The sequence below is a fragment of the Drosophila tropicalis genome, unplaced genomic scaffold (genome assembly GCF_018151085.1).
Source record: "Drosophila tropicalis isolate 14030-0801.00 unplaced genomic scaffold, ASM1815108v1 contig_158, whole genome shotgun sequence".
Classification (NCBI taxonomy): Eukaryota; Metazoa; Arthropoda; class Insecta; order Diptera; family Drosophilidae; genus Drosophila; species Drosophila tropicalis.
The window spans coordinates 9,912,218-10,053,210 of NW_027172602.1; the positions used below are offsets into that span (position 1 = coordinate 9,912,218).

The 140,993-nt window shown below is 40.2% G+C and overlaps 21 protein-coding genes across 23 annotated transcripts in view; 11 read left to right on the plus strand and 10 right to left on the minus strand.

Annotated features, from left to right (window-relative positions):
- The window catches only part of CHES-1-like (Checkpoint suppressor 1-like), a 19,768-nt gene extending 12,901 nt beyond the window's left edge, over positions 1 to 6,867 (plus strand). For both annotated transcript variants that reach the window (XM_068302810.1, XM_068302812.1), the window contains exons 2-6: positions 987 to 2,543; positions 2,612 to 3,214; positions 3,275 to 4,177; positions 4,254 to 4,502; positions 4,562 to 6,867. In XM_068302810.1, the coding sequence (XP_068158911.1) occupies positions 988 to 2,543; positions 2,612 to 3,214; positions 3,275 to 4,177; positions 4,254 to 4,502; positions 4,562 to 5,303 (4,053 nt within the window). In that variant the 5' untranslated portion in view covers position 987 and the 3' untranslated portion in view covers positions 5,304 to 6,867. The remainder of the gene's footprint in view (positions 1 to 986; positions 2,544 to 2,611; positions 3,215 to 3,274; positions 4,178 to 4,253; positions 4,503 to 4,561) is intronic.
- A 4,014-nt stretch (positions 6,868 to 10,881) lies between these two features.
- HUWE1 (HECT, UBA and WWE domain containing E3 ubiquitin protein ligase 1) lies at positions 10,882 to 30,501 on the plus strand. The gene is made up of 19 exons (XM_068302840.1): positions 10,882 to 11,037; positions 12,206 to 12,727; positions 12,800 to 13,039; positions 13,155 to 13,376; positions 13,442 to 13,713; positions 13,807 to 14,309; positions 14,384 to 19,797; positions 19,850 to 21,248; positions 21,283 to 22,845; positions 22,919 to 23,434; positions 23,509 to 23,921; positions 23,982 to 25,169; positions 25,234 to 25,369; positions 25,442 to 28,351; positions 28,417 to 28,605; positions 28,676 to 28,997; positions 29,069 to 29,234; positions 29,299 to 29,489; positions 29,561 to 30,501. The coding sequence occupies exons 2-19, from the start codon at positions 12,467 to 12,469 to the stop codon at positions 29,661 to 29,663; spliced, it is 16,008 nt and encodes a 5,335-aa protein (XP_068158941.1). The 5' UTR covers positions 10,882 to 11,037; positions 12,206 to 12,466; the 3' UTR covers positions 29,664 to 30,501.
- Positions 30,502 to 31,336: 835 nt separating this feature from the next.
- LOC137586700 (uncharacterized) lies at positions 31,337 to 32,468 on the plus strand. The gene has a single exon (XM_068302830.1). It carries the CDS (start codon positions 31,412 to 31,414, stop codon positions 32,459 to 32,461), a length of 1,050 nt encoding a protein of 349 aa, XP_068158931.1. The 5' UTR covers positions 31,337 to 31,411; the 3' UTR covers positions 32,462 to 32,468.
- On the minus strand, positions 32,447 to 33,171 carry LOC137586705 (DNL-type zinc finger protein). The gene is made up of 2 exons (XM_068302836.1): positions 32,882 to 33,171; positions 32,447 to 32,817 (listed from the first exon to the last, which is right to left on the minus strand). Exons 1-2 carry the CDS (start codon positions 33,098 to 33,100, stop codon positions 32,458 to 32,460), a joined length of 579 nt encoding a protein of 192 aa, XP_068158937.1. The 5' UTR covers positions 33,101 to 33,171; the 3' UTR covers positions 32,447 to 32,457.
- A 703-nt stretch (positions 33,172 to 33,874) lies between these two features.
- Chchd2 (Coiled-coil-helix-coiled-coil-helix domain containing 2) lies at positions 33,875 to 34,947 on the plus strand. The gene is given in 3 exon segments (XM_068302837.1): positions 33,875 to 33,916; positions 33,918 to 33,937; positions 34,225 to 34,947. Coding segments are annotated over 3 exon segments (489 nt in total). The 5' UTR covers positions 33,875 to 33,889; the 3' UTR covers positions 34,667 to 34,947.
- Positions 34,948 to 35,610: 663 nt separating this feature from the next.
- On the minus strand, positions 35,611 to 40,593 carry xmas (RRM_XMAS2 and SAC3_GANP domain-containing protein xmas). The gene is given in 4 exon segments (XM_068302809.1): positions 35,611 to 38,689; positions 38,751 to 38,891; positions 38,893 to 40,306; positions 40,385 to 40,593. Coding segments are annotated over 4 exon segments (4,290 nt in total). The 5' UTR covers positions 40,435 to 40,593; the 3' UTR covers positions 35,611 to 36,004.
- Positions 40,594 to 40,810: 217 nt separating this feature from the next.
- Positions 40,811 to 60,582, plus strand: Ptp4E (Protein tyrosine phosphatase 4E). The gene is given in 13 exon segments (XM_068302808.1): positions 40,811 to 41,006; positions 42,495 to 42,918; positions 51,404 to 51,647; positions 51,719 to 51,997; positions 53,289 to 53,964; positions 54,030 to 54,472; positions 54,548 to 54,976; positions 55,039 to 56,732; positions 56,734 to 57,249; positions 57,316 to 57,574; positions 57,645 to 57,773; positions 58,370 to 58,847; positions 59,558 to 60,582. Coding segments are annotated over 12 exon segments (5,325 nt in total). The 5' UTR covers positions 40,811 to 41,006; positions 42,495 to 42,744; the 3' UTR covers positions 59,562 to 60,582.
- Positions 60,583 to 62,000: 1,418 nt separating this feature from the next.
- On the minus strand, positions 62,001 to 73,781 carry fz3 (frizzled 3). Its single transcript, XM_068302819.1, has 2 exons — positions 73,218 to 73,781; positions 62,001 to 63,891 (listed from the first exon to the last, which is right to left on the minus strand). Exons 1-2 carry the CDS (start codon positions 73,464 to 73,466, stop codon positions 62,299 to 62,301), a joined length of 1,842 nt encoding a protein of 613 aa, XP_068158920.1. The 5' UTR covers positions 73,467 to 73,781; the 3' UTR covers positions 62,001 to 62,298.
- Positions 73,782 to 80,612: 6,831 nt separating this feature from the next.
- On the plus strand, positions 80,613 to 86,363 carry Usp16-45 (ubiquitin specific protease 16/45). The gene is given in 7 exon segments (XM_068302814.1): positions 80,613 to 80,770; positions 81,126 to 81,175; positions 81,810 to 82,195; positions 82,250 to 82,857; positions 82,957 to 83,041; positions 83,043 to 84,153; positions 84,524 to 86,363. Coding segments are annotated over 5 exon segments (3,453 nt in total). The 5' UTR covers positions 80,613 to 80,770; positions 81,126 to 81,175; positions 81,810 to 81,850; the 3' UTR covers positions 85,828 to 86,363.
- Positions 86,364 to 87,272: 909 nt separating this feature from the next.
- Positions 87,273 to 91,020, plus strand: Tmf (TATA element modulatory factor). The gene is made up of 4 exons (XM_068302815.1): positions 87,273 to 87,973; positions 88,044 to 89,676; positions 89,739 to 90,264; positions 90,337 to 91,020. The coding sequence occupies exons 1-4, from the start codon at positions 87,352 to 87,354 to the stop codon at positions 90,553 to 90,555; spliced, it is 3,000 nt and encodes a 999-aa protein (XP_068158916.1). The 5' UTR covers positions 87,273 to 87,351; the 3' UTR covers positions 90,556 to 91,020.
- On the minus strand, positions 90,689 to 92,951 carry Cht11 (Chitinase 11). The gene is made up of 2 exons (XM_068302821.1): positions 91,736 to 92,951; positions 90,689 to 91,666 (listed from the first exon to the last, which is right to left on the minus strand). Exons 1-2 carry the CDS (start codon positions 92,695 to 92,697, stop codon positions 91,252 to 91,254), a joined length of 1,377 nt encoding a protein of 458 aa, XP_068158922.1. The 5' UTR covers positions 92,698 to 92,951; the 3' UTR covers positions 90,689 to 91,251.
- Positions 92,952 to 93,187: 236 nt separating this feature from the next.
- Positions 93,188 to 94,612, plus strand: sun (stunted). Of its 2 annotated transcripts, XR_011033817.1 has the most exons (4): positions 93,188 to 93,346; positions 93,486 to 93,616; positions 93,949 to 94,027; positions 94,435 to 94,612. XR_011033817.1 is itself a non-coding variant. In XM_068302838.1 (3 exons), exons 1-3 carry the CDS (start codon positions 93,315 to 93,317, stop codon positions 94,458 to 94,460), a joined length of 189 nt encoding a protein of 62 aa, XP_068158939.1. In that variant the 5' UTR covers positions 93,189 to 93,314; the 3' UTR covers positions 94,461 to 94,612. The 2 variants fall into 2 exon arrangements, 1 of the variants encoding a protein (XP_068158939.1); XM_068302838.1 differs by lacking the exon at positions 93,949 to 94,027 and having other exon boundaries at positions 93,189 to 93,346.
- PGRP-LE (Peptidoglycan recognition protein LE) lies at positions 94,613 to 96,382 on the minus strand. Its single transcript, XM_068302829.1, has 4 exons — positions 95,515 to 96,382; positions 95,347 to 95,460; positions 95,230 to 95,294; positions 94,613 to 95,171 (listed from the first exon to the last, which is right to left on the minus strand). Exons 1-4 carry the CDS (start codon positions 96,053 to 96,055, stop codon positions 94,806 to 94,808), a joined length of 1,086 nt encoding a protein of 361 aa, XP_068158930.1. The 5' UTR covers positions 96,056 to 96,382; the 3' UTR covers positions 94,613 to 94,805.
- A 313-nt stretch (positions 96,383 to 96,695) lies between these two features.
- mRpS30 (mitochondrial ribosomal protein S30) lies at positions 96,696 to 98,620 on the plus strand. The gene is made up of 2 exons (XM_068302820.1): positions 96,696 to 97,263; positions 97,323 to 98,620. The coding sequence occupies exons 1-2, from the start codon at positions 96,800 to 96,802 to the stop codon at positions 98,548 to 98,550; spliced, it is 1,692 nt and encodes a 563-aa protein (XP_068158921.1). The 5' UTR covers positions 96,696 to 96,799; the 3' UTR covers positions 98,551 to 98,620.
- Positions 98,621 to 98,930: 310 nt separating this feature from the next.
- On the plus strand, positions 98,931 to 110,902 carry htk (hat-trick). Its single transcript, XM_068302842.1, is given in 7 exon segments — positions 98,931 to 99,329; positions 99,446 to 101,303; positions 104,291 to 105,619; positions 105,621 to 106,624; positions 106,626 to 110,037; positions 110,110 to 110,352; positions 110,424 to 110,902. Coding segments are annotated over 7 exon segments (8,043 nt in total). The 5' UTR covers positions 98,931 to 99,323; the 3' UTR covers positions 110,615 to 110,902.
- shop (shopper) lies at positions 101,353 to 103,294 on the minus strand. Its single transcript, XM_068297280.1, has 3 exons — positions 103,273 to 103,294; positions 102,411 to 103,232; positions 101,353 to 102,348 (listed from the first exon to the last, which is right to left on the minus strand). Exons 1-3 carry the CDS (start codon positions 103,292 to 103,294, stop codon positions 101,537 to 101,539), a joined length of 1,656 nt encoding a protein of 551 aa, XP_068153381.1. The 3' UTR covers positions 101,353 to 101,536.
- LOC137586703 (L-xylulose reductase) lies at positions 110,837 to 111,860 on the minus strand. The gene is made up of 2 exons (XM_068302834.1): positions 111,434 to 111,860; positions 110,837 to 111,377 (listed from the first exon to the last, which is right to left on the minus strand). The coding sequence occupies exons 1-2, from the start codon at positions 111,739 to 111,741 to the stop codon at positions 110,957 to 110,959; spliced, it is 729 nt and encodes a 242-aa protein (XP_068158935.1). The 5' UTR covers positions 111,742 to 111,860; the 3' UTR covers positions 110,837 to 110,956.
- A 1,668-nt stretch (positions 111,861 to 113,528) lies between these two features.
- On the minus strand, positions 113,529 to 114,579 carry LOC137586702 (uncharacterized). The gene is made up of 2 exons (XM_068302832.1): positions 114,533 to 114,579; positions 113,529 to 114,469 (listed from the first exon to the last, which is right to left on the minus strand). Exons 1-2 carry the CDS (start codon positions 114,537 to 114,539, stop codon positions 113,619 to 113,621), a joined length of 858 nt encoding a protein of 285 aa, XP_068158933.1. The 5' UTR covers positions 114,540 to 114,579; the 3' UTR covers positions 113,529 to 113,618.
- Positions 114,580 to 118,532: 3,953 nt separating this feature from the next.
- Positions 118,533 to 119,616, minus strand: LOC137584733 (uncharacterized). Its single transcript, XM_068300279.1, has 2 exons — positions 119,455 to 119,616; positions 118,533 to 119,375 (listed from the first exon to the last, which is right to left on the minus strand). The coding sequence occupies exons 1-2, from the start codon at positions 119,614 to 119,616 to the stop codon at positions 118,533 to 118,535; spliced, it is 1,005 nt and encodes a 334-aa protein (XP_068156380.1).
- A 3,100-nt stretch (positions 119,617 to 122,716) lies between these two features.
- Positions 122,717 to 123,834, plus strand: LOC137584739 (uncharacterized). Its single transcript, XM_068300291.1, has 3 exons — positions 122,717 to 123,468; positions 123,526 to 123,701; positions 123,773 to 123,834. Exons 1-3 carry the CDS (start codon positions 122,717 to 122,719, stop codon positions 123,832 to 123,834), a joined length of 990 nt encoding a protein of 329 aa, XP_068156392.1.
- Positions 123,835 to 132,737: 8,903 nt separating this feature from the next.
- Cpr12A (Cuticular protein 12A) lies at positions 132,738 to 133,479 on the minus strand. Its single transcript, XM_068300303.1, is given in 3 exon segments — positions 132,738 to 132,866; positions 132,868 to 132,923; positions 133,111 to 133,479. Coding segments are annotated over 3 exon segments (516 nt in total). The 5' UTR covers positions 133,442 to 133,479.
- Between the last annotated feature and the right edge of the window lie 7,514 nt (positions 133,480 to 140,993).

Here is a 140,993-nt window from a genome sequence, read left to right on the forward strand (position 1 = left end):
GTACAATTTTAGATAAATTCTAAATTTAAAAGAAGATATGTATTTCAATTGTTTTCCAAGAGCTTCGAGACTGTTTCAGAATAATTTTGGCCGTGTGAAACTGATTTCACCCATTATAATCCCTTAAAGTCTCATAGTCACTTCTGCATAAAGTTTACCCAATTGCATTATAATCGATATGTACTTCGTTCAGGTATTTGTATTAGTTTTTAGAACAATTTCGTATCAACCAAAACCATATGTTCTTCAATTCCAATGAAAAACAACAACTATCGATTGATTTTCGCTTTTATTAAGAATTTTGAATATGCACCACTTTTGCACCACTTAGGTAACCACAGAACAGAGAGCTGTTTGTAAAAAATACTGATAAGATAATATATGTACATATATTCATACATACATACATATGTACATATAAATATATGTCTTGTACATACATACATACATACGTATGTACATAAAAAGAGACTCGGAGAAAGAAAGAGAATGAAAGAGTGTGAGAACCATAAAGTCAGCATGAAGGAAAGAGAACACTAACACTGGCTTCTTGATAATGAATGATGATCATGACGATAATAATGATGATTGCGTAAAAAGTAGGTAAAAACTTTGGTCAGACCTAAAGTGTGAAAAACCTTTGACTTTTTGGCTAAATGACTCGACTGTTTACAAAACTTGACTAATTTTAAGCAGAGACAAAAAATTAGCCATCACGATCTATCTAGTTTTTGTGTAGGAACTGACAGGTAAAAAAAGGGGGGTGGTGGGTGGCAGGGGAGGGGACACACCAGTTTTGCGTGGAATATTTCTAATTATGCAGGTTTCTGTCGAAAAATCTCTTTCCTTTGCTCCATTAGGGCGTACTAATGGAGCAGCGGGACAAGTCCTGGCGTCCCAACCGGAAGCAATATTTTTCGATCTTGATGAATGAAATTTGTGAGTGTGTTAATTGAATTTCTTATTTTGTTCTTGTCTTTTTGCAGCATGTCAACGGATAATCCCACACAATTGTTAACAACCAGTCGTTACGATATTGTTCAATTTCGTGGACAGCTTCATCATCCTCAGTCGCCGGCAGGGATAACAGCAGTAGCAACAACAACACCAATAACAACAACATCAACAACGGCCACAGCAGTGGTAACAGCAGCGGCAGTCTCCGCCCATGGATATCGTAGTGTGGCCCAACCATCAATTGGAACCACAGTGATAGCTGCACCACCACCGCCTTCCGTATCGAGTACTACTAGCACAATTATGTCGGCCGCCGGTTCAAAATATGTATTTCTGCAACATAATGCTGCTGGCGTTGGCGTTGGCACCACTACCGCAGGATTTCAAGCATACGAACATAATGGAACAGTTGGTGGTGCAACAGGCGGCGGAGCAGCTGCTGCAGGAACTGGCAACATAGTACTCCTTGCTGCAGAACCTATTGAACTAAGCTCAGCTGATGCCTTGGCAGTGGTAGCCGCCGCTGCGGGTGGTGAGAGAACCCATGAAACAGATGACGGTGAATTGCGCCCTCTGTCCTGGTTGAGTGATAGCAATCTGATCAAGGGCATAGTCACAAGTACAACAACAACAGCAACAACAGCAGCTAACCCGACAAACAAACGAGTGGGTGCAACAGTCGTTGCGGCGCCCACAAATCTCTGTATAGTCAGTGATCAACAGCAGCAATCGCCTTCATCATCAGCATCATCATCGGCTTTATATAGCAGCACCACAACCGTACATAAGGGTCCAAGTGGCACCACCACTGTGGTAGAATATAAAGCCGCCACTGCCGCCGCCGCTAGTACCAAATCTGCCATCTCTGCCTCCGTTTCCACCACTACTTCATTAGCCACCACATATCCAACAACAACTACGCGAAATGCCCACAGTTTTGTGCCCATTGTGGTGACTAGCAGTAATATTGGTGCTTTAAAACCACAACAAATCTATGTGACCAGTAATGGTGGAGCAGCAATTGGCAAGACAGCTGATTCCCTGTCTTTGTCCTCCACCTCCTCCTCCTCGAGCACCTCAAATTCAAATTCAAACTCTTCCTCCTCAATTGCCACACATCATCCGCATAAGAAATATTTGCGTGAAAAAATGAATGTGCTATGGGACCATCAACACCAGCAGCAACAGCAACAACAACACCAATCGTCGTCCAATAACCATCATCATCACCATCAGTTGGTGGCCTCCACTGTAACTGTGGTCAGTTCACCCGCCTCCTCAAATAATTCATCACTTAGCTCGTGTTCAGCTTCTGGCTCATCGACTGCTGCAGTAAATGGTGGCAATAGTCCTGTACCAAAGGCGAGCAGTTTTAATGCCGTCTTTGATGCCGTCAACTATGCCCCGTCCTCCTCCTCCTCATCATCCTCCGAGGTGACGACGACACCCAGCAGTAGCGGCAACAACAATAACAACAACAACAGTAAAGACCAAATGAATGTAATCACAACCACAACAAGCACGACAGCCACGTTGCTGAATGGCACACGGCCGCCAGGATTTACCTATATCAACTCGCAAATCATGTAAGTAAACTTTAAAAGAAAAATTCTTTGCACGATTCGTTTCTATTCATTCTATTCCGATATAATAGCCCGCCCGCCAATATTGTAACCGAAACGGCTAGAAGTACCCTTTTGCCACCGGGCTCCAGTTACACCACTTTGACGACGACGACAACTCCAAGCAACAGCAGCAGCAGTAATAATAATAATATTTGTAGTAATAATGCCATTCAGCCACACAGTCCGCAATTATCAGTGTCTCCGCCGCCGCCGCCCATGACGCCGACAAGTATTCATAATGGTGGTGGTTCCGGTGGTGCTTCCGGTGGTGTTGGCAATGGTTTGCACAATTTGCAGAGTCCCAATAGTTATACCAGTTATGAGAATGAGGATTCACTTAAAGAATTCGATTTGGTAGCTGTCACACGTATGCATACCAGTACGCCCCAACAACAACAACAATATATAACAATTAAGAACAACAACAACATTGGAGGAACTGGAACTGCTATTGCAACTAATGCCAATGGCTATGGCAGTGCCAGTAGTACTAATGGTGGTGCACCTTCTACTAATGGTGGAGCTGGTGGTGGTGGAGGTGGTTCGAATACACCACAAAAGCAAAAGCATCCGCATAATGTGCCATATGATCCACTTGTGCATACCAATAATAAGCCGCCTTATAGCTTTAGGTGAGTAATATATACTACTATAAGTTAGATGTGGATTGCAATCTCTTATTCTTCTTGTAGTTCCTTGATCTTCATGGCCATTGAGGGTTCAGTTGAGAAGGCACTGCCCGTTAAGGAGATCTATGCCTGGATTGTACAGCATTTTCCATATTTTAAGACAGCGCCAAATGGCTGGAAGAACAGTGTACGTCACAATTTGTCATTGAACAAGAGTTTCGTTAAAGTGGAAAAGGCCCCCAATATGGGCAAAGGATCATTGTGGCGTGTAGAGCCACAGCAACGACAAAATCTCATTCAGGCTCTGAATCGATCGCCATTCTTTCCAAATTCAGCGGTAGATAAAATAAGCCCATCGCTTAAAAGTCCTGTTAGCTTTATCTCTGGCCATGAAGTCGTCATGGGTCTGGATAACAATGTTGGTGCTTCAGCTGGTGGAGTATCATCGTCGGCAGCAATTGGCGCTGAACCGGGAGCTTCAATAGCACTCTCCACGCCAGGTGCAACAACAGCCGTGGCCTTGGCTACGCCAACTAGAACCAACGGCTTGGTATTGGCCCCCAATGTTGGAGCTAGCCAGACAGCAGCTGTTACACCCACTAGTTCAACATCGGCTGCAGGAGATGGTTCTGGTTCTCGTTTTGATCCCAAATTGTTTCCTAATTTATCGAGAGCGTTTAGCACTAAACGCGATGACCAACAGCAGCAGCAGATAATGGATAGAGACCGTTTAGATGATGAAATGCTTGGAGAATATGCGACCAATAACAACAACAACAATAACAAGTACAATAACTATTCATCTGTAAATGGAATAGGAAACGCTCCAACTAATGGAGATGAATACAATTTTGAGCGTTTGGCACGCGATTGTGGTGCAGATAGCATGGATGATGTACATGCAGCAGCAGCTATGCTGTTTCTTAAGCACGGTTCCAAGGTTTTTACGGAATCCTTTCAAAATGGGTAAATACACCAAATATTTTTATCTCTTTCGATTACACTTAACCTTTCTCTTTTATCCTTTTCACTTTGTGTGCAGCGCTCCAGTGATAACTAGCTCGCCTAGCGAAGATCATACATATTCGGCGGGTGGTAATAGCAATGCTGACAGTGGAGCCTCAACTCCATTAACGAGTGGTCAGACACTGGCTTTGGGTGCTGCTGGCAATCATCAGAACCATCATCATCACCACCATCATGGTCATCATAATCATCATCTGACTGTGGGCGGAGGTGCAGATAGCAATTGTGCTAGTTCAGATGCAGCCTATGATAGCAGCGAGGAGAAGTAAGAGTGATCAATATGTTCAATGTGATCAAAATTTAATTGTCTCTCATTCTTTGCAGTCATAATATCACACCCGAAGAGCTGGCCGATCAGCAGCGACAACGTGATGGCGTTGATGCCTTGCTTTCCCTATCGCGATCCTCCATTGTGGAATGTGGCTCAGTGGCAACCACGCATTATCATAGCAATGGTAGTGGTAGTGGCAGTGCCAGTAGTCTTGGCTCACCTCATAAACGTGCTGCCAGGCATAGTTTAGAAGAGGACCATCATCACACTTACCAGCAACACCATCACCACCACCAACAACAACAACAACAACAACAACAGCAACGTCATCCGACGCAGCTTCAATTTCAGCATCACGCACAAGCTATTGGTATATATACTAATGGCAGTGGCAGTAAAATGGCTTTGCTTAGTAGTGCGGCAGCCAATGTGGCTCAACAGCAACAACAACAACAGCAATTACAGCAGCAACAACAACATCAACAACCGCAACGTGCAGTGTTTGAAGAACAACAGTTCTATGGTAATTCACCAGCGACGCCTATCAATATCAATGGGAATGTTACATCCTCATCCGCCTCCAATGCTAACACCACCAACGGCGGCATGTACAGCTTGAGTTGTCTGCCCGGCTCAGTTGGCGGTAATGGTAATCTTAGTGCAATCATGGGTGGCGGTATTGGCAATGTCAATGTTGCCGCCGCCACAGTCGTTAACAAAGTCACAAGTAACAAGGTGAAGCCATTGCGTGGCCTGCGCAACAAGATCAAGCGAAAGTCATCTTGGATGCGGTGAATATGGCGTAAGGCAGGCGGCGGTGCCGTCAGACCCTAGAAACGACGACGACAACAACAACAATAAAAACAATAACGAAAGGATGGAAGGAAAGTGGACAAAAACAACAACAAGCAATCACAGGCCGAACCGCTCTCCAGAGTGAGACGTCCAAAACAACAAATGTTGTTGTCTCTTTCCAAATAACTTAATCTAACCTAATTATTATTAATATTATTTTTTTTTTTGTGTTTGTTATTAAATTCAATTATTATTATTATTTTTATTACTATATTATAATTATTATTTCTATTTTACTTGCTCTTAAGACTAAGAAGAAGAGTTGAGCATCATATATACATACATACATATATATGATATCATTCTTTTATTTTTACAAATTCTCCCGACTTTATTGTTTGTTGTTGGCCATTATTAGTTTTTTTTTTCTTCCTCCTATTTATAATTTTTAACTTGTTAAACAAAGAAACAAAAACCAATTTAAACAGCTTTTGTATGGGTGCAATGTTTTACTCTAAAGTTAATAGTATATACACAATACATACACACACTCACACACACAGAAAGTGTAATTAGCAAAAATAAAGTGTGTACATGTGTGTGTGTGTGTGTGTGGAAATAAAAACAAATTGATTTAAGCAAACAAAAACCTACATATGCATATAGAAACTACTTACAAAACTAATTAGCGCCTTATTCATTGAGTCCTTAGCAAAAAAAAAAAAAAAAAGAAATAAAAAGCTGTTAAATTGTTTGAAACTGCTCCAGATATATGTATGTATACATATTTATATGTATTCTATATGTGTTATATCTATATATATATAAATTTAACCAAAACACAGCCAAGCCTCGAGGATAGCGAGAAGAACGCAAAAACAAAAACAAAAATCGCAACACACGACACTCAAGTAAAACTGTTAAATCAAAGATATATACATATGTGTGTACATATATATATATATATATATATATATTATAAATATATATTTTAGTTATTAAGCGAGAGAAAATGATTCAAGTTAAGCATATTTAATACGTAGTTCAAAACAAAGCAAAAGTAAAAATTGTGTAAGCTCCTTTTTATATACGTATATGTATATGTATATATATATAACATGTAATAATTATTCTCTAACTACATATATATATGCATATATATGTATGTATGTATATACACGGATCTATCAAACATTTTCTTAAAGGCACAACAACCACAAATAAGTTAGACAAATTAAGTAAAAAGGATAAACCTGTTGATTCATTATACTATAATGCCCCTTTAAACTGGTGTATACACTTCAAGTACCTTTTTAGCAAAAACAAAACAAAAAAACAACAACAAAAACAATATCGAGAATAATCGAAAATGCTCGATCTTTCTTACACACATACACACACACACACACACACACACACACACAAAACAAAACGAAAAAGAAAAACAATTGTTTAATTTAAGTGTTAAAACCATTTTTCCCGCTATCATTTATTTTTATATATATATATAAATAAATTAATGTTTTGTTTGTTCGTTTAAGTGTTGGCAAATGTGTAGAACGAACATTTTCCTTTTTTTTTTTTTTTTGTTTATTTAGCGGAAACAAATGAGAATTAAATAATTAAATGATACATTTAGGCTTTTTAACAAATCAAAGAATATATGGCAATATGAAAATATATACATATAAATCTACAATCCAACCTCCTCCCCCTTACCCATCCTAACTATTATAGCCCACTTTCTAAAAAGAAAACAAAAATGGCAGACAATTAGTAAGACAATCGCTCCGCCAGAAGAGAAGTTGTCGCATTGCTTTTAAGTGAAATCGAAAGTCTATATACAAATATAGATATATATATATATATAAATAAAAGAAAAGAAAAGAAAATATTTAATGAAAATGATATATTGTTATAGGAACATAAGCTTTATTGTGTTTATCCATATGGAAAGCCAACCCTTCCCCCTTAAACCCAACAACCCCCATCCTGATTTCCGCAAGCAAATCAACTACTACCATATATTACGTACGTTTAAAAATACCAGTTTGTTAATGTTATTATCTTTTTTTTCTTTAATTACACTTATATTATTTTTATTATAATTATTAAACTATTTCGCCTACCAAAAAAAAAAAAAAAAGAACAAAAATTCATACGCAAACAAACAAATGTGATTTTTTATGTTTTATTGTTTAGTCGACAATTTCAAAAAGTGCCTCTTAAAATCATATTTTCTTCAACAAACAAATAAATAAAATTATTTATAGTCGTTACTCATAGAGTATGATGATTGTAGAGAAATTTAATTACAACAAAAAAAGAAAAGAAAAATAACAACAACAATGCAGGATAACAAAAATAACATACCTAATAGGCAGTGAGCTTCTGGGTCAAAGCGATTTTAAGACCCATCACCATTATTAGTAGTTCTTTAGGAGGGTCAATTCGAATATGTGAATATTATCATATGTATACAGTGAAACTTCGATATTTCGAACTTTGTTATAACAAAAACGAACTTTTTGTTATAGTAAGTACCCAAAGGGAATCCAAGGATATGTCGTAGATTTCACTGTATTTATGAACCCATATAGGTGAATAAATTTCTCGATCCTTGGAATTCTGTGCTTTTAATTCCAGTTTACAATTTTCCGTTCGTATGTTGCAACATGTGAAGCAAAACCTTTTCAGTTATTAAACTAAACTAATAAATAAATCAATTTAAAATATAATTTTTATTAATGAAAAGAGATTTTGCAAGAACAGAAAACATTTTTGTAATATTTGTAGAGGAATTTGGATCAAATGAATGATAAGCTTAACCGATTAGAACCCAATTTGGATGACGATTGCTCCTTCCCCCGCCATGCCTTTAAATCAACAAAAAGTTTCAAATTTTAGGTTCTTTAGAAAATATTCTTAAAAAAACAAAGTAGAAAGCGCCTCCTATGTACAGTTTACAGGGTATACAAAACATCTCAAGAAAAGGAAAAGAAAAATTAAACCAAAAAACTCCCCTCCCAAACACACACACATGCTACACACACGTCTGAAGTCTGAATAATCAAGAAATATATAAAAAGAAAATATATATAATAATTATTAATAATGCTGTATATCCTATTAAAAATCTATAATGACAAGAACTCGACAAATTGTTTATGTAAAATGCATTCATCTGTATGTAAAATGTATCTGTTTGCCCTCCAAAGGTTTCAACTAGCGCCTGTTTTTTATGTCTCTGAACCTCTGTACCAACAAAGAAAAAAAAAAAAAAGAAAAAAAAAACCAAAAACCAAACAAATGGGAATAAAAACCAAAAAAAACAAAAACATAAAATTATATTTATATACACATGTAATGCGAAAAACAAAACAAAGTAATATTAAAACAACAACAAAAAGTTACCCTGTATTTTTTTAGAAATCATATTTTTCTACATTTTGAATGTTTAACAAAGAACAAGAAACAAATTTCAAACTACTCAAAACAAAGTAAAGGGAATCTTCATATGTACATACATACATACGAAATGGAACACAACAAAATTGTGTATGTGTGGGTGTGTGTGTTTATATGGGTTTCAAAAGAAATGAAAAGTTGGTTATATATGAATATAGATTGGACTGATTTGGGTTTGAGATAGAAATCCCATATATTGTCGATGATCATCTTTATATATGGTATATGTACGTATGTATGTGTGTGTATGGCATACAATAAAATAAATCTAATCTTCATCGAGTTGAAAATAATATTTCTTTTTCTTTTTTAATTTAGTCGGTTCAATTATAGTAGTTGAAGAATATGGTATTTTACGGTGCAAATTGTAGGAAACTTTTCCAACCCATAAATATACAAACTATGGATATTCCTGATCAGCATTGATGCTGAGTCGATCTAGCCACTGTGTGAGAACAGTCAATAAAATTTCAGGACCACTTCAAAATATCTTGTTGGAGACAAAATTTAACAAACTTTAGTCCGATTTTCATTAATCGGTAACTTTGTATAAAAATTAAAGAAAACATATAAAATTAAATTTTGATTAGCATTATCATTATACCCTTGCAAAAAGGGTATATTAATTTTGGTTAGAAGTGTGCAACGCATAGAACGAAGCATCTCCGACCATACAAAGTATATATATTCTTGATCAGCACGACGAGACGAGTTCAACTAGCCATGTCCGTCCGTCCGTCCGTCCGTCTGGATCAACGCAAACTCCTCCTAGACCGTAAGAGCTACAGAGCTGAAATGAACACGTAGGCTTGTATATACTGCAGGCGTTGTATATCTCGGATTCAGCCGGATCGGACCACTATATCATATAGCTCCCATACAAACGGCCAAGTCACGAACAGTGACTTTCTCAATAACTTTGTTATTTTCTGAGCTATTGTCGTGAAACTTAATATTAGAGAGTTTACTACGCCTATAAGCGACTATGCCAAATTTGATCAAGATCGGGTGACTATATCATATAGCTCCCATACAAACGGCCAAGTCACGAACAGTGACTTTCTCAATAACTTCGTTATTTTCTGAGCTATTGTCGTGAAACTTAATATTAGAGAGTTTACTACGCCTATAAGCGAATTTGCCAAATTTGATCAAGATCGGGTGACTATATAATATAGCTCCCATTCAAACGGCCAAGTCACGAACAGTGACTTTCTCAATACCTTCGTTATTTTCTGAGCTATTGTCGTGAAACTTAATATTAGAGAGTTTACTACGCCTATAAGCGACTATGCCAAATTTGATCAAGATCGGGTGACTATATCATATAGCTCCCATACAAACGGCCAAGTCACGAACAGTGACTTTCTCAATAACTTCGTTATTTTCTGAGCTATTGTCGTGAAACTTAATATTAGAGAGTTTACTACGCCTATAAGCGACTATGCCAAATTTGATCAAGATCGGGTGACTATATAATATAGCTCCCATTCAAACGGCCAAGTCACGAACAGTGACTTTCTCAATACCTTCGTTATTTTCTGAGCTATTGTCGTGAAACTTAATATTAGAGAGTTTACTACGCCTATAAGCGACTATGCCAAATTTGATCAAGATCAGGTGACTATATCATATAGCTCCCATAGGAACGATTGGTCGAAAACAGTGACTTTTGTAAATAACTTCGTTACTTTTAACGCGATTGCTTTTAAATTAAACATTTCTTAATTTAATATATATGTTAATGACTGTGCCGAATTTGATAAAGATCGGGTGACTATATCATATAGCTCCCATAGGAACGATCGGTGGAAAAAAGTGACTTTGATCAATATCTTCGTTATTTCCTATGATTGTAGGCCATTCTTTCGCAAACATAAGCCTTTTTAGATAAAACGTTCTTCCACATTGATGGCTAATAGGTAAGGATAGAGTTACCAAAAAAGTTGCAAGGGTATACAAACTTTGACGCGGTCGAAGTTAGCCCCGGCCCTCTGGTTTTTGGTTTCAGTGTGAATTTTAAAAAAACGTTTTTTATACGCAGTGTAAACCTGTTATCGTTAGGATTTTATCGACCATCTCTAGCATAACGCAAATAACCTATCGATAGGCGATGGTCTTTGTTTGCTGCTCTGGTGGATATAAATTTTACACAAAAACTGAGATTAAGATTGTTAAATTGTAAATTGTAGACCGAATTAGCACAGTTTAGAAGAAAATTCAAAATAATAATGATAGCAGCAATATGCTGCAGTTTATCATTAATGTGAGTATTATGTGTGTTTGCACGTCTTTGATTGATTAGAGCAAAATTTCTTTAATTTTTTAATGGGTAGCTACGGTAGATTTTTTTCGTTTTTACATATCATAGTTGAGAAACAAGCAAAAAATGAAACATAAAAAGGTTATTAGTTGTTAAAAGTTAGATTCGATGTTTAGTAAATATCACACTGTGAAATTAAAACAAAAAACCGTAAAAAATATTACAAAGAAAAGAAAAAATGCAGTGAAAAGATGTGAGAGTGAAAGAGAGATAGACGGCAGAGGGAGAGAAAGAGCAAGAGAGTGAGAGCGAATCTTATAGTGTATTGTTGTTGCTGTTGCTTGCAGGCTATAATGAAAATTCGGTGAAGCAAAATTGTTATATATGTAGATATGTACATACATAAAAGCATATATATATATATTGGTATATACTGCGACTGATTTGTGAAAAAAAAACGGCGGAAACTCCCCTGCCTCTTATGTTGTTTGTTTTCTTATGCTTTAATTGGTAAAAACTGCGAAACGGAAATTTACAAGTGCTCCCGACTCACCGGTGTAAGAAAAAAAAAAAAAAAAATATATATATGTTTGTATGTATGTATGTATATATTTTGAAGGAACAGCAGCAGCAACAAACAACCTATCCTGCCTTCTGGCATTCAAATCATCAACTTTCTGTTGTATTGACAAATAAAAATTATTTTGTAAGAAACAAGCATTACGGTCCTATTAATTGTTATATTTGATTTTTTTTTTTTTTTTTTTTTTTATATATTATTTTTCTGTCTGTTGGTGCTAGTTGAAAATAATATGCCTGGCTCTCTCTTTCACTCTCCATCTGTCTTGTCTTTTTATTTTTTTTTTTTTTTTTTGTATTGCTCTCATTTTTGCTGCCAATTGGCCAAAGGTTTGCTCACAATTGCGTTCACAGCTGACAAGTGCAGTTATCTCTTACAATTAGTGTTCAAAGTGTTGCTCCTGCAGTTACCGTTACTCTCTTTTTTACTATTAAACGCAACAAAAGTAATAAATATGAAAAGCAGCCTAGATGAAGTAAAAGTCCATACCATTTCAGTAAAATTTTGTTTTCTGGGTGTATGATATTTTATTTATTTATTTACCATTTAATTATAAGGACTAATCCAATTATTGATTTTAATATTCCACAGTTTATTAACATAAATCGATGCTTAAACAATAGAAGGAATATACGATAGATACAGAAGGTAAATATTAAAAGAGGACCCACACGCATACAGTAGTGGAGACAGAAGATCTAGACGAAGGATCATTATCATCAGCAGCAGTAGCAGCGACACTAGAACAAAAAGGAAGCGGCGGCGGAGGAGGTGGTGGTGGTGGTGGAGGAGGAGGAGGAAGAGTGAAGTAGAAGGAGTCATTGTCATCGTCGTCCCCGTCCCCCATTCGCCATGAAAGTGGATACTGTTAAATTGAAGAAGGGCTCCTCGGAGCTAACTTCCGAATGCCGCGAATTAATCGATGAGCTTACCAAAAGGCGTACACGAGCTGAGCTCATGGAATTTTTAGATACAGTTCATGTATGGATCTATGGCAAATGTGAACTGTATCATTGGATTGAAATCTTGGATCGCTTTGATAAAATTCTCGAGGAGGCAGCCCGTCATGTCAATGGCAATGAATTTGTCTTGCAATGCGACACGAATTTCCCGGTAAGTCAAAACAAGCCATGACTAAATTTTAATATGCTTTATGCTTTAATGTTTTCACCTTTTTCTTTGTAGGATGTCACTCTATTGCTTCATGTACTGAACTTTACCACATTGCTCATTGAGCATTCATTTTCGCGACATTTGTACAATTCAATTGAGCATTTGACGCAGTTGCTCTCCTCTCAGAATATGGACATTGTGTTGGCTGTATTAAATTTGCTCTATATGTTCTCCAAGCGAAGTAACTTTATACCACGTCTCCCATTCGAGAAGAAGGAATTGCTAATTGTAAAATTGTTCAATATAGCTGAGGTAAATATGTGATTTTAAGAATAGTATTTACAGTCTACTTTAATTGGAGAGTTAGATTAGCATTGTTTTTACACAGTTTGCGTTAATATTATGTATATTTATATAATTTCTTTAGCGCTGGGGTGATCCCAACTATGGCCTTTCATTAAAGGATTGTTGCATCGGTGAGCCGAAGTTAGAATTTCTCTATCAGCTTTGCATTGACTATGTGGATGAGCACGGGCATGCAGCCCAATTGGAGATACCCGATATGATGGATCTATGCCACACGGCTGCTGCACCCGAAGTAATTAAAACTATTGCCGGACAGATCTCAAAGCCCAGCGAGGCAATTAAAGTATGATGAACGAACCATCAAAGTCAATAAGGTTTGAGATTTTCATGAATTATGTTCTTTTACAGATGCGAATTGCCCATCGAGTGCGTCTCATTTCGGGCTTCAATAATTACAAGCTACGTCTACAATTTGTTCAAGCCCGGCTACAGGCTGTCTCGATATTGATTTATTCAAATGCACTGCAGGATAATACAGATAAGGTGTTATATGCTGGCTTTGGCGAAGAGCTATGCGAACTGATTGATAAGGAGGATGTACATTTAGTGGAAATTCGTGCCGCTGTCTTACGCACTCTTACTTCTATGCTTCATTTTGATCGCAATCCCAATGTGCCCAGGTAATGCACAGAAAGGACTGAATGAATATATGTTCTCTTTTAAACCAATCTTTTTTTCCATTCTATGTTACAATAATGTATGATTTGCTGCAGCAGGGCCGGATCCAGGCTAATGAAAATTGTGCACTATACAGGAGCGGAGCGGCAAGGTGGTACATTGCCGCTACTTGTACGCGACTGCATTGATAATCTGACCACACATGGCTTGACTGAAAGGTATCCTCTTATTTTGGCCACTTCGCTATTCTCGCTGCTCTATCATTTAGCAAGTTATGAGATGGGTGGTTCTGCTCTCGTTAAAAGCGGCATGATGCAGTCATTATTATGCGTAATTAGCTGGCCTGGAGTTGATCTTGAGCATATAACATTTGTGACACGTGCTGTACGAGTTATCGATCTAATCACCAATATCGATATAGCCCGATTCCATCAGAATAATGGATTGAATGTCTTCATCGATCGCTTAGAAAAGGAGATTAAAAGCTGTTGCAAAGCCTTGGCTGATATTGGCATCACGCTTAAAGAGTCGACACTGCGTGATAGAGATGATGATAACAAAATGGATAATTCTCTTGAACAAGTTGACGATGATGATGGTGAGTTTAGACGCTTATTTTGTAGATTGGTTTTATTTTTTAACAACCTTTCTTTTTGTTTTTGTCGCATTTAGATGCTGCCACAGAAAATGCTTCAAATGCAAGCGGAAGTGGCTCGCCACGCGGTGAGAATTCTAACGAGGATGCTGCTGGCAGCGGAGCCAGCGGTGTTAGTGGTGGTGCCGGCGGCAATTTGGTTAATAACCAAGCAAGTCGATCCTATCGCGTCTTTTTGGAGCAGGGCAACCAAAGCGGCACAACTACCACAAGTGGAATTGGAGGAGCATCTATGCAGAGTTCGAGCGGAAATCGTGAATCTGCAACTGCTTCTGGTAGTGCCAATGCTGGAGTTGCTGGTGGTGGTAATGGCGGCGGTGGTGGCCGGCCTATTCAATATCCCGCCAATAGTTATTATGCCCGTCCTTTAGCCGAACGGAAAGCAGAGCTTTCGACGCAGCTGCCAAGCAGCCTGCAGCCTAAAAAGCCCTCGTGTGTCACCCAGAGAGCCGCCTTGCTCAAATCTATGTTGAACTTCTTAAAGAAGAGCATCCAGGATCATGCCCACTTCAGCAATATGCGCAATATAATGGAAACCAGTCTTACCCAGTCATTGCGACACATTATAGCTAATGCGGAATATTATGGTCCATCGCTATTCCTCTTGGCCACCGATGTGGTCACTGTCTATGTGTTCAACGAACCATCGTTGCTGTCATCGCTACAGGATCTGGGCATAACTAGTGTGATGCTGAAAGCTCTTCTTCAAAAGGATGTGCCCGCCACACGAGAAGTTCTGGGCTCATTGCCGAATGTCTTCTCGGCGCTATGCCTAAACGAGCGTGGCCTTTTTGAGTTCCTATCGTATGATCCTTTCGATAAGGTGCTTAAGGTTCTACTCTCACCCGATTATCTGGTGGCAATGCGTCGTCGCCGCTCCTCTGATCCGCTAGGCGATACGGCCACCAATTTGGGCAATGCCATGGATGATCTGATTAAACATCATCCGTATCTAAGAGCCGATGCCACTGAGGCCATTGTCAGATTGCTTAATGAGCTGGTGCGACTGGGATCCGATCCCAGTTTCATTTGCTGGCGAGCCAACAAGGAGAGTGGTGTTGGTAGTGGAGCTGGTGGTTCGGCCATGTCTAGTAGCCATGGCAGCGGTGGTGTTGGTGTCGGTGGGCATGTCCATCATGTGGCATCTGCCCCATCGCCAATGGTAATGGTGGCCGGGTCAGGACAGGGAACCGGTGATAATAACGATAGCAGTGGCGATGACGATGATGATGATGATGAAATGAGTTCGGCCTCCCAGCAACAACCAGCCCAAGCGCAAACAAATCCATCAACACCAGCCAATAATGGACGAACACCGACGACATCAGCCGATGCTGCAATTGGCAATGTTGTGTCATCAATTCCCGTTTCTGGCACTGGATCTACTGGATCCCAGCAGCAGCAACAGCAGCAACAACAACAGCAGCCCCAGCAGCAGCAGCAACAACAGATAGTGCGCAGTAACATGGCACCTCCGCAGGAACGGGAGGCCATTCCATTGATCGATTACATTCTCAATGTAATGAAATTCATTGAGGCCATTTTCAGCAATAGTCCCAATGGGGATCACTGCCGCGAATTTGTTTTGCATGGAGGGCTTAAGCCAATATTACAGTTGTTATCTCTGCCAAATCTGCCGGTGGATTCACCAGTTTCGACCACTTCACAAGCTGTGGCCAATGTCTGCAAGGCCATTTTAAGTCAGGCGCAGGAGACCAAAGTCCTTGATGTGGCCCTTAAGCAATTGGCCGATATTGTGGCTCAATTGAAGCCGCTTATCAAACATTTCACATTTCCCGGTGGCAGTGTCCTATTGGCGGAACTCGTCTGCTGCCAGCGTCTTGAGGATGGATTTTCCAATGCCGAGTATACGCCCATTTTGCACAACATGAGTTTTGTCCATGGCTATGTCGTTATGCTGGTACATCTCTGTCGCAATGCCTCCAACGAAATGCGAGCCATTCTTCTGAAACGTTGGGGACTAAACCGCGAGACAGGAGTTCAATTGCTGCAACAGTTGGTCCAATTGTATATATCGCTCGTGTGGGAAAGCACAATTTTGCTTAATCTATGCTCCGATGAGCCCACTCAGCATCCAGATCTTATTTGGGATGAGATTGCTGCCCAAATGTCCGCGGCAGCCGGCACAGCGGATCCCCTTACAGAGGCGGAATTGTCAAGGAAATTGGAACGTGCCGCCGAATTTCGCACCAAATACACACCAGAGGAGCAATTCCGTTATATTAAATCGTTGCTAGCGGCCAGTTCTCGACTGGGTCGAGCATTGGCAGAGCTGCTGGGAACTTTGGTGAAATTGTCGGTGGGTTCACCACAGACACGACAGCGACGTATTAACGATCTGATTAGTAACATTAACAAAGTACCCACTCCCGAGGCTAGGGAGATTGCCCGCATCTTGAGCTCCATTCTGGTGAATGGTTTCAGTCATGAGAGTATATTGCCCAAACCAGTGCCCAAACTAAAGCTGACCTTCCTTATCTGCTCGGTGGGATTCACTGGTCCCATGTTATTTGATGATAAGCGCAGCGCCTTTCACCTGATGATCTCACAGTTCTGTGCCGAGAACGGCCTAAAGGCATTCTTCGAGATGTTCTACTGGGCCTTGTCGCTGGATAATAATGGTTCATCCAAATTTCAATTTGATCAATGGGCTTCCATGGATGATTTAATGCAATCACATGAGGATGATAAACGTGATTGTCCCGAGGGCACTGGAGAATTCCTCGATGCATGGCTTCTGCTGCTCGAGAAAATGGTCAATCCACGAGCCATGCTGGATTCGCCATATACCATGAGTCCGCGTCTCAATTATCTGCCAGATACAGTACCCTTTGAGCCAGTTTTCTATCTAATACATATCCATCAATTGGCAATGCAAGCGCTACGCAGGATTTGGGGTCGTCGACCCATACCCAATTACGGACAAAGCATGTTTGAGACAATGATACTAATATTAAAGCATCTAATTAAGTCACATCAAATGCTATTGGAACGTTATCATACACGCCTTAAGGAGATCAAATTCGAAAATCTCTATATACGCAGCACAGACGATGGCCTCAATGCGGATCACATCAAAACGTTAACAGATATGGGCTTTATGCATTATCACATTATCGAAGCCTTGAGGAGTAATGCCTCCTTGGAGGAGGCAACCGATTATCTTCTTAACAATCCTGAAGCAAGTGCCCTGACACAGCAAGCACCGTCTACAGCCAACCAGCAACAACAACAACAACAGCAGCAGCCAAATGCAATTGTAAATCCTGCACCGGGTGGTGATATGGATATTGATATGGAACAACAAAACCAGCAACAACAACAACATCAGCAACAACAACAGCAAGGATTACCAACAACTAGTTCTGGCAAAAACTCTGGACCAAATACATCATCCTACGACTACAAGCTATTGAAGCTAATACCTCCATTGGTCTTTGATCGTTTCTGTGATGAGGCCATTTCGAGAGCATTTGAGTTTATGGAGGCTATACCGGATACAGTAAACAGTGCGGCGGATCTAATAGCTGTCCTTTACAGACGCCACAATCATCTGAACAAGCAAGTGTTTATAACCAATTTTGTAAGGAATATCATACAATGGGTGGACTTCACACTTCAACTTTTTGAGCCCAACCCTGCATCGACCTCCTCGGCGGCGGCGTTGTCATCGTCGTCATCAAAGGCCACACGCCTGGAGGAATGTCTTACCGGTATGACAGCGACACGGCTCTTTGTGCGCCTCAAGACATCGACTTTGTTGTTAGAGGAAAATTACAGCGATATGCATTTGCCTCTAGTGGAGGCCATCACTGCCCAGGATGCGATGGTGTCACTGGTTAAATTGCTTGACTGTATGAGTCAATGGATGTTGGAACAAGCCGAACAGGCCACAAGAGGTGGAAGTGGGACAGCTTCCACAGTGCCACGCTGGGTACAGAATCTAGTGGATCTGATTGATGCCATTGATAGCATTAGCCACATTCTGCAGCGTAAATCCAATATGCGGGCTGTAAGCAGCGATGTGTGGCGCTGGTATGATGCCTCCACTGGCAAATGGAATGCCTATTCGGATTCGAATAATGAGCTCATACGTAACGCCTATGCGGCGGGCGAAAGATGGCTGCACATTAACATTGGACGGCAACGTTGCACGGTTAATTTCAATTGCATGACCCAAGTAAGTGAAGCCTCTGGCAGTCATCGTCCAGTCTTTCCGGCCCTCAAGTTAAGCGAGGCCATCTCGAATCTGCATAATCCTGTGGCCTTGCACAAGGTGGAAAATGTTTTGAATCGTGTAATAAAGACGGCACCCGATGGCCAAGGGACCACACAAACAGATGATATAATTCATCTAAGGCAACTTATAAACTTTAATGATCAGCAAAAGGAGAAGGAGAATCTTCAGCCAAGTCGTGAGGATCAAGGAGAAAACCATGATGAGACAGCTGCTCCTCCCATGACAACGCGCAGTAAATCACGTCAGAAAAGCGCTGCCGCTGCAGCTGCTGCCAAAGCGGCAAAGGCGGCATCAGCATCTGGCGCCAATCCCTCTTCCATTCCGACTCCCTTGCCCAAACGCACTCAGATAATCCTATTGAACGAACAGGAAGTGGGTCTCAGTAAATTTGATTGCGGCCGCATAATCTCTAGCATTGTATCGCTACTTCAGCCATCCCAGTTGCTGCATCATGACACCAAGCTGTCGCTTTTGCGCCTTTGTGCTCGACTCACCCGCAACTACGACAACGCGCAGATCTTTATACGTTGCGGCGGTGTTCGCATGCTATTGGAATTGCAGCAATCTTGCAGCTTTACAGGCTTCCCAACCTATGCCATTATAATCTTGCGACACATTTTGGAAGCACCGCCAGTTCTACAAGAGGCCATGGAACGTGTGTTGGGCATGCGAGCCGCTGGCATTGTCCCAGTGGGGCATCGTGATCTAATCTATGTGCTGACCCAAGTGTCGACAGCCGTCTCAAGGAATCCGCAAATATTTGTTGCCGCTGCCAAGGAGATGCTAAAGGGAGAATATTTGTTAAACTCGAGCCAAAGTAGCCTGGCAGACGATAGCCGAGTGATGGTTAAATCCCGTTTCGGTCAACAGCCGACAGCGGCAGCTGGTGGAGCAACAAACACAACGACGACGACAACGAACACCAATGTCGGCAATAATGGAACTCAACCCAAAGATGATCTCAAGGATAACCCTTTGGTTCAGTCATCAGTGGGTGTACTGAAGGAGCTATTGGTGGCCTTAGTGCAGCCATGTTGTCATTATGGAGGCGCAGCAACGACTGCTACTACTACTACCACTACTGATCAGGCTGATCATCATCAAACGGCAACAACAACTGCAACTGCCGAGCTTCAAATGGATCAAGCAAGTGCATCAAATGAAGAGGAGGTAAGCAAGCGTGTAGAAGAAGAGGCAAATCATTATATCTGTTTTTTTTTAGGAATCATCAACGCCTTCAACTGGTGGCAAGAAGACGTCCCTTAATGCTGGCCAACAACAGCAACAACAACAACAACAAACAGACAAGTTTGAACCATGCTGCTGCACTTGGCATATACCCACCAGTGCCCATAATCATGTGAAACCTACATTATCTCGCGCTACACTTCTCAAACTGTTGGCGGATGCCACACGCGCATATCAATCCCTTGTACCCCGCGTCCTGCTTTCCCATGTCTACAAGGCATCGGATAGTTGCCTCATTAGTGGGCCACAACAAACTTTCCTGGCTGTGGTTCTTGATCGATTTCTGCCACTCACACAGCGTCATCATGTCCCCGAAGTAAGCACCATGGCCAGAGTACTGGTCTGCTCGTTATCCGATTGCTATCAGCAGGCAGGTGTCCAGGTTCAGGTGGCCGAAGAGCTTCATGCGGCTGTCGCTCGCGCTTTAGCCCAACCGGATTCCGCCGAGAAGCATACGCGTCTGCAAGTGCTAATGAGCCTGTATCCCAATTTGATTGAGTCACCAATGCTGTATGACAAGGTCCATATGCACCGGAATAATATGTATCGTGTCCTGCTTCGCCAGGGTGTCATGACATACCTGACCAAAGTGGCCCAATACAAGGATCTGTCCAATCACAATACGCTGAGCACTCTTGCTGCTATACTGAGACCAATGGAGATTCTTCTACGCTTCAGTGTATCGACCACAACATTAGGCTCGAAGCGGATCCTCTTCGGTGGCGGCGGTGCAGGAGCCGGCGGCGGTGTTGGTGGCTCTAATGGCAGTGGTAGTGGTGTCAATGGTGGCAGTTCCGGCGGAAATTCGAATGGCAATGGTTCTGGATTGGCCAGTACGTACAGTGCCATCATTAATCGCCGTTTATATCCTCGTCTAGCTGCTCGCACTGCTGTCAATGCGGCGGTTGATCGCACCAACGCTATTGGGGGTGAGCATGTCCTGCGGGACATAATTCGCAATGTCCTCTCGGATCGGCGACATGCCTTTGAGTTCATTTTTAATTCGGATGACATGGCTGTTGATTCGGAAGATTCGGCGCCAGTACCAGGTATTTCAAATGCTGTTGGCCTAGGCGGTGGTGTGGGCATTATCGGAGGCAGCGCCGTGGGCAGCACAGCGGCTGTCATTGATGTTGTTGAGGAGCGTAGCAATGGAGCTGAGCCGCATGATTCTACCATGGCAAGTAGTTCATTGGGCGATGGAGGAGGATCGGTCGGCGGATCAGGTGGCGGCTCTGGTGGATTGGGTGGCCCTGTAAGGCCGGTGCTGAATTTTGATCAATTGTGGGATGACTTTCTTCAAAGCGAGGGATTACGTTTGGCCTCCAGAAGCAGCAGTAACGCCAGCGGAGGAGCAGCAGGAGGAGGTGGTGGTGCTGGCGGTGTTGGAACCGGCCCTGCAGGGAGGACTTGGCGGAGCCAATAATCAATCCAATGGTAGTGTTCCTAATGCTTCCTCTGGTGCAAGCAGCTCGAATCCCGCCGACTCTCGCATGCGTGGTAGTTCGGAACTGGATGTTAGTGGTTCGGGAGGAGAAGTTGGAGGCGGAGGCGTCGGTGTTGGTGGCATGAATTCCACTATTAATGCCGGCAATGACAATGGCTTGGGCGGCAGTGATGGTGCTTCAACGTCGTCCGATACAGCACCGCCACCTCCCCCATCCAGCGGTGCAAGAGATATGAACGCATTATTGTTGGGCGAGGTTAGCACTTCGGACTCCGATTCAGATGCCTCAACCGAGAACGATGAGCGTCATCATGGCGAGGATGACGACGATGATGATGAGCCCGATGAGGATGTGGATGAGCATAGTGAAACAGATGTTGATGAGGAGAGGCCACGTCAATTTATCGAAGTCTTCGATCATATATATGAGCCGGTATCCTCGGAGACAGCCTCTAACGATGCCGATGTAGATGCCGACGATGATGACGATGAGGATGACGACGATGATGACGATGATGAGGACGACGATGATGTGGATGATGATGAGGATGACGACGACGAGGAGGAGCATAGAAACCAAGGGGTAGATGTTAGCGAAGAAGAGCGTCAAATAGATTTGGCCTTGGCTCTAACTAGCTTAACCTCATCTGGATCAGCCAATAATCGTCCACGACGAAGTGCAGCCATCAATGCGACGGTATCCGCTGGTGAATCATCCGGCGGTAATGTCAATGTCCCCGATGGAGATGTCGACGACGATGTCGATGATGAAGATGGAGATGCTGATGAGGATGCAGCCGGTGTGGGCGATGGTGATGAAGATGCTACTGGCACCTCTGCCGATGGCTATTTGTATGGACGTCTTGGAGAGGAGAGTGCACATGTGATGCCCACTCCACCCAGCAGTTTTCGTGTGCGGGTAACCAGCTCTATTGCTCAGCCATTGGATATTGATGTTAATGGCGGAGGTGGTAGTGGATCACATGCAGGAGGAGTCGGTGGCGTCGGAGGCGGCGGAGGAGGAGTCGGTGTTGGCAATGGAGCGAGTGGTGCAGGAAGTTCGATCTCATCTGCGACTCTGCGTCCCTCATCGGATTCATGGATGGCACCAGACTTTAATTTCATTGGCCCCGCTGTAGGAGCTGGAGGCAGTGCATCTGTCAATGGTAGCGGTGCCGATGTAAATGCGTTCCTAGGCACCCCAGCCATTGAACGAAATGTAGCTGGAGGTGGCGGCGGCGGCGGTGGTAATCAAAATATGAGCAATCTCCTCGAAGAGCAGCCAACCAGTGGTGGAACAGCTAGTGGTGGAGCAGGTGGTGGTGGCAATGTCAATGCCAATGCCACCAATGGCAATGCTAGTGGAACTGGCGCCAATGGCAGTGGTCATCCCAATGCCTCGACATTGTGCAACAATGGCGTACGCAGAAGATTACTTTATCTGGATCAACAGTATTGTGTCTGTATGCCCACCCATCAAAATCCCACAGAGGAGACACAAATGGAGATCTTCACGCAGGATGGTAAGTCCTAATGACACATAACACTCTGAGAATTGACTCTAGAATACTAATTTCTCTCTGTTTATTTGTATAGCTCTCCACTGGTGGCTCGAGGAGGCCAAAGCTCTTGATATGGAAAGTCAAACAGATGCCTGCCTCTATGCGGCTCATTTTCTGTTGCCTCATCTGATCAAGGAACTGAAGGTTGTCCATCAACAACGCAAGCAGGAAGAGGCCACACGACAAGCGGTGGCAAGTGCAGCTGTTGCAAGCGCTGCCACGCTTACATCGACGCCAACGGCCACACCTACACCCACACTTATACCCATTACAACGCCAGCAGCGGGAGGAGCACCAACGACCAACACCACCAGCACCACAGGTGGTGCTAATCGACGTAGTTCTATACCCGTGTTATTGCCTCCAAGTTTTGGTGGCAATAGCTATAACAACAGTAGTACCATAGGAGGAGCAGGAGTAGGAGCAGTAGAGGGTGCGGGTGGAGGAGCGCTAGGAGTTGAGGGAACAACAACAGCAGCAGCAGGTATTGGTTCGACTGCAACAACAACAAATGCCAGTTCCACGGACTATACAGCAACACCGACAACCAGTAAGTACACAAACATTCAAATATATATAGGTATATATAAAAAGTGAATTTAACTCAATTTTTTGCCATTGCAGCTAGCAGTGGCTCTATTAGTAGCGGCAGCGCCGGTGGTGTTGGAGGAGGAGCAACAGCAACTGGAACACGCCAAAGATCTGCCTTATTCCAACAACTTTTGCCGTATAATATATATGCGGAAATCGATTTGACCCAAGAGCAGGAAGCAGCCGCTGCGACAGCATCCGCATCAAGCGCCAACACGACGATTACCGCAAGCAGCAGCAGCTCCTCCAGTTCTGGCAGTGGCTTCTATTTGAGCGATGTTTTAGTCGACCAGCGTCGACAACAATTGGCGATTCTGCCACCTGCACCTCCAAGTAGTGGTAGTGGTGGTGGTCATCATAGGTACCCACCAGTTCCACATTTGCCAGGCACTGCACGTTCTTCGCGTCCGCGTCAACGATTAAATACGACAGACGAATTGCCGCCGGTAAGTAAATTAAGAATATTACAAAATGTAGGGATCAACGAACTTCGTTTTCTGTTACAGAGCTTACAACGTCGCAATGCACCAATAATGGGAAGCGGAGGCGGGCATAGCAACTCATCGCGGACCTCAGGGGCATCGTTTATCAATCCTCGATCCAGTCGTGATTTGCCTGCCCGTTTGCAAAGATTCGTGCAAGCTCATGCAGCGGCTGTCAGTTCCACAATGACGCCGGTGTCGTCGTCGTCGATGAGAAACAATCGCAGTTCATCGACGGGGGCAACAACATCATCATCACCAATGCCGCCAGCACCGCCAACACCATCATCAGCAGTACCACCACCTGCACCACCCGCTTTTGCATCGCTTGAGGTGGAAGTTGAAATGTTACCTGGTACTATGCAAGAGGAATCGTCGCCACCTTTAGTTGGACAAGCAGCGGCTACAGGAGCGACAGCAGCACCGTTACCTCCCCCGCCGCCGCCACCACCTCCGCCACCACCACCGCCACTTCCCAGTGAGACAACGGCGATAACTCCAACTCCAATACAAGAAGCTGGCTGGAATGAAACTGGTAACGTTTCAACCATAAGCAGCGAAATTGCAGCAGCAGCTCTACCACCACCACCACCACCACCCACAAACGAATCTATACCCGACACGGAAAGTTTACACGAAACAAGTTCAAATACAGACACAACAGCGACGACATCAGACCCTAGTGAAAGAGCCTCTGCTGATCCATCTTCCTCTGCTGCCGAATCCGACACGGAAACTTCGTATCGAACATCATCTGCAACAGATACATCGGCAGGAGCAGCAGCAAGTGCAGCCGAAGGATCAGCAGCAAATGGCGGCGAGAGTGCCGCAGCAAGTACCAATTCTCCACTGGTTACCGATATGAGTCCCGAGGTGCGTGCCGCTCTCGGTGATTTGGAAGTGCCAGAGGGTGTGGATCCATCTTTCCTGGCCGCTCTGCCTAGTGAAATGCGCGAGGAGGTTATTCAAGAGCATTTGCGCATGCAACGCATTCGTCAACGTGCCCAACAGAATGCCATCCAGATAGCGCACGATTCTCTCGTTGAAGTAAATCCCGAGTTCCTGGCGGCCCTGCCGCCCAATATACAATCCGAGGTGCTAATGCAGCAGCGAATCGAGCAACAACGTCAGGCGGCACAAAGTGCCAATCCTGAAGATCCCGTCGACACCGCAGCGTTCTTTCAAAATCTGCCCGAGAATTTGCGACAGGCGGTGAGTAATGGCGCATACATTTCATTTGGCTTTCTAATCTGAGTATTGATATATATCCGTTTAGATACTTACCGATATGGAGGAATCGCAAATAGCTAGTTTGCCGCCAGAATTGGCAGCCGAAGCTCAGTATCTTCGCCGGGACTGGGAGTCACGCAATGGTGCACGATTGGATGCCCATCCGCCTAGCAATGCATTATGTGAGTAGGCAATTTTTTTTCTTCTTCGCCTGCTTTTCAGTGTGCTATATGGAATATGTTCCTTCATTGCAGCACGCTTCCAAACCACACTGCAGAACTTCGATGAGGCACGCTGGCATAGTGCCGTGTGGTATGATGCTAGTGGGAATGCCCAACCTCAGCATCATCAGCACACAACAATTGTCCATCATCATGCACATCATCATGCCCCGAATACGGGCAAACCGCTGGCTCTGCTAATGATGGAGGATGAGAATATATTATTGGATCCGGATTCATTGGCCACATTGCTGCTATTTCTCTTTGTTGAGGATCAGAAGGTAAACAGCATGCGTTTGCATCGTGTTATAAGGAATCTGTGTCACCATAAGCCTACCAGAGAGTGGATTATCAATGCCCTGATTAGCATTGTCCAGAAGACCAATGAGGATAACTCAAATTTCGGTTCTGCCGGCGGTCAGGCGGGCAGTAAGCCCGAATGGCTTAAATTGCGAGTAGATGCCGCCTTTGGCTATAAGAGCAACATATTCCTAATCAATCGCATCTATGAGGGCAATGCACGTAGCATAAGCATTAATCCGCAGGCAGCCCAGATGATTGTACGCAACTGTCTGGATCTCCTCTTTGTGCTGGCCAAACACTATCCGTCCAGTTTTGTGCCCTACAATCGTGGCGGTGGACAGGCGGATTTGCGTTCCCTTTACCGACAGCAGGCTACGGCTCAACGTTTACGTGGCATACTAAAAGCCCCATTGGATGAGGCGCCATCGACATCCAAAGCGGCGGCGGCTAAAGCAGCTGCAGCCACAACGACCACTACAACGACAACAACAACAACGCCTTTTAGTGGCAGCGGGAGCAGCAAAAGCAGCAAGGCCAATAAGTCACCACCAGCATATCAAACGAATTCAATGAATTTCTGGGATGTCGTTTTGGCCATCGATAGGCAAACCCAATTGCGTCTCAATAATGTTGCCCAATTCCCACTTACTTCGCAGCCAGCATGGGAGTGGCAGGTCAACCTGAGTGAATTCCTATCGTTCAGTGAATCACCGTTTGGCCAGTTATTGGAGATGTTGCCGTACAAGGTGATCTGTCGATCACCTCATCTAACAGACATGCTGGTCAAGTTGCTAGCCTTATTAAGCACTGAATTACCCAAAGAGGAGGAGCAGCAGCAGCCTCCAATGGCGGGTGAACAGCAGATGCCCAAACTGGTGCCGCTCAACCAACAGCAAATGAATGCTGAAATGGCAGGCGGAGGTAGCAGCGGCGGCAGTGGTGAAATTGGTGACACATTGGCATCCTCCAATGGTGACACGGGGACATCATCATCGTCTGTCGGAGATCCCGCCTCTGATAGTATGACAAATATATGCAAATTGCCTCCCTTGATTATACGAGCTCCCAATCCTAGTCTTCTCAATCAGAAGCCACGGCGTAAAATTTATGCCAAGAATTTCTCGCAGTTGCAATTGGTGATCGAGGTGCTGACCCATCAGTGTGGCACTACCGAAGGTCTGGATAATGTGGCCAAACTGATTGTTAATCTCACTCAGTGTTCGCAGGCCTCGAATGCCATATTCATTCAGTACCTAACAGCAGCCATTCTTGGTCTTGCCGAGGAAGTGCGTCAGGCTATACAAACATTGCTCTATGAGATTCGAACCTACAACAGCAATCACAGTCAGAGCAGCTCCACTCAGCAGCCAAGCACATCACAGCAGGCGGCAGTAGCAGCAGCAGCAGCAGGAGCCAGCTCCAGTACCACTAATACCCTCTTGCCCAATCTCACCGTCAATGAGGGCATCATGCAGGATCGTTTCACTGCGGAGCATGTCATTATATCGGCACCGAAAAATGCCAAACCCACCTGTGAACTGCAATTACCGTCGATGAAGAAGCTTATGTCCAATTCATCCGCCCAGCCATATTTTCTGCGCACTCTGAAAATATTCATGCAGGTTCGGGATATGTATGAATGCCAAATAAACCATCCGGACATTTTTCTAGACGATGACATCATCGACATAGAGGGTGATGGTGGTGCCTCGGGCGGCAGTAGCTCGGATGTACATGGAATGTCTAGCATGGAAACGAATCAACAGCAATTATCATCGAGCGGCGGCGAGGACGAAATCGAAGAGCAAACAGAAACTGCTACAGAAACGGAGGATGAAAGTAGTCCACCACCATCCAGTGCTATGCCCACGGCGGCAAATACCATTAGGTCATCGGCAAAGCCGACTCTTAGTCAAATCCTTTGCCTGGATGTGCTATGGCACACTCTAAGCGAATGCCTTGTAGCTCTTGAGGAGTCCAAAGACGAATTTGCCGTCCTGGTACTGCAACCGACAGTAGAGGCATTCTTCCTTATTCATGCCTCGCATCGTGATGCGGCGGCCAAGAGGCGAATGCCAATGTCGCCAGCGCAAGCAACACCGGCCCATGATGCCAGTGGTGCTGGTGGTGTTGGTGGATCTCGGCCAGAGCAGAGCCCATTACTAGATGAAGGCAGCATTTCTTCGGGTGGTGCTACCAATTTCGAAGATGACCTACGAATGCAGGATAATACCTCCTCTGGCAGCATACCAGCCTCCAGCTCATCTGTGACCGGCGGCGGTAACGTTTCACAGAGCACCGTGACGATATCAGCGCATGAGGCTCAGCTCCGCCAGGACCGTCACAAGTTTCTTCAATTCGCCGAAAAGCATCGTACAGTTCTCAATCAGATTCTACGGCAATCGCCAACACACTTATCGGATGGTCCGTTTGCCGTCCTGGTGGATCACACACGCATCCTAGATTTCGATGTGAAACGCAAATACTTCCAAACCGAACTGGAACGACTGGATGAGGGCATACGACGGGAAGAGCATACTGTTAGTGTGCGAAGAGTTACCGTGTTTGAGGACTCGTTCCGTGTCCTTTATCGCCTTGGACCCGAGGAGTGGAAGAATCGCTTCTACATTGTTTTTGAGGGTAAGTTAATACTTTCCATTTTCTCTTCAATTTGGTATCTAATTTGATTATTCTCTTGGACACAGATGAGGAGGGACAAGATGCTGGCGGTCTTCTTCGCGAATGGTATGTGATAATTTCGCGAGAGATCTTCAATCCCATGTATGCCTTGTTTTGCGTATCGCCGGGCGATCGCGTCACCTATATGATAAATCCATCGAGTCATGCCAATCCCAATCATTTGAGTTACTTTAAGTTTGTTGGCCGAGTCATAGGTAAGAATACACAAATAATAACAGGATAACAGATGACGTAATGCCTACAAAATTGCATTTAATTTCTTAGCCAAAGCCGTGCATGATAACAAACTGCTGGAATGCTATTTCACACGGTCGTTCTACAAGCACATCCTTGGCAAACAAGTCAAGCATACCGATATGGAATCACAGGACTATGAATTCTACAAAGGTCTGGACTATCTGATGAAGAATGATATATCCACTTTGGGCTATGAATTAACTTTCTCCACCGAAGTTCAAGAGTTTGGTGTAACCCAAATACGAGATCTCAAGCCAAATGGTCGTGATATTGCAGTCACCGAGGATAATAAGTTTGAGTATGTGCAGCTGGTATGCCAGCTTAAAATGAGCGGCTCCATCAGACAGCAGTAAGTACACGGCACATACATATATTAAATAAATTCTATATTTTAATGTCCATATTATTTGTTTTTCCCAGATTGGATGCATTCCTTGAGGGCTTTTATGATATAATTCCAAAGCATTTAATATCAATATTCAATGAACAGGAATTGGAACTTTTAATATCGGGTCTGCCAGACATTGATATAGAAGATCTAAAGGCAAATACCGAATATCATAAATACACATCGAAATCGTCACAGGTAAGTCGTAATATCTTTAAATTAATAAACGCAATTAATGTTTTTTTCTTCCTTTCTCACTTAGATACAATGGTTTTGGCGTGCCTTACGCAGCTTCGATCAAGCTGATCGCGCCAAATTCCTGCAATTCGTCACTGGAACTTCTAAAGTACCGCTACAAGGCTTTGGATCATTGGAGGGCATGAATGGCATACAAAAGTTTCAAATACATCGCGATGATCGTTCCACGGATCGATTGCCCTGTGCCCATACCTGGTAAGTGTTTCAATAAATGAATTAAATGTCTAAAACTGATTGAATCTAACATAAATCATTCTCTATTTAAGCTTCAACCAACTGGATCTACCCATGTACAAGTCATACGATAAACTACGTAGCTGTCTGCTAAAGGCCATACACGAGTGCTCCGAGGGCTTTGGCTTTGCCTAAGTGCAGCCAGTCAGTCAGTAAATCAGGATAGACTTAAAACTCAGAATTAATTCCTAACCATAAAGTGCGATCATACAAAGAAAAAAAAAAAAACAAAACTGATATATAATGAGATCTGATTCAACAACCACTCCAGAAGCGAACAGCAACATAACATATACGAAACATATAGTTATATATTTAGTATATATTATACAAAAAAAAACAAGAAAAAAAAAACAAACCAAAAAAATTACAAAACAAAAATGTTGAATTAATTATTAATTTTCGCGCCTACATATATATATATATATATATGTATATATATATTCGATATATATTTTCTTAAATTGTCAAAAGAAAAACACGAAGCAAAATAAGTAGAATCGATGAAAAAAAAATACATTAAAAAACGAAATCATGGAAATTAAAAATCGCCCCTAATAAAATGTGAACACACAACATATTCGAGTAAATTTAGTCGGCTTACAACTCATCTTACGTATTTATTGTTTTGGAAACTGAAAATACTGATAATTTCCAAGATTTGCAATGAATGAAAACTACGTATAATTATAAGAGATGAACTTAGCAAAACGCATAGCAAATGAAAGCTATACAATATAAATTATGCTTTGGTAAATCGGAAATGAATGATGGCGTAATGTAACTTGATGTATTATTTTTTTAACAGAAACTAAGTCTTGATTTTGCATTTTAACTTTCATCACTTTGCCATCATTTTTTTTTTTTTGTAATGTAATGATATTGGGCAAATTGTAACTCAAAGTGAATGAAGTGAATGAGTAAATTCTTAAAAAATATTTAAATAAAATGTGAAAAAAAAACATAACCGAAATTGATAACGATTCGATAAGTTGTATTAAAACTGGTTCCAAATACTGGTCCAGGTCCTCCGTCTGGATTGGGACTATGTCCATCCGCCCTTGATGCAGTTGATCCATTTCCTGCCACAGCCGCTGATACGGGCTCTATATAATTGTTGTTGTCATTGTTGCTGCTGCTATTGGCTAGTAGAGGTAAACTGCTATTACTGCTGCTGCTGTTAATACGCTTCGGCAAGGGCGTTGAATCACATGGCAGTTCATCTTCACGGCTTCGCTTTCTGTATCAAGGATAAGGAGGGTGATGTTGAAATTATATTCAGATTCAGCGGAGAAAAAACTCATACAATTTTTTCCTTTTATTTAAAAAAATGCAAGTGTATTTCACTGGACAATGGACAAATTCTTATTTTACCTGGTCTTCATAAATCCAGACATGCTGTGAACGCTCGGCCCAATACTCAGGCAATTAACTTAATTGACTTGCCTCGTTTTTATCAAGTCTACGCAATTATTGCTTTTAATACAAGTTAAAACAAATGCAAATGCAAAAAAGAGTGTTCCGTTCTACTGTTAAGCGAGTGTGGAACTAGGGATGGGGGGGATCTAAAAACGCGTTAGTGTGAAACAGCTAAAAACAGCTGACATACATTTAGTATTTTTGGTATTTTTCACTTTGCTCCGATAATGTCGATTAACCGATTGGTTTTGCCCCGATAATGTCGATTAACCGATTGGTTTTGCCCCGATAATGTCGATTAACCGATTGGTTTTGCTCCGATAATGTCGATTAACCGATTGGTTTTGCTCGTTGTCCCGCCAAATCTATCGGTGTTATCGGTATCGGGAAAATGGCTCAATGCGCATCACTATCATCAATGAATTTCGGCCGCAATATTTTGTCTATGTGAATATGGAGAGAAAATGTCCATGCATGTGTTTATTAGGGAACAATTGACACTTAATGTCAACACAACTCTAGACGAAGTTGTTCCACATTGCATTAAGCTCCAGGCCTGGTTAATGGAATACCAGGATGAGGTACAATCACAAACGCAATTGCAGCTGTCCCAGCCATTGGTCGAATGCCTTGTTAAGGCCCATTTGTATTTGTACGAGTGTCAAGATCGGTTTGGGAAAACGCTGACCGATCGCTGTGATGCTGGGCAACGTTTCTGGAGTCGATGCTCAAAGCTCGAAGATCGGCAGGAAAGAATACGAGAGCTTTGTTCCAGCATTGTCAATACACAAAATGGGCATGAGTATGCAGCTCAATTATATGTCAATTATAAGTCCCTTGGCGATATACAAGCTGGATGGAGTATCATCAAGGAACTTGACTGGAGCCAAATGCGAGCAAGTGAATCACATCTGGTTGCGCCTGCCGTGGAAATTAATACTCATCTGAAACAGATGCGATGTCTTGTGAGACGCATTTGTCGTCTGGCATCGACTGCGGATATAGAAATTGCCTTACAACGCTCAATGCGTTTAATCAAATTCGATGTGTGGCTGCATTTGTTTCGAGAACCACGACACAGTTCTATATACAGCCAATGCTATATACTGCGTCACATGATCTGTGATTGGCTCCTGCAGGGCGGCGAGGAAGACGGCCACTGCTCGAGTTTTGTACACAATATTTTTGAATTTGTGATGAAACCTTCGAATGAGAAACGTTTCTGGCTTTGCCTCGATAATAGACGTTTGGCTGACAGTTTGTTTGCCTATATAACTGGCTATTGGAAACGACATTTGCCATCTATAGATATGGACAATATGCAATTGTCTCAAAGTTCCATTACCAACATGACGTTACCTCTTGATGAAGTCCTCTATTTAACTCATTTGATGTTTGCCCCCAAATCACCCAGTCGTCAGCAAATTTATATGCAACTACGCTCTACACTCATATCCTGCACATTTCTTCGATTAAAGGAGCTGCTTAATAAAGTCGCATTTGTTTATAACTAGGAAATAAGTTTTGGTTTTAATTCCGTATCGATGTTATCGTCGTCTTGTGGCAAAAATTCAGTATTGTCGTTTACAATTTTAGTAACTTTTTCCCCCTTTTCAGCCAGTATATCCTCAATATTCCGTTTGCCATCTAAATCAGTGAACCAATTCAGATTGTCGGCAATCAAGTGATGATTAGAGCATCCTTCGCACGTGACAATTACAACTCCGCGCTGATAGGCTATTTTTGAAATGGATTTCATATTGCGAGTTTGGCAAATCTTGCAGGTGTAAATCAGTTGCATTTTCGTTTGAAGCTCGGCCAGAGGTAGACTAGTTTTAACGCTATTAGAACTGTCATTATTTGAATGATTCTAGAAACAGAAAAATGCAAATTAAAGTCAATGTGTGAAATGTATATAAGATATAGAATCTCACACAGTAGAAGCGTTGAGGATAAAACCGCCAACTGCACGTGTTGTCAGCAACAACCGGTCTTAACGTAAACTTTTCTTTGGTAGGTAGCGATCTTGTTGTTGCTGTTGTCGTCAGTGTTTTGGACATCTGAATTTGTACAGCTTCTGATCCTGCCCAGAGTCTTGTTGCTTGTTTGCACAATATGGCTTGATTAGCAAATATTCTGTGAATTTGCTTCATTCTGTTTTTGTTTATTTCCGAATTTACACTAGAGGTACATTACGTTACATCAGCTATAAAAAATAATACATACATATGTGTGAGAGTAAATATTTACTAAACTCAAGATTTCAGTGTTGAAAAGTGGAAAAATCGGGTAAAGCTAGATTTCAGTGTTGTCAAACGCTATTTTTTGTTTGGCGCGCTGTTTGACTGCCCTGGTAGCCAAATATTTTAATCTAAACTCAAAAGTCGAGGAATATTCGGCTGCTCTGGCAGCCGAATATTGTATTCTAAACTATATTTGCTCTGTAAAATCAAGAAATATTGTTAACTCAACAATATTTTCGTATGTTGAGAATAGTGCCAGCAAAATTTTCAAAAAGCCCGCGTATTCGAGTACCCGAAATTTGCCATCTGGCAGCACCATCTCAAAAATTGACAGTTTTTTAGCCAGAAACAGCTACTTTTAGCTATAATCCTGCTGAAAACATAAATTTTCTTTTGCTAATTACACGAAAACTACGAAATTAATTGCAAATGCGCACCTGAGGTCGTGTTCGTTGAATTTTTCTCTTTCGTTTGACACCAAATTTATGCAGTTTAAGCGGGTTTTGGGCACGAGTGGTTGAAGTAAATATTTACCAAATCTAAATTGAGTATAAAGTAGCCAACCTGGCAACACTGACTCAATGCTCGCCAATATAATAACGAGTTAACACAGACTGCTATTCAGTTAAAAGTCAGAGTGCTAAGATAAAAAAAAAATTTCGTAGTAGAAATAATTTAAACAAATAAAAACAAGACAATATGGTACGCCGTGGACGTTCAGCTAGCCCCCCCTCCCTCGACCAGACGGTGAGTTTAATAATATTAGCAAAAAGAGAAATGCATAGCCAATTGAAAAAAGTGTGGAAGAGACAAGTGGACAAGGGACGTGGGATGATTGTTTCATAACCAAAGAAATTTTTAACAAAAGAGATTCTACTGGAATGTTCGACAATAATCTTTATCCCTTTGTCTGTCTCTCAACCTTTTGCCATAACCATATGTATAAACAATGATGGCTGTTATGTTATATAACGTGGTCAAAGTTCGCAGATTGGAGTCTTAAATCATTTCTCATCTAATTTGTGTCTCTTTAGCGCCGCTCCGGCCCCAGCTGCTGCTCCCGTGCCGGCACGTGTAGCTGCCCCACCACCAGCCGCACCTGTCCATGCAGCACCACCACCAAGTGCCGTTGGTATGCCGGCTCCCCAGCAGCCTTCCATGTTCCAACAAATGGCCGCCACCGCTGGCGGTGTGGCTGTTGGATCAGCCATTGGACACACTGTTGGACATGGCATCACATCTCTATTCAGTGGCTCCGACAAGGAGGCAGCAGCACCAGCACCAGCTGCGGCTGCTCCAGCTGCTCCACAACAGCAGCAGCAATACTTTGCCCAGCAGCCAAATGAACCACAAGGCGCATGCGCCTGGGAAATCAAACAGTTCCTGCAATGTGCCCAAGGTCAATCCGATTTGAGCCTCTGCGAGGGCTTCAACGAGGCCCTGCGACAGTGCAAGGTGCAACATCATTTGCAATAATGGGAACGAGCAAACAACAAACAAACTAACTAGCTATCCAATCAACCTAACCAACCCCCTCAAAAAATGGCGAAAATGTTAAACAAAAAAAATTTAACTTGTTCTCCTCCTTTTTTTTGCTTTCTTTTGTTTAGTTTTAATTGTTAAATGCATAAAGCACATATATAACAAACATTGTTTAATTGTAGAAAAAAAAAACAAAAGATAAATTATCAATATAAAGCAGTGATTCTCGAGAAACAACACCATCCCCTACCGGGAATCATTGCGAAAAACAAAAACCTTTTGTAATTTTAATGGTCAATGGCGAAATTGCATTTTCGGTCTAAAATTAGATCGCCGAAAAATGGAAAAGTACCTATTTATGTTTGGGATAAACGGGGGATGCTTGGTCACAGGAGAGTCTGCACTAATCACGGTGTATTTATATATTTTCTAGAAACAATGATCTACTTTGAGTGACTAAATCGGTTGTTTTCCTTCTAGTAAAGGGTATCACCAGGTCTCTACTGACGCAAACGTAAACAAATGCAATTGTCACGTGTTTTGTCGAAATCAATTACGAAGAAAGTGACGAAAGTGTAAACAAAGACCTCGGAATTATGATAAACATGTTTACAGCGGTATTCAAACTGTTTATATATGCAACTTATAATCGTACTATTAGTCATTTAATAATAGAAGCGAAACGTTTAGTTGTTGCTCTTCCTCTTTTTTTTAGCACAATTGAACTTTGGTCTTTTTTCACATAAATTGTATGTACATATGTACATATACATACGTCATTTAAATGATTATAGAAAGGGGCTAAATGTGTCATATAGAAACATCTACGACTTAATAAAAACATCTCGAAAAGTGTTGAATGTTTTTTAACATTTTAAAAACAGATCCTAATGAATTAAATTTGCAGTTTTTATTCAGGTCATACATATGTATGTATATTGTTGCAACAAAGAACTAAATTTATAATAAGGGAGGGTCAATGACATTTTTCTTATTTTGCGAAATAACGGAACTTTATGAAGTTAAGAATGACAGGATGCCAAGCAAAGTGTGACCCTGTGTGTTTGTAATTTTGAACAAAAAATAAAAACAATTCGAGAACCCATATGCGATCCTTTGGTTTTAGAACCACATATTTATATTTTGAAATCGACTCAAGTCAATATTTACTTGATATTTTCTTTTTTTTTTTTTAAATGTTTTGAATTATTTTTTATTCTATTAATTACAATTGATTTCACTTAAATAGGATAAAATGATTGAAAAGAAAAACATGATTAATTATAGAAAGTCATTTGCTTAAATTTAAATTTTAAAAATTATAATTACTAATTAGTTTTCATAATTCCGCTTATTGGTCAAACGTTGTCGCTTTGGGTCTGGATCGTTCCATTCCTGCTCCTTCTCTCTGGATTGTGTCCCATTTAGATCCCTTAGAGTTTGACGTTCCTGTCGCAGATGGCTTCTTTCGAGAACGGCCATCGCCTTTCCAACAATATCATGGAAATCCAGCTCATTTAGCGAAGGAGATGGGCTAGTGGCAGATGTTCGTATTGTTGGCGATGAAATTAATGGCAAATTTGATGCTGGCATTATGTTATTCAGATTGAATTTAAAATTGTGATTATTCGATTGTTGGAAATCAAAAAACCAAGGATTTTGGAAATGTGTTTTTAGAGTAGAAACTTTATAGACCAGACAACGTGGTAGGACGGAGTCTTTCTGCTTCTCATTATGTCCCAAAATGTATTTTAATCTCTCTGTGGCCCAGAGTTCTATGACATCTAGATATTCGGCTCCATTGACAAGCATTTGCATAGATTGCATGGCTATTGTATCCGCATTATCCTCGCTCTGACTCAGTTGGGCATAGTCCAAGAGCCATGTACAGAGCTGACTGGGATCCGGTGAATCACTTAAAGTTGGCAATTTGATATCTTCTAAAATTTGAACTAGTTTTTGTCGTGCCTCGATTGATTGCCAATTGGGTGAAAAGTGCTCCAAACGGGTTGTGTTTGAGGTAGTTATCGGTTCCACATAGATGACCAGTTCTGATGGCAGTTGAGGCATCATGGACAAATCCTCGCCGGCCACTAATTGAAGCCGCCGCACTGCCTCATTGTAGACCTGTTGACAGAATTGCGGAGATTTCTGATACAATTGCTGCAGGAAGCAATCCTGACGTAGCCGTTGAAAGAACTCCAGACCCAAATGATTGACAATGAATTCACGTGATTCCACCTGCTGCAAAAGACTACCACAGCTGGGAAATGGTTGAGAGGCTAGAAATGTGATGCCCAATTGAACGGTCTGCATGAGGGAGCGACCGGGACGCTGAGAGAAAAAGCGCCACTCCTTTAACCTCTTGAGGTCTTCCAAATACAATTGTTTGATTAAATCCTTCTGCTGTTGATAGGCCGTTGTTTGCTGCATAATAAGGACCATATAAGGACAACCGCTAACTTCTGCGAGTGAGTGAAATCTTTGTTTTGCCTCGCTCAAATGCTGAGCATGACCCAGACATACCAGCCCATTGGCATGTTGGATTAATCGATTCGTCCGGTGGTCCTGCTGACCACGTAGCTTTACAACGCTTAAGGCTATGCCTTGGGCCAAGCCCAGTATATAAAAACGTCCATCGGCCTTAGTGTCTCCACTATCTGCCAGAGGATGCTGAAGGAGACCGCGATCTAGCTGATATTCCAACTGATCACCAATTGATCCGGCGGGTAGGGATATCACCAACTTGTAGAATCTACGTGCTCCTGGCCTTAACTGTGGTAGTGCTTTGCTCAATAGTTGCCATAGGTCAAGCTTAAGCCAACATTGCTCATCCAAACCGGCTAGCAATTGGCGATAGTTGCATGGTTCACCCTGACGATAGCGTCGCATTAGACGTAAAGGCTCCTCGGCTGATTCCGCATCCACGAGATCTTCACTGGGACTAGCTTCGAAGTGCAAGGGCAAGCTTTGAATTAAAGAATCCTTTTGCCGTTGGCAACGACGATATCTACGCCATCGTTGCCAATAGTGACGCATTAGGCCCAGTTCGTAATGATGCTGGTGATAAGACTGCTTGGCCAGTGTCTGGATAAGATTGTCTAATAAATTGTGATAGGATTGCACTGTCACTTCATGGAGTCTCAATTGCTTAAGGCAAATCTTATTTAAATTCTCTTCGATCAGTTGCTGGTATAGAGTTTCCGTTCGCTTAGTGAGTTTTCTTTCGTTTTCCATTTGCCGCTGTTCCTCTGCCTGAGCTTCGCGTAGAATTCTTTGCCTTTCTGCCTCAGCTTCGGCTTCTTGACGTTGCCGCTGGAGTTGCTGCTGCTGTTGAAGCAACTGTTGTTGCTCCCGCTTGGCCTTGGCTTCGGCTTCAGCCTCAGCTTTTGCCTCGGCTTGCTTTTGTTTTTGAATTGCATTTTCCTCTTGACGCTTGGCCACAAGTTCCATCTGACGCTGCTTGGCTGCTGCTATAGCCTGCTGTAGTGCAGCCAATTTGGCTTCCTCTTGGGCCTGTTGAGTTTGTTGCTGCTGCTCCACAAGTGGGGATGAAGATGATAATGATGATGGTGGTGCCATAAAATTAAACATAGGTTTCTCTTTGGCTGCTTGGGTAAAGCTAAAACCTGTTGTATTCGCTGGAGCTACTTTTGATGCTGCTACCTTTTCCAAGGTTTGAGTAAAACTAAAGCCACCAAAACCACCACTTGGCTTTAAACCTTTTGCTTCTCCTTCTCTACTTGTCATTGTTCCCACTTCTGCAGGAGGCGGTAGTTTCATCTTTATTGAATTCATGGGCACCTTGAAGACATTCTTCTCATCAGCTCGATTGGAAGCCGCTTCATCTTGATGGGCATTCGGCATTTGATCTTTGGCCGTCCAGGCACTGCTTTGAAGATATCCTTGCTCATTGAAACTATTATGTGGCCGATGATTCCTGTAAAGAGTTGCTGGTGGCAATGTTTCACCACAAATGCATTCGCCAACGCTTTGTTGCCTTTTCGATTCGACCAACTGAAAGATAGATAAGATATCATCCAAATGGTTACTTGTTTATTCTGATTTGTTGACTTACCTCCAATTGCCGCTTGAGTTTGTAGTCAGCTTCTGGAGTGTCGATTCGAGTAAGAATCACACGAGCCGATTCAGTGATCTCTAAGCCATAATGTTGCAAAAAGTAGGCGGCTTCATCCTCCTGTTCGGGCGGAAACCCCAAAAAGTTTGCTAATATAGGCCAAGGGTAGAGAGCTAATCTCGTGTTTGCGCGGTGCCCGATAGGCCTGACTCAATCGATGCAGTCCCAGGACACGTAACCTTGTGAAATATGTAACCAATATGCAGGCACTCAAATAGCTGGTCTCCCGTTCCCGGAGTAACTGGAAGAATCTCACAATATTGGTGTCCTGAAGAGCTAAATAGAATTTAATGGCTTGCCGGACTTGGGCACAATTTTGCAATTCCACCGGCAGCTGTCCAATGTCCCAGAGGAAATTCGCATCGGCCAAATTAAGCAGGACAATATAGCCACGAAACTCTGCCTCACGTGGACATTGGACACCCTTGAGTCGCAGATCATGATACATGTATTTAAGTGTCTGCAAGCATTTTGTTAGATTTTCGGCATTGATTTTGCTATCGAAGACACTCGGATCCTCGGCCACAAGACGAGCAGCACAATGTATATGAAAGCGAGCACATTGCTCTACCAATTTGACAGCACTGAGAGAGCACAGCTCCTGCTGAGTGATCTCTTTGCGTATGGAACGTGTACGATCCCAAACGAAATGAAACCAATCACCAATTGGCGTCTGTCCATGTTCACTTAAATCCATAATCTCATGCATTAGATAGCACATGGTCATATGTAGAGCCGGTTCGGCCCTCAATTCATGCGGCAGTGGTGTCTCCTGATCGGCACTACTCCTGGAATATTGCTTGATAGCTAATTTATGACTGATCAAGTCATCAGAATTCTCTTGCAGCTCATAGACAGCTACCTGACGCTGAAATTCACGTAACACCCGCTCCTTCTCGGGACACATATCGGGACAGTAGCCCTGTGTGGCCTGACCAGCGGTCGGTAGCAATTGATTATTATCCTGCTGCTGTTGCTGATTTAGGCGCATCCATTTGTCCCGAGCATCAAGAACGCGATACTTTTCTTCACTTGTATAGGCGGGTCTTCGCATAAGCGATTCCAACTCCTGTTTGGCTGCCTTAAATTGAGATGGAGCACGTTCCCGCCTTTCGGTTGGAAGAGCTGCTGGGGGTTTATATATTGCTGCTGCTCCGGATGATAGAGGTTTCATTACCGATTTTCCAGTAGATGAATATTCTACACTTTTCCATCCAGAACTTAAAGCACTCAGCTCGGCCTGCACATCAGGATCTACCCATTGTTCTGTCTTTTGGGCGGGCGAAGTCTCCCTTTCGGCATAAGTTATCTGGAACTCATGGCCATTGTAAATGTGGCCTTCGTGTAGGGCCAGCTCTGCTTCCTCTTCGGTGGCATAGCTCACGGTACAGGTCATCCGCCGTGGACGGAGCACGAAATTCACTAGGTTACCGAATCGTCCGAAATGTGTACGTGCCACAAACTTATCAAGAAAAAGCTCCGGTATATTGGTGCAACTGATCCAATCGAAAAGAAATCAAAGAAACTTAGGTTTTTGGGCAACCGGTAAAATTGCATTTTCGGCGGCAACTTACAGCAACGTCTTGTAGTTGTAGGTCCCATCGCGAGACTCGGCGTCTGCCATTTATTATATAGCTAGGGTTGACTGTTTCAATTGATTATCTCTTGAAACACGATACTATTTCAAGTTCAATGTTTTAATGTAAATGTATAAAACAAATTTAAATGAAATAACAAAAAAAGGCTGCGCGATCGGAATATAAATACAGCCCACACAGCAGCTGTGTTGTAAAACGGTCAAATATTTGATAACGTTAGATTTGGTCACCCTAAATCTGGTCACATTTTTCTGGGATAAGTTTGGTCACACTGGATTTGGTATTTTTTCGGTTCCCACTATTTCTTAACAGTATGCTAACAGCGACTGTTCTTCTTTTTTTTTTGTTTATATTTTCAAGTCGAATTGGAAGGTTGTGTGCGCGGTCGGTCGTTTTCGCTTTAAAAAAAAAAAATAGATCAACAATTTTTGAAAAAGTACTTGTATTCGGGAGTTATTGTTCAATTTAAATAATTACATTGGAATTAAAAATGAGATAGTAGTGTCAGTTAAGAAAACTGGAAAAAGTTTTCTGCTTTTCGGTTAAATTAATTTTTTTTTTTTTTTTGTATTTTGTTTACCTACGAGCTGTGCGAAATGTTAGTAAATATATATATATGAATCTCTCTCCATTGTTATTTTGTAGTTGTGTGAAGTGAAACGACAACAAAAAAAAAAACGCGTACATATTTATTGTTGCTGGAGATGTTAAAAGTTTTAACAATTTTTTAAACCGAAAACCAAAAAAAAAGAGAAGTAGAGAAGAAAAAAAGCAACAAACGTGACTAGTTTATTTAATTGATGCAGCAACAACAACAAGTGATTTTTTTTTTTCATTTTTCGGTGAATAGAAGATGACGTCGTCGTCAGCGTTGGCGTTGACGTCGGCTTTAGCCTGTTGCATGCATCTATATTGATGTATGTGTGTGTTTGCGTGTGTGTGCGTGTGAGGAAAAGGCGGCGACGGTTTTTGTTGATGCTTAAAACGCGTGCAATTAGCATTTTATGAAAAAAAGGAAAAATTATTAAAATTAAAATGAGGGTGCGCCATTATGGGCTGCTGCAGCAGCAATAACAATAACAGCAACAACAACAAAAGAGAAGCTTCAACAATTGTTTAGTAATTGCCTGCAATTTCGTAATGCAACAACAACAACAACAAAAGTTGTAGCAGTCATAGCACTACAGTGAATACTTGATATACGTTTAAACATATTTACTATGATCGATTGATCATGTTGTCAATTAGAATGCTTTCTTCTTTTATTGTTTAAAGTGTAAACAAATCCATAAATGTTTTAGTTCAACTCTAAGCGGTTTAGTTTGTGTTTAGCCAGTGCCTACTGTGCTTGTAGTAAAGCGCCGTTACATAGCCACAAATACCAATGCAATCTTCATGAGGCGTCGGCGTCGCCGACCTGCATTACCCATGCTTGTTTTTTCTTTCATAAATCCTCTCACTCACTCGCTCACACACAGACACACACACACAGAGACATGCTGTTGCACATGCACATGACATAGACGCACTTGTGCGTGGTCTCTTTCACTCGCAGTCTTTTACTGCTGGAGCACTGTGGTCTAAGATCGAGGAGCATTGTTTTTGTTTAAATAATGTACATAAAAGAACTTGATTTGAAATTTTTTTTTTTAGAAACTTTTTGCTAGACATATGTAACTATTAATAGAATTGACTGTAAATCGATTTTAATAAATCTTTTTGCAAGTGAATATTATGTAAATTATTGTCTAACCACGGTAACACGGTTTGCTTTCTACCTGCGCCAACGCTTTCGCTTGCACTGGCAGGGCTCTGCATATGTGTGTGTGTGTGTGTTGTGTGACAGGCCCGTTATAAATTTGTTTGCCCATAAACCATTTGCCCATGGGCATTCTTTGGAATCGAATTAATAAACAATTACACACACTTACATATCCAGATGTACATATGTATGTTTGTATGTGTGTGTATTTAGGTGCATATATGTACATATGTATGTACATACATACATGCAGAAATTTTGTCTCTCGATTGCCACTTACCCACACACACTCTGTCTTTCTCTCTTCGATACTCTTTGTTTTAGGCTCTCTTCTAGCTTGAATATTATTATTAAGCAAGTGCAATAATTGTTTATTTTGGATATAAAGCCATGATCCATTTAAATAAAAGAACTAAAAAAATGTTGTAAGCTAAAATTATAAAATTAGCCAAACAATTCAATCCGGAAACCACCATCACATCCAGCAACAACAACAACAAGGAGAAACGACGATTGCAGGAAACAGCAGAACCAACTATACGTGTTTTTACTGTACTTGGTTTGTTTATGCATCATGAAACAACAAAAACAACAGCAACAGCAAGAACCACAAACATATGATGGATACAAAAACAACACCAACAACAGCACCAGCTACAACGACAGCAACAGCATTAAAAGAAGAAGAAAAGGAATACAACAAATGTGGATTCTTTTTAGCATATTGATAATCATAAAATCGCCACAGGTATGTCTAAAGATTTTTTAAATTTAATTTTAATTTCTAAATAAATTAAGATTAAAAATATATAGAACAAAAAGTCTAGAAAGTGCTGAGATAAAATTTTTTTGCTCTTCTCCTATAACTGGAACTTATGCCGACTATTTGAATTATGGATTCAAAATAGAACAATCAAATTAATTTTTGTTTTAAGATTGAACTATTTTTGACTTTACAAAATGGACACGTCAAATTTAATTAATTGCAAGATCTAAAATCTACATAGCTCTTGTAAAACGGAACATAATATAGTTTTTGCTATAGCCAGGGGTGTAGCTGGGTTAAAAGGGTTTGAAGGGGCAGCAACTGTTTTTGTTTTAAATATTGGTACATCTTAATTCCGAAATACATATAAAGAATCTTATCTCATTTTAAATTAAGTTCGATGCATACCATTTTAAAATCTATTAACAATAATTGTAATCAATATTTATAAATCCGTTCTATGAATTGTTTTTGCTGTCACGATTATCTTTTTGCTAACCTCCTCTGTCTAGACCTCCCATCCCATCCCAGCCCTGGCCCCAAACTGTGTAGCGCCCCTGGTTTAAGCAAGTTCTTTGTTTCTTAGTCGATTATCACCTAAAGGTACATATATTGGCAAGTTTGACTTGAAAATATACTTATGTATATGTATGTATTATCAAATAGGTGTCATATGACTGTTAACACAAAACTATCTTTTCACTTTGCTGCTGCCTGTAGTTAGAGATCGAGTAACACACAGACTTGGGCACGGCTTTAGCACAAAGATAGCCCCGTCCCTTTGGTGGGGGATGGGGCAGCGTTTAGTTTTCTCTAATTCGTGCTCTCATAATTCTCATGTCACATGGGCTCAAACAAAATAGCCGAAAAGCGAAATCTCATTCCCAGTTACCATTAATATTTGAAACTTTTTATCAGCCTTGAGGTTAAAAGAGAAGAAACTGCAAAGTAAACAACCTAAAATTGGCTAAAAACATAGACTTTTCTAAAAGTCTCTAACCGAATTAGTGGGGTTCCAATCAATTTAAATTATATTCAAAAGAATCGTGTTTTAGAATTTTGCTAAAATCACTTTTTATCAAGAGGCTGAGAAGTTTTTAATCGTGTGGATTTCATTTTGGCATCCATAAACTGTTTGCTTTAGGTTGTTGTTGTTTTTGCTTGTTAATAACTTGTTTTTGGTTTTGTTTTAACCAGTTTTGACTAAGTGTGGCTATTATTGGTTTTTACCTTTTACAACAGTGGGGCGTAAAATCCCCGTAAAGTACAATTAAATAAAAGCACGCCACAATATCTCACAACAGAAAAACCACAACTGAAACAATTGCATTATTAGAATTTCTTTTCATGAATAAGTAAAATAGAATGAAAATTTCATTTTTACAACAAAAACTGTCATCCAAAATGTTGCACTATAAACTACTAAATACTAATACCTAGTTGTAGTTATTACATTGAGTTTGCTTTTTAATAAAATCAAGAAATCAAACTACCCACATACCCATACAACATCAAAGATCGATCGAAAAGTTTTGGCAAAACTACCATTTTTAGGCCACAAACTTGCAAAGTTTTGTAAAGATGTTTTTAATGTTTTACATCATATCTCAAAATTAGGGATTTATAAAGATTTCTGAAGCAGCTTTATTTAAAAATTGTTTTTATTGCTGAAATGATCTTAAGTGAAGTTTAATAGATTATATTTTAAAAAGTAATTTACAACTATTCGCCTTGAATTTGTGAGGATAGGATCTACATACGTACATATATCTTTGATCTTTGCGATGCCTTTGATTAATTCTTTGTTAGCCATCATTTCCTACAACTTTTTGGGTTACTTGGTCTGTTGTCTTTCTATCTCTCTCTCTCCCTCTCTTTGTTTCATTTAGAGGCAAATTCAAGGTTGCTTCTCCTAGCCTAAGGCTAAAACAGTCAATGTCTAACAAATTCTTTGTGAATTTGCTTCAACTCACGTGCTTTTCGAATACTTATTTTCTATGTTTTTTTTTTATCTTAACTTATCTAAAATCATTCTATACCGGCCGGGTCATTACGTGCCGGCTTATCGCCTGAACTTGACAAAAAGCAAACAAAAACCAAAAAACAAACACATTTAAAAACAAAACAAAAGAGTAGAAAGAAGCATTTTGTATTACTAAGCAGTCAGAAAAAAGAAGCTCGATGACATCAGCCAAGAAGCATGATGATGGGTAGAGAGCTTGGCCAAAGGTTTATGTACATACACACACATATGTACCTACATATATATACATACATATATACATATATATAAATTGGCATTATTGTAAAAACGGTACAGTCACCTTACAAGAAAAGAAGGCGACAAAATTATTAATCACACCAAAAAGGATTATTTTCCACTTTTGTTTTAGCTGTTATCAAGATGAAAGTAAAGATCTTAGCCACCCCAACCCCCCCTATTCATTGTCATCTTAGGAGTGCTTCTACATAATACTTACTTTATTCAATTACCAGATCGAAAAATTAGCTGTCGGCAATTAAAGCTACCTCTCTCAACTCATTTCATCCCATTTCATGTGTGTATCTCTTATCCAAAGTATATCTCAATAAGCCCCCATAAGAAAGGCGTCAGATGACGGCGACTCCCTCATTCCTCCCCGATCGTACATATTAAAACTATGTCAAGTGCTTTTCTGTGCTGTGGGTGGATGGCTAGTTGAATTGGTTAGGGTTGGGTTGATTGGAAAATGCAGAAGCAACGCAAATGCACCAGCAACCACTCCCTAAAACAAAAAAAAAGAAGAATAAAACACAATGAAGTAAGTGAAACGTCTCTTTCGACTTTGATATACCATGCAGCAAGTGAAATAACACTTCATGTAGGAAGCTAACTTCAATGCTTTGTGGTCTCCAGCGCCGCCAGCGGCCAAATCTAGTGTGATCTGTCAAATTCTTTCATAGAAGAGAGACTATGTTCAGCAAAATGAGTGCCTATTCAGACGGAGAGACATACAGACGGACGGACCAATGAATAGACAGGCAGACAGATCTACTTGGCTACTGATGACTTATCAAAAAAATATACATACATATGTACATATATGTATATATGTACATATATACTCTTTTTTCTGGCTGTTTGTGGGATTTAATATACCATCTCATTGCCTCTCGGGTGCATGGTATCCAATTCCAAATTCAATTACAAACATTTCACTTTGTTTTTGGGTTTTCTTTTCATTTCGATTGTTGTTGTTTTGGAGAATTTTATTTATAACTTTTTTTTTCATGCTCTAAATTTAATTAATTGAATTGTTTCAGTTTTTTTTTTTTTGTTTGGGTGATTTGAGTTTTAAAGTATCTGCTTTTTGTTATTGTTGTTGCTGCTGCTGTTGCAGTTGTAAATAGAAGTGAAAGATACTTATTTACCACTAATTGGTATGCAATACACAGCCACACATACACACCAAGTGTCTTCTTCTTTACCGTATTCTAAAGTGCCCTCAAGTGAAGCGAAGCAAAAAAAAAAAAGTTCATTTTGGTTTTTAGTGTCCATCCAAAAGGGCAAGAGAAACAGAAAGACAGAGAGAGATGTAGAGTATATGTTGTTGTTCCTATTGTTTATCTATGTATGCATATATGTATACACACTAATTAAAAGAAGGGTAAAAAAAACGCTCCTTAGACATTCATTTTCTTAGGCAAAACTAACTAAAATTGCCAAGAATATTTGAAAGATCAGTAGAAGAAAAACCATAGAGGGCACTCCTCCTACCCATTTGCTATTTTTTTGTTGTGCTTTGTTGTCTTTCTTCCAACAGTCAACTCTCATTGTTAACTAACCCACATCTACATAAAAGTAAATACAAAAGCACAAACATTCCTGAGGCTAAGGAATGGTGAAGGCGGAGGTTGCAGGAGGATGGAGGGCAAAAACCAGTGGGGAAACAGTCAGTCAACTGTCAACAATTTGGCCATCAATTTGTATTATTTATTATCTAGAGCCAAGAATAGCTCCATCTCTCTCTCTCTTTCTATTTCTTTCATCCACTTGCTCCCCCCTTTTGGAACTTGAAGTGGCTTAAAAATAGATCAAAATAAAAAAAAAAAAAGAAGAAAAGAAAGCATTTAGCAGCAAATTAAGTAAAATGAAATGAAATCTCTATTTGAGAAAAAAAAAAGATGAGAAACTATATAAGACTTATTGGGCAGATAGTTTGATATATACACTCATGATGAAAAAATAGGTACACCCCTTGAAGTCTAACTTGATTGACTTTAGATTAGCATAACTTTTTTCCTATAACCTTAATCACTAAATAAATGCACCTTTGTTTATTAAACAATTATGTATAAAAATAACATTATTTGGAAAAGAAAAATAATTTTGTTCAAAAGTAACAGTATAGAAAATTAAATTGCAGAATTTGGTCCTTGATTAAAATAATAGATACACTTCAATTGACTAAATTATATTTAAATACTTGGTTCCCAAATCACTGTACATAATTTTTAAGTCTTTATTTAAATAATATTCTTTATTTAAACATTACTTTTGCTATCCGGTTAAGCATACTCTTGGAACTTGACAGGTCTCTATAGAAATCTTCATCGACGCAGTCCTATAATTGTCGATTGAGGCACATTTTTTTTTGCCACCTGATTCTATAGCTCATCCCACAAGTGTACATACATACATATGTACATATATGAAGGAAATCTGTTTTTCATTCCTTTCAATTAGTGGCCAATCAGCATCAAATCATCAAATCTTAGTCACTTCCAATTCCAATTTGTCGATCTTAATGACATTTTACAACTAAAGAACAGATTCTCGAATGAATAACGATACTTTGTGCAGGGTATCTCAAATGCGATCAATTCATTTATGTTGTTGTTTATCCAAATTAAGTGATCTAACATAATCTAATTGCTGTAACTTTACCTACTATGCATGTGTGTGTATATGTACATAGTCACTAATAGTTTCTAAAACAATTATTTACGTTAATTAATATTAATTGCGGTGCATATAAACCTAACATTAAACTACAAAGCAAAAAAAGAAAAATAACAAACTGAAATAACTGGGCCAAGTCTCTCTTCGTGTATACCGAAACAACTTTGGAACAAAATCTTAAATATTTGCACTTTTAGTCTCAGTCGAGTTGAGAAGAGTTTCAATTGCTAACTGAATTGACGTAGTTTGACGATGATGGCAAACGGAAGAAGAAGGAAGGGGGTAGCTGGCGGGGGAGGCGGTGATTGGCGGTATAAAACGGCAATTTGTTTATTGAACACCAAAATATGAAAAAAAGAGAAGCTAAATAACAGCAGCAGCAGCAAAAAAACAACAACAACAACAGCAACTTGGTTAGCGCTCACCTAACTGGTTTTTGATTTTGGCTGTTGCCATATAAAAATAATTAACAAAAAAAAAAAAAAAAAAAACCCGAAAAAAATCACAAAAAAAAACCTACAACGTTTTATAAATCACACGATATAGCAACAACAACAACAACAAGAATGCTATATACATATAATAACGGCTTCCTCCTTGCCTCCCTCCCCTATTAAGCGGCCGCTGTGCCTCCACCCCTACCCCCTTTTACCTTACCACTCACCCTTCCTTTGATCCGCCCATCATTTCACCTGACTTTAGCTTTTAACCCCCTGCCTCCCTTATCCACACCTCTCCGCTCCACCCCTCCACTCTCATTCACAATGAAATCGTACAACAAATTTTTTTTTTTTTTTACGTTTGTGATTTCAATTTGAGTTGCGTTTATTTTTTTAAGCTCGAAATTTTTATTTGCATTCGCTTAACTTTGCCATTGTGTTTGTTGTTGTTGTTTCTATATGATTTTTGTACAAAAAAAAAAAACACAAGTACAACAACAAATATATGACAGTTAAAAAAAAACGAGAAATTTGCTTATTTAGTTTTCCAATTATTAAAAAAAAAAAAAATGAAAGAGCAAATCACAGAAGAATCAACGTCAACCTCATGGACCAAATTTAATAGAAGGAAGTTTTTCAAAAATTAAAAAAAAATATATATATATACATTTGTATGTTTTAATGGAATATTCCATTTGAATAATAATTATTAGCACTCGTTTTTTGAATAGTTTTCATAAATTATGATAATATGAAGGCCTTAGTTCTCGTTTCATCTGACTACTGTGATCATTGTGATGATAATGGCGATGATGACGATGACGACGATGATGATGATCATCCTCATCATTGGGTTGATATTTTTGCCCTCCCACAATAATTAATTGCCATAATTATCAGAAATAGCAGATGATGATAAATGATATAACTAGAGGGAGAGAAAGAGAGAGACAAGGTCACTAACGATTCGTCCGTTAAATTGTCCAACAGTCTTTCTTTTTCTCTCTCTCTCTCTCTCTCCCTCTCCCTGTGTGTGTGTCTCTTTGTTTATATAGTATACAAAATATATAATATATAAACTTTCCCAAAAAAAAAAACAAAAATCAAAATGAACCAAAAAAGTGAAAGGCAAAATGTCAATCACGAAAAAAAAAAAAAAAACAACAACTAAAACATGCAAAACTATAACAATTTAAAAATTTAAAAAAAATCTACTTTTTTTTTGTGCAAAGAATTTATCAATGAAATTCTAAATATTATTATATTTCTACTCTGACTATATTTAGAGTAAACAAATATTAAAATTATTAAGTACTATTACGTATTTATTTTTATCATTAAATGGGACCGAATGACGGCTGGTTTTTTTTCTTCTAATTCTTTAATTTAAATTCCCATTCACAAGCAATAATGCAATAGATTGCATTTTACTTACAAATAACTTAAATTACTTCACTTACTTTAAACTTCAATTAATGATCGATTTTATTTGGTTTATGTATTAATTTTCTTACTGAACTTTTTTAATACACCAAAGTAAACTAGAAAGGTGCTTCAAATTGTTTGCCAAGTGAGTCAATAGAATGTTAATTTTAATGTTAATATCTAAATGTCTTGATTCTTGATACGTAAATGCAAAAACCGCAGGCGAACTGCTAATTATCGATCACGGATTGAATTCTCCGTGTTGACATTGCGTGTTTTTTTTCGCGGTCATTCCACGAAGATTACGGAAGGCCTTGCCTTTGTTTTGTTTTTGTCCACACACACACACACTAAGTATATACACGTGATCTTTGATTCTAAATTTTCAGATTTAATTATAATTTGCAACTAAATACAGTTTTGTTTTCAACCTTTTTCGGTCACCTTTAACCTGTGTAATTCTACTCTATGATTGATTATAGGTTAATATTGAAGCCGTCTATTAGTTCAATATCATGCGAAACTTATAGGAAATGTTTCCTTTGGCTGCCCTTTCAAGAGATGTTTTACTGGATGGAAATGAATTTGTATTTTCAAATTTTTTGAATTGAAAGACAGATAATGGGGCTAAGATTGATTTATCAATCAAAAACATATAGTAAATTCTCTAAAATGGGAGCCATTTGGTTATTTCAAAGTCCCTTACCCGATTCAATTAAGCTTTGCTTGGAGTTTTAACCCTTTCATGCTTTTAAAATACGATTTTCTTTGTTTAACATTTTATGTGTATTAAATGTATACGATGTCTATGGCTTTTGTTTTCTAAAATTGATAAGAACTGAATTATTATCTGATAATATGTATTCGAAAGAAAGTTCGATTTTGATTAAGAAAAAAGTTGATTTCGTTTCTTGTGCTCGAAGTGACAAAATATGGAAAAAATGTAATATACGTACATATGAGTATATTGACAAATGATCCATATAGACAAAATGGCATGGCATTGTCTCTAAGGCCAGACTGAGAGAAAGACACAGAGAGAGAGAGAGAGGGAGAGAGATAGTGAGGATCATTATAAATCGCTTAAGTTTTAAGTGAAGACCAAGGCAAATGAGAGATAGTAGTGAGCAGAAGTGAGAGATAGAAGAGAGGCTTATGCAACAGGCGCCCGGGGGGCTTTTTGTTGATGACAATGCAAGCCGCAAATACCAAACACGCACACACACACACACACACACAGTCAAATGAGATGCAATCTGACAGAAAATTGCCATAGCCCTGACTTTCTGAGTCAATTCGATCGCGCGCACCGCTCCTCCTCCCCCCTCTCTATCTCTCTCATTCACTCTATCCCCCCACTTTGTTTCTTTGGCATTGTAGCACCATGACAATGATTACGAATGATCATGATCATAATGATGATGACGATCATTGGTAATGATCATCAAGAGCAAAAGCCAAAAGCGAAAGCAAAGTTTTATGTACTTTGAAAAGCTTATCGCTCCCATGATTAATGGGCCAGACAGGGCTACCGGCAATATTGATAATTCCCTCAAAAAAATATAGGTCAGTTACAGTTAGAGTTATGTATATAAACTAATAATGATAAGGCAGATTTCAAGACAATATGTTTTTGGTTTTATTTCGTTCTAATTTTTAGGCAAATGCAGCCGATTTGGTTATCAATGTGCCAAGTGCAAGTAGCAATGATAATGCCTTCTATCGGATCGATTACAGTCCACCATTTGGTTATCCTGAACCGAATACAACAATACCAGCCAGTGATATAGGCAAAGATATACAATTCTCACATGCTCTACCCGGAACTGAATATAATTTTTGGCTATATTATACAAATTCCACACATCGAGAGCTCCTTACCTGGACGGTGAAAATAACTACAGGTAAGTGTAATCGAAGGAAGGGCGTTCACATACCATAAATGTTTATTGAAATATTTGTTTGTACATTGCAGCACCCGATCCGCCAGCGAATCTTAGTGTACAATTACGTTCAAGCAAGAGTGCTTTCATCACATGGAAACCGCCAGGAATGGGAGCCTATTCTGGTTACAAAATCAAAATATTTGGCCTTACCGATGTGGGCTATAGTCGTACCTTTTCACTGGATAGCAATGATACATTGCAATTGTCAGCCAAGGAATTGACACCAGGTGGTACCTATCAAGTGCAGGCCTATACCATATATCAGGCCAAAGAATCGGTGGCCTATACAAGTCGAAATTTCACCACAAGTAAGTCCCGATCGATGGGAGGCACGCGCAGTCCCAACAGTAAATGCAATTTTTAATCACACACACACATACACTTATGGGTATTAAATTGGTCTTAATATATATTAACTAACCAATACACACACACACACTATCAAACACTCTTGAATTCTTCTCTACTTTACTCTTCTTTACTCTAACAAAACGGAAAGCAATGCTAAGGTAAACACACATATCCATTTATTTTGATTATATTGTATGGTAGTGTCTTAGTTAAGCTATCTAAAATATAAGCTAAATGATTACTAAAACAAAAAGAACAAAAAGAAAAGAAAGAATGAAAAGAATCACACTAAATATATATACAGGGCCCCAACATTACAATGGTTCACAAAATCAATACAATTGGCGCATCAAATTTTATTACAAACAAACTTAAAAATACGTATATTCTAATTTTGGTACCACTGTGCGGTTAGGCCTGTTGCGTATTTATTTGAAGTTCAATTTGAGTTTGAAAATAAGGCTTAAAATTAAGTCTGTTCTCGTTTCCGAATCGATTTGAAACCTGAATCAAGAGCAATTCCACAAGTTTCAAGTTTCGTCTACTAGAGTTGCCAAGCTTTATAATTATCCTGAACAAATAATATCTGTGAAAAGTTTTTAAACTAATTCAATAAACAATTGAAGTCCAATGTGACATCAAAGTTATTTGTTGTTTATAGCCGTCAACCATATTCATTTCCATTGAAATCCTTCGAAAACGAGAACTGTTTAATTTTTGTTGTATCGATTTTTTGGTTTGGTTTTCACATTCAATTGTTTGGTTTAATTCACTACATATTACAGATGATTAGAAAAATATTAACAAACGATTTGAAACTGAGTAATTTGTCTCGTAATCTGATTCAGGCAGAAACATTCGGAATCGGAAACGAGAAAAATTTCTCAGGTTTAAATTTCAATGTTGGCTTTAAATTAATCATTCGTTCAGAAGAGAAGATTTTCATGTTTATTGGATGAATCATTTTATATCTGATGGGCTTAAATTAAGTGTTGGACCTTCTTTTAACACAAACAATTTGATCTAACCTTAACCCTAACCTCACATAGGCATATATCCTCCTAATCATATAATCAAATGAAACACTTTTGGTTTTGTTAGCAACTTCTTTTTTTTTTGTTTGTTTTGTGTAGTAAACATTTTTAATTCATTTATGCATCTTCATCTACATCTACTCCCTCCCGAAAACAAAAAAAAAAACACCTGTCTCCTGTCGTAAAAAATTCCCGCAAACCATCCACTACTTAGAGCCGAATACGCCTGGTAAATTCATCGTTTGGTTTCGAAATGAGACAACGCTCCTGGTGCTGTGGCAACCGCCTTTCCCCGCTGGTCTTTACACACACTACAAGGTTTCCATAACACCGGATGATGCTATCGAGAGTGTGCTGTATGTTGAACGCGAAGGCGAACCGCCTGGACCCGCTCAGGCGGCATTCAAGGGTCTGGTGCCGGGTCGTCCGTATAATATATCAGTTCAAACCGTATCCGAAGATGAGACATCTGTGCCGACAACGGCACGATATCTCACAGTGCCCGAGCGTCCTCTAAATGTTACCTTCGATGCGGATTACACAACAACCGAGTCGTTTCGAGTGCGCTGGGAACCGCCACGATCGTATAGTGAATATGATGGCTATCAAGTGTCATTGTCCACATCCCGTCGAACATATAATGTGGCACGGAGTGAAAATGCTAACTCAGTGTATTTTGATTATCCGGAACCCTTGGAGGCGGGCAGAAGTTATGATGTGGTGGTCAAGACAATATCCGATAATGTCAATTCGTGGCCAGCAACAGGAGAGATTACTTTGCGGCCCAAACCAGTGCGTAAATTGCGTGGCTATCTGGATGATCGTAGCAATGTTTTGCATATATCCTGGGAACCGGCGGAGACGGGCAAGCAAGATGGCTATCGAATAAGGTAAGACAAATAAAGAGGGGGCAGGAAGCGGTTAGTAATTTAATGTTATTTCATCATTATTGCAGCTATCATGAGCAAGGCAATGAAACTAGCCTTACGAAATCATTATCCGCCGAAACCACAATCGAGACAAAGAAAACGGAATATAAGCTAGAACCCTTGCTGGCTGGACGACGTTATCACATAAGTGTTCAGGCTTTGTCCAATGGCATGAGTTCGAATGCAACTGTCATCACAAGGGACACACGACCCGGAGCACCCATTATACAGGAGCTACATAGCATACCACTCGGCTTGAATATCAGTTGGCGGAGCAAGGAGAACTCGCATCAGGATCGCTTTGAGGTCCACTATCAACGAAATGGCACACACGAGGAGCGCACCATAACGACAAATCAAACGAATTTAATCATAAGGCATTTGCATGCCGGTTCCGGTTACGAGATTAAGGTCTATGCGATTAGTCATGAAATGCATAGCGAGCCGCATTCCTATTTCCAGGCAGTGTGTAAGTGTGAAGAAGTCAGGAGTGTTCTTAATCAATTGATGCTTTAACTTGAAAAATTCTTTCCGATTCTTGCAGTTCCCAAGCCACCGGTGAATCTAACCCTGCATACGGTGAACACGAATCTGGTGGAGCTCAATTGGCAACCGCCCGAGGGCAGTGATTTCAGTGAGTATGTGGTACGCTATCGCACAGATGCCTCGCCCTGGCAGCAATTGGCTCACATACGTGAGAATCATGCCAGTATCAAAGATATGCGCTACGGGGAAAGATATCTGGTGCAGGTCAATACGGTTAGCTTTGGTGTGGAGAGCGCCCAGCCCCTGGAACTGAATGTTACAATGCCGCCGCAGCCTGTCTCGAATGTGGTGCCGTTGGTTGATTCACGTAATCTGACCCTGGAATGGCCACAGCCCGATGGACATATAGACTACTATACAATCAAATGGTGGCCAACCGATGCAGTGAATCAAGTGGAATATAAGAATGTGACACCCTTAGAGAATCGTAAGTAAACTTAAGAAATGGGGAGTTTCGTATTGTTATTAAACAATTTCTGTTATTCACAGATTCGACTCCAAGTGTACGGATACCCATTGATGATCTGTCACCTGGTCGCCAATATAAATTCGAAGTACAGGCCAGCTCCAATGGCATACGCTCGGGCATAACGCATCTCTCGACACGTACAATGCCGCTCATTCAATCGGATGTCTTTATATCGAATGTACTGCCTATGGATCCGGATTCAGATCAAGCGGAACAACAACATCTCAGCGAATCGATTACATTAAGCTATACACCGACTCCAGCAGCAAGTACACGATTCGATATTTATCGTTTCTCCCTGGGCGATCCAGCAATAAGAGATAAAGAGAAACTAGCCAATGATACGGAGCGCAAGCTAACGTTTTCGGGCCTAACGCCCGGCCGTCTGTACAACATAACCGTGTGGACAGTGAGCGGAGGCGTTGCCAGTTTGCCCATACAGAGGCTCTATCGTCTGCATCCATTGGCGATATCAAAATTGGAGGCCACCCGTGTAGATGCGCGAGAAATAACACTTCAATGGCCAGCACCAGCCGGTGAATGGACAGACTTTGAGCTGCAGTATCTCAGCGCTGATGACGAGTCGCCGCAGTTGATCCAGAATGTGACCAAGCAAACACAAATGACAATACAACGTCTGCAGCCGTATCACAATTATACCTTTACCGTGGTTGTACGTTCCGGTTCGACTGGCCTTGACGCTAATACGCCAGCAGGCACCCCAAATACGGGTTCGGCTACGGGTGGCGGCGGCGGAGGCACTATCTTGCGCAGCAGCCCACCCATTTCGGCCAGCTATCAGACTCTGCAGGCGGCACCGGGTCGTGTGGATTACTTTCAGCCCAGCGATGTTCAACCCGGTGAAATAACATTCGTTTGGCTGTTGGAACCAAGCGAACAGCATGGACCCATTGAGCATTTTCGGATAATTTGCCAAAATGCCTACGATACGGAGGATGTGATTAACTATGAGTTTACAGCGAATAGCACTGAGGGACGTATTAGTAATCTAGTGCCAGGCAATAGCTATATATTTCGCATACAAGCCAAGTCCCTGGAATTGGGCTATGGACTTGAGCGTGAGTATAGACAATTGATGCCCATTTTGGCGCCGCCTTCGCCTTTGGCCAGCATAATTCCCCTGGAGGTTAGCCGGACAAGCTCCACCATACAGATTAGCTACAGGAAAAACTATTTCTCCAATGCCCACGGATTGGTGCGTCAATATACTATCATAGTGGCCGAGGATGTTGGCAAAAATGCTTCCGGCTTGGAGATGCCCAGTTGGCAGGATGTACAATCGTATACCATATGGTTACCCTATCAGGCCATTGAGCCATACAATCCCTTTGCCAATCGTTCATTGGCCTTGGCATCCAGCGACTTGGAACAATTCACCATTGGATCGGCTAATTGTGAGCAAAATCTGGCCGGCTATTGCAATGGACCGCTACGCTCTGGCACAACGTATCGCATTAAAATACGGGCGTTTACCGATCATGATAAGTTCACCGATACCGCCTACAGTGAGCCGATCACAACGGATCGCAATGATGTCATCTGGTTGGCCTCCGCATTGGGTATCTTCTTGTGTCTGGCCTTTCTGGCCATTGTGGTTGCCTATTTCCGTTATCGGAATAGCAGTTTGCGACGCTCCAATAAGCTGGCACGCATGCAGGACGAGCTAGACATTCTGCCCGATGGCCATATAACCCCCAAATCGACCCGTTCATATTAAAGATTTCGCCGAACACTATCGCATCATGTCGGCCGATTCAGATTTTCGTTTTAGCGAAGAATTCGAAGAACTTAAACATGTGGGACGGGATCAGGCGTGCAGTTTTGCCGATCTACCATGCAATCGTCCAAAGAATCGATTCACCAACATTCTGCCCTACGATCATTCACGATTTAAACTTCAGCCCGTCGACGATGATGATGGCTCCGATTATATTAATGCCAACTACATGCCAGGGCATAATTCGCCACGGGAATTTATTGTCACCCAGGGACCATTGCATTCCACCCGTGAGGAATTCTGGCGCATGTGCTGGGAGAGCAATTCTCGGGCAATTGTCATGCTGACGCGTTGCTTTGAAAAGGGACGCGAGAAATGTGATCAATATTGGCCAATTGATCGTGTGCCCATGTTCTATGGTGATATCAAAGTGCAGCTTATAACGGACACACATTTCCTGGATTGGAGTATATCTGAATTCATGGTATCAAGGGTAAGTAAAAGCGAATACCCAATTGTTTCTCCCATCTGATTCCCATCTCTCGTTCTCTTCAAATAGAATTGTGAATCGCGGATTATGCGGCATTTTCATTTCACCACTTGGCCTGATTTTGGTGTGCCAGAGCCGCCTCAATCTTTGGTTAGATTTGTGCGTGCCTTTCGCGATGTCATTGGCACGGATATGCGACCAATTATTGTCCACTGCAGTGCCGGAGTGGGACGTTCGGGTACATTTATAGCACTCGACCGCATATTGCAGCATATCAATAAGGCAGATGATGTGGATATATTTGGCATTGTATTTGCCATGCGCAAAGGTAAATAATACTTGATTTGCTTTCATTTGTTTGAAACCCAGACTAATACATTTGATCTCGTTGTTTTTAGAGCGCGTTTTCATGGTGCAAACGGAACAGCAGTATGTGTGCATACATCAATGCCTTCTGGCCGTGCTTGAGGGTAAGGAACATCTGTTGGCCGATTCCCTGGAGCTTCATGCCAATGATGGCTATGAGGGTAAGTGGTGGCCAGACACAATTACAAACTCAATCTCGATGATGATGTTGATGATAATAGATGACAGCTGTGTGGCTAAGTGACTAATTTTGCTATTTCATTTCTTTATAAACCAAAAAACAAAAACGAAACCAAGAAAATTTCAACAACAACAAAATTAGCAATACAAATTTATGGCTTGGGCTGTGCTTCTCTTTTATATATAAATAATAAAATTCAAATAAATTTTAATTCTGGCTCAGGTTTATCAAAAAAAAAAAACCAAAGGAAACATTCAAAAAATGAGAGATTTCTTTTTTTTTTTCTTCCTAAATTGTAACTAACCGAATTAATAATTATTTTTCTTCTTTCTTTTCACATACATCTACACACACACACACACACACACACACATACACACACAAACACACACACATACACAATTGTAAATCACACACATACACAAACACAACTACGCCTAACAATCACACTTTATGCTCATCCACAATGCTCACTGCTCTTCCTCTTTCTCTATATATACATATATTTGTATTATATATGAACTCAAAAAAAAAAAAAACCAAAAAAAAAAAAAAAAAAACAAATCTGAAATTCAGTGACTAAAATTTACTTAGAGCGCCCGAAACTCCAACAACAACAACTGCAACAACAAGAAATGAAATTGAATGGAAAGACTGGCGGCAGCTTAATGCCCATTAGGGCATCATTAGCATTGGCCGAAGAACTGGATAAAGAGCTGGAGCCTGAGCATACCACCACGAAAGTAAAGGATGAGGAGCATTACAAGATCAATAATGTCAATGATGATGATGACGAAGAGGATGATGACAATGATGATGATGATCAGCAGCCATTGAATCATGAAACCACAGCCATATTATCGACAGGAAGCAGCAGCAGTAACAGTAGTCGAAGCAGTTGGGAGCGTTTGGAGGAGCAACAAAATCCACAACAACATGAACAACATCCACATCCACAACAACAACAAGAGCAAAGCATAAGCACTAGCACTGACTCTGATACTGACACTGAGGATGAGGACGGTGATGGTATTGATAAAAAGTCCGCTTTTAGGTTTGTACCACAAACAACAACAACAACAAGCACAACCAAACAACTACAACAACATCTACCGAACTGCAACCAACAACAACCAGAACAAGAACAATAATTACAATTGCAACAATTGCCTGCTGTTGCCTTCTTTTATCCCAATTAATTAAAATCAAAATATTGCCAATTTTCCTGACACTAAACATTGTATTAACCAAAAAGACAGTAACTTTTGTAAATAATACTAACATACGCGCACCAGGACAATCACAAACACTCACATGCACACCTACACACAAACAACCACCCACAAACACACTTGTACAAAAATGTATATAATTTACTTGGTTTTGGTTTCCCTAACCATTCCATCCATCCATCCATTCATTCATTTTGGCACATTTTTTTTCATTTGTAGTTTGAATTTGTTAATTTGAAATTATCTTAAGACTTATGTACATATATATTTTGTATGTATGCGTGTATGTGAATTAACTTTATATATATTCTTTATATGTATTTATGTCAGTGATTTAATTGTGAGATTTTTTATGTCTTAGATCTCAGATCTAGCCGAAAACAAGATGAAAAACATTGTCAAATGTCCAAAAATCATAATTACTTCCCACTGACATAAATACATTCCACTTAAGTGGAACATATTGTTGTATGATACACCTGTAATTGATTCATAAGTATTTTGTATTTACTAATTATTCAAATTATTTCAGATGACGAGGGCATTGCTGAGACAGGCATCTAGAGAATCCTTCTCCCTTGACTGGGGATGCCTTTTTGCTGATATTTAAACATATACGATAAATAATATACACCTCTAGATATATATATATATACGTATATATCCATATTAGTTATATTAAATCTGCCTGTGATGTGCTGGATGTGATTTGTCTACCCTAAGGCATAAACGGTGCTATCGTATGAGAAGTTCCCTTGCCAGTTTAATCATTTCTTTTGATTGTTTTACCTGTGCCATTTGGGTTGCTTCATATTTTATAATTTGCCATAGAACTGTTTAATGTGTGCATATGAGATGGTGCCGTAAATGCCCTTAATTAGACCAAAACAACAGAGCGTAATCTTAAGTTTCAGGTATATAATTGCTTTTCGTTTTCTTTTCGATGTGCATAATTTATGACAATATTGATGATTGCAATTTATTTTATTTTATTTTTTTTTTTTCACTTTTACTATACTTATACGATTATTATTATATTAATTATGATTTGTAAATTGTAAATTCAATCAATTGTTTTATAGTATTTCGTTTAATTTATACATTGTATTTTCAATTGATCAATTATTGTATTATGCTTATTATTATTATATTATACTTATAATCGGTGATCGGCACCGAAACGAATCAATATTTGTTTTGATGCGGATCCCTGATATATATTTAGCTATATAGTTTAGTTAGTTTTAGTCAAACATTAGTCAGTCAATATAATATTTGTTTATTTTTTTTTTCCTCCTTTGTTCTAAATGTATTTTTTCTGTTTATGTTGTGTGATTTTTTGTTGTCTATTGTATGACATCGACAAATAGGAGTTCTATTTTGTTTTACCTATCAAATTCAAATGCTGAGAATGAAACTAATTTTAAACAATTTCCTTTTTTTGTATTGTTTTTTGTGTGTTCTCGTGCAATATGTTTGGTGTTTTTAAATGTTCCTAAGAAGGCAAATAAATTCTAGTTTAAATAATGTATGTTTTTTTTTTTTTCAAACAATGAGCAACAAAATCTCGCACAAAACAAATGATATACAAATAATATATATATATATTTAAATATACATAAAGTTTAGCATTTCTTTTGTAAATGCTATTTTAAACACAATACACAAATACAATAAAAAAAAAGTGTTATAATTGAAATGAAAGAAATTTTGTCTTTAAAAATATTTTTGGATTTGAAATGTCCTGTGTCAAGCAAAGATATTTTAATATGGAAATATAAGTAAAGAGATCTGTTTTGGATTGAATAAAAAAAACCTTCTATCTTGGTAAACAAGAAATTGAATTTCCTAAATGAACTACTAAGGTCTCTGTTTTTATAAGAGAAATTTGTGGTTTTCAGCGAACTCAAAGTCTCAGACTGAATTTAAAGTAAAAAAAAACTTCATTTTACTTTTAAGTGGGATTGCCATAAAAATGTTGTGCATACTTTTAGGCTTATCTGCAAACTGATTCACAGATTTATGTACAACACAAGCATTAGCAAAAATGTTTTTGTCTTGACTATTTTATTTGTATTTATTATACTAAAATATATTTATTTTTTCCACTAATGTATAGAGTTTTGAATCCACCTTAGTAATTTTTATTAAGCAAAACAAAAGGATTGATATCTTTCTCACATTTTGGCTAATTTTTCGAATATTTGAACTTAATATTTGGTTAATAATCTGGTCTGAGAAACAATCAAGTATACAAATGTATGTATGTATGTAAAAAAATGCAATAGGCTGCAAAAGTATATTATATATATGTATGTATATACGTTAAGGTATTTTTTAAAGGAGCTAAATGTTTCTATGCCAATTGCCGACATCGCAATCACTTTGTTTGGTTTACTGTTTTTGCCTCGACCACGTCGTGTTCTTTGTTTAGCGTCGCGTCGATGAAGATGATGGCCTGCCTGGCATTTGGTTGACTTGTGACTCTCTTCAAGAGCTTGTCTTGAAACGTTTCGGCTCGGGTCCGCTTGGCTCACACAGGTCTCAAGTCTCACAAGTCTTTGAGCCTCGAGTCTCTCAGGTCTTTCAGGCATACAAGTTGTGCGGCTTTAATCGCTTTGATCTTGGCGCACAAGAGTTAATTGCACGCTTGCTGCACATTCGCTGTGGATGTTGTTGCTCTTGTGGAGAGGTTCTGTGTCGTCGTCGTTGTAGTTGTTGTATCTTGCACCGGCTCAGAGCGACGAACGGCGGCAAAGTTGTGGCAATTTGTAAGATAGAAACATTGCCTGGCACGCGGTGTGGCAGCTTCAATCAAATTAATTGCTCGTTTCGTGAAACACCCTGTACAACATGAGTATATAAGCCAGACTTGTTCATACTTAACCATAAAACAAATGATTTCTTTACTCAAATTAATCAAATTTCGCCACTGAAGAAAAGTCTAAAAGTTAATAAGTGAAATACATATATACTTTTCAAGTTTCTCATTAAAATTTATTTTATTCCTATTTACACTTATTGAATAAACTTAAACAGCACTAATAGAGGGAGTGCGGGATTAGGATTACATTTAAAGCTATTAACACATATCATTTCTTAATTCATTAAAATACATGCGACTTAAAGCCATTATACGGGGGTTAAATGCTTATGTACAAGAAATTAATCATAAATTATTAGATATAGATATTAATATTTATATATTATGTAAGTATTTATATACAAAATCGAATGACTGAACGTTTTGCCTACCAGATATGTAAGTCTAACTTAAACTCTAGATTGATGGGGATTATAGACTGGCACATTGTGAAAACTAATGCCAGCATATAGAGGAGAATTCGTTATATGCATATTCTTGACATGCAGATGCTTGGTGGTGGTTGTGGCATTCATGATGGGATTACCCCCAACCAATCGACTGCGATAACTCTCGCAGGTTTTACGCGACCAGACCCACAGGCCGGTCAGTGTGCCGCCCAAGAGCTGAAAGAATACTCTCATCAGGCTGGGCCAGGCACTCAACTTGTCGGGTGGCGAGCAATCCTCCAGAGTGGAACAACTGGGCACTATGGTGGGTGGCGCACCACCGAGATCTCTGTAGAAGGCACCTAGCATGAGGCCGGCTGCCGTTGGTATGAAAAACAACAATGAGAAGATGACAAAGCGTTTACGTAACTGTGAGAAACGTTGCTGATGCTGCAAATGCAGTTGATGCTGTTGCTGCAACGAGTGCAGCGACCGCGATGCCCTCAATGTGAAATAGAGGCCCAGAAGTAGTAGGATTAATGCTGGCACCTCCACGAATCCCGGAGCCATGCACATGCCAGTCAATTCGCTGGGATGCACCTTCTCCAGCAGGAGAGCCGCTATCGGTGGCGCCAATGGTGGCACCCAGGCAAGGACATGAAATAGTCCCGAATGCTTTTCCAATGCCTCGCTTGACCATTTCTTGTGCGACGACAGATAGAAGCAGAGGGCGAATATTAGCCACCACGTGGCGGCGCATAAACTCAAATATGATGTGCTAATATATGAAGCCAAACATGGTGGCGAGAGTAGAGTGCAAACTGTGGATATCGGTTCGTAAATGGCACGACTTCTCGACTGATTGTGAAAAACTATTCTCTCCAAATAGCAGATGCTAAACAAGTTGTAGCATAGACACAGGAACAATACAGGGCGTTCTGGATAGCCAAATCGCCGCGGTTCCGCCCAGAATGTGACCAAGGCGAATAGGGTGAGAACAAAACAAATTGCCGATAGGCCCAATATAAAGCTCTCCGTTAGCTTCTTTTGCTGGCTACTATGGAAGGCATCGCGCTGGCACTGAGGTAGACATTCCTGTGCGTTTAGCGGATTGATTGTGAAATTTTGTGGACAAATGACATTATTGCTAGAGATGCTGGTGATGCTGCTTCCCGTTAGAGGATGATTTGAGTTGCCAGAGATTTGGTCAGCGGACATTTTCCAGGCCAACCAGTTGGACCAATACGGCTGAGCGGCTTGCACTCCAATCACACCGCCAGCTATGGCTGCTCCATCCTGTGTGTCCGCACGCTCCTTCTCCTGTTCCATTTCTCTCTCCTTTTCCCGCTGCTCCTCTTGTTGTGGTATCTGCATGCACAATTCATGCTTCTCCGGCTGCGGCAAGGTGTCGCAGGTCAGAAACTGTGGCCACAATTCCATCAGCTCGGGCGATGCTTGCACAGCACATTCACCTTTCACAGTTTCGCAAAGCGACTTACAGGCTGTAACTGGGCGTGGCACATCGGGCGTACAAAGCGGAAATAATGCCGAACAGAGTAAAAATCGTGCTCGACGCGAGCATCCCGATTCAATCAAAGGCAGAAATTTGGCAATCTGCAATGGGAAAGAAAGAAATCGTGATTAGGAATTTTTTATTAATTGAGACGTTTGTAAGGTTTTGGAGACTTGTGGAGAGTTTCTCAAAGGACTTTTTCTTAGGTTTGTGAAGATTTTTTTGTATTATTGATCAACTTTTTCATAAATAGGAAACTTTAAGGACTTGTGGAGACTTTCTTTAACTCTTATACAGATGGGAAACTTCTTGTGTGGAGACTTTATGTAATACAATAAATATTACAAGTACAACATGAAGGTTTTTCCGCTTTCTTTGTCGAGACTTTTCCAAGTGAATCAAATCTTATTGTTGTAGATTTTATGACCTCATAGAATTTGGAGATATTGTAGAGATTTTCTAACGGCTATTGATACCTTATCATCATTTCCCCATTAACTCAAACTCTTGGCCAACTTTAAAAACGAATTCGCATTGACTAACATTCTCTGTGTGACTATTGTTTGTTTTATTTTTTATTGTTTTTTTTTTCTTTTTTTTTTTTTATCAATTAACAACATTGTTGTATGTATTGATCTGTTGTTGTTGCTGGGTAAGAAACATGAAAGCCTTTTTGCCGCCAAATACACGTAAATATATAATTCGATTGAAATGTGCGCACAAAATAAATAAGCAAAAAGAAAAAGTGAAAAAAAAACAACGCAAAAGCAAAGTAAAAACGAAAAAAACTAAACCAAATTCTAAACAAATACAAAGTAAAAATCTCTATCCATTTACACCTGGGGGCCACCTGATCGTCGGCGTACAGTCGGTGGCTTTTGTTGTACGTGCGTTTGTACATACATACATAGCTTTTATGTCGATAATTTTATCTAATAAAATTGCCATAAAAATGGGTCTTAGGGTTGGGTTTCTCACTGTATTGGTGAGTGAGTGAGTGAGTGTGTCTGTCTGTCTGTGTCTCTGTGTGTGATTTTGTTGATTATACTAGTTTCTTTGTCCATTTGCCGACTAAAAGCAAATGAATTGCAACTGTTTTGTCCGGCTTGATCTAATGTGATGTGATCATATCTTTTGGGCGTTAATTTTCACACATGTTCGCGTGCATTATTTGTACTCAATGTAGTCATTGTTCAATGGATAATTAATTGTCAATTATTTTCCAATCCCAAATTGCTTCTCTATGTAAGGCAGCAGTTTAAGCAGATCATGCCAAAGATCATCAGATGATGATGGCAAAAAAAATGCTCTCTGGGTCCGGCATTCGCCATTGTCCATCATCGTCCATCATCATCAAAGGATGACGAACTTTTGGCAAAAAAAAAAAGGAAAAAATTTATGAGTTTGTGGAATTTGTAGACAAGTCAACAAAAAACCACAAAAAAAAAAAAGACAAAGACAAACACTAAGCAAAAAAAAAGAAGACTTGGATTTTCAGTCTCTTCCTTTTTTTTTTGGCATTAAAAATGATTAAGAAACCTTTTCTCAGGAACCAAGAACCAAAAACTGATCTTATTCAGTTTTAAGGAGATCATAAGAGATGGGCACGTGAGGGATTTCGTGATGAAAATTTGCAAAGTAAGGACAGTCAATGGTCTTACAATTGGTTGAACTTGATATTGTTAGGACTTGAATGACATTTTTAAGTTTTTTCAAGATTTTAATATAGTAAACAATTATGAGAATTTGCACTGCAAATCAATACGATAGAAATAATCACGCAGGAAACACGCAATCATCACTAACTTAGTAGATTGGTAAAATATGGTTACGTTTGGGCTCTGATCTGGTCCTAAAGTTGATCCTCATTCGCTGGATGGACGGATGGATGGATGGATGGATGGTCCCCAAAGCAGGGACGATGACTTTGACATGGATTTGATGTGGCCGCCGTCAATGAAATTGACAGGCAATGCCCGGTTCCAAGTTCAGTTCAGATTGGCTTTTGTTGTCGTTGTATTGCTTCTGCTAACAGTAACCGAATTGTTGTGTAATTAAGGCACATTAAGGCCAGCAAAAGGCCGCAACGTTACGGCAGAGAAAGATAGAGAGAGGGGGAAGGGAGAGAAAAATGGAGAATCGGCGGCCCATCTCAAACGTAAAGCATTAGACACGCGATTCTTGACGGTTTTTTCGGGTTTTTGGTTTGGGTTTGGGTTTCTTTTTCGTTGTTTTTCTGTTTCCACACAAATTTTGTACGCATCGCCTCTCTATGGCTTGAAGCAATAATAATTTAATGATGCAGCAAGTGAACCTCATCATCATTATGATGAAAATCATCATCATCATCAGCAAGTTCGTAAACAAAAATGAAAACTTTTCAGCCAAATAGACATGTGAGTTGTTTGTTGGCAACAGTTTCTAGCCATTTGCCAAGTGTCTAAAATGTTTTATTAATGCGCCAAAAGGCCATTATCATCATCCTGATCATCATTATCTTCATCGTCATCGTCATCGACATCGTAATGATGATTTTCATTGGCTTGTATCATTATGAGCCGACCTCAACGAATGCAATCTGCCATGCTTTGGGCATTCTTTTCATTTCTTTTTTCGTCTTCTGCAAAGTCTGCAATTCCCTTTGTATATAGATACATACATACATGTATGCCGGGACACACCCGATCAACTGAATAAAAGGAAACAAGAAAAACATTATCATCCTACAGCTTTTTTTTTTTTTTGGCTTACTCACATCTTTAACCTCGAACTTGGCACAAATTAAAAAAGTAATCGCACTTGAATTCTCTTACCTTGTTTAGATTCCAAATATCAGCTAGTATAACATTTCAGTTTGATATCTCTGCGACTTATGCTTAATTAGTTTCAAACAAAAAGAAGAAAAAAGTTCGTTTTGGGGCATTTTGGCCTTCAGTTTCGGTTTTGGTTTGGTTTGGCTTCGCAGCAGGTTTCACACATTCCCATTCCCACTCCCATTCCCGTTCCCATCCATCCACTCCATTGCCCCTTCGTTCGATGTTCACAATTCAATTACAAGGCATAGGAATAGATCGAGTTGACACCTATGTATGTAGACCCGTACAACATCAACATAATGTTTCTTTCGATTTTTGTGATTAATGATTTTGTATGCGTTGTGAATGTAAAGTTAAATTCAAAGTCGAAGGTGACCACTTTGAAAAAACATTTTGGAAAGGCAAACGAAATTGATCGGAAAGTACAAGACAAAAAGAAACTACATACATAGTTAATGTCTTTCATTAGAGGTAGGTATATACACACGATTGTAGTTTAACCATCGGTTATTTCAATGGATAAAGCTTGACTAAGAATAAATCTATAATCAGAATAAGAATATATGTGAACTGGTATCAACAACTACGTTAATGCTCTCACATATGTAGATAGTCATGTCTTTTATTTGATTCAGTTAGCCATTGCCTCTGTTGATTCACATTGACAGCTTCATTTTTGGGCATGCTCAAATGTTATGGTTGGTCTACCATATACCATATACCATATACCATACTTTATACCAAATGCCATATGCCATATGGACGACAGACAGAGACAAGCACAGAAATTGAGAGAGGAACAGTCAAACCCGTAGTCAACCCGTGTCGGCATTCATCAAAGGCAATTGAATTTAATTTTTTGCTGTTTTGTTTTTTTTTTTTTTCAATTAGTTGTGCTTGGATTACTGTCACCGCCTGAACTGAACTTTTTGTATCTCAATCGTCCAAAGGCTTCACAGATGATAATTTGCATAATTAAAAGATGTTTGAGAAAATTATGCCATGATAAATCGACGCCTAAAAAACTTAAAAAAAAAAAACGAAACGAAACGGAAAAGAAAGATGATATCATAGCAAAAAAAACCAAAACAAAAACAAAGGAATACATACATAACAGGGAAAAAAACAAACCTAAATACAAAATGCAAGAAGATATATGTATGTATGTTTGCAGGCCGGTTACTGATATAGATCAAATGATGATCGCGAAACTTGTAGTTGGAATTAAAGTATTTATGGGAAGAGAAGGCTGAGGAGGGGGCAGCAGCAATGACTGCTGTCGAACTGTCGTCGATGTCGTCTCAGTCTCACAATTAATTGACATTTTGACTCGCAATGATTGTCATTCAAAAGGCCAGGCCAAGAAGAAGAAGAAGAAGAAAAAACGCCAAGTCAAAGCCAAAGTCAGAGCCAGGCTAAAGCCAGGCTGAACATTGCATCGATCGGCAGTCAGGAATGCTTTAAAAAGAGAAAAAGCCGCACACACACACACACACACACATACCAATCTAGAGAGCTTAGTTTCTTGTAGTTTCTTCATCCTTCTAGTTCTCCCTACATATAAATTGTGTCTTCTTTTTTTTGGTATTTTTTTGTAAGCTGGTTTTGAGTTGACTCCAGTTGCAAGGGTCTGCTACCTATCCAGCAGTTGCAGTTTTGGTGAATTTGTTTTAATCCATTGATTATGACGAATATGAGAGGATACAATCTAGTGTGGAGTTTTTGTTTCCTGGGCATCATTATCTTTTGGATAATTTCACTTAATCGCCTTTAGTCGAGGACAATTGCGAAAAAAACGGGGAACTCAAAAGGATGCCATGCCAAATTATGTCACTTCTTTTGAGGCCAAATGAGAATATTCCTCATCATCATCATCATCGTCATTATCATCCTCAGAGCCTCTCGGCTTGAGCTCCAGTCTTAGCATTAATTTTCAGCTTCAAAAGAAATGGCAATTCACGCAATCGCAAGGCTCGTCGCAGTTCAATTAACTTAATTGCCATGTAATTACCAACAGCAACAATACTAGCAACAGCAACAGCAACAACAACAAGTTCCACAGCATCCTGACGCTGCTGGTGCTCCAAGAAGACCATAGATTAAACTTGGTCGTACTTATTCATACCCTACATGTCACTTTCATGAAACATTTTTCCTCTATCAATCTAATCAACTGCTTAGCATGACCACAAGAAATTTCTAAAATGATTTCAATGGAATCTTTTATAATACAATGATAGATTTATATATATAACTATATATCCAAGTCCACTTCATAGAACATAGCTTGATTGATTCTAAACACTTATATATGCTTGTACGTATATACCCCTCTCTTGGCTTAGGGTATAAAAACAAAAGACTCAAAACACAAACCTGCTGAGGCTGCGGCTGCTGGTTTTTTTTTTCTCTCTGCCTTTTTTTTTGTCTTCGTTTTTTTTTTAGTTGTCTGTTGTTGTTTTTGCTGCCCATTCGGCTCCGTTTTGTGGCTCTGACTCTGACATTCCTTGGGCTGTGGCTCTGGCTCTGCCGCATCTGTGCCTCTCTCCTCTATCGCCTCCTGCTCTTTGCCCTAATCTTCACTTTTCATCTGCTTTGGCCGCTTGGCCCAGGCATTTGAAAAACGTTGCCTGCGTGTTTCGAGTATTTGCCATTTCTTAGCTTGATAAACTCATACATCTATAGACACACACATGTGTATACCCTATAAAAATAAAGTGTTATCCTAATATCCCATAATTTTTACTTTTATGTTGTAAAAAAAATTACTTTTGGAGAGCATATTCATATTTTTTTCTTTATGAGAATTCCCTTAGAAACTGTGACCACATTTTTTTGCAATCTTAAACTTCTAGCCAATTGCTAAGGTTGGTCAATAGGCACCTAAGTACTAATTGAAAACAAAAGGTTTGATGAAAACCTAAAAAGGTCACTAAATCATCAAAGTTTTAAACAATTCCTAGGTTTCAGTGTACCTATGTACACTCATGGCCAGTTTAATAGGTGTGACCCTGAGGATTGGAAAGGATTATGGCAAGTCCTACCATCAGAAAGTTGATTTTCTAAGCCTCCTAATACTATTTATGCCTACTTTTCCTTTTTCTTTTATCCCATTTTTAATAATATCAACATTTAATATTCAGTCTTTGTCTTGGATTCAGCTAATGTCCAAAAAGTCAGGCCAGAAACCACAATTGAATTCGACTACGAAAAATTGAAATATCTTTGGCCTCTGGCGCTAGTCCAAAGATAAGGTTTCGCTTTTTGTTGTTGTTGATGTTGCTATTGTTGTTGTTGTTCTTATCAAAATGCCGCCAGTGGATTAAGTTTGGATGAGTTTTTTTCCCCCAAAGTAAACACATTAGGTTTACGTTATTTTTTTTTTTGCGTTTCGTTTATCAGTTCAGTTCAATGATAACGAAGTAAAACTATCGAAACTAGCAAATTTTTATAAAACTTAAGGTCTGATGGTTTCAAATGAAATGAAATGTAAAAGTTTTGCTTGTAATTTTGATGTAAAGTTTTGAAAAACTTTCCGAAATGTTGGAAAATGTTGATATTTGTAGTCTTAAAGTAGAGATGGAAGGTCCAACTGACTTATTGCCAATTTGGTCTGTAAAGCTATTAGAATGACTCCTTCAAAGTCTTTTGGAAATGTGTGTGATTGTGTGTGTGTGTGTGTATTTTGTAAGTGGACATTTATCATGCATTTAAATCGTACATACACACACACATATGTACATATATGTATATTTATTGTTTCTTCCAACATTTAGTGTTTTAGTATTTTTATGTTTGCTTAGTAATCTGTCATATTTAAGAGCCTAAATCCCAGCCAGACAGACAGAAAGACATGAGGAGAGTGTGCTCGTACATGGTGGTGTGGTGAGGTGGGGTGGGTTGGTGTTGGAGTTGGGAGGCACACCTCTGTTGACTTGTGAGGCAAAGCGAATGCATTTCGAACCATGAACATATTTTCTTTATCAGACAAAAACCGTCCGATGCGTCGGCAATATATGTGAGACAAACAAAAAATGTTGACTAACGACAAACCAGAGTTTTTAACCTATGCTCATTGGCTGTCCCACTTGCTCTCATTTGTCTCTATGTATGTATGTATCTGTGCGCCACGTGGAATTCTAAAATACACAAGTGACAGGGACAGGCCAAGGGGTAGGAGGAGTTGAGGCAAAGGAAGGAATGAAGAGGCTCTCTATTTGGTTTCATGTTTGCCCATTTTGCCGACAAAGTGGCTCGTCAAGCTACAATTACAAGCAAATTAATTGAATATGTGTGACCGCACCACCAGAACCAAAACCAGAACCACCGCCAAAACCGCTGCCGCTCCACCTCCTGCCCCAGTCACTCCATTATCAATCTCCACTCCAATGACACTATCTTAACCACTTCTCTTGGCGCTAAATAACCTACAGAAGAATCATTCTACTTTAAGATCTAATTGTAAGATCGAACTCTCTCTAAAGAGATCTTGAGGATAGATAAAACAGCCTGAAGAGCATCCTCAATAGCAATTGAGATACTCTTAGAGAATCGGCGACTATACTCTTGTTGGAGTTACGGATAGAAGTGATCATCGGTGGCTTAATCTTTGGCGATAAAACCACCTTTCGAATGATTTTCCATATTTAGTTTGAATATTGACGAAAATGCAACGCAAACAAATTAGTCTCAACATCATCATCGTCACCATCATGATCATAATGATCATTGTGCATCCATGGTGTTTGGCTTTTTCTTCTTCCATAAACAAAATGACAAAGAAAAGCAAAAAGGGAAAACTGAAAGAAGAAAGACATGCCGCTTGCTGTAAAAGATTGAAGATTGTAGGCAGAAATGGAGACAGCCAGAGAGGTAGGGGCGGGGAGTAAAAAGCAAGAATGGAACAACATCGGAGGTGGAGTACCTACAAAAAAAAAAAAGAGAAAGAGAAGAAGATGAAGAAGGGGGCAGGGCTCCGGCCAAATGTGCGAAGCATGGAAAAACGAAACGATGTCGGCCTTTTTTTCTTTAGACAATGACGTTGCGGGCTGCTGCTGCTGCTCCGGCGGCTGCACCAAAAGTCCATTAACACCTTTTGCCTTCTATTTCTTTTTCCTTCTCCTACTCTCTTCTTCTGCTTCTCTGTCTGACTGTCTGTCGGATCGTTTGAGAACATCTCTTTGCCCACACGACTACTACTCAATGATGGTCATCGCGACGCCTTGCCCAAAAAACAAAAAACTGAATAGACCAAAAACAACAACAACAAAAAAACCGACTCCATACCGCAATTTGACTTTATCTTTTAGGCTAACCAAATTCCAGTTGGTCTTCGTCTCGTGACCCTCACCCTCTCATCAGCCTGGCTTTTCAAAGAGATTTTCATTGTATACCGTTGATATTTGGTTTTATATCGTCATAAAATCTGAAATTTCATTTACGCTTTTCCGATTCCATTCCATTTGTTTAGATAAAAGCAGATGAAGAAAAAAACTAACTCAACTTCTTTCAAGTGGCTTCAAACAAAAATTTCATTGAAACTAGTGGAAGGAAAAAAATACTTGTGGATCGGAAGCTGGAAAAGCACACACAAAAAGATGAAAAGAATCATCAAACGACATCAAAGTAAAAGAAAGACGAAGAAAAAGAAAGCAAACAAAAAGTTTGCTCGCTAAACCTAAATAAAACAACTTTATCCCATCTTAAAATGATCTGATAGTGAGTACCAAATTGTTTAAAAAATTACAAAATTCTGTTGACTCTGCTTTTTTGTTTTTAGCTTAAACTTCATTATGGCTAATAACAAATTGAAGTTCTTTAATGGCCAGGAGTACTTCATACATATGTATGTATATAGATAGCTCAGAATAGATAAGTTTTAGTATTTTCATCAACTTCTTTCAGTAAATAGGCATTTTAGTTCTGGACTTTGGAAAACATTCTTGGTTTAAAAATAAAAAAAAAACTCCCCCCAACGAAGTAAAGTGATTTTTCAAGTGTGTTTTTTTTTTTTTTTTTGATTTTGCGTTTCTACGTCGTTTTTATGTCATCTTTTCGTTTCGTTTTGCTTCTTTATGTTTATCACTTTTATCTGAAATGTCAACATTTCATTGCTGATATCAGCAGGAACACTTGGAGCAGAGAGAAAAGAGTTGTAGTATGTTCTATTTTACATTGAAAAGCAATTAGATGTTCCGCCCCCTCTTCTTGAAGAAGAATGCTTAGCATTTTCTTGTCGCCGAGATATGTATGAGGACTTCCTTTAATGGAAATGAAGAAAGCAAACACGCACAATCGGTGGAGCGAAAGACAGAGACAGGGACAGGGACAGAGGAGGAGAGAAAGCAAGAGACAAGGTTAAGGTTCAGGTAGAAAGGCAGTGGGTATAACATATAGCTTACTATATTTCACCTCCTATCTGCATAATATCTTAAAACTTTATTTCACAAAAACCTTTTTTTCTCTCTCTCTCTCTCTTGTTTGGCACGTAAATTGTTAACAATTCATTTTTTTTTTTTTTTATGGGACATAACAAGTTGTGGGCAAGAGTTTATCGCTAAATTTACTATATATACATATATAGTGGTTGTTGTTGTTGTTTTTGTATGTACCTGAAGTTCAGCTTCCAGCTGATTGGTATGTCCAGCCAAATTGGGTAATGCGGTCATATTGTAGCCCAATCCTTGGCAGGCCGAGACCGCAATTCGTTGGCATTGTAATCCATTCGAATTGGCCATCAGCTGTTGGCCATTGAGGCTGGTGCTACCGCCAATATTGTTGTTGCTGCTTCTGCTGCCAGTTGATTGTAGAACAATTCCAACTATTATTAACACAAACATTTCCAGGCACGGATTAGACATTTTTTAGCATTTAATTGGGCCTGTTCATATTGCTGGGGTTAATCATTTATTCATATCACTTATCACGCGAAACAATATATTAACAACAACAATAAAAATATAAAAAAAACAATCAACAACAATCCAATTATGTAGTTTCGGCAGAAATGTTTTTTTTTTTTTTGCCGGGTTTCTTCAATTTGTATATTCAATTTGCCCAGCAGGTTGAAATATGAAAACAAAATGATTTGTATCTTTAAGTAAAACGTTTTCGTTTTTGGTCAAAACTGTTTTTCAATTCTTTCGATCTTTTCAAATAGCAAGACGATTCGATAAGCGAGCGACCGCCGAACCGCTCAGCCACAAAATGAAAACAACACTGAACAAAATTCATTTGGAATACGAGAATTTCAAATTATCGCAACAGCAAACCGGTTCTCAGCACCTCTCTGTTATGTTAACTACCGGGACTTCTGTTAAGTGCCAGCCACCTGTTAAGTTTCTGTTATTGTGGCTCAGAAAGAAATAACGAACCAACGATCAGTTTGATAAATGTACAAAGAATTCTTCATATGTTTGAAAATTACATTTTCTTATTAATTTATATACCATATTAAACACTACTCAAAATACAATTTCCAATTAACCGCAGCCCAATGTAAACAGACTGTTAGCAATAACAGTCTAACAGTCGCCGCCAATTTTGAAAATTTGCCTCAAGAGAAGCATGGCCAATTGTTATCTTATTGGAATGAATGTATGTATATTTTTTAGTTTATATTATTTCACAATTAATTTTATTTAATGGTAATTTTAATTTTTGCACCCATTAATTCCTTAGTTCTTAGTCGATCAACAATGACCGGTAATCACTTAAGAAATCCCAGGTGAACAATACGATGGCGTTTCATCTATATTGACGGTGGAAATTTGAGCCACAGTCCGATGATGACGGATCCGACCGCAAATACAAACAACCAACTGAGAGTGAATGGAGGTGTGGGTGCAGGGAAGGGAGCATGAGGCCGGGAGAACTGAAGAGAACTGGAACTGGAACTGCAACTGCTCACTCGACCTCCATGGGACGGCATCGGCTTCGCTTGTCGGCAAATCTTTGATGTGTGCTTTGATTTCCGGCAGGGAGATAAGATTCCCCCACTCAATCGCTTCGACATCGTCTCCTCTTCCTCTACGTCTTTCTTTATTGGCGTTTGCCTTTCTCCTTTATCTGAGTTTTCAACTTCTGGTGGAACGAATTGCAGCGCAAATTTGCACTAGCAAATAAAGTTGAGCCCCAGCCAAAGATCGTTTCCCACACCTCACCTCGCATTTATGCTCACCTGTTTTCACCTCGACCCATGGGTGTGCGTGTGCGGGTGTCTATTGTTGTTGTATCTCTAATCTCTAGATGTTCTTAAGCCATACGCTCAATTGCTAGCCAAAATTGTAGCGCACTTCCTTAGGTTATTATATACTTTTTCTTGGTTTTTTCAAGTGCCCAATAAAAAAATAAAAAAGAAAAGAGATCTCTTTCAATTGTCATCGAGGGCTTAAGACCCATGTAAGCCTAAACAAAAGAGAAAGATATGAAGAGAAGAATATAAGGGCCATGGCCAGGGGCAGGGGCAAGAGCAGGGGAGGGGCTTTAAACGATCTCGTTTGTTTTTTTTTTTTGTATTGTTTGTTTTCATTTGATTTTACTCAACCGAAAATCTGCCAAGTTGTTTGAACTTGAAGCGCACATTAAAGAAAAAAAATATACATAGGAATATATACAAATATAAGGTATATGTTTGTTTGTATATATTTATCATCAAAGAGATGGCAAATGGTTATACCCCGCCTTCAAATCACAATACTCCATCCAGGTGTATGTGAATGAGTGTGTGTGTATGAGTGTGTGTGTGTGTATCTATGTGTATAATAGCTAATGTAAGCATTCGCACTTGCCCTACTCATCAAAGAACACGGGAACGATCTTTTGTTTGCTTCTACATCAGATGCATTAGTGTGTGTGTGTGTGTATAAGTGGAAAACGGGTGAGTGTGGCTCTTAAGTGCTATCCCCTGGAACTACGGATTTCATTTACGCGTCCTCATTTTAAGCCTAATAAAAAATGAAATAGATGAGAATTTATTACTTTAAAACCAGAACAGGGGAAATATACTTCTTATAGCATACTTCAAGGCGGCCTTAATACCAAATATGCAAAAATGACTGACGTTTCTTACATAAACTGTTACTTAAGGCTGTTCCGCAAATGATGAAATCCGTTTATTTTTATGTATATCCCTTTGTTATAAGTGAACTACAAACTGAGACAAATTCTATCACTTTGTCCAATCCATGCAGGTTAGAGTCCTGACTTCAACGCATGAATAGACGTCGCAATTCCATTCAAAGTCTTTGTTTTAGCTGATTAACCTACTCATGTCACCGGTTTGGATCATGTTTTAAAAATATTGAATGCTTGTCATTACGAGTACTTATTGACATTCACCTCATCTTGTGTACATATTAAAATCTACATACATACAAATGTACATACTATGTATATGCCCCCTTCGACTCGCCCGTTTCTTCATCTCCATTGTGATCAATGCTGGGAGGCGAAGACCAAGTTGCTGGATGTGGGGATATGTGCACCATTAACTAGTTTTCTGGTCGGCTGATTTCAAAAGGCTCTTTATTAATCTCTGGTACTTGTGTTTTAGTATTTATGTATACCCTGTATGTATGACAAAAAGGAGAAGAGGTGTTTTAAATAACTACTAAATAAATAATAATAGTTTTCAAGTAACATTGATAGAGTCCTCGAGCCAACTTTCGTTTCGTAACTTTAATAGTTGAGCTATAAATTTAGGTGAATACTTTACACAACCCAGATTTACTTTCATTATGGAAACATTTTCATTATGCTCTCTGATATTAATATGATTGCTGCTTCTATAGCCCAATGGATATGTTGAATGGGCAAGGGTATATTATCTACGGCATACATACGTCAATGATTGGCCTGCCCCATTGGTTTTAAATATGTTTTGAGTGGTGCTTCAATAGTTGGAGGCATGCTTCAAGTTTGCCGCCGTCACGAATTGCCACACTAAAAAAAAAAAAACTAAAAAAAGGAAGAAAAAATAACAACAAGAGGAGACCACCAGATGGAGATGATGATAGAGATTGAGATGCAGATGGAAGAGAGATGCATTAGGGTACTCCCATGGATGGTATGGATAGACAGGAGGCAATAGCTCCGCTCCCACACCGCCACTTCCCTCCCCCACCATGTAATATGACCCAGCGGGCGATTTTCTTTGTGTCTTTTCAAGCAAATTTCTACGGCTTCTGCTGCAAGAATGTGGGTGGGTAGAGGGGGATCAGTGAGGCAGGCAAAACATGTGAACTAACTCAACACAAAAGTTCTAATATTACTCTTCAACTTGTGGGGGTTTGAAGGGGGGCTTGGGGTGGTTAAGGGTGTGTGTCCGGGATTAACAATAGCAATGTACATAAATCCCATTTAAGGCTTTACACACTTAAATGATTTTCTTTTTATTGATTTTCCTATTCACATTCCATTACATTTACCCAAACTTTTCGAATCTTACAGATCCTGTCAGACTAACAAAACTCGAATGCCCTTGAATCAATTAACTAAAAATTCTACTCAAAGTAAATATTTTTGTTTTAGTAAAAAATGGCCAATCCTGCGTAGGTGCTATAGTCTTTGAAACGATCTGAACAATCTGATTATACCGATGGCAAAAATCAGCTTTCATTTGCTTTTCGTCTTTAGATAAGCAAATGAAATGTTGAACACTATCGACACACATGACTTGAACGAATTTCAACGAATTGTACTGACATTTATTAACCCTTAAGAGGTGCTAAAACGTTGCCCAAAAGAACAAAGTAAAAAAATACCTATTTCCATTCCACGAAAATTAAAATTTTTAAGTTGCAATTTCTAGAAATCGGAAATAGTAGTTAGTTTTTCAGAAATATTTTCCAAAAATTATAGCTGAATGAATGTTACGAGTTAATTATGAAAAACTTAAACGAATCTCAAATTAATGTAGTCTATAATAACTCAGAGGGTTTCTTTTGGTTTTTGAAATTGAATTTCAATAATTCTTTATATAAAGTTTTCTTACTTTCTGTATAAACTTAAATTTTACTCGTCATTGAAGGGTTAAAATGAGGATAATCCTCCACCTCTCTTGCTCACTGAAGCGTTTCTTGGTTCGGCTGGTATCTCGGCCAAAGTGGAAATGTGTGTAGGCTCAAAACCTGACTGACTGACTAACTGACTGACTGACTCTGGGCTGGTCTCTGGCTCTCAGTCGTCGATTGAGTTTGCCCCCGCACAAATATCTTACATCTTACCCCAATCCTTATCCTTTAGCCAGCCAAGTCAGCGAGATGCCAAAGTGCATCAAGCACTAAAATGCAGAAAATTGAAACAGGCTTTTAATGAAATGAAAATGCCGCCGCCGTCGCCGTTTGCCGCGCCATATGATCATCATGATGATAACGATGATGATGATGATGATGTTAATGGAGAAGGAGCTTGAAGCTTCAACCTGGAGTTAAAGATGAAGAAGAGCGCGCAAGAATAACAACAAAAAACACAGACCGGGATTAACTTAACTGTGTGCAGTCTTTTCTATACTCTTACAATGGGGTATATAGTTTATTAATTCGAAATAAGTACATAGTTGGGCATTCTCTCATTGTAGAAAGGGTATACCAAACCAAAAAAAAAATATATATATACATATATATATTGTATGTGTATTTGTATATAAAAAATAAGAACACAAAGAGTCAATTAATTAGTAGATGGAGCCACATGATTATGGCTATATTAACATTGCCGCCGAGTCTCGAACTGGCCACTGGGGATGGGAGGATGGGATGGCGACTTGCTTGAATTGGTCTGCCAAGTAAAAGACCCAACGATAAGGCAAAGACATCGGTGACAGAAACAAAGAAAGAGAAAGAGAGAGACAGAGACAGAGAGAGGTAGGCCGAACTAACAGCTGCCTGGAAGCGAGAGGCATCATTAAATGATAACCAAAATGGACAGCGGCGTCAGCTAAAGTCAATGATAAGACCACAAAACCATTCAAATGGACCGACAGCACAAGGAGACAGATAACAAGTGGAGGAATACAAGAGAGAGATGGACAGAGTGAGAGAGACGGACGATCAGGTAAAGAAAGGACCATGTTGCAAAACCACACAAAAGCAATCCTTTAAGGACTTTAGGCAATGTCGAATAAAATGCAGCTCACTGTTGTAATTGTAGAGGAAATTTAACGGCATTTGTAAAAGAAAAATGTTTATTGTTTTCTTTGGAAAGCAATTCATGTGGGATGGGAATGGGTAACCATTTATGATTCATTTCTGTACAACAACCGATGATTCAAAATTTGGCATCATAAATGGATATCAAAGCTATGCATAATGGAGAGAATAGGAAGATTGTAATGAATATAAAAGGGTCTATAGTAAATCCATGGAATTGGTTTACGTCTTCTGCGAAATATTCATTACAGCAAATTTGTAAAGGCAATCGAAGAAGACGACCCCAAGCAGACGCCAATAGCCAAGGTCCAAGCCACTAAAATGCAACATCCGCAGACACCGGCAATGCGACGAGTCTGTGTATCTAAAGACCCGGTAGTCTGCAGGCTGACTTGGCTTTTATTAATACCCTGTGGTACAATGAAATTGGGTATATTGCTTAGAACAACAACTCTTAATTTCCTTTCTAGTACTTTACAACACTTTCTTACATATGTGACTTAAAACATTTATATATAGGATCCACGCTTGGTTAGGGTAGGGGCAATTCCATCATGGCCAAGAGTTTTGCCCGTTCCTCTCTGATTTCTTTTTTTGCCTTTTGCTTTGCAGTTTTTATGCGAAATTATCTTTGGTGTTATTATGCATTATGGGGGCTTAATGTGCATAGTTCCGTTCCGTTCTTTCGAAGACGGGAAACAGACGGGTGGAAGGATAGCCCATTGAGGAATTTCAATCTTAAAAGAAAAACTATGCACAGAGAAATGATGTCGGCGGCGACGACGACTCAATTGCAGCTGAGAGGAAGTCCGAAAAAAAGCAACAGGTATAAATACATACACTGATAAAAAACATATTCAAAAGGGCACATACATATGTACATATGTACAACATGCATTGAAACATATGGAAAAAAGTTAGCTCCACATTTTTCAGGGTTCCTCCTTGGCTGTCTTCCTTCTCTGCTGCTGCTGTTGTATGAAATATTACCTTGGCCCTTAGGGGGCGGGTTCCGTTTTTTCTTTGGTGTTGGTAATTATGGGGAGTTTATGTATGTCTGAAAATGTTCCCTTTATGAGATGGCGGTCTTACATTTTAAGTTTCAGTTTGATTCTTGAATTAAGTGCAATTGAATTGGATAAATAGAACAAAATCAAAAACTTTTGTAATAATCGTAGCCGATTTACGATAAGATTGATGCCGTTATGAGTGGTAGGCTTATTATAATAAATTTGGAAAAGATGTATATTGAAGGTGCAGAATCTGACATACGATTTTAAAGCTCACTTTGTTTGCAATATAATTGTCAAGGATATTTTATGAATCACCCTTTGTATATTGAATTTTGTAGTGTCAAAAAATAAGTAATAAAGACTTACAACTTTTCAGTCATATTTCTGCATTGCCATTGGGTATAACAGCTGCAGCCGCTTGAGGTGCCGCAGTCAGGCCGTTGGCATGGCCATTGTTGAGGCTTTCATAAAGTTTAGGTGGCGAATCACCTGGCCATTGGCTGCTGGTTTGTGAAAGATGCCGTCGTGTCCTGGACAGGAGCACATGTGGCCACCTGTCGCTGATGGCGTTCTCGGTCTTGAGCTTCCTGAGCAGCGGCAAGTGGTTGCAATTGCAATTCCCCATCTTCTCGCAGTTTCCAGAAGAAAGTCACCTTTCATCGACTGGAGATAAAACAACTTTAAATGAAATTTAAAAAAGTGCACAAATTCAAATTCGATTTTCGATGGGCTTGCTCCGATAATGTCGACTAACCGATAGGTTTGCCCCGATAATGTCGATTAACCGATAAATTTACTATCGATGGTGCTGACCTCGATAGTATTCAAAAATCCGACTATCGGTTGTATCGATGATTCTTCAGCACTCACGTTTTTTATATTACCATTAAAATTTTTTTTTTTTGGGAAAATAATAAGTGCGAATTTCTATACCACTTTATGCGTTTATGTGTATGTAACTAAATGTGCAACGCGGCATTTTGCAATTAATTCAACTACAAGGTAATCATAATGAAAGGTGATAAGAAACAAACTCAAAAAATGACAGCAAACAAGATGAACAAATCTGAGAATCGTTAAAGGAGTAAGCGAGAGAGACTGCTGTGATGTTGTTGTTGTTAGTGGTGGGACGGGGAGGAAAAAGAATTTGACCAGACTCAGCAAAAAAGCAACTGTTAATCCTGCAGACAACAAAGCAACAGCAACAACAACAAAGAATGTGAATACAAACGTGCAGGGAACGTTGGGCAACGTGTGAAAGTGACAACAGAATGTAACGAAAATTTTTCTTTGTCTAAAATTAAATAACTAAATCAATTAAATTCATGACTTTGTATTTTTGCATTTATAACAACAGCAATAAAAAGTATGTACGAACTTAATCGGAGTTAACCTCACAAAAATTCCGTAAGTCAAGTCGGGTACTAGATACCCTATATCACATTTAGCGGAAGTGTATTATTATTTAGATATAATAAAGAAAAACTAAAAAAAAAAAACTTCCTCACTTGAAATTTTCTGTTACTGCTGCCAATCTGACCTACATATGTTTGTACACACATACATCTATTCGCATCTTGATGCGTAGATACATATGTGTGTATACAATTTATATGGCGCAAATTGCATCCCAATATCCAATGTATAATGTCAAATTTCTGAAACATGTTCATATACATACATGTGTAATTGTTGATTTATTGTTTGCGCTTGTTTGAAAATTTTAGAGAGAAAAGGAAACAACAAAGCAAACAAGAAATTGGTACTGTCAAAGATCATTATAGCAAAACATAAGAGATAAAGAGATCTGGGGAAAAGAATATATAAAAAAAAATTACCAAAAAAATGAAAAGCAGACAGCAGCAGCAGCAACAGGACGAAAAGGAGTATTTAAGGAATAATGGCAACAACAAGAGCCGTCAAATTTCCAAATTGATAGCCTTTTTTGAAAGCAAGCTAAATAATATTTTTTCAATATACAGAAAAAAACGCAAAATGCTAACTTTAATTTGTCTTTCTTTTCTGATTTTTTTCTTTTCAGACCGCGCTGGAAAGGGGGACAAGCCTAGAGTGCCGCGCGTCATGGTTAAGAAACGCCAGACAGATGTCCATGAGAATGGCAGCTCCACAGATACAGGTGACGAGGAGAATCATCAAGCTGGAGGAGCTACTAATTTATCAAGTGGAAGTGCTAGCGCTTGCCAGCATATTAAAAAATCTGTAGATGCCACCAAATTGAGACGACAATTAAAGCTAACCGGTTTACTTTACGAATGCTCACAATGTCAGAAAATGAAATCTGGAGGGGATGCAGCCCCAGATCCCAGCGCCTCGTTTGAATATGATAATACCCTCTGGTTGTGTCTCAAATGTGGCACACAGCTGTGCGGCAGGGCACGCAACCAGCATGCCCTGCAACACTATCAGGTAAATTTAACGGCTGTACATTGTTCCCTATGTTAATCGAAAATTCTGTTACAGACACCACATTCAGATTCGCATTCATTGGCCATGAATACTCGAAGCTTTGTCATTTGGTGCTATGAATGCGACAACGAGGTTAGCTCTAATTCCCGCAAAAATCTACTCGAGTGTGTCGAGTTGGTAAAGCGCTTGGCCCAAAAGCCACCCACAGGATTAACAAATGCATCTGTTGCCCCCACTTCACCATCTGAGTCGCCGCCGCCGCCGACCACAATCAGCAATATTGAATCGAAAATTAAAACGGCACTGAAGCAAATTGGTCCCATGGTGCCCATGACGGGGGGTCAACAACAGCAGCAAAACCAGAAGGAGCAGCATCAACTTGCAATACCACTACCACCGCCGCCACCAGTAGTTGTGCCTGGTATGGCCAAAAGAGTTGGTGTAGTCGGCACTGGGGTAGCGTCTGCAGCAACTGCGGGAGCAAAGCGTGGCGATGTCATCATAAACAAAGTGGGTGGAGCAGTGGAAATTGATCGTTTGCCATCTGTTCGTGGCCTTACCAATTTGGGCAACACTTGTTTCTTTAATGCAGTCATGCAATGTCTGGCCCAGACACCGTTTCTACTTTCTGTGCTAAAAGAGCTTAGCGAGCCTGGCGAAGAGTAAGTTCAAAGTCATATATAGATAAGAGCTATACTCTGAATGCTTTTCCTAAACCATTACAACTTATTGTTTACCAAATATATATATATTTTTTGTAGATTTGTCCTGCCTGGCGGTTCGTTTAGCTTCAAGGACAAGGGCAATATCGAGTTGCCCATGATTAGGGGTACTTTATCCTCCTGGGGGTGGGCTTACAGCTGCCTTGGCCAATGCCCTGGAGGAGCTGCAGGGACGAGGTGGAGTATTTACACCTAGCAAACTTTTCGATAAACTTTGCTCCAAGTGTCCACAATTTACCGGAGGCGACCAGCATGATGCTCATGAATTGTTACGCCAATTGTTGGAAAGCGTACGAAATGAAGATTTGAAGCGCTATCAGCGGGTGATTCTTCAAAATCTTGGCTACAAGGATCAGGATATTAATAGTGTGTCTGAAGAGATGCGGCAAAAATGTAAAATCTATGGTAATCAGGCCGGTGATCGTATACTACGACCTGAGCAAGTCTTTCGAGGTTTTCTCGTGTCCACATTGACATGTCAGGATTGCTTTAATATCTCATCGCGACATGAATACTTTCTGGACATGTCACTGCCTGTGGCCGTGGAGAAACCACAGCCGCCCCAAAGGCGCAAGCCTAGTCCAGAGAACAATGCCGTCTCCATGACCACGAGCAGTACTAACACCTCTAACCTTAGTCCAAATCCAAATCAGATTAATGCTAAATTTAATAGTGCCAGCAATGGCGGTATTTATCAAGCAGATGATGGTGATGATGCCAAGCAACCATTCTTTCTGCACACTAAAAATGATGAAGAACAACAGCAGGGTCCCACAAAATCACAATTGAAAAAGGAAAAGGAACGAGAACGCAAGGCTAATCGAGCGGCCAAACATCAACGTCATAAACAAGCCCAGAAATTGGCATTGAAAGTGAATGGCAATGCAAATGGCGAACCAGGCACAGAACCAACAGCTGGTGGCGGAGATGCTGCATCTGCTGCTTTATTGGCAACCACAACTAATGATGATGACGATGAGTTGCCAAGAGAGGCGGATACTCTCTCTTCAAGTGTTACCACATCTGAGCATTCCGATGCCGATGTGGAGGATAATCTGCAAGAGGACACTACCACAACCAATACAGCCACGACCTCGACCAGTACAACAACCACAGCACAAGCAAAATTCTATACAGACAAGAATGGAAATGCTCAGCCGGCGGCGCTGGTTGGTGAGAAGCGAGATGATACACCCGACCATATGGATAAAGATTCCCTGGAGGAAGATGAAAATGGTAAGCCAAGCGAAAACCAGAAGCTCTGTCTTTAGGTATTTTTGAAATAAAATTTTAAGTCACGTAGGTTTGAAAGATTGAACATTTTTGACCACATAAGTTCTAGTCTATGTATATAAAGTATTATAAGGGTTTGATTTCATGTTCTATTCCGATTTGCTTAAGTATTTGTTTAATTTTGATAACCTGCTAACGGAATGGTAAAACGGGTTGTCAGGGGGGTCATTGTCTATATATGTATATTAAGCTCTTTGTTCATAATTATCAAAATTGACAGTCGATTCGGGGGAAAGAGATAGATAGATAGATAGAGAGTGAGATAATAGAAAAAGATCAATCTAATTGAAATCTTTTTGGAATCACTTCACAGATTCGGGCATAGCCACTAGTCCAGCACCCACCACCATAATCACCAGCAATGCGACTGCTCCCACTAACAATGGCAATGCCACATCTTCATCATCTATGTCCACATCTGCCACGTCTCGAGCTGATGATGAATGTACTGCCGCTAGTCTGGTAACAGCCGGACTAAGCGAAAAGGGCGCTTCACTGATACGACAGATTTCGATTGGAAATGGAACTACTAATGGTATGTCAGCTGCCGCCGATCCAAATGGCATTCAATTAGCGGCCGCTCAATTGGAACAGCTGAAGCTTGGCGAACAGGCCGCCCAAAGTGGTGGAGCCCTTGGTGGCAGTGGCGGCGGTGTCCGGTCTAAGCGTGTGCGCACCCAAAGCTACTCTGATTGGAGTACAACAATTGCACCGCGCTATCAATGCGAAGATGGCGAATGTTCAGTTCAATCCTGTCTTAATAATTTCACAGCTGTTGAGCTAATGACAGGACAGAATAAAGTCGGCTGTGAAAGTTGTACCAAGCGTCTTAATGGACCCGATCCTCAGGCCAAATCCGTCAATACGAATGCAACCAAACAACTATTAATTTCTAGTCCGCCAGCGGTACTGATACTTCATCTGAAACGATTCCAGCTGGGACCCCGATGCATTTTCAGAAAGCTAACACGACCGGTCACCTATCCCATGCTATTGGACGTTGCCGCCTTTTGTGGATCAAAGGTTAAGAATTTGCCCAATATCGATAGAAAGCAGAAGAAGCTATTGTATGCCTTATATGGTGTGGTGGAGCATTCTGGTGGCATGTATGGTGGTCATTATACGGCGTTTGTCAAGGTACGACCAAAACTTATGCCCGATGATAAGCGATGGAAATTTTTGCCACATGGAAGCAAAGCAGAGCTCGATCAGGATGATGATCAGCTAAAAAAACTAGAGGAGCTAATGGCCAAGGAAAAGGCGCGAGAGATGCGAATCAATGCTATGGATGATAGCGATGATTTCACCAACTCTAGCAGTAATTCATCAACCTGCGATGAAGGTGGTCAAGGTCCCGGACCCGGACCGAGTGCAATGCCTTTAATTGATGATGATGCTGCTTCAATGGGAGCTGGCGATATGGGCGGCATTGGAGAGACAACAGCGAGGACAACAAAAACCGGAGCAGGAGCAGATTTGCCACAGGATGAAGCAGCCCACATACAAGCGCCGCCTGGCAAATGGTATTATGTATCCGATTCACGTGTCCAGGAGGTAAGTGAGGAAACGGCCCTCAAGGCTCAGGCTTACCTGCTCTTCTATGAACGCATCTACTAGAATGGAACACATACAACAACTTCCATACAGAGGAAAAAGTAATCAATTCTTGATCAAAAAGAAGATAAAGCGGGAGCCACTGTTCCATTACGATCTAGGCTTTACTATATATATAAAGACGATGTTTTTTTTTTTTTTTTTGGTTTTTTTTCTGGATTCTATTATATTAATACTTTCTGCAGTTTATTTTTAAATGCGGTACGAAATCGACATGGGAAACAAAGTGGTTAAACTAGAAATAATGATGTAGAGAAGGGAACACACACACACATCCAAACTCTCAAGAAAAGGGCTCACACCCACACACACTCAGAATGCATTTACGAACTGTAATTCAAATTAATTTCAAACTTTTTGACCGTTTCTTTGCGTTTTTTTTATATAAATTAATTTTATAGTCATTCATCAATTATTTTATTGTTATATATTTTATATCTTATACATTTGTAAGCTAAAACTTTATGGATACCCGGCCTTCTTTTGAGGAACTATTTATTTATGGATGAATAAAAGCAAAATCAAAACAAGAAACAGAATTATTAATTGTGCAAATTTATTAGTTTCTAAATATTCATTTAAGATTATTACACTGAAGAACAAAACCAAGAGAGAAAAGGATATTAACTGATTATAAAGAACAGAAAAAAAGAGAAAAACAAAGCGAAAGAAATGCAAAAAAAAAGAAACAAGTTAAGAAAAAAAAGCAATTGTAACCAGATGTGTTTTATCCTACAACAAAAAAAGTTTTTGCTGATATTTAGATTTATGATTATGTAAACTATATATACATACATTTGTCGTATATACATATAAATATATATATTTATTATATAAACCAATTGCTCGCTTCTGCCAATACATTTAATTGTAAACTGCAAGTTAATATTAAATAAAACTTATATACCGTATATGGGTCTAAAAATAAACAAAAGTAAAAAACCAAAAACATGAAATCACACTCACTAGAGTCCTGCTTAAGACGACTTTATCAGATTTCAAAACACAAACCAAAATAAAGGTTAAACCAATCTGTTAGAGTGACACATTTAAGCAGGACCCTACCACAAACAAACAGACACTTTAAAATAAATATAAATGTATACAATATATATTATATTACTAGGTTAGATTTCTATATATATACCACATTTGGTAAACAAAACGAAAAGAAAACAAAGAAAAAAAATACAAGAAAAAAATTTAAGAAAAAATTGCAACGAGATTTATATACACAACACTCATCTTATGATATAGACCTAATTACCATAAATTATATAAATAATCAAAGCCAAAAAGACGGAAAACAAAAGTTAGTTTTCAAATGGTTAAGCACTGATAATCTTAAATTTAAAATTTGGTTTCCGTTTGTCGGCGATTAAAAATCAATGCTTGGAACTGGTTCGCCAACTGGTTCCCTCTGCTTGTACTGGTACTAAGGGCTGTGTGCTATCGTGTCGTGTTGCGTAGCTTTGTGGTTGTTTTGTTTTTTGCAACGCGAAACGGAGGAAGGAGCTAAAATCAACGATGAGTTGGTTTGAAAAGGCCAAAACTGTTATAATTGAGGCCTTGGACATACAAGATGATGATAACAGCAATAATAGCAATAAGCCATTGCCCACATCAGCAGACACAGCGCCGATTGAGGGGGAGGACGTGGCCAGAGGGAATGGTAGTGGGAGTGGCTTGACAACCACCAGCAAAACAATTGCGGGGGGAGTGCTAACGGGAGCTAATGAGGGCATGTCCTTGACAGATGCGTCGCCCACTTTTTATGATAATCCTCATGCCAACGAAATGGTTACTATAGCACCGAAAGCCAGTGATTCTGGAGCCGGAACAGGTGGTCCAGCTCACACGATGACCAAGCGCCAATCCGCCACATCGGATTCTATAGATCTGCTGTCATCACCATCGGGTGGAAGTGAAGGTGAACATGTTCCTGTCGGTGTTTCGGCTGGTTTGGGAAAGCGACCATCAGAATCCTCATTGGAACTGATAACAGCCACCACAGCCAGTGAAATGGAAATGTCACCAGATACAGAACCATCGCTGCCCGACAGCATAGTGATTATAGCCAGCAATGAGACATCATCGGACAATGACGATGATGATGACTGCGGTCAGCTGGAAGGGCATAATCTGAATGGTTAGTGTGTACTTATAGCTCAATTTCGAATTCCTCTCATAGCTACATATTTATCTGCCATTCAATTTAGATTCGACAAAAACCATGAAAGCTTTGGTCTTCAGTGATACCCAAATGGCAGCCAATGTGGCAATGAGCACTGGTGCTGATTCCGATTCCACGCATAGCTTTGAGGACATCCAGATGCAAATGCAACTAAGTCAGAAGAGTAAAGGTGAATTCGAATTGGAACAGGCGGGCCAAGCAGTCCAACAAAACCAGCAGCAGCCGTCTTCCAAGTCAGCCGATGTGGTAGACCAAAGCTATTCATCCACATCGTCAGATATTGAGATAATTTCAAATCCTAATGGTGGTGACTCGAGTACAAATAGCACCACAACACGAACTAGTCCACAGAAATTTAAGGAATTGGGCAATGGCCCCAATGCGGGAAATAAGTCATCATCCTGCTCCTCTTCTGTTATGATGCTGAAGCCTAAGGGGCATCATCGAGAGCCATCAGAGATATCGTTGCTCTCACAAGATTCGCAAACAGAGGAGCTCGATAAGCTAGTGAAACGGATTAGTGAGCTTAATCAGGTAATTGAAGTGCGTGAGCAACGTTTGCTTCAATCGGAGCGTCAGAACTCAGAACTGCTAGAGCGAAATCAGGAGTTGTTGGCCCAATTAGAAATGGCCAACAATAGAGCCAATAATCCCGATGCCACCGAGGCAGTGCAACGATTGTCGGCTTTAGAAAAGAAATTCCAAACGAGTATCAGGGAGCGTGACGCTCTACGCATTCAAATCAAAACCCTAAAAGATGAGCTACTTAACAAGATACCCAAGGATGAGCTTACCGAATGCAATGACATGATAGCCGGTCTTCAGTCCGAAGGGGAGAAACTGTCCAAAGAGATACTGCAGCAATCGATTATTATCAAGAAGCTGCGGGCTAAGGAGAAGACCTCTGACACTTTGTTAAAAAAGAACGGTGAACAGATCTCTCTTCTTTCCAGTGAATCGGAGCGTCTAAAGCGCTCCCTGGCAGCCAAAGAGGAAATGGAGCGGACCCAAATTGAGGCTGTGTTCAAAATGACCAGCGAGAAGCGTCGTGTTGATGATGAAAATGCCGAACAGCGATCTCGTATAGAAGATTTGCAATCAAAACTTTCGGCCGTCGAGTCCAGTTTCGATGCCCTTAAGGGTGACCTGCAGAAACGAACGCGCCTTGAGCAGGATAATCTAAAGTCCGAGAACCAAGAGTATTTACAACAAATCAACGATTTGCGAGAAAAACTACGTCTGACCGAACACAACCTGGCGAAACGAGAACATCAATTACGGGATGAGAACCGTCAATTAATGCAACGTTTGGAGATGGCAGAACTAAGGGCTGAGTCATCCACACAGGAACTAAGTGTGACAACTACACCACTAATACGGCAGATTGAGTCCCTCCAGAAAACTCTTAATCAACGCTCGGAGAGTTGGCAAAAGGAAGAGCAGCATCTCATTCAACGGCTAGAGGATTCACAAATACAATTAAGATCACTGCAACAATTGGAATCTGTGCAGGATGAAAAGCAAGAGCTAATGCGTGCACGTTGCAATTTGCTTGAGGAGAAGCTATCGAATGCTCTTCTACAAGCAGAAACAGCTAAAAACTCACTAAGGCAACAATTGGAGAAAGAACATAGCATCAAGGAAGATGACCATCTAAGGTAAGACAAGGCGATCTATCATAGGAATCATGTTTACATTTTATGGTATTCATTTGATACAGGCAATTAGCTACCCTGAGAGATGAGCTTAGCTTGCAGATGACCAAAAACGAACAGTTGGAGCAGCACATTAACCAGCAACAGGAGGAAATTCGAATTTCTGCTGAACAGCAGCGACAACAGATGCTGGAGGCCACGCCCGCTTCCACTTCACTTCTCACCGTTGAGGCAGTTAAAGCAGCCACTGCCCAGCAACAAAAATCTCATCCACGCTGCTCACCACCTCTCAGTCTGGCCGATGATAGTGGCGGATCCAACGAGGAAGCCACTTTGGGTGGCGGCATACTAGATTGGCAGGCAGATGATTTAGACTGTGGTTCCAATTCTGGTCGCCAGAACTCTGGCATAGTTCAGGGAGTGCATCTTAGCTTCTTATCAGCAAATACCACCACGCTGGAGCACCTTCAGGCTCTGCTCAAGCAGCGGGATGGTGAATTGACGCATCTACAATGGGAATTATCTCGTCTTCAGGCGGAACGTGGCGTACTTGATGGCGAAATATCCACATTAACTATTGAATTGGAGATGGTAAGACAGCATCAAAAGAAGGGCTAAGGATTGTAAAGTAATTACCACACTAATACTCTTTGATAATTACAGCTCAAAGAGAAATTAATTCCCTATGAGGCCATGGAGAAATGCTATGAGGATCTGCAGCATCGTTATGATGCCTTACTCCAAATGTATGGCGAGAAAGTTGAGCGAACCGAAGAGTTGGAGTTGGATTTGACCGAGCTAAAGCAGGCTTATAAACTGCAAATTGATGAGTTACTAGCAGCACCGCCACCAAATCTCAAAAGACCCGGCAAGCAAACATGATTAATGGAGGAATTTAGGGCGACTATGTATTTGCCATGTCTGAACTATTGATAAATGAATCAGCGCCCCATCCTTCCTCCATGTATTATTCACGTCAAAAAGAAAGGCACGTAGCTATAAAGAGAGAGATGCATTTGAAGATAATGCTGATGGCCTTTATTTGATTTGTTTATTTATTTTTATACATATATATATATATAATTATAGTAGTATATGTTTGTGTTCTGTTAAACAGACTTTGGTTTTATCCATTCCTTTATTTTTGTTTTTATTATCTAAATACATACAACTATATAGGCTATACCTATTCTCTATTTTCCACACACCACACTAGACCCGACCATGTACTATATAACCATATGAATATTATATTATAATTGTGATAATTTACCTTAATAACAAACATAAAGCAAATGAAAAATATATAACAAAAAACATTTTACTATATGTACAAAAAAAGAAAAACTAGTTTGGAACATCGAGATCTATTAAAAGTTTTACCCATTCGTAATGCCATTTTGGAATGACATTTAACAAAATGGGATTTTGGACGAACTCCTCTGATAATACTTGTATTTACTTTTTGTGGCTGTTGCTTAATTGCATAAACAGTTTTATCAGTAGAATCTCATCGATTACATCAAGAATATATGTATGTATGTCTTTTTATGTATGTTTGACGTAGAGGAAAAACATTTACTGTAAAATTTCTTTGGCTATCTTTGTGAGTGGAAAGACTGGTTTACTTCGATTGCTGCTCAACATTCCACCAAGAGCATTATTCTGACGTTCAGTTTCTATATATGGCTCATAGTTGCAAATGTTTTTCAGATCATCCGTATTAAGTGAAAATATCATAATGCCGCCAACATTGAGAGATTTTACATATTTGGCCTTGCATCGGATACTTTCCGGATCCTCATATGATATCCATTCCTGGAGATCAGTCAAATATGGTGAACATGTACTATAATCATATCCGGATATTTTGTTTCTTCTATAGTTCTTCGAACATTCACAAGTCTCTGAGAGGGTCGTAAAGCCCAATTCACCGCATTCCCCGTAACCGGAAGCTGGTGCACCAATTTGGGTATTAAGCGGATTAATCAGTCTAAACGAGAAATATAAAAGGAAAAATATAAAAACTTGATATTCTTTTCCAAATGGTATTTGTACGTACGTAAATGAATGACCATAGGTGGGCAGACCGACGACCAACTTCTGTGGTTCCAAACCATTTTTTAGCCACCAATGAACCGTATAATTAATATTGAATGTAGCCATAATCGATTGTTCATTCAATCGAGCATATAAAGGAGCATTTAGTCCCGTAAAGGGAGTATCTTTGGCATAGAAATGAAAATCATATGACATAAGATTCACATAGTCGATGTAGATATTAATTTCCCTTATATTATAGGCATAATAAGCAATGCCCTCAGGTGCTGCGACAGCCAAGGAAAGGATGCTATTAGAGCGTCGCTCTCGTTGCCATTCCCGACGAATCTCGTAGAATAATTGAGCAAAATGCTGACGATTCTTGTCATAGGGCCTGGGAAATTCCCAATCCAAATCAATGCCCGAGAGGCTTGGATAAGCCTTCAAAATGACTTTTAACGATCTTAAAAATATCTTGCGTTGGGCATGATTTTTTACCATAATGGCAAATTGTTTGCCACTATCAGCGCCGCCAATCCAAAGCAGTAATTTCACTTGAGGATATTTGGCATGAAAGATACTGGTCTCGTTGGCCAATACGTCTTGAAGTTGTGGTGATAGCGATAAAGTGGCATTATCCAGATCTGCCGTGCCAATGTTAATGTGAGTGCACAAATCTCCAGGCACATCGAGGAGACTAAGTTTATTCCTGCCCGATGTCGTAAAGTAGCAGACCAAACGATGAGCCTGAGGTATATCCTCCATGAGCAGTCCGTCTGTATATGGAACCCTTTCGATATCTGAGTCGTCACTCAGGCTGCATCCAATTAGCATTGTTAGGCCAATGGCAACTAATGCAAGCATGAACAAAACTAGGATTCCCGCCAAAATAATCTGCCAAGTTTGCATAGTGGGCTTATCTTTTGGAACGGGATCCGTTGTGGTAACGGGTTGCTTATTTTCAATTTTAATGTAATTTGCCATTATCTTTGTTTCTTTATTTCTTCTTTCGTTTGTTTGATTTTTGTTCTTTGTCTACGTTTTGTGGATTTGTTTCTCTTTGAGAGTTTTATGATCCTTTGGCTTAGAGCTGTTATTGGTTCAGGAAGCAAACTTTAATTGGTATTTGTGTTAATTGTTCACCTGCGACCCATGGGATTGGGTGGTAGTTATCTGTTGAATATCTTTCTGTATCCTAGTGTTTGTTTACCATTTGTTAAAATTGGTGCTGGAAAATGTACAAATCTGTATACCAGTGTTGGCAAATAGGCAACGTATCCAAAAATATCGTCCGAATTATATGTATTTCAGCTTATCGATTTATTTCTGCAAGAGAATTTAACATTATTTTGTAAATTTTGCAATAGGTTGTCGTTGTCTGCAGGAGATCTAAATTATCTTTCATGTTATACCAAAGTAATTCATGCCGGTTTTGACAATTGGAAAACAAGTACGATAACTTTCTCGTGAATTTTATACAACACTACCATATATATCGACATCAGCATCATCTCTAGACACTCACGATTTTGGTAGACAGGTCGCAGATTTGTATTATTAATTTGGAAAAGATCAAATTATAGCAAATAAATCGCATCAAAATGACCAACGCCTGGAGAGCAGCTGGTATTACGTGAGTAATCATTTACTGAGCTTTTTTTTTGCAAAGAAAAAAACCTGGTTATGTTTGAGCTTCCGCCGACATGCTACATTACGTAATTTGCTATTGAACATTATTCTTGTTCCGTTTTTTTGAATTTTATTTTTAACAGCTACATCCAATACTCGAATATTGCGGCCCGTGTCCTACGCGAAGCTCTGCGTACTGAACTCCGTGCTGACGCCGCCAAGCGGAACGAGACCCATGTAAAGTTCACTCCATGGGCCAATGGCAGGCCAGCGCGTAAGTATCTTCTTCCCACATTCCCTACCCAAGACGACATTGCCACTTTTGGATTGTGCAATTTTAAAAATTAAGGTTTAGACAAAGCAGATTCAAGTTGTGGAGTAAGTGTGGGGGAGGGGTCGTTATATAAACTGTTCCTGTACGGGATACATATGTAATACAACAGGAGGGAAATGGGGAAACAACGTAAACAGAAAACAAAATGAGATAAATCAATGGCTGAAGGGAAAATCATACAAATGAGGACTCCTGGGGATTGAAATAGAATTCCAAATATCCTTACATATAATTCAAAGTGATTTCTTTGTCTTTTATGTATTTGATTACAGATGAAAAAGCGTAAAACAAAAAAATTAAAAAATATAATTTCGAAAAAAAGAAAGAAACCACAAGGAAAGGCGGCATTTTGTAAGTTTTGCACGCCCACAATGCCAAGCAATTAAACACGTTCAGCTTAATATTATCCACTACTAATCAAAAAGCTCGAATCGCCAAATTTAGTTATAAATGTTTTTATTGCGGATTAACCTTCCTGATGATTTCCATCTGTGTAAAAGGACTAGAAATACCATTAAATAATGGAAAAAAATTGTTCTACAAAAATTTTCAAAAAACCTTACTGTCACTTGTTATAGGGACAGCATAACTATTTGATCAAACACCTATCATAATCTCTCCTGACCAATATCTTCCGTTTTACCATTGCCTGTTAATTGTGTGTTTTGAATTCAGTTAAACTAACAGGATCAAGTTTTTGATGCTGCTTCTTATAAAAGTTTTTCTATTAATCATTTTTGTTTTCTTATTCTCAATAGCTCGTCAGAATCAATCGGAGTCTTAAGATGGATAGATGCCTCTTCTCTGGTGCAGCAGATGAATGAATCAACTACTGCCACACAATTTTCCGCAGTGTTTTCTTTCTCCCCCCAAAAAATAAATAATATACTTTAAATGAAATGTGTTAAATTAAACCATTAAAAACAACAAGAACAATTTCGTACTTTCAATACGTGTAGATATATATAACAAACAAGCAATAGGTTGTATATAAAAAAAAAATATTAGAAAAATGGAAGTATTTGTCCGAATCCCGAGGCTTGAAAGTGTGCAATAATTTTTAAATTTTAAAAACAATTTTTGGTGCAAAATCATGTGCTGCTCTTTTCTTGTCCTCCATTTGTTTTACCTACTCCGTTTGGCCTTCACGTTCAATATTGTAGAAATGTGGCCAAGTCTGTATTTCCTCATAGAGTCTTCGTCCTGGACTTTCAGTAGAATTGCATTGACAATGGCAAACCAAGCGATAATCTGGCGAAATGTGTCCTTCCTCAACGCCACGCGCTAAAAGATTCCGGCACATATTTAATGCATCCGTGGTGGGCAGTTCACGCATAAAGCATCCAATGAAACTTATACCCAGGGCAATGCGATTATAACCTAATGTATGAGCACCCACTGCTCGCCATCCGCGACCCTCGTAGATGTTGCCATCACAGCCGATAAGGAAATTGTAGGCTATATCATTCCATTCCCGCGACTCAATATGGAAACACTGCGAATATATTGCGACGATTATTAGGGGAAAGGTACATCTAGACTTCTTATCTCACCTGTATATCGCGTATGAGCCGCACATTAATGGCGCGCTTTTCGGAACTTTCGGTGGCCGTGTGCACTGTGGTTGGAAAACATAAGTAATTGGTAATACAATTTGGTCCTCTACTTACGGATGACAACATATTTAACAGGTCGCTCGAGAACTGATGGCTCTTCAATTGGTCTCTGTGCCAGCCAGGAATAACGGGGTATAATGGAACACAACTCTTTGGGTATTTTAAACTCTACAAAAATCAAAAAGTTACAACATTTCTAATAAGTTATGTGTGGCTACTCACTTTGCCTGCTGATAAAGACATCGGAACGAATGCGCTCCTCGGCTTCTTCTGTGGTGCCGTTGGCATTCTGTTGGAGATCATTCTCAGCCTCAAAGGCTGGCGGAGGTGTTGTTACCTTGCGACGGTGTTCTCGACGCGAACGAATTCCAGTATCGGCTATTATCTGTATGTTTCCATTGATATTTGTCACATTGCCAATATGGACATTGGTAGAGTTGCTTATGTTAACATTGCCCACCGTTTGTATGCTATTGATTGAGTTCATTATATCGCGCAGATCACCAATGACAGAGCGTTTACTAATCGGCAGTGTTGTGCCCAAGGCAACGGTGCTTATCTCCTCGCTGGTTTCCTCATCATCATCATCTTCGTCATCGTCATTTCTCTCACTGTACTCATAGTCGAGACTATCCACTACAGATGATTCGGCTATAGATTCCAATTCATCCTCATCAACTTCATCGTTCTGGGTCTGGGCCTGAGCTGCCAGCCATTCGATCGTGCGCTCCTGACTTAGCTCCCGGATTGGCATTCGTGACATGGCTGTTACTTTCCTGGTGCTGCGTGTGCCGTGTGACGTTGTGGCTATATAATAGTTTATTGTTTATCAATTTAATATTCATATGTATATAAATATGCGTTGATAAGTCTTCCTTCTCCTTGTTCAAAACAGATAAGATAAGGATGCTCGCTCAATTCTGTTTCCAAATGTTTGTATGGACTGTGGTGAAATTGTCTATTTTGCCCAAAATGAAGACAGGCTACTGGGTATTGGGAATCACATGAGCTGTATATGGACGGTAAGCTGTATTATTGTTTAAAAGCAATGTATATTTGTTTTTTTTTTTTTAACAAATAGAGATGGAGAGAATTCGACTGCAAGATCGATAACATTAGAACGTTATCATTGCGGGAATGCCCCAATTCTTTCAAGTTTATCCGCCATAACTTAGTCATACCTAAACGCCGTTTACACTTGGATTTATACAGAATTGCCTCAAGTGGTTTTGCTATCTATTATCGCAAATTAATGCCTCTCAGTCGGCAATCGTTACAATATTATAAGGAGCAAAAAGTGTAACGAGATTTCTGTCCTAATATGCTAGAATTTTGAATTCGCGCCCTGACAACCAAATACCGATAACGACATTGAAAGATGTGCAGTGCAGTGTAAATAGGACGTTAAAAAGAGTCTATCGATACACGATGTCATAACCTTCTCGCCGCATTGCTGTGCTTTTCTCTTACAATTTTATTTTTAACATTTAAATAGTCCGAAATTTAAATGAAAATGTGGAAATTGGGACATGGCAAGCAACTGCAGCATCGCCTGCAGTCGGCCATTGTCAATGGGGCCCGCCGATTGCAGTCTCAGACTAAAGCCATAACAGACGCTGATGCAGAACCGGAATACCCAGCCATAAAGGATTTGAGTTTCAAGGCAAGAAAAGAGCAGATTGCTGTCGACTGGCATGAAGAGTTGCGGCAAGTGCCGACTATCGAAGAGAAGTTGATCAAAGTGAATATGCCCCGCTATTATGGCTATAAAGTAGTCCAATTAACGGACAAGCAAATCCCATACAACGCCCTGGGATTGACCCAACACTACACCAGAACTAAGCTCGAAGAAGTACCTGTCAAGGGAAAAGAAGAGGCGACGACAACGGATCAGAAGCAATTGGAGTCCTTTGTTCAAACAGCCCGAGGAGATTTGATTGATGCCTTGGAATTCTCTCATGATTATTATTCGTAAGTCTATTTATAATTTTCGGCATTACCCAAATGTATAGTCCAATTATTTTGAATAGGAACCAGCCAGGCAGTCAAGCAGTCGATCCGATTACCAAGGAACAGGAACTAACTCAAATAATAGTTGAGCAGGTGAATCGAGCAATATTGCAGGTGCTGCAGGGTGATTGTCCCCATTTACTGGATGTGGAAGTTGACTACAATCCTCGACATGAAGCCTTCTGGGCTGTGGGTGGCGTTGAACCCCCAAAAAATGTGGTCTCCTCAAAGAAGGGTCGTGATTGGCAAAAGGATGATGCAAACGATAAAGTGGTGGATCGTTTAGTGCAATATACTGGCTCGCCCTATCTGTCACTCCGTCATCACCAGCAGCTGCAGCCATGGAAGTCGCCCGAGGAGAGTAACAATATCGAGGAGGCTAAGAAGCTGCCACGTTATACCCATGATGCACGCACCTTGGGCTACAATTGCACCCATCAACATGCAGTCAATGTGCCTGGCTATTGGCCAAATGTTGGCGGCAGTATAACGTCTTTTTCGAACTTTGGTCTAATCTCCTTTCAATCACGTGCACATTTGGCCACCAAAAGCTTTGCCCGCGATTCCAAGGAACTGCAGGATGCCCTACATGCCCTCGGAATTCAATCCTCATATGCTTGGCTTCTGGCTCAGGCCAATTACAATGGCTTTAATACCTACAACGATATAACCTATCCTATGAATACCCAAACCATCATAACGAATGGACGTGAATGGAGTTTCTACGAGTATCAATTGAATACATTACTCCAGCATAGTCGCCATGTTGATGAGAATCCTCGCCTTAATTTCTGTCGCGGCACAGCTCCTTTGCCACTGTACGGCGAGATCTCTGCTAGTGGTAAAGTAGTGGATTTTAATGAGGCTGCTTTAAATCAGTTGATTGCCTTCTATGTAAATTCTCCTGTCATATCACGTTCCACCGAGGATCTGCAGCCATATGTCCAGAGCCAACTCTTGGACTATGACAATGTCGAGCAACGCGAATTCATTCAAAAAACTGTTCAGCATTTGTCATCAAAACGTCCCCGACATTTAGAATTACCCGAAATTTATTTGTGGGAGAAAATCTACAAGATTGACCACAAAACGCGACCCATGGAGGCACGTCGTCGCTACTTTGAGCGGGACATCAATCCTTGGCGTCGTACCCTCGATCAGCATGATCTGACCTATGTGCCCCGTGCAGTTAGGCCGGGAGGTCGTAAGAATCGTGAGGGACGCTTTAAGAAGACCTATTATCCCTAACTTAAGTGCTTATTTTTGCTATAGACAATTTGTTAACGATAATTTTAATAAAACAAAAATTGTAAATTAATATGCCGCCTTGATCTTGTTAAAAGTAACACGAATTGCAGTGAGCTAAACTACGAAACGGCAGAAATCCATTTAAATTCAATTTGTTGAATTATGGTCAACGATCTAATCAGATACTTAGGATCGCGCCTTTTCCAAAAATTCGATGTTTTAATTATCGGTTATCGATTATTTTTATTTCAGATCGACAGCCTGGCGCCCCCTATCTGTTTGATATCGGACTCAATCGAAATCGAATCGAATGTTAATCGAAATAAATCGTTTTACTGTGCGACGTCACCTTGACTTGCGATAACACAGAATGTGCAACGAATAGTTATCGACATCTCTAGCGAAAAATTGATGCGCCAAAATAATATAAACTAATGGAAAATTAGCCAAAAAAACGTCATCAATGGTATTTAATCAATAAATAGTGGCTCAAAGTTCTGCAGAAATATAAGAAATCATCAATTACTGCAAATAAATAGTTGTTTTCGTAGAAGAATCATAACAGCCAATCAGGCAACACTGTCATGGGTCTAGGCTACGGTAGGGAGGGGAGAGTCGAGTAGCAAGCCAAGCGCAAAACAATACAAAAATAATGTGAAATGTTGTACAGTAAAAATATTAAAAGAGATAATAATTATTTATAATAAAAGAAAAGTGTAAAAGTGGCGTTTGTAAAGGATTATCTAAATTACGAACGTTATTTTTTTCAGAAAATGCAGGTGAGTGGGTGTAGTGTAATTGTTTTGGAGGGTGTGTTGGTCAATTCGAGAATGTTTATTATAACTTGACATTTTTTCTCGTCTTCTCTTTTGATTTTTTTTTTTGTTGATTTTAGCAAGTGGATGATCCGCCTTCATTGCCTGTGGGCACGGAGGTCAGTGCCAAGTATAAGGGCGCATTTTGCGAAGCAAAAGTCAGTAAAGTTGTGCGAAACATTAAAGTGAAAGTCGCCTATAAGCAAGGACTGGGCTCGGGAATTGTGTCAGATGATGCCATTAAAGCGCCCACTGGTCAATTGAGAGTGGGAGCTGTCGTCGAGGTGCGTCACCCGGATCGCAAGGAAACTGTCGAAGCGACCATAACAAAAATTCAAGATTGCTCCCAGTATACTGTGGTGTTTGATGATGGAGATATTACCACATTGCGTCGCACAGCGTTGTGCTTGAAGAGTGGACGACATTTCAATGAGAGCGAAACACTAGATCAATTGCCATTAACCCATCCTGAGCACTTTGGCAATCCGGTGGTGGGCGGCAGACGTGGTCGTCGTCGGGGTCAACTGAACAATGAAGATAGCTCCGATGATGAGGATGAAAGTGAGGCTACCAAGGAGTTGGTTAACGAAAAGGAGGAGCACATTGGCAAGGTTGTGTGTGTTGAAACGGAGACTAAGAAAAAGGATAAGGAAAAATGGTTTCCAGCCCTTGTGGTGGCACCCACTGCCCAGGCCACAGTGCGTATACGTGTGAAGGATGAATATCTAGTACGCTCCTTTAAGGATGGACGTTATTACACTGTACCGAAAAAAGAGGCCACAGAATTTACACGAGAAGTGGCCGCCGGAAAGCAGGATGTGCCTGCTGTGCAGGCAGCTTTGGAGTTCTTAGACAGCAGCATCCTGCCTCCGCATTGGGATCGTGATTCGCTTTTTGGTCTGTCGAATATCTCTAGCGATGATGAGGGCGAAATCGATTCGGATTCCTCCGACGATGAGCCACATGAAGAAAAGGATCGCTTTGTGGCACAACTGTATAAGTATATGGATGATCGTGGTACTCCTCTCAATAAAGTGCCCTCCATACAGAGTCGCGACGTAGATCTATATCGTTTATTTCGTGCTGTTCAGAAGCGTGGCGGCTACAATCGTGTGACCACACAAAATCAATGGAAACTTATTGCCATTCGACTGGGATTCACGCCATGCACGGTGAGTGTGATGAATCTGGTGAAACAGGCCTACAAGAAATTCCTGCAACCCTACGGCGACTTCAATCGCAAATTGGGGTGCTCCATGCTGATGACCTCAAGAAATTCAGGAAATCGCAGCAAGGGACGCAGTCTAGTGCGTGCCAATTCCGTGGCCTCGCCCAAGCCAGTCGAGACAAGTAAAACCGAAACCATCAGCAAATTGGCGGTGCCCAATCAAACTGCTACCCCTACACCGCCCACAGCAGCACAATTGGCAGCGGCAGGCGAGGAATCTGAAAACACCAGCGAATCTTCTAGTGTCGTTGTCGAGCCTGTCAAGAAACAACGTAAAGGTTCTGCCGCTGGAGGCAGCGGCGGTGGCAGTGGATCAGGAGCTTCCAATGCCGCCAATAGCAATACCCAGTCTGCTGGAAAGGTTAAAAGTTTAGTCGAGAAATACGAAGAGAAATCTTCGGCATCTGCAACAACGGCAACATCAGCAGGGGGAAGCAACTCGGCCTCTGGTTCATCTTCAGGAGCAGCAGCAGCAGCCTCATCATCGACAGCTGCAGCTACTAGCAAAGATCCAGAGGGTGATGTGCCGCTGTCTAAGATAAAGGCTGCTGCTGTTGCAGCAGCAGCTGCAGCAGCCACTACCGCTGCCACATCCTCAACTGGGGCATCAAGGAAGAGTAGTAGCATAGAAAAGGAACCCACTACTGGCAGCGGGAGCAACTCCTCCACCAAGGATACGCAAAGAAGTCGCGATGCCTCACCAGCAATAGGTAAGCAATACAAATTGTATAAGTTTTCAAGACATTAACGCCAATATAATCGGGTTGAAATGAAATTATTTATTCTATATATTGCATACAACACAAATTAGGATAACAATTTACACAATGTGGTTGTATTCAGAGTAGATTCTTGTGACTATCATCACATACCAATTCATAGAATCTAAATTTTAATCTATAAAAATTAATATTTCGCTCTCGATCAGTGTTTGGGCCATAATTTATTTAACAATTTTCACTTTGACCTTGTGATAAGCATTGGCGAGGACTCCTCTCAAATTCCAAATGTTTTCAAATTTCTCCGGTTGTACATTATAAGCTGAATCCACAGCTTTGGCCCATATTTCGACATTACGTCCAACTTGATTTTTAGAAATGGGCAAATGGACAGTCCACAAGGACCATCCGTAGTGTCGTCCGTCTGGTATATTCTCTTGTTCCAATTCCGCTACATGCCATGTCTGGCCCTGGTCAATAGTTATATCAACTCGCACAATTTTACGTCCACCTCCGCTCCAGGCATAGCCATGCACTTTAATATCACCCTTATCATTCACTTTAATGTGCTCATCCGGCAATGGTGAACATATGGCCGATGTTACGGGCATCGCTTGAATTGCATCGGCCTTGCTAAAGTCGACAGTATCCCAATCTGTGCTCGGACTGAAACCTTTGTAATCATTTTGCTGCCAATGTGAATCCGATTCTGAATCAGATACTACAATACGTGTCAACCATTTAACATTACGAGCACCCACAGTGCCGGGGACTATCACTCTTATGGGATAGCCATGATCTCGTGTTAATGGCTCATCGTTCATCTCATAGGCCAGCAGGACATCACCGCGAGGATCTAAGGCCTTGGACAATGGTATTGATGCACCATACGGATGAGAAGTAGGATCTAGATCAGCACCTTCGAATATCACATGGTTCTTCTCATTCGGCGGTACGCCCTGAGCTTGCAGTAAATCGCAGAGTCGAGCACCTGACCACTTGGCATTGCCCACAGCTCCAGCACCCCAGGAAAGTCCTGTAAATGAAGAAGCAAGGAATAGTTTACTTGCTTATAGTAAATATTCCATTAAATCTTACCTTTGACTGGCTTAAACTTGGTCATTTCTGAACGTCGATTGCCTCCACACATAATAGCCGCTGTCACAGTGTGCTTGGGCAATGCCTTTATGTCCTCCAATTTTAATGTCAACTGCTTCGATGAACCTTCCATCTCGATTTCCAGCTCATAATCATCGGCTGCAATATTGGGCACTGGCAAATGATTACGCACATAGAAAAGCTTATTGGGAGTATAAAACTGTTCGCCCAACATTCCAATAGGCGGCTCAGCATTAAAAGGTCGCTGAGAGGCCGCCTTTAGTAGGGCATGTCGTTGCGGTTCCTCAGACCAAGGGGAACTCTCTTCTTCATCATCAATGACAGTGCCCTCTGGGCGCTCTAGATTACCAATACGAAACGATTCCAATAACTGAAGTATCTCTAGGCTATTGTGTTGCTGATAGATGGCCCAAAATGGATCGATGGCACTGCCAGCCGCCATTAAAATCTTATCGCCACCCGGATGATTTGGGGCAAATTCACTAACATCATAGACACCCAATCCATACGTTATCCAAATGCCATTCTCATGTGTATTATGCTGCTGCACTTGCTCCGGCTTATAAGTAGGCAAATCGGTACGTTGTGTCTTATGCCACAATCGCGCCGACTCTTCGGTAACTATATCCAATTTACTTGGCTCAGCTGCAACCACTTTAGAATTGGACTTGGTGTATAGCCAATACCCCAAACTAATACCGCCTAGACAATAAAAAAGAATACGCAGCTTTCCATCTCTGATTCGTATGCCAGTGCTGGTGGTGATCCCCTCCTGATGACGTTGAAGAGACTGAAACGATGCTCATTGCAAAAACTCTTTGCCTTTGGAGTAACCATTTACTCCGACGTATTAGTAAACTCATTGTTATGTAAAACCAATTTAACCAATTATTGTAGGTCTAATCCTCCCTCCAAGTTATCTACATACAGAGAGAGGCCTCCTCTTCTCGTCTCTAACTTGTTGTTTTTAACCGGCGTGCCACTACCATTGACAATCTACGGCTTGGTGGTGCTTGGTGCCGCTCCCAGTCAAGGCCAAGTTTGTTTTATTGATAAGAACAGTCTCTTTTATTATACCATGTATGTTTATTAATATAACAAGCTCTAATTTTTAGCGTACGTTGAGTTTGTTTGCTATTTGCTGCGGCCTCTGACGTCTCACACGCACCTATCTGCTTGTCGCCTTCTAATCGATAAGCTGAATGCAATTATCGATAGCCGAAAGTCTATGTTCGCCACCTACAAATTCACCTTATCTACAGTGGGACAAAAGAGAGAAAATGGAAGATAAATATGTACTTCCCTATGAAGCAAACTAATTTGTAATGGTTTAAACAGAATTACACCCCAATAGACATATTCTTAGGGATTTCCATGAATTAGAAAACTAATTTTGTGGCATTAAAAAATCAAATTGTGTCTATTTTATACGTTTTGTGGAAACTCATTAGAGCAAAACCGCAAACATAATATGAATAATTAGATTTTTAGAATCAAACCCCAAGCTTATAGGGTATAAATTAGTCACACTTGTGGATAGATAAATTTTTATCGATTGTCAGATTGTGGCAAGTATTAAGTTTTATCGATGCCGCCTAACTAAATGTTTGCTTGAACGTAAAAAAGAGATATGAAAATGCAAATAATTAATGTAAACAAGTTGGTTAAAATATATTTGTATACATGTACATACATATACATACATATGTATATATATATATGTATGTACATATGTATGTTCAGATATTCATATTCTCGCTATTATTTTCTCTCGCTGTCTCTCTCGCCCTCATGTTTTTGTTCACCAACTCTCTGTCTTGCCTTTTCTAACTCATGTTTATCTGTCATTTTTCCAACAGGAACAGCAGCAGCAGCAACAACAACAGCAGCAACAACAAGCGCAACAGCAACACCTTCGTCCTCGTCCTCAACGTCGGCGGCAACAACGAAAAAGGAAAAACATCAACGCAGCAAACAGGTCGAAAAGCAACAGCAGCAACAACAACAGCAGCAGCAACAACAACAACAGCAGCTGCAACAACAACAACAGCAACAGCAGCAGCAACAACAACAGCAACAACACAGAGAACCACAGCAGTCTCAGCCACCATTGCCGGATGAAAAGCAGCGCGGTGGTAGCGGTGGCAGCGGCGGAGCTAGCAGTGGCCCCGGTGGTAAACGAAAAAAGGATGAAATAACGGTTGTAGAGAAAGTTGATACTGGCGATTTTCTCGTCGGCATCGGGGATAAACTGAAAGTCAATTATCACGAAAAGAAATCACCGAGCTCCCATGGCACCAGCACCTATGAGGCGAAAGTCATTGAGATTAGTGTCCAACGTGGTGTGCCCATGTATTTGGTTCATTATACGGGCTGGAATAATCGCTACGATGAGTGGGTTCCACGTGAGAGGATTGCCGAGAATTTAACCAAGGGATCGAAGCAAAAGACCCGCACCATAAGCACGTGCAGTGCGAACAGTATTGGTGGAGGAGCTGGCACCACTTCTTCTCTTGCTGGTGGTGGTGCTGGTGGTCAGGGGAACAGCGGTAATAGCTCAAATACCGTCGGTGGTCTTGCTGCTAACACCTCAACACAACCACCTGGCTCCAGTGGCTCTGGAAATCAACAAGTGGGCGGTAAAGAGACGAAACCATCATCGAGTCTAGCTGCTGGAGCTGCACAATTACAAACAGGTAGTACAGCTGTTGGTGGTCAAAATCAGAGCGCGTTGGTTAAGACACACGGCAGTTCAACGTCTGGTGTTGGCAATGCCAGCGGAACAGCAGTAACATCGGTTGCCAAACGTGGTCGCGGACGCAGTGATTCGATGCCGCCACGTTCAACCACTCCTTCGTCGGTGGCCTCCACTTCGAGTCGTACCAAATCGCCAGCTGCATCGCAGCTGAAAAAACGTCCCACCAGAACATTTACGAACAGCAGCACCAGCAATAACCAAAATCAAAACAGTGGCACGAACAGCAGCAATTCCCGACGCATTTCCGATGCCTCAATGGCCACAGAAAGTGATTCCGATTCGGATGAGCCAGTGCGTCGACCAAAACGTGGCCCACAAGGGGGCATCAGGAGGCGCAGGTGCCAGCAGCAAGGATTCAAAGGTCTTAGGCAAAGGTCTTTCCGCCAAAGGAAGATCATTGGCGGCTGTGGCAGCGGCGGCGGCCTCCTCTTCCTCGTCCACCACCTCTGTTAATGCAGCTACGACCAACTCATCGGCCACAGTGTCAAGTGCTAATTCAGCACAAAGACGCAGTCCCAGTGATGATGACGACAGTGATGAAGATGCCGAAGAGGAAGAGGAACCACCGATACAGCCACCCGCAAACAAACCTTTGGTGCGTTCACGCGCTTCCACTGGAAATCGTGCCATGAGCAGTGGTGCCGTTTCATCCAAAGGTCGTGACTATGATCTTAGCGAAATACGTTCCGAACTTAAGGGGTTCCAACCACAACTACAATTGCAAACCTCTGCCAAATTGGCTGATCAAGATGAACGCAAAGATCTGGTTAAGAAGGAGTCAATCTCGAACGTTGCTCAGGCGGAGGTGGTTAAGAAGGAGGTCAAAATGGAATCCGCCAAAAGTAGTTCAACGGAAATGTCCTCCGAAGCATCCGATTCATATGCTGATGAAGATTCACAGTCGTCAGATAAGCCAGAGGGTGTCAAGACTAAATTAAAACAAGAAGAGGTTAAAGTTGAAGAGGCCACCACAACGGCGATTAAAACGGAAGCCACCACGACAACAGCATCCACCCCAAAAACAGAAATCAAGGAAGAAGATGTGAAGCCGGCCAGCAAAGTACCTTTCCATGGCGCAATAGGATCAGGAGGAGCCACTGCAGCAGTAGTAGATATCAAGCCACCTGCATTTACTTTGCAACGGCATCCAGGCAACAGCTCATCCTCTGCCGCCGCTTCCTCTGCGGCAGGGTCTGCTGTTAGTAGCAGTACCAGCGCTAAATATACATCGGTCATCGTGGAGAAGCCACAAAGTACTGGTGGCGTGGCCAGTAAGAAACAAATAACACCAGAACAGCAGCATCATCATCATCAAGGGGGGACAGGGATCAAAAAGCAGGCAACATCTGGACAAGAAACTAATAAAAAATTTATTGAACCCATTCATCACAAAGAAATGGCCACATTAAAGGTAGAAATGCCAGCAGCATGTTCACCGTCATCCTCCCTCATCGTCATCGTCCAGTGGATCGTCGTTCTGTTCGAGTGGCACAACGAGTTCAGCGACACGGTCATTGCCAGATATGAGTAAGCTGGAGATAAGTGCTCCGACCACAGGGCCATCTTCAACATTGCCACCACCTCCAGTTAAGGAAAGCAAATATAGCAGCACCACTACCACCACACCCAGCAGCAGCACCAGCAGCAGTGGAGCAGTGTCATCGGTACCACAACAGGGGGCCACCGCAGTGGCTTCATTAGGTGGAGGAGGAGGAGGACTTGGTAACAAGTTGCTCTCTTCTGACATATATGAGTTTATGGACACTGAACCATTTGAATTCGAGAAGCGTATCTCACCCATGGCATCGGGTGGCACATGTACTGTTTCCTCAACCTCAAACTCTGCACAATCTCAATCCTCATCCTCTGTCATAACACCATCACCAGTTGGCAGTGGTGGACTAAGTGGAACAACAAGCACAGCTAGAAAACAAGCCCTTAAAGCCGCCAACAGTTCCCTACAACAAAGTGTAGCAGAGCAACAGCAGCAGCATCATTTGCCATCAGTTGGTGGCACATCGAATAGTGCGGTGACATCAGCATCGAAACCTAAAAAACGAGGATCTCCCCTTAAAGAGGCCACCCTGGGCCATGTGGATAAGGCCAAGATATTCAAATTGGATGTGGATAAGGACAAATCGAAAGATAGGGATAAAGAGAAGGAGAAACTTACTTCAGTTGCAGGAACTGGAGGGGCAGGAGCAAATGTAAAAGTGGCCAATGTTGGAGCTACTCCAGCTGCCACATTAACAACTCAACAGCCCTCCACATCCTCACCTTCTGTCTCCTCCTCCTCGTCACATTCTTCTGCTCAGCATTTGTCCTCGACGCCGTTCGATGTATTACGCAAATCGCCTAGCTTTAATCTCAATATGACCGCTCTAAATGAGGAATTGGCCCAGACTGTGCAGGAAACAACAAGAGCTTTAACGGATGCCTTACAGCCACCGACACCCAGTACGCCGCCAAGCAGCATTAGTGGAGGAGTAGGTGGAGTAGGAGTTGGACCTGCACATGCAACTGTTTCACCCACTTCCTCTATTGGCAAAATGAGCACACCGCCAGCCCCGATCGCATCTGCTAGTGGTCCTCCCATCGTTGGCAGTCCCTTCATTGAGACACGCAACGTCTTCGAGTTGAGCACCTCAAACGAGGGCAGTGGCTACAGTTCAGGTGAATCAAAGGATAATAAACTGGAGAAATTGGAAAATGTCAAGATATTATTGGCAGGCGATTTGGATGCTGTTAAATATGAACAGAAGCCGAGCTCCATAGCCGACAAAGTCCTAAAGGCAATCAGTCAAAAGAAAGAAGAGGTAGAGAATAGCAAAAGTAAACCAAATGATGCGGTATCATCCACAACTGTTCCAACATCGTCGTTGCTATCGCCAGTTGTTCTGCCGCCAGTTGTTGGACCGCCTGCTCTGGTACCTGTCTCTGTTCCCGCTGCGGATATAATAACACCAGGTTTGTCGGCAGCTTCTGAGAAGGAGCCACTCGAGCTGGTTAGCAGTAATCTGAAACTTTTATGCGAACCCTTAAAAATTCACACTGGCTCGCTGTTAGGGGAGATCTATCGTCCGTCTTCGTCCACAAATAGCCCAGAGACAAAATCTCTGCTAGAATCATCGATGGGTTTAGCGAAGAATAGCGAACTAAGCGAAACCATACAGAAACTGGAATGTGCTATACAGCAAAGAAAGACGCCAGTGGGTATCAGTGGTGTTGGTGGTAGCAGCTCTCTATCCATGACTGGAACACCAACTGCTGCACATACGCCGAATTCCACAGCGACAGCTGGAGCTGGTGGCTTTTCGGATGAGTCCATGGATAGCACAGATTCGGAACGAAGACTTGTCATTGAGGATTTGGCCGAAGAGCAGACAACTACAAATGATCAAAAGAGTCCCAATTCGGAGGCAACGGCAGCGACCACAACAACCATCCCCACAACAGCAGCAACTCCGGCAACATCGGCAGCCGCAACATCAACAACAGAGCCAGTTAAATTGGAACTACTATCACCTGGGTCCAAACAATTGGATAATGTCCAGGCACCCATTCCCCTCAAGCCGGCTGCCAATTTTGTTGGTATCACCCAACCACCGCCATTGGCCAAACTTCATCAGACAATTCCCAAAGAATTAACAGACAGTGAACAACCGTTGACTGTTAGTCCATCCACTAGTAATCCGCACTTGGCATTGGGTGTGCCCATTCTACTACCCGAAATACCTGTATCTGTGGTAATGAGTCCAAATCTGATTGCCGCTGCTGCATTGCGCCACAGTCCAGGATCTGCTGCGATGGCTGCTGTTGCTACAGCAGGTTCACCCTCAACGGTAGCTGCGAAAACAATGTCACCAGTCGTTAACGAATCTTTAGCTGGCGGACAAGTGATACTCAAGCCATATACCGCTGGAGCTGCAGCTATCGCTGCTGCCCAACCATCCAGTTCATCGGAGGAGACACAATCGAGTCAGGCATCGATTGCAGCTGCCGTGGTGGTACCACCGCGTCCATTTGTTATGTATCCCGCCAAGGAGGTTATACAGAGTTTAGTAGTTGCCCCGGCAGCCAGTTCACCATTGATCAGTGATCCGCATAATGAATCGATCAATTTGCTTTGTGAAGAGACTATACCTGGTAGTCCGGCTCCAAATTATAATAGCAAGGACGACCAAATCCCCGCCGCAAATGTGTCAACGACAACCACAACAACATCTACGATACCTTCTGTTGTGGCACCTGTTGGATTGAATGTTGTCGGCGCGACAGCCGGCAGTATGCCCTCTGTTGCCGCCGCATGTAACACATTGTCCCTGTCTGGGATTAGTCCTTTGCCGCCTGATACACCGCCACCAAGTGGTACTGTAACGTTAAATCCCCAACAACAACAGCAGCAGCTACCATCACAATCCACAGCGGTTGTCTCATTGGTCCCGGTGCCAGTAGCAGCTGCTAATGCTGCCGTTGGTGCCGCCGGTGGTGTCACCTCCACGTCTGCTCCAAATAGTTCACCCGATTCGGCAAGCCAAGATGATAGTAGCGAAGATATTGCCAGCAATAAAAAGCCCACAGTCGAGACGGAGCAAGAAAACGCCACAAATGCGGCTTGCATAGCTGTAAGTGAACCTATAGGTAATGCTGTTGCTGGTACAAAACGAAAACGAACAAGGAAACAGGTCCAGGAACAAGTAAATGCCGCAGCCGCTGCTGCGCAATCAGCAACGTCAACCGTAACCTCATCGTCAGCAGCAGCAACTGCTCCCGGCGATTTGCAAACCTTGGGCAAACGCAGACGCCAGGCGGCCAATTTGCAGCGTAAGATTACAGCAACAACAACAGGTAAGTTGCGCCCCTTAAGAGTCCACTTTCCAGCAAAAGGGTTATTGAATTGTTCTTTATCTCTCATTTTAGCTGGCTCCGATACCGATGATGCTTGCGATAATGTGGCCAATACACAACAACAGCAGCAACGTCATAGCACACGACAGCAATTGTTGCCGCAAAATACGAGTCAGCAACACCAACAGCAGCAGCAACAGCAGTTGCAACATCATCACCAGCAGCAGCAACAGACACAATTGCAGCAGCAACAGTCTGGCAATAGCAATGCATCAGGAGTGAGGCCATGTCCATACAATTTCCTTGTAGAACTTGGTAAGTCTTACATGCATGTCTAACAACAAGCCAAGTCAACTTATTACTATTTACTCCAAACATTTTATTAGATCCCTCGCTTAGCTCCGATCAGTGTATAACGATATTGCGGAAGCAGATTCAGGATTTGCGCAAAACCTATACCGTTATCAAGGGCGAATTGGCCATCATTGACAGGCGAAGGAAAAAGATGAGACGACGTGAAAGGGAGAAGAAGCAACAGCAAATTCAAAGCCAACAGCAGGGTAAAGTGTGTGCCTAGAGAAGGCTTACCCTGCTGCATGGCGGGGTATAGGGACGGGGAAAGATGCAACCGCATAAATGAATAAGTGAAAAAAAAACAAGTCAATGTATAAGTTGTATTATGTACATTCAAATTCAAGCAGAAACTCTATAAATCTATATATAGTATGTATAGATATACATACATATACATTTTTTTTTGTATCTTGTTACAAGTGTAAGATATAACGTTTATGTACAATTAATCAGAGAAAACTGTTTTAATGTAAGCAAATATACATATAAAAAACCATAGAAACATACATAAGCGAAGTGTAACCAAAGATTGAATTAGTCTTTGCATTGTTATTGAATTGATTTCTTAGGAAACGGCATAGCCGCCTTCCAAAAGAATGTGATGTCCGTTGACGAAAGTCGATTTATTGCTCAACAAATAGCCAATGGCATCGACAACTTCCTGCACCTCACAGAAACGATTCAGTGGAATGTGTGCCAAGAGCGGACCACTTTTTGCGGGATCTGACCAATTGTCACGACCCATTTTCGTGAGCACCACAGTAGGATTAACCGAATTGACACGTATCTTACGTGGACCCAGTTCCAAAGCCAAGGATTTGGTCAACGAATCCAAGGCAGCTTTGGTGGCACTGTAGGCGGTATGGCCGGCAAAGGAACGACTTGCCGCAATCGAGGAGACATTCACAATGCTGGAGCCATCACGAAGTTTGGGCAACAGAGCCTGGGTCACATTGAACACGGCCTTAATGTTAACATTAAAGTGACTACAAAAACAAGTTCCATTAGTGAGTTAAAAATTTGACTGTTTCTTTTTACTTACGTATCAAAATCCTGTTCGGTAAGCTCTTCGAATGGCTTTATAATGGCCACACCGGCATTATTTACCAAACCATCCAATTGTGGCACCTTGGACAAAGTCTCTTTAACCTGGTCCCAATGGGCCAGATCCAGTTTAAGGGTTTGAATGTGCTTGGGATCATATGAAGCCAGTTCCTTGAGCTGGGCATCGTTACGGGCCACGGCAATTACTGTGGCACCAGCTTTGGCCAATTCCTGGACAAGAGCATGACCAATGCCAGAACCCGTTCCCGTTACCAAAATAACCTTATCCTTGAGATCGCCCCACATTGTTTCTAGTGGCTAACCAGTTCTCAAATGAATTTAATAAGTTTTATTGCGGTTGTGGCTAAATTGTGGAATATTCCGATGCCCTCTGAGCGTCCGTGCGGGGGCCCAGTTTCGTTTAGGTGAGCTAGAGAGAGAGAGCGAGAGCGGCAGAGAGAGATTGAGAGATCAAATTTAGAATTAGAAATGTGCTATCACTTTTCTTCTCTCTCTGTCTCTCTCTCATACTTTACTAATCTGGTTCCCCATCCCCCTCCCCCCTCCCAATGGTGTTTCTCTCGCACTTGCCGTTTTCTTCTTTTTATACCCATCTGTTAGTATTGACGAAAGGCATATGCGTTTAGAGCTTCGAACAATGTCAAAAATATGTTGAGAAAAAGTAAAAGAAAAGTTTAAGAATAGAATAAGGCCATCCGGATGCATTTGAATCACACGAAGTACATAGATGACCTAAGCATTATAATTTTGAAAATTTTACATTCACCTTTCCTTCTGATATAGGTTATCTAGAAGTCGTATCCCCAACTTAATACTAGAGCTGTGGGTAATTAGTGCTAGGGCATTAAAAGTCATTCGAGTTACTTTGCTCTCTTTTGCTTGACTGATAAGAATGCATGAATATTTGTTTATTTTTATGATCCCCCGCACCTTCTTACCCACAGCTGAGAAACAAAAAGACGTCAATAGCTGATTAGAGTAGATTATAAGCTGAACTTGTGAGCCTATCTAGGAGTCAATCGTTCAGATAGGCCAAGAGACAACAGCCGGATGTCAAGTAATTAGCATTTAATTTCAATATGTTAGTCCAGTCCGAGTCCAGTGTTTTTAATTGAAGCACTTCTATGGGGATGTAAATTCAGCTTTCCAAGACATTTTAAACATAAGCATAAGCTACTTAGATTAAAAAAATTGTTAACCAGTTTGCCACCTACCAAATGATATTCAACTAATATAACAAATATTAGTGGAGGATAATAATAATGGATATTTGGGGATCTCAGCATTTAAAGATCAGATTCAAAAACATTTCCTTTTTTAGTTTACAGAATTTACGTTTAAAACTGATTTATTGAGCTTAACTGCTTAAATTTTTCCTCCGACTTACTTTTAGACAAAACGTTGGATAAAAAACTAATTTCTTTCATTGCTTAGACAAGTATCGCAAAGGCAGCTAAAACTATATTTCATTCATTATGGTTTATTTATCCGAAAATACATAGTTTTTAAATGTGCCCGCCCAGCCGAAATGTCTACAGACCTTAGCACTTCCGGCTCAGACCTTAGCACTTTTACTTAGACCTTAGCACTTTCGGCTCAGACAGAGGGCGCCAATGTTTAGTGTGGGCGCAAAATTCAAAGTGAAAGGACTTTGTAAGCTATAGAAAACTAAACAAATGAGTCAATGTGTTAAGACTTAAGCGATTTTACATATAAGTATTATCTTGATGACTCGTAATTACTTACATACGTAGGTACTTGTCTGTATTTCTAAGAATACTTTATGAGTTTCAGACGATTTCCGGCTCACTGTGTAAATATATACATAAATGGGCTTGGGTTGATTGTTGGCATTTAAGCTATATCATTTTGAAATTGCTTAGTCGGCCAACTATTTATGACACCCCTCAAATATCAATTGATAAAGAGCTCTCGTTAGATATCACAATAATACATATATGAACCTATGTGTGCTGGTCAGGTAGGTTCTCCTGCCGGCTTGCTTGCCGTGTTGATAAGCACTTAGTGGAAATTTTACGACCCCAACTAAAATTCCCTGATAAAGCGTGACATACAAAAAGAGCAAACAATTTATTAAATTATAGAGAGAGCACAGCAACAAAAATAAAAAAAAGGAAAGTAAAATAGATTAAAATGGATTTCTAAACGCGCACCAGGACCTCGTAGTGCTCGAGTTTAACCTCCTCTCCTCCGAAGGGAATATAGATGCCACCATGGGATGGATGAATTTTGCCTACTGTGATGCTATCGCAATAATTGGCACGACCCACGAAAAGCTTCTCGCCATCCACATTTGTGCCCGATGAAACGGCATCGGGATGAATATTGCCATGTGAGGCTGGTATCCATTGATAGCCACCGCCCACCAGGATGGCGACATCGGTCAATTCGTGTTCCTTTTGGCCGTAGGCAACATAGGCAGTACCCTTAGCGGGTACGACTTTAGCCGGCATTAGATCACCATTACGAAATACACGGCCCACATAGATGGCATCGCCATTTGAGTCATGGCCAGCGATCAAAGCACCGGGCGGTACATCAGAGGCTGTTGTGTCGACCCATCGTTCGGGCTGGGAGAGTACTTCATAGGCAAATATTTTCACCTCATCCGAATCGTATGGTATATAGAGACAACCATGAGAGGGATGAACTTTTCCGACTGTTAGGCTACCAGCGTGATAGCCACGACCAGCATACAACCATTCTCCATCCACATTCTGGCCAACTTTGACGGCACCAGGCGGCACAGCTCCATTCTCAGCTGGCAGCCACTCATAGTTATAGCCACTCAATACTTCATAGTTCTCCAGTTCATGCTCTTGCCGGGCATACGCCACGTAGGCCTTGCCCTTATTGGGAATCACCTTGGCGGGAAGCATATCATTGCTGAAGAATGCTCGTCCAATGTAAATGGTATCGCCATCTGAATCATGTCCAGCAACCACAGCGTTTTGTGGCACACTGCCGTGGCTATAATGCATCCATCTGTGTTCTAAGAAGATAAATCGGTCAAATGCATCAGCGGCATTTCATTCGACGTAGATTGTTAACTCACCGGCCATTGCTTTCGATTGTTGGGAAGTCTTTGCCTGTCAACTTTAACCAGCTAACTGAAAGTTATTGTAAAATTTACCAATTTAATTGGTATTTCATGTGTTTCTTTTTTTTTTATGGGCTCTGCTTATCAGTGATAGTCTGAGGTCTCGTAGATAATAGAACCTTTTGTAGTTATACCCTTGCCAAGAGAAAAAGCATATTCATTTCGGTCACTTGGTTAAGTCTCTTCACAATCCACATATGTACATATATACAGCCAGTTGATCTGACAGTTCATCAGATCAGTTACCTTTACATTCCCTATATAGCCAGTGGATCCGACTACTAGACTTTTGGCATAAAATGCTTTCTAAATTGTCATTAGTTGTAGAGAGGTTTCCCTCAGTGTATTCATATGATGGCATTAACTCTATCTGACTCTCAGTAAAATTATACTTTTTTTGCATGACTCTTTCAATTTTTGGTAGTGGGAGTCCCGACTATAATATGATTTCATGAATACCAATTGCTGGTTGATTAGAAAACACTTTAGGCTCAATGGTCAAATAGTTATTTTGGGGACTTTTTTTTTTGGCTTTTTTTGGTATGTCAAAAAGTTTAATTCAAATATTTTAAAGCCAATCTTCTTTGTGTCTATAGTAAAAGGCCCCTATCAAACTTAAGAACTGAAAAAATTCTTAAAGACGTTATGAAATATAGGTAAATCATGGAACTATGAAGTCTATTTTACTTGTTGTCATTTTTTCTGTCATTTTATTAATTTGTTTAACTAGTTGCATCTAGATGTAAGTCATAAAGTTAGTTTTGAAATACAAAAAAACGTGTGCCCAGTTGGTGTATATAGAAGCTATGTTAACTTTCCGCTCCCAATTCACATCCGTCTGCAACGAGGGCAATTGACTTTCGGTTTGGTTTTTTTCAGTTACCCGCTTCTTTTTTTTTGTCCTTATTTCATTTGGATGGGTGTTCCCCAGTGGTCCAGTGTGTGCAGTTTGTGGTTTCGCTTTTTGGCCACCAATGCGGAAAGGACGAGTAGGTCATTTACTTTTGGCGGCCCCTCATTCTGTGAATGCCATCAAAATGTCCGCTAAAAAGTTTCCCTAGCCTCTCCTAACCATACCTTTGTTCGAAAAGGAAAATAGACTTAGCCTGTCTAGTCACTGGGTGAACGGGCTGCGGTTTGCCATACACTCTCGTCTCGGTCTCGGTCTCGGTCTGGACATATCTGCTAATGGATGCCCAGGACCTGATGCTAAATAAAAAACACTAGCAGGACCAGCAGCAGCACCAGCAACAGCAGCAGTGGAGCAACATTCAGACGAATTAATGATGCGTGGTGCAGGCCCAAACTGGCATCACTTAAAGTGCTTTTAAAGTGTTACTTCAATTGTGTGTAGCTCCTATGATTTCGATGAAATGACAGTCATCTGGTAATGCGTAATTACAGTCAGCCAGTGAAAGAACAAAAAAAAAAAAAAAAGAACACCAGATGATGGCGATAGGAGACGGACGACGGGAGACTGGAGACAGGAGGCCAGCCAGCTGCTTCCACTGATGTTGCACTGATTACTTAAAGGCTCATTTGGTTCGTCCGAATAGAATGGCACACAACAGGCAAACAGACAACAGCAAAAACAGCATCGGCATAACCATCAGATCTCGCTCTTTCAATTGTTTCCATTGCGGTTGCCGTCTGGCAATTTTCTGTCTAGTTGACTTAACCCTTGGGCACTCCCTTCGTCAATTCCAACTACATCCATCAGCACCCTTTGTTTCTTGTTGCCTTGCCACCATAGCCCATCATCATTCTTTCCTGACTCGCTCTGTCCATGTTATGATTCGAGAAAAACTTTTCTGCGTGCACTGGGCCTTAATTCTGAGAATGATGCGGTTGGTTTTTCTTTTTTTTCTCTTTGCCACAAACAACTTTAATATTTCAGAGATGAAAGAAATACCCAGATGACGGCGCCTCGGTTAACGCAAAAGGTTTGCCCTTAAACACATGCGTTCTCCATGGCCAGAGGTTATTGGATGTGAATGAGCTCAGTTTTCGGTATGGGTATGACTTTGAAGACTCACTAGTTGGGTGAAAATCAAAAATTATTCCAAATACTGAAATTTCGGGGATGTCCAGAAAGATATCTAAACTAAACCCTAAACCTAAACTAAAAGCTTCTTTTGAGTTTTATAAAAGACTTGAAAGATTTTTATAGACAGATCAAAACCAAGGCTTGACCATTAAAATGGCGTCTTAAGAACTCCTAATCCTTCCATAATATATTTTTTATTAAATAAGGACAGGCGGTAGGCTTAAATATATTACTTTGCCTTTGGCTTTATAGAGGCAAAAACTGAACCATAAACAAACAGTTGCCTACTTTTGGGCTTAGTGTGAAAGTGTTTGTTAGACCTCAACAATAAAACAATGAAAAGTACTTAAAGTTAATTCAACATGTTTATCTATTTTATGGTGTCCATTTTGACTATTAAAGCTATTTATTTCTTATTTAGTTGTTTAGTTCCATCTCGGCCGGATGCAGTTTATCGACCACAAAGTGAAAAAGTAATACAAACTTTTAATTATACTTTATTGCGGCGGTATTTTAAATTTTTATGTCCTTTTTGTGTGTTTTTGCTTGTTTTGTGCTGTTTTCTGCATTTTCACTTTTATTTTTTATTTTCTTTCTGTACTTTTCACTTGTCGGCATTAACGAAATCCTAGCAGTTTCCATTTCCAGGGGCATCCTGTCAAACAAACAAACAAACAAGCAAAAAGTTGTCCTCGTTCTCATTTCGCATCCGTTCTGGCAGAGTTCTTGAGTTTTCGTCTATCCACACACACACACACACACACATTTCGCTGACAAAATTGAACTCGGCCCAAGTAAGAGACAAAGATGGGATAGGATTGGATGGAGCAATGCGAACAACTTGTTGAATTTTCCTTCATATTTGATTGGGCTTTGCGGTGGGTTGGGGGATCGGAGTGGGATTCCTTTCTGTTTGTTGCTTAATTATATCGATTGAGAAACAGAAAGTGGCTACAACGAAAGACAAATACATAAATAGAGAGAAGAAAGAAAAGGGAAAAGCAGACACAAGTAATAAAGTGAATACAACAAGCTGAATAAAAGAAGCAATAAAAGAAATGCTTCAACTTTCTAGCCCCCATACACCCATACACACACTTATAAACACACACACACACATACACACGCATAGTAAAATTGTTGTCGCAAAAACTTTGCATTCCCCATTGGGCAATCATTTCAACAGTTTAGTTTTAACTACATTTTAGTGTTGTGTGCATTTTATTATCAGATAAAAAACATATCGCAACAAGTATACGCCATGTAATGTCGACTCTGCTATACCCTGCAAAACATTTCACAACGAATTTCCTCGAAGGGCACTCAACACGTTTCCAACACAAGTCCCTCTTTGCCCTGGGATATATGTAGGTACATTAATGGCTAATGTCCTGTTTCCACTCACTCATGTCTTACACAGGATCGATAGCTCAAACGTGAGTTATTAGTTAGTTAGTTCCTATTTCAGTCTTGTTTTGTCCAATCTTAGACAAATTCCCACACAAAAGTCACAGTAATTTAGTTGCAAGTTTGTTTTAGAATTAGTCACATTTAGGTGTGTTGGTTTATTTTAAAACTATTTCCATAATGGATACTTTATTGCTTTAAACTGTGACTCTTTTAATGTATTTTAATGCCATTAAGGCCAGCTTGAATTATGTTGGCTTAAAAGGGATCTCTTTACTTTAAGTCAGTTTTTAGCTGGCAGCTCTTTATTCCAAGGAAGTCCTGTAGATAACTACAAAATCAAGAATCATCATAATTGAGTTTAAAAAATATATTCTTAGAATAGAAAAAAAAAATCAGTTAATTAAAGACTAATTTGACAAAATTTCACAGATGATTTTTATCATTTTAAAATTGAAATTTCAATGTTTATGATAATCTGGTCAAAGGAAATTCTGGAGACTAAACCAGTCCAGTCAACTCCTCATCGAAAATGGTTTTTGGAGGCGATGCAGTGACATCTGCTCGGACCGTGTAGTCAGTGTCATTGATGTTATAATAGATGGTGAAATAACGTCCCGTTTGTATGGGCAATGAATAGAATCCCTTCTGCTGGAATGTATCATTCGATGTTGTTGTCGTCTTCTGATAGATTACATGTCCACTGCTGATGATGAGGCGCAACTCCTGTGAGCCATCGTCATTGCGGCGTGAGTTCTGTTTCATAATCTGCACCAGATTGGTTTGGGTTTGGGTCTGCGGCCGGCGTAGCTGTGTTGTTTGTGGCTTAATCGCGATTGGCAATGATAACAATGGCTCGCAACGACAATTGAGCTTCTGGGTAATGGGACATTGGGCTGTGGGATTGCCACCAATGGGAGCTGGGACAGTGGCCACTGGGCTGCCACCAAGATTACCTAGATTACCCAAGCCAAGATTGCCCAAATTGAGGCCGCCCAAGGTGCCAAAACCGCCGCCTAAGGAACCTAATCCCAAACCGCTTACCAGATTGGGAAAGGCTGGCAAATTGCTAATCAGAGTGCCAAATATTGGTAGATTCTGGCTGAAATTTGGCAAAAAACCCGGCGGTTGTTGATTCTGTGAATTCGCTGTAGCAGCCACCGGAGTGACCACTGTGATGGGCTGCACAGGTTGCAGCGTTTGCAATGGTGGCAGTGGTTGAAGTGGCTGCAACGGTTGCAATGGCTGCAACGGTGTGGCAACATTTAAACCGTCAAAGAAAATGGGAAATGTGGTGCCAGCTGTAGTTCCTGTTCCCGCTCCACCACCCATCCCTTGGCTGGTCTGCAAAAGTTTTTACGAAAATTGCACAAATTATTTCAATTTGCACACTTAAAGTTTTCTCTCTTCTCCAGAGACTTACCAATTGCCGCTTATCCCGTCGTTCCATACTTTCCGTGGAAGTCGTCGGTGGTCCCTCCGTTGTGGTTGCCGCCGTCGTGGTCACCTTTGCCATCATCTCGGCTTCGATAAGAACCGTGGTGGCTCCCATCAGTATCAGGATTAAACTCAGATAGGTTTTCATGTTGATTCAGTTGCTTTGGAACTTCTTTTTCATCTGCATCCAATTGATCGGCTGGTATCACTTTATATAGAGTTTAATCCAAAGAGAATAAGCATTTTTTTTATGTGATCAGGTTTTCACTTTAGTTTCGTTCGGAGGGCACATGCAGGAACCTGTTATACAGTGAAAGACCATAAAATTTTGAAACAAGATTAAGTGCTTAAGTATTTAATTGATTGAGCTTATTAGCAGATATGGAATAATTAGAGTGTCCCCAAGGAATCGTCAGGGTGTCGACAAGGAATTGTCAAAGAAGTCAGTCATGTCCTGGGAGAAACATCACTATAAAACTCTTAAAGGAATCTCAAGTAATTCCATAGCGATAAATTGGAAAAAATACAACAAAAATCATCAAAGAATCCACAAGGAGTTCCTCAAGGACAATATCCTTGGAGACATTTTTCGTTGCCGTTACTCTTTGCCTTTTCCTCTCTCTCTCTCTCTCTCTCCTTTTCTCTCTCTCTCAGCGTGTTCTGCTCTTGCGTTGCATTGAATGATTTATGAATTTTGCTTAATTAATTTGTACTTAATTTTATTTCAAAATTAAATTTAGAAATAAGAATTGAATTAGGCAAGAAACTTCTCGGACGCCTTGCGAATGGAAATTGTTGCTGACTGTGACAAATTGCCAGTGTCCAGAAGGAAATCAAATTAAATTGAAAAAAGAGGAAAGAAGTGTTGCCCCCCCCACCTGTTCTCCCCCTGACCGACAAACCCACCCATCCGACTTAAAGCCGAGAAGAAAATCTTCTACTGCCTTTCGATTTTTGTTGGTTTATTTTTTAAAGGAAAACGTTTACATGGAAAATTCGTTCATTTTTTGTTTTCTATATGCTTTTGATACCCTGTACAATGCATGGTGTGAAGGGGTCTATAAGGGCGCCACAAAAAATCTTGCGATCCTTATTAAATATATCATAAAAAAAGGAAGCGAGGATGTTCTTTTCATTTAAGATGTTTAGTTGATTTTGTCGGTAAGGACATGGCGGGAAGATGCTTCTTCTAAATGGTCCTTGGTTGGTCAAATTTCAATCAAGGGTATGGAAACAGCGGGATATCCTCTGAAGTTGAGTGTTGCTTTTGGTTCTTATTTTTTTTCATTTCATTCTTTTCACTTTGGGCGATTAGCTAGCTGAAAGGAACGATAAAGGGATGGAGATGTGAAGCCGGAACAGGAGGGGGGTGGGGTAAGGAAATAGCGAGGAGGCTTCGCTTGTTTGACAGTTGCTGCTGTTCTTGTTCTTGTTCTTGTTGTTGTTGTGGACTCATAAATCAAAAAACTTTTTGACAAATTGCACATTAAAGACGTATCATGCTGCGTGTGTGTGAGTGTGTGTGTGTGTGTGTGGATGTGTGTGTGTGCTTGTATTTGATTATTGTATATACTCCAAAGTATTAAAAAAAAAACAACAACAACTCATTTGACATAACTCATTAACTCATTAAAATTTTTATTTGCCCGCTTCGCATGCAATTTTCAAATTGAACCAACAAAAGAAACAGAGAGAGAGAGAGAAAAAAAGAGAAGGAAACAACAACAACAAAAACTGGTAAGCGTAAAAAATACTTTAACTAAATAAAAATATCTTTTATGGCACATGACAATAACAGCCGGCAGAACACACACACACACACACACACACACACACACACACACACACGCAGAGAAAGACTGTTAGAGAGACAGAGTGAGAGAGAACAGCGAGAGATAATGAGAGGAACAAAAAGCAATGCAATAACAAAAACCCAAAGCTGCGTCGTCATCAACTGCAGTTGAGAACGAGTTCCCCTCTCCCTGCACCCCCACATACCCTCTCTTTCAGCACAGTCATTCAGTTGGGGCAAATCGTATTATAAATGATGTTGTTCAAATAACCGAAAAAAAGAACACAACAAAAAAACAACAGGAAGCCCATCCACCCATAGTCTAGAGGGGGGTTGAGGGGTGGTGGGCCGAAGAACATTAACGTTTTGTTCAACTGAAATGTGCATTTCCCACATAACAGTATTCCCATTTCAATGGTTAATTAGTTTAAAATACATAAAAAATTATATCTAGTCAATCCTCAAAGTGATTCCCAGTTCTAGAATTCTCAAGAAACCGCTGTGATAGTTCAGAAATAAAGGCTTTCAAGTATACAGTTAAATTCTTCAAAGGATATCTTCGTCTACCATTTGGTTAAGACCCCCGGTCACCCAACCCACCCCCCCCCAAATTAGAAATGGGAGTATTTGACATTTGAATTTTTAATACTTTCTTTTGTATATTTGATTTGTTCATATTGAGTCACTGAACTTTAAACAAAACAAATGAAAACAACAAATAACAACAATAACAACAATGTTTATGGATATAAAGGCAATTATAATCCCTTACATACATATTCCTGATGCCTTTAATTTGCGCTTTTAATCATCTTTAACCACTGTATGCCTTAACCTGTATAGGGCTCAAGTGGTTAAACTTAGTTTGAAGTTGAGAATAATTAAATGAATAAGGAATTAATTAATTTAATAGAGATTTCTTAGGTGAATTAAGTATTCTTTGCTGCTTTAAAATGTCTTCAGTTTTGTGCTTAATTTTAAATTCAAAGTCACCGACTAAAAACTTAAAGTTTGCCTTTCATCGATTGACTAAATTTGTGCAAATGGCTTACAGATTCAGTCTACAAACATATGGCTTAATTGCATACAATGTGCGAGTTGAATTTAGGGGGTCATCAAAGGGTTAAGGCGGTGTTTTTGGAATGATTTGATTACCTTTGCGGTGTTCTCGTTACCTTTATTTTCCATTTAAATGGCACATAACGGTATTTAAGTCATAAATGTAAGTGCAAAATTCTCTCGACTAATTTTAAAGTGTTGTATAAATCGATGTCTCTTGGGTTTTTGTTCTGTTGGTTTGGTTTGGGTTGGTTTGAATGGTTATATAAATACAAGTGGAAGGTCTTTTTTGGTCAGCATAAATCGAAAAGCGGGCGGTAGGTAAGTCGTTATCCATTCAGTCGCAGTTGCAGTCTCAGAGTCAGAGTCAGAGTCAGAACAGAGTCAGAACAGAGTCATGTCATTATACCAAATATGGGCCATACTGCTGCCAATGGTGGTGACACTAATTCTGGCCAAGGCGCTTCCCATTGAACCGGAGTCGGAATCGAGTACGCCACTTGAGATGGAGCGGCAACGCATTGACTGTAAATTGACTTTCGATGCAATGACAATGGACTCGTTAGTTCAACCGAACAGTGAATGCACTGGTCTGTCCATTGAGGCAGCCTCCCAGCCGGAGCACGAGGAGAAGGGTAAAGTAGAATCTGTGACTAATAAGCCAGAGTCCGAGAACGACAAGAAGGAGCCAGAGACACAAACAGAGCGAGAGCAACGTAGCTTGATGTCCTCCATGGACAGTCAGCCCATCTATGAATTGCAATTGGTTGTTTGGCCCACCGATGACATTGAGGATGGTGATGACTTTAATCCCCCATTGACCACTACCACTACCAGAAGGACGCCCTTCACCACAACCAGCACCACCAGAAACCCTAGAAGACCAACCATCAGGACCTCTACAATGAAGACACCTTCAACATCGTTCACATCCACTGTGCCAACTCCTTCTCGTCCTCCAGCAATGGACTTTGAAGAGGAAAATCTTGATAATTTTTTCGATGAGTTGCCGCCAACAGCAACCATCTCACCGCCTCCCCCACCACCACCAGCAGCAGCTGACACATCACATCCCTGGCCCACAGAATCGAACATTTATGTTGTCGAAGATTATCATGTTGTCCATCCCAATGGCACTACAGAATACAAGTGAGTCTTGTGAGACTTCGACTCATCGTTATTACTCAACTATTTGATATTCCACAGGATTGTTCTGAGCAATGGTTTTGTCAACTATAAGCAGATTTATACCAAAATCGGTAAAGATGATGAACACATCAATGTCCAGAAAGGATACTATACCATACCCATACCAGGACTTAGGAATCAATTCCGTACCCACTACTATATAGCCGATGAAAGGGGCTATAATGTGTATAAGAGTGAGTTTTCTCATCCATACAAATTTTATTCCATATTTTGATGTATATATGGCTTATCTACTTTTTTCCAGTTGTGCAGAGCCATCGTCAGCCCGAAAGGGACAGCAATTTGCATTACAAAGCCAAAAACTAACTAAACTATGGAAACATATGCACAGTGGTCCAAGAGCCAATGAAAAAGGGCATTCCAAATGGAATGACATCATATTTTTTTTGTGTTTCTTATGAAATTCAAATTATTTTTTTTGACTTACATTTAAGAATCGTAATTTATTTTGTGAAAATTCTTTATATATATATAACAAATGGTCATTTATTTAAAATGAAGTAATTTATCTTGATGATGAAACTATTTAAAAGATCTAACCAAGTTAATGATCCTTTTCTGATACTTTTCCATTTGAAGTTCCAAAAGGTTTTTTGGCCACTGTGCAATGGGCACAATCCTAGATTTTGGCATTGAGAATGGCAAAATCAAATGTAACGCCCGGAAAATGATTTGCAATTTTGTATGGCACTTCTTAGCCTGATGTTGCCCTTTTTGGCTCTTGCTGCCATCTTCTGGCCTCACCTTCTTTCGCTATTATCGTGACTCTTTTCTGGCTTCTGCTTTTGATTTGGGTCTGTCTTATTGTTCTATTTGTTTGTTTCTCAATCGCACCGTTTGCTGATTGCCTTCTTTACTGTCTGTTGTTGTTACTGTTGTTGTTGTAGCTTCTAGTCGGTATTTTTAGTATTTTGTTGGGCGCATTTGGTGCCCGTGGCTAGAAACAAAACGAAAAAAAAAACCGCACACAATGCTGATGATGCCATTTAGATGCATATCAAAATATTTCACTTTTGGCCAATCCTTTTGGCATTTTTGCATATGTATTTATTTATTTATTTACTTGTTGTTTGCTTTGCTTGGCTTTTGTCTACTGTTTTTGTTATTGTTGTTATTGTTATTGTAGCTGTTGCTGTTTTGTTGGTTCTTTCAATTGTAGTTTATGGCTTTCCACACTTTTCTTTGTTGTTTATGCTGAAAAGTTTTCAGTTGCTGCTTTTCCATCGGCATCTTCGCTGCCTTTCACTCCCTTTCACTCCCTTGCTCCTGTTTAGCCTTTTCTTAAGGAGCAAAAGCAAAAAAGGCGTCATCTGGCATCGCCTAAAATGGAGTTTTTGGCTTATGATTATTTAAAGGCTTTTCAACGGTTTCTATCTTGTGTGTCTGTGTGTGTGTGTGTGTTTGCTTTTGCCTTTTTACATAACACTCATACATAGAATTGGTATTATCTTTAAGAATCCTCTTGTTTCTTGAAAGAATGAACCGAAATCTAGCTAGATTTTTTATAGATTTCTTTCTGTATGACTTAGAATTAAAATTAAGAAGTTTGTGTTTTCTTTAGTACCAGCTACTAGTAGCTTAAAACAGTGTGAAAAGCTGTAGTTATTTGGATTTGGGGAATTTGATTTGAGGCTTCTGACTCGATCTGTGTGTAAGCCTTCTAACTATAACATAGCATACTTTTAGGCTCACCATATTCACAATGGTAATTGATTTTTAACATGGCTTTGTCTCTGGATAATCACATCTCTGTAATCATACACTGCTGATGCATAGAAACCAAAAGGCCAGGGGGGAGGACGGGGACCTGGGATGTTGTAACAAACAATGTAGGTCAACCCTTTTTTATTTGTGTTGTCTTGTCGCCATCATGAGGCCAGGTCGACCAAGGCGAAACTCGAATTTCATCCATTCTGCTTTCTCCGGCTGCAGTTTACTGCCTTTGTAATTATCACTTTAATGAACTTTGCTTGCTTTTTTCTTCTCCGACTTTGATACCCCACCAATAAGAGTAGCAGTAGTTTTAGTTGTAGTTGTAACAGCAGCCCTAGCCCTAGTCCTTAACCCCCTGCCATTCCACTTTTACGTGCTCAGAGGCGCACCTTGGTCACACCCATCTATGCCGATGTGCCTTGGTTTTTATTAAGGAATAAAATTAGTGAGCGCGTGCCGAGCACCCCGAAATGCCAGACAGTTATTGCAGCCGGAGTTAGAGTCCGCGTCGGCGTCAGCAGCAGCATCGGCTTCAGTGCAGGAGGATGCCAAAGGCGGAAGCTGAAAGTAATGCGAAACGAATGTGCACAAAATAATGTAAGATAAACGCGCCAATTTCCCAAGGAATAAAGAAAACTTTCGCCCACGGAGGCATCAAGGCTAAATAGCCCAAAGGAAGCTTGAATGAAAATGAGATGGAAAATGGGTGGGAATATTGAGTTTTGCCTTCTCCACGCCCTCTCTACGATACAAGCGGAATGTATCTAAAAAAAAAAAAAAAAAAAATAGCACATCAAAATGTTTAAGCTTCAAGAAAAGTCTTAATTAAAAAACTATTTAAACAACAAACAAAAAGAAAAACATTTTGTTGAAATAAATTACCTTAATCAATCACTGAGGGGCAGAAACAAGAAAAGAACTGATGGCATGGGGGTGAGAGGGAGAGAGAATCACAAAAACGCTTCAACTGCAATTCGAGTAAACTGGATATATGTCCTTTCAACAATCGGACATTGTTTTTATGGAATATGCAAATACATATACTTCTGTTAATGTCAAGTACCAGGCCCGCAGAACTCATTGAATTAACAAATAGCTTTATTTTCATTCAATGTACAAATTGTTGTCCGCCAAAACATACAACCAAACACTCACTGAGATAGAGAGAGAGAGACAGAGAGAGGGAGGGAGGCTAATGGCAGGACCGGACTATGGAGTTTATGAAATACTTTTGACACCAAGATAAAACATTGTGCTAAAAGCTAAAACGAATTGGTTTAATGGAGAATAGGTTAGGGCTGTTGGCCAAATTTAAACTTGTATTTGTTTTTAAATCACTAAAATTCAAATTAGTCCTGTCTGAAGCAGTGGCTTTGTTATCAAATTACTTCCGGTCCACTTGTCGTTTGCTGTCAAAATCCATGATCAATAAGAATGATGGACTATTGACACCGGATATGAAGTTAATTTTCATGGTTTTATGACCTTTTGTCCTTGCTGAAGGACTCGTGAAGTATCTTAATCCGCGATGGTTTGTATGTATGCACTTATGTTTACACATGTATGCTATATGTATGTATGCACATATGGAAATTTTGCTTTTTCCCCACGATTTTTACATGAAAATGTTGTGGGCAATATTTATATAAATACGTATATGTATATACATGTAAGTATATGTTCTTGATCAGCATGAGGTAAATGGGCTCCAATCCCATATCCTGATATCCTGCCTGCAATATCTATTCCAGTTATTCCTTGAATTCGTTGAAGAAAAACGAAGCAAGAGCAAAGTATTTCACTTTGGTTTCCCTTCTTTGTGATGTCTTGTGAAAAGAAATAAATAATTACACAGGCCGACATGATTTTTGCTGACGTTAACTTGAGAGGTGTTCCTAACTAATTCGGGTACGCTGATTTTGACTGCATACTTGGTTTTTGTCCATCACGTCCAGATTTTGTGAAATCTGGAGATCTGGGGTTGGAAAATAGGCACCCAAAAGTATACTATAGAAAGTTAAAACAAAAATTTTCTACTTTTTTAACAGATTTTAAAATATTCTGTATAAGAAAATTAGTTCTTGTTTGCACATAAAACTAATAAACAATATGTTACACGCAGTAGAGTTCCATAATTCTTTAAAATTAAAAAGCAGACAATACTTGGAATCCCTATAGCATACTTTTTGGTTGAAATTTTACTCATTATAGAACTATATCCAGAGTGTAAGATATTATCCATTATAACAAAGAAATAACTCTTTGATATTTTGTAAATTTCTGTTAAACCAAACCTAATATATTAATAGGATAAAATAATAATGTTTTTAGTACAATATTATGCCTATATCATGGAATAATATATTGCAAATTAGGTCATTTTGAATAATTTGAACGCATTTTTTTCGAAATCCTGACGTGATGGAGAAAAACTAAGTACAGGGCCGTGATCAGCACCCCCCAATTACTATAGGAGACCTATTGAACTTCAAACACTTTTTCATGACCTCAAAAATGTCGGCCTGTGTTATTTGTTGAAACATGCAAATATACATTATTTACTCATTTATGTATTATGCACAATGCTTTTGCGGCTTTCAAATTTGAAATTCACATTGCCATTTGTTTTACACAAATGCAATACACATGCACATCAAAAATGAGGTAGGAAATTTGTCGCACCGACTTTGGTATACCGGGCACCAACGAGAAACAAGTATTTTCTTCAAATCATAAGACCAAGATCTTGAGATCTACACTGCTTAATAAGAATATATGTACAAGTGGCTGATCCCCAGCTAAGATGGTCTAAGGATTCGTCTTTTAAAGTTACAATCCAGGAGGTTTAGGTGTTTAAAACAAATAAGCATACTTCAAGGGGCAGATTTGCCTATTTTTTTACATTTTGTCGACTTTAAAGTGCCATTTGATCCTTTTTGGGTGCATGGTATAAAAAATGAAGGTTATCCCTTGATTTTATGATAAATAAAAATAATGTAAATCTGAAATGAAACAACAGAACTTACATAAGCAATTAAAAAGTATTGATTAATTATAAAAACAAAAATGAAATCAATAATTTAAATATGCAGGTCTCTTTGGCAGCATTTAAAGATTGAAAATTTAAAACATTTTGTGCCAACGTTTTGAGAAATTCGTTGCATTGTTTTTAATTTAATTAATCTAATCTTGCCTAAAATTTTGGTGGGGGGAGGGGGGGAGAACTGATTAAATTTCATATGTTTATTGATTTGACTAATGCTTGAAATTCTAAACTAAATTTCTGTGGGTTTTTATTTGCGTAAAATGCAAAATTATGTTAACTGATTTAATGGAGAAAAATTTTGCATAGCATAGTTTGCGGCGTGCACGTAAAATAATTAATTTGCACTTCTGCAAAGGAGGAAAAGGACAGAGATAGAAGGAGATAAAACTAAAGAGAGGCAGAGAAATTCATATTACTAACGAGTTGAAAGTTTTTTTTCCTCTGTTCTTTTTTTTTTTAAATTAAATTAGCAATGTGCAAAAAGAAAAGAAATTAGTTTTAGTCTACAACCATGTGAGATTTTAAGATTTCTCGTTTAAGATTTGTGCTTTTTTTTTTTCAACGATTTCGTGTTTTTTGTACTTTGTTTTGTTGCTTTGTTTGGTAAAGCGTTTTGAGGGGGCGGTGGGAATGGTGGGCGGTGCGGAAGTGGGTATGAATTTTGATTAATTTAGCCAGAGAGGCAGTCGCTCTCAGTCGCTCTCTGCCTTTTTACTACGGTTGATGTTGATGAAGTGCACACATAACGCCTCACCTGCCCCTCCGCATCATCCACGCCCTCGCCCACGCCCTAGCCCTCGTCTTCGCCTTCGCATCGCATCGGATCGCATCGGGTCTATCTATTAAGTTGGCCGCAGTGCCCACGCTTGCTAGAGCTGAACAAACACAACACGGCAATGTCCTTTTAGCACATTCAGCTCGTATATATGTATGTACCTGTGTTCCGTTAAGGTCCCCAAGGGTGGGGACTGAACAACGCCCCGTCCCGCCACCGCCCACAAGACAACCGTCAGCCACCCTAAATGCGGCCAGGCGACTTTCGCTGCTTAAAAGCCATTTTTGCATTTTTAAATTTAATTTTTTTTTTTTTTTTTTTTTTGCTGCAAAGTCGTCCATCTCATACACACCAGCGGAGTCTCGCGCACAACAACAACAACAACAAAATATGCAAAAAATATGTACATATATATACATACATACATATAAAAAAAATGAAAAACACCCTAAAATTTACCCTTTTTTGTTTTGTTGTTTTCTATGTGTTTATTCTTTATCCTTTTGGCTTTGGTTTTTAGGGTTTTTGAGTTTTGTTTCGTGTCGTTTTTTGTGCTGTTGCCGCAGCTTGCAAACATGACCAAAAAAACGAAAACAAGGAAAATGGCAACAGGCAAAGGTAGAGTAAGGATCCACGAATCAGGATACTGTCATGTCCTAGTTAAACTTTGCCTGCTTTGCCCACATTTGCAATATTTATTGCGTTTTGATGACAATTTGTTGTTGTTGTTGTTGTTGCCATTTATTTTTACTGTTTCTATGTGGTGTGGTTGACGAGCCTTTAATGGTCAGAGGAATGCCCAAAGCTTTAAGATATCCCCCTGAGCCATCTTCAGCTTGTTCTTGCCGGTTATGGTGGCTCACTTGCTCCCTTTTAATAAGCGCAACAATCTGAACAAAGTTGCACTTTGTTAACTTTCTTTGTGAGGATAAGTTTTTAGCTGCCTCCTTGGTTCAACTTATTCTTCGATTTTTATTCCTTTTCTTTGGATTCTGTGATTGTAAAGTTTCATTGATAATTTTTTTAACTACTTCAGCAAACATGTGTCTGTTCTGTTCAAGGATCAAGTGGAGAAGGCGAATGGACTGACGTTTAATTCTTTTCAAGCTGGTCCATTAACTAGCAACTGGCTTAACGCCTCACTTGTTTTGGCCAATAAAACCCAGTGTATGAATAATTAATTAATCTAATCTGTAGATGTTTCTTTTTATTAGACCACAAATGGACACCTTTTTGCTCCTCACCAGGCGATGGCAGATAGGCAGACCCTTGTTTAATTAGTCCCAAATCTAACCCAGTGACTGTGACCTGGTCTCAATTAATCTTCTCGAATTGGTGAATTCTCAAGATGTTATCGATATGTGTGGGCTTAGTCTCGTTGCGAATGGACCCTCCATAAACTATAGTTCGTTCATTTGTTTGAGCTCTTTTCTCTTTCGGACCAAGTCTGTGTTAGCCAAGTGTCTATGGAAGGCAGGGACTTTTCTCCTGCCCTCAACCATCTAGTGCCCTCTCGCCTAGTGTCATTCAACCCATGTTGTTGCCTTTTATGGCCGAGTATTTTACTTTGGCCTTTTGCGTTTTACTTGGCTTGCTGCCTCTCTGTCTCTCCCTCTCTCTCTCTCTCTCTCTCTTGCTCCCTGTCTTTCTCTGCTACAATTTCCTTTTTTAATTTAATTTTTTTGATTAGCTACATTCTCAGCTCTGTTGCTCTTTTCCTGTACTTGGTGACATTTTTTGTTTTAGAAGTTTTCTTTTTGCTTGTCCTTTTTATTTTCGGTTTGTTTCAGTTTCCTTTCCTTCGTCTAAACAATATGATATGGCTTTTGGTCTAAATGGCAGTTGAGTAAGTTGATTTTTTTCCATTCTCTTTAGCTGTGTGTGTGTGTATGAGTTTTTTTTTTTCATTTCCTACTTTCATTAGACAAAGTCAGTGCAAAAATTTTCAAAGTGTAATTGATAGAAAAAATTTGTGTTTCTCTTAAATTTTCAACAATTTAGCTTAATGCAAAAATATTCAATTGGTATTTTAGGTAATTTAATGAACAGCAAATGCGAATAAACGAGTTAATTATGCAATTATCACAAATTCTAAATAAATGGGGAATGTTTTGTGTTTCACTAGTCGTTTAAATGTTTTAATCAGAACTTTTAGAAGTGGGACCAACAGATTTTAGAGTGACTTTCTAGGTAACAACAATTGTCAGGCACTGTAATCACTTTAAATGAAAATAAGAGCTCCTACCCTTACCAAAAGGGTATATGGACTGTGGGACAAAGTGACTTCAGCAACAACTTCTTCGGCAGGAAACCACAGGGTTTAGCCCGGTATTATGTTAGCCGGATCTTAGTCATAGAAATATATTTGTATAACTAATGGATTACTGTGATGACTTAAACTGGGCTCAAACTTCTAGAAAAGAACTTTCTCTTACTTGCCATAGGCACACTGTTTATATCAGAAAGGACGAACCAGCGCTTTATCTCTTTCGGTAAAGTCCTGACTACCACTTACAAGGAAGTAAGCCAGCTTTAAGTGTGAAAGAGATACAAAGAGAGGGTCTATACCTAATCGTAGGTCGGGGAGTATCTTTATCCATCTTTTTCTGAGACACATTTCCCACACATTGTCCCACTTGATAGCCCCTGGATAGTAAAGAGTATTCATTGTTCGATGTGTCATAATTCACTGACAATTAACTTGCATTTTCTCTCACTGTGGCCTTTGTTTTCTCGTCCTTTCTGGCAGTTACCTGTAATCCCCAAATTGGTAACTTGTCTGCACTTTATAAATTTATGATAGACCTTCACACTAAAGGTCTGAAATTGGGAACCCTAATTGGCTTAACCAGGCGCCCCTTAAAAGACCCAAAAAAAAAAAAAAATAAAAACAAAAACAAAAATGAAGTAAAGTGTTAAACCTTCTTTTCATTTTTGCACATTTTGTTGATTTTTAAATTATGACCTGATATTCGATATTCGATGCAATTGTTAAGCCCACACCATCATACTAATAGTGGTGGCGGTAGGGAGGGGGTGGGGGCAAGGGGTGGAGTTACTTCTACATTTTTATTGCAATATGTTTTATTGCATGAAACGCTTTTACGTGCAATTTATGGCCAAATTTTCGATGACTTTCGAAAAAATTCATGAAATCTTCTGATCCCATTCGTTGGCAAACGCAATCTCAGTGGGAGGGGGGAGGCAAGGACGCAACAAGGTGCTGGTGTGTGGGGGCAGGTCTGGGAAGGGGTGTGCCGTAGGCATACAAGACGAGGCGTAACCCAATGCCCAAGTTGCAGTGGTAATAAAAACTCAAGCAGCAACAACAACAACAACAACAACAAGAGCGGCAAACAACTTTTTGGCCCTTGTCAATAATAAATTCATAATTTTCGCATCTTTTACCTTAATAAATTTTTATTATTTTTTAATTCCATTTCATTGTGCATACAAAGCTCCACCAAAAAAAAAAAAAACCAACTGTATGGACCCAATGATACACTTACACTTATACAACAAGAGGAAAAAAATGTACAAAAATTGTTTATAATAATAATTATAGTAATGAGAGTCTGTAATTTCAGGCTTACACACACATATACATGTACATGGCTTATATATCTCAGAATCGGCTGCTATGGCCGGATACTAGCAATGCCCTCGGCGTCGAACTTATCCCTTGCCCATTGACTTTGATTGGATTCTGTGTGGGAATGCGACTTGAGCTTGGTCTTGATGAGGGGAAGTGCTGCTCCTGCTCCTGCTGCTGCTGCTGCTGCTGCTGCTGCTTCTCTGGCTCATTTCCCAATGGCACATCAATTGAACGAGGCAAATTGGGATAGACTTGTGGCGTAATGGCTATATATAAAAGGAAATCAAATGGAAATTTTCAAGTATTTAGTTTAAAGTGTTCACTTTTAACATCAATAACTTCCCTTTCTTATGTTCACTTTGTCTAACTAACTATATAGTCGCTTAACTAAAACGGACATAGAACAACTTACATCCGATTGAAAGTTGGCCCAGAGTTACCTTCTTTACTCACATTGATTTTGTCTATATCCAAATTGATCAGCATTATAGAACACTGTGATATAACGGCCATCGGTCATGCGATATGAATAATAGCCAACAACCATTAGGGTCTTAACTTCATTAACTAGGGCAAAATAGCCACGTTCATAACGTGCTGTGCCGTCGTCCAATTCGAAACGATATTCATAGCTGCCATCGGGATAACGATGATTGAAGCGATCCAACAACTGAGCTTTGGTGTCGTGTGTCTTTTCTTTTACTGCTGCTGGTGCTGCTGTTGTTATGGGTAGGCCATAGATGAATAGAAGGACTCCCAGGATTATCAGCCAAGGATGAGCCATTGTGTGTGTGTGTGATGGTGTGTTGGTGTGTGTGTGTGTGTGTGTATAATTGGATAAAGGTACTGCCTCGTTGTTGTGTGTTTACAGTTTAATTCGAAAACTGCGTAACTTTGGCTTTTTATAGTCTCTCCGCGTCGACATACACACACATCCCGAAGCTCTGTTGGCGTCGACGTTGGCAGCGACGGCGTTGTCGGTGTTGGTGTCGGTGTCGGTCTCGGTCTCGGTGTCGATGTTGGCGGCTACATCCAACAACAGCTGGGGACATGAAGCTGCTTCCAGCGCATTGCCGTCAAAAAAATTCTCAACGCTTAATCATAAACTCAGAAAAGAAAGAGGCAAAAAAAAACAACCAAACAAAATATTACCCAAAAAACAATACAAAAATCAAAACGAAAAATCTCAATTTCATCTACTGATGGCAATTTCACGAGGGAGGCGTGGCAGGTCTAGGTACACAAGCCTAGTTGCTAACTAGCCCTCTCTTTCTCTGTCTAATTCTTGATATATATATTTGCTTTGTGGATCTGTTCGCACCGCTATTAATATGGCTTGTCCCACAGGAATCTGGCACAGTGGTTAAAGGTTTATTGTAAATGCATAGAATAGTAATAATTTGTTGTTGTTTATACATTTAATCCATTGGTTTAGTTCCAAAAAGTATGCTAAGTTTAGTATTTGACATCGATTTTCCCTTTTTCGACTGTCAATCACTCATGATCCATTTCCTGAATAAAGGTGGATAATATTTTATTCAGAGATAGTTGTAGGTTCCCATTTTCATTAATTAGCCCTCCTTGGCCCACTGTGGAGCTTGTAAGGTCGGTAGCTAAAAATACTCATTTGATGTGCACCCTACAATTTGGCCCAGCAAGTACGTGCCGCCTGTCAGCGGGGCCATTTGGTAGCCAGAAGCAGTAGATCCAATGCCGAGAGCCCAGAGCATTGCCTACCATGAGAGAAGAGGAGGATGACGACGACGACGATGATGATGATGAGGCCGATCGTCCTGTGGCCAATTAGGGCTAATTTATGATTTCAATCATTTCTTAATTGCATTTAATGTGCAGCGATTTAGTGAACAAGCCAGTAACAGGGACAGGGACAGGGCTAGGGACTGGGACAGGAACTCAGGAACTTGACTGCCTCGCGGACTTTGCTGTTGCTGTTGTTGCTTCTGCTGTTGCATCAGTTGGTCAGTCGGCCAAAGTTAATGGGCCTGGGGTATGGTGGTGGAGCTTGTTGGCGATTGGCGATTGGAGATTGGAGCTTATCAGTAGTGCCCGCTGAGGGCGTCTGTCAATATGTCGACACGCACTTATCGCTGTGAAATTAATTTGCTAGCATTTTGCATGAAAAGGTCAAATGGATCCATTAAGTATCTTTAAGATAAGCATTTTGTTTTCTTTTTGGGGTTGTTGTCTTTATGATTTGTTTAACATTTAACTGGAAGAGTAGCAGAAGCATTCAAACTGACAGCCTAGTGACATTAACAGTCACTCGGTCACATTCGACTTACACAGTTCAGTTCAGTTCAGTCAGTCAGTCAGTCAGTCAGTCAGTCAGTCAGTCAGTCATTCTGTCAGACAGTCAGTGTCAACCGCTAAAACTTGACAAAAACGACAGAGTGAAACAATGGCAACAAAAGCAACATCTTTCACTGGCGTCAACATCATCCTGGGCATAAACTGATTTATTTATAAACGCATTTATCTCTGACTCTGACACAGCTTTAATTTCATGTTCTGCATAACGAACAAAAGGCAAAAACAAAAGCAAAAACAAAAAACAGCAAAAATCAGAAATAAAAATAAAAACAATTTATATACTTACAAACATTTTTGCCAAACTTGTTGCGCCGCCCCGCCATGAAGAAGCCGAAGCCATAGCCAGAGCCGGAGGCGGTGGAGAAGAAGGTGTTGCAGGCAAGGTCATTTGTTTGGCATGCCGATGACAAAGACAAAGACAGAAGACAGAAGAAGTCCAAGAAATCACACAGAAGGAGCACAGAAGATAAAATAACAAGAAAATTGCCCACTGCAATGAAACAGGAAAATGTTGTTGCTGCTGAACAACATCAGCAACATCAGCAACATCAGCAACAGCAACAGCAACAACAACAATAGCGACATGTTGCTGCCGTGCTCCACAGAGACATTCGCAACATTGTCGAATTGTCACTGCAAAATTATCCTAATTCTGCCTTACCCACTGTGTGTCTAGGTGTCATCCTCATCCCCATCCCCATCCCCATCCCCATCCCCATCGTCATCGTACGCTGAACTTACTTAGGCCGGACGTGTCGCGGCTCATTTTTCCGAATCTCATACTGACTGCTCACAAAGTTCTTCACCTACAGTGGTACAAGTAATCACCATATGCAAAAATATATCCACAGTGAACTTGCCATAAAATCAGTGCGAACCAACGGACCATCAACAAATTGCTTGGGGCTAAAAAAATCATCAGAGGCGAATCAAGTCCTATTACCTTAAGTGGTAAATGATGTTTTGACAAGTTAGTTGGTCGACACCTTGACAATGAGCTAAGTTACTTTGAATGTGGCTAAAACATTTCTATTGATTCTATAATCTCATTCAAGAAGGCTTCTGCTTCTTTGTGAAGTTGACCAGATTGGTTACTACATAAAATGTTGAACCTTTTGGTTTCATTTAATTGCAATTCCCAACTAGTTATAGCTTCATGGTAAGGCCATTACAATTCAGGAGTTCTTCATCAAACGTCTGCTGATAATAGAACTTCTTGAGGTTCTTGAATTACTTATCTATAGAGAAAACCTTTGCACCTTTTTGTGCCTTTGAAATCTTCTTAATAAGATTGACATCGAGCCAGCTTAAACGTAGGATGTAAATATTGTTCCCTTTTTGGGGGATATTTTAAGCATTAGTTAGAAACAGATAAAGTTAGATAGAATCTGTCACCCTTTGAATATCAAGTCAAGTCTGTTTGCTTAGGCAGGGCTGATAACTATTGGTACCTTAAAAACTGGGCTAAGAATAGACTGGCAAGAACTTAGAGCTGATTAGCTTAGATACTCATATCCTGTCAACATTTGAATGTACCATTGAAAATAGGGTATCAGATAGAAATTCTATATTGAAATCAAATTGATTGAACTTTAAAAGGTTTTGGAATGCATACCTACCTATAAAAACATTTTTTTTTGACAGCTAATGACCCTGACTAACTACTGTGGATAATTGTGTGTATTAGGTCAATTAATTAGCTGAAATTATGATATGAAAAGGCGCATAAATCTCTTTGAAATCACTGTGCAGAGGTTTTTGTGTTTTTTGCGTGAAGCATGTGAAACGAAACGAAACCATGAATAAAATTCCAAAAAGAAGAACAACAAGACGAAACGTAACGAAACGAAACTGGTAGACAGAAACAGAAACAGATAGAGATAAAGATACATTTACACAGATAAACATTCGGTAAAGAACTCACGGCAATTGTGGGGGAGAGGGAAGAGGAATCGAATGAAAGAGACAAAACAAAACTTACATACAAATAATGTATTAAAGTAGCTTATAAAACAAAATTTGTATGAATGGTCCATGTAGAGTGCGTTGCCTACGTGACATGATGTGACTCTCGTCTCGCTAAAATACAACTTGTTGTCTGGAACTTGTGGCCAGGTCTGTTCTGTTCTGTTCTGGTCTGGTCTGGTCTGGTCTGTGGTCTCTTGGCTACTCCCTCGACAAACCCAAAAACCCCAAACCGAAACCCAAACCCAAGCCCAAGCCCGAGACACTTCACTCGACTCAACTCAACTTAACTCTCTTTCGACTGCCATGCGGTAAAGGCATTTTGGGGCATGGAATAATTCCCATCAAATCACGTCGCTTACTTTTTTATACTTCTTTTTTTTTTTTTTGCGGAACTCTTCACAAAACTGATTCAGACTGAGAGAGATTTTTCTGTTTGTTTTTTTTTTTTGTTTTTCTGTTTTGCGAGCATCGCAAAAACAATTTGTAAGCAACTTAAGCTGAATTTTGTTTGGCGTCTTGCATAAATTATAAAAAATAAGAAGAAAAACAGCAACAACAAAAACAACACAAACAACATCCACATGCATATACCGCATGCTGAGCAGAGCCAGAGGCAGAGACAGAGGCAAGAACAAGGGCTAGGGCAAGGGCAAGGGCAGGGGCTTGGGGAGTGATGGCAGGTGGCAAAGGTATGCATGCATAAATAAATTCATTAAATAGCCCAAACCTAATGCCCTCCTCCCCCCACCCCCACCATTCCAAAAACAATTGCCCTCAATTACTACTAAAAATCTGTTCACATTTAGACCACAAACTGGCTGTGTCTTGCAAAACTAATCCAACGCCAATAAAACTACTTTAACTACACCATGGACTCTGTGATGTCCGTATCCTTGGTGTCCTTGTCCGTATCCGTGTCCATGTCCAAGTCCAAGTCCAGCTGAGGTCGAGAGACTTCTCCTCCTGCACTCAATTGAAACACACACAAAAAACACTTTGCCAACTATGCAACCTATTACTCTCTTCTACTTTTTACGTAAAGCCATAATATTAATCTCAAGATTAGATTGTGTTTTGTTGCTGATACACACACCCGCACACACACACACACACACACAAATAATAAGATACATATGTCTATGTATATGATGGAATGGCAAAATAGTATTTTGCGGAATGCTAAATATTTATGTTGCATCTATTTGGGGCATCTTCTTTTCAAGGGTTGGGTCCATATGGGCATGGAGGGCTCTAAATGACTTGAGATACAATCGGTAGACCAACGATCAAGGGTTGAGAGCACTGTACAAAAATAAGTGACTACATTTTCATAAGCTTTTTTTGAGTTATAATTTGGCCATCGACGTCTAAATACTCTACGAGCTTCACCGAATGAAGCAGCTAATAACTTACGTGGTGAAATTAACTATCCAGAAATATATTACAAGATCGTGTCAATGCTATTATAGCCTATATTAATCGAAGATTCGGACAAAAAAAGTATTCCAAAGTGAGTTTAACTTGGCTTAATGGGTCTTCCCAAAGACCATTTAAAAGCCGAACGATTCGGAAACTCCTTTGAAGTCTTGTTTTTCAGTGTAAGAATTGTCCGTTGAAATCCCGTATAGTTCCAGCAATGTCCTGCTACAGATTTTGTGTGTTTTCTCCCTTTTTTTTTTTGGCATTCGAATGATGGGAAGTATGTGCTCGGTTTACTAAAAGAAATTCATCCTTTAGCCTTAAGAGAAACAAAAAAATCAAAATTAATAATAATGAAACAAGAGCAAAAAGCATACCAATTCCATGGCCCCAATTCGGTTGCCCCTCCATACCCAGCACATGTACATATAGAATAGGAGGGTATAACCAAAATGTCGATATGCATGTTTTGGATCTATCCATATTCGTCTAGCCATTTGTTGCTAATAGACGCATAAGGGAAGTAAATGATGTTGGGATGCGACGACTGACAACTGAGTGGGAATGAATAATGAATGCAGGGTATTTCGACGGGTCGTTGCCCGACATGGGTTTCTTTCTTTCTTTTCTTTTTTCTTTTTTTATATATTATTTATTGCTTCATCAGTTTTTTTTCGGTTTCTTTTGTGTGTGTGTGTGTGTGTGTGTGGTTTGATAACCCCAATATAAATGTTGAAAAAGCCGCAGTCACTCTCCCAAACACCCACTTATTGGGTGTGTGTGTGTGTGTGTGTGGTTATATTGGGTCACTGTTTGAGGATTCCAACACCAAACAAAAAAAAAAAAAAACAAGCAGAAGAGAAAAGATTGAGTTGGAGATAGTCACACACGTACGGCAAACGTTTCAGAGTGATCCATTTAAGCCTTGGCTTTCAATTTGTCAACTCGCCTTGCATTTTTCATTAGGCCACTTCAATTATTTGCCATTAGATATTATTTATTTATTTAGCCATTGTGTTTACTTATTTATGGCCTGCATTTAAATTAATTTGTGCAAATTGCAAATTGATAACGGACGCTTGAGGTTTGGAGAATAGAATTTAATTTACAAGCTTCGAAGGGTCTCAACCCTCATCTCGTTCCCCATTCATTTCTATAAGGCATTAAGGGACAAAAAAACAAACCAAATTGAATGGGGTAAAGAACATTCTTGCCTATTCACTTGAAAACATAACAGATTATTATAAAACAGAGATTACCCTGTCCCTCATTGATTGATTACTTAATTTATGGTTGCGATTTCAAAGGAATCGAGTTGTTTGCACAGATTTCAGACATGTAAAGGAGTTTCAGCTATTTCGGCCCACTTCAGGAATATGTACCTTATACTTTGCCACTTTAAATGGCCTCCTTTCCTTCTTTTTTCCAATTAGAACCACAAGTTGCTTGGCTGCACATTCAGCCCGTATTCACAATCGCATTCATTCACACTCATTCACATTCGTGTGAGAGGCAATGTCTTTGCCATTCATTAAATGGGCATGGCCCGAAACGTAAATAAAAGAAAATAAAACTCAAAAGCCAAAGAATAGGACGTCTGAGTGGGAGGTGGAAAAGGAAATGTGAAAATTGCATTCCCGCATTAGATTAGTTGCAAAATGAATGGCCGCAGTTTTCACTACTAAGTATAGTCAGACAGAGGACAGAGCGACAGTGAGACAGTCAGACAGACCAGATATAAAAAGCCAGACAAAGATGCCTGGGTAAGAAGCTGGTACGGGGTGACTTTCTTGTTCTTACATTAGAAGAAAAGCCAAAGCCAAAGCCAAGATGCAATAGAAAAATCTTATGAATGTTGCTGCCAATTTGCTTGTGCTCTTCGAGTTTGAGCTATGTAAACCAGTTATCCATTTCTTTTGGATAAAGTGGAAATAATTTTTATGTAAATCAATAAATATGTAAACCATTTTGACCTAAATGGAAGCTTGTTATTGCCATTTCCCTTGAATAGGTCAAGAATCAAAAATTAATATTGGCTCTATCCTCAAAGACTACTTACCCTCTTTTTCTTTCCTGTTTAGGTATAAGCTGGTAGTTAGCTGGCATAGGGAGGTAAGATTTTGATGAAAAATATATCATTCTTTGGGAAATTCGTTTAATTTTCTTTCGTGGTTTAAGAAAAAACTTACTAATTTGTTTCCTAAAACGGCTCAGATTGTCGTGGATACCACTGTATATTCATAGGGTATATAATAATCGCCATGGCTCAAGTAAGTTTGTTATTATTGTACAATTAGTTGGCATAAATAATTAAACTTTGCTTCTTTTGTTTTAACCAACAATTTAAGCTAGCTTAAGATGTTGAGTCTAAGATTGGTCCAAGTACTATTAAAAACTTTAAAAGACTCTAGTCATATTAAATTTAAATAAACCAACTATTAATAGAAAGCTATTTTCGTTGTTAACTCAACTGAGATGGCCCAATTGAGTTTTCTTGGAAAACGAGTAGATTTTAAAGTTGATTAAGCTTGCTATTGCTATACAATTGCTTAGTAGATTGTGATGTGTAACTAGATACAGGTGGAGACATTGCCAGAAATACTTACATCACCTGATGA

Coding starts and splice junctions, on each gene's coding strand:
- fz3 (XM_068302819.1), bottom strand. CDS start 73,466: ATGTCTAATCCGTGCCTGGAAATGTTTGTGTTAATAATAGTTGGAATT. Junction 63,892..73,217: donor AGCTGGAAGCTGAACTTCAG/GTACATACAAAA, acceptor TTCCCATTGCAG/ATTGCCAAATTTCTGCCTTT.
- LOC137586705 (XM_068302836.1), bottom strand. CDS start 33,100: ATGAAGCAAATTCACAGAATATTTGCTAATCAAGCCATATTGTGCAAA. Junction 32,818..32,881: donor ATCCTCAACGCTTCTACTGT/GTGAGATTCTAT, acceptor TTCTGTTTCTAG/AATCATTCAAATAATGACAG.
- mRpS30 (XM_068302820.1), top strand. CDS start 96,800: ATGAAAATGTGGAAATTGGGACATGGCAAGCAACTGCAGCATCGCCTG. Junction 97,264..97,322: donor TTCTCTCATGATTATTATTC/GTAAGTCTATTT, acceptor TATTTTGAATAG/GAACCAGCCAGGCAGTCAAG.
- LOC137584733 (XM_068300279.1), bottom strand. CDS start 119,616: ATGAAAACCTATCTGAGTTTAATCCTGATACTGATGGGAGCCACCACG. Junction 119,376..119,454: donor GACGGGATAAGCGGCAATTG/GTAAGTCTCTGG, acceptor AAACTTTTGCAG/ACCAGCCAAGGGATGGGTGG.
- sun (XM_068302838.1), top strand. CDS start 93,315: ATGACCAACGCCTGGAGAGCAGCTGGTATTAC. Junction 93,347..93,485: donor TGGAGAGCAGCTGGTATTAC/GTGAGTAATCAT, acceptor TATTTTTAACAG/CTACATCCAATACTCGAATA. Junction 93,617..94,434: donor GGCCAATGGCAGGCCAGCGC/GTAAGTATCTTC, acceptor TATTCTCAATAG/CTCGTCAGAATCAATCGGAG.
- shop (XM_068297280.1), bottom strand. CDS start 103,294: ATGAGTTTACTAATACGTCGGA. Junction 103,233..103,272: donor GAGTTTACTAATACGTCGGA/GTAAATGGTTAC, acceptor TTTTGCAATGAG/CATCGTTTCAGTCTCTTCAA. Junction 102,349..102,410: donor CAAGTTTAAGCCAGTCAAAG/GTAAGATTTAAT, acceptor CTTCATTTACAG/GACTTTCCTGGGGTGCTGGA.
- Cht11 (XM_068302821.1), bottom strand. CDS start 92,697: ATGGCAAATTACATTAAAATTGAAAATAAGCAACCCGTTACCACAACG. Junction 91,667..91,735: donor ACCTATGGTCATTCATTTAC/GTACGTACAAAT, acceptor TTTCTCGTTTAG/ACTGATTAATCCGCTTAATA.
- LOC137586703 (XM_068302834.1), bottom strand. CDS start 111,741: ATGTGGGGCGATCTCAAGGATAAGGTTATTTTGGTAACGGGAACGGGT. Junction 111,378..111,433: donor ACCGAACAGGATTTTGATAC/GTAAGTAAAAAG, acceptor TTGTTTTTGTAG/TCACTTTAATGTTAACATTA.
- PGRP-LE (XM_068302829.1), bottom strand. CDS start 96,055: ATGTCACGAATGCCAATCCGGGAGCTAAGTCAGGAGCGCACGATCGAA. Junction 95,295..95,346: donor TGTTAAATATGTTGTCATCC/GTAAGTAGAGGA, acceptor TTCCAACCACAG/TGCACACGGCCACCGAAAGT. Junction 95,172..95,229: donor GGCTCATACGCGATATACAG/GTGAGATAAGAA, acceptor ATATATTCGCAG/TGTTTCCATATTGAGTCGCG.
- LOC137586700 (XM_068302830.1), top strand. CDS start 31,412: ATGTCCATGCATGTGTTTATTAGGGAACAATTGACACTTAATGTCAAC.
- HUWE1 (XM_068302840.1), top strand. CDS start 12,467: ATGAAAGTGGATACTGTTAAATTGAAGAAGGGCTCCTCGGAGCTAACT. Junction 14,310..14,383: donor ACAAGTTGACGATGATGATG/GTGAGTTTAGAC, acceptor TGTCGCATTTAG/ATGCTGCCACAGAAAATGCT. Junction 21,249..21,282: donor AGCAGCAGGAGGAGGTGGTG/GTGCTGGCGGTG, acceptor CCCTGCAGGGAG/GACTTGGCGGAGCCAATAAT.
- LOC137584739 (XM_068300291.1), top strand. CDS start 122,717: ATGTCATTATACCAAATATGGGCCATACTGCTGCCAATGGTGGTGACA. Junction 123,469..123,525: donor AATGGCACTACAGAATACAA/GTGAGTCTTGTG, acceptor GATATTCCACAG/GATTGTTCTGAGCAATGGTT. Junction 123,702..123,772: donor GGGCTATAATGTGTATAAGA/GTGAGTTTTCTC, acceptor ACTTTTTTCCAG/TTGTGCAGAGCCATCGTCAG.
- Tmf (XM_068302815.1), top strand. CDS start 87,352: ATGAGTTGGTTTGAAAAGGCCAAAACTGTTATAATTGAGGCCTTGGAC. Junction 87,974..88,043: donor GGAAGGGCATAATCTGAATG/GTTAGTGTGTAC, acceptor CATTCAATTTAG/ATTCGACAAAAACCATGAAA. Junction 90,265..90,336: donor TAACTATTGAATTGGAGATG/GTAAGACAGCAT, acceptor TGATAATTACAG/CTCAAAGAGAAATTAATTCC.